Source organism: Chamaea fasciata, unplaced genomic scaffold (assembly GCF_029207755.1).
Source record: "Chamaea fasciata isolate MVZ Bird 193981 ecotype frontalis unplaced genomic scaffold, bChaFas1.0.hap1 SCAF_3, whole genome shotgun sequence".
Taxonomy (NCBI): domain Eukaryota; kingdom Metazoa; phylum Chordata; class Aves; order Passeriformes; family Sylviidae; genus Chamaea; species Chamaea fasciata.
Window position 1 is genome coordinate 41628407 of NW_027094088.1, and position 119125 is coordinate 41747531.

The window sequence follows — 119125 nt, forward strand, 5'->3', positions numbered from 1 at the left end:
TCAATTTATAATGCTGTCTTGCAATTAAAACATAAGACTGCTGTCTGAAGCTAAAGTTTTCTGTGTATTGAAAGATGTGACACTCAAGAAATCTCTGTCCACCACCAGGGCAGCTAATCTCTCCTGCTTCTTCAGTGCTTCTAATTTCTTGACATGTCCTGTCTGTGCCAATAATGCAAATGCCTCTTTGCCACAGGCTGGCAAAGGTGTGGGCTGAGAGGTTCCCTCTCTGGCCACCCTGTCCAGAGCTGGCCCCAAACAAGGAGGCCAAGTCCTCCCTGGCTGCTGCAGGATTGACAGAAGGAGATGTTGCAGGTTGAGGTATGCACATGAATTAACAGTGCCACAGTGACAGTCTGAGGAGCGACCCCAGGCCCCCAAAATCCTGGCTGTGGGGGATAAGTGCCCAGGGCACAGACCTGGCTAGGCCAGCCACAGGGGTTCATATCCATCACCCGGAGGGCCACGCGCTGCATCAGTGCGGGCAGCTTCCCTGGGGAGAGACAGAGATGTGCTGTGTCAGGAGGGGCACGGTGCCATGTGTCCCTGCAGTTTGCTGGAACCTTTCCATTAATTTAATGGGCTTTGGATTGGGCCCTGAATTCTCAGCTGTCCCAGCTAAATAGACTCCCCAGGCAGGATCTCCTCTCATTTTAGAATGAGGAGGCCTTTCAGAGACCCTGCTGACTGGGAGGTTCCTGCCGTTCTTTGGCAGCAGAGCTTCCATCCTGGAGTGAGCACAGTCCTGTCACTGCCCCTTGGCCACAGTGTGCACCAACTGCACACATGGCTCCACACCTGCATCTGTCATCCTCTGTCTCAAACAAGACTTGTTCCACTTTCATCCCATACCCAGATCATCCTTTTTTTTTTTTTTTATCCCAGTAAGGCCCAGGTACTACGGATGAGGAGAACGGAACCAGTGCCCCACACTGCATACCTCAGCCTGCTCTGGTCACTGAGAGCCACTGTATACACACATACTCAGGACTGGGGGAATTGGTAATCCTGTAGAAGAAATAAATCCTGTGTGTGACTGTAGCCCTAACTCTGCTCAAGACAGAAATAGAAGAAGCCATTGGGCTGATTTGTGTAGCCATCATTTCAGGAGGTGTTTCAGAAGGACAGGACCATGCCCTACCCTTTGCCTATAGTTTTCTGTCACCCACCAAACTCAGCACTGCTGATAATTAGAACACTTGGACAAACTTATCTTTCCAAAGCAGTTCTATTTATTTATTTAAGCAAAGATAGGTAGATGCCAATGCTGTGCATTTTCACAAGAGCAAGGAGCTGTGTGCTTTTCCAGACCTTTACCTGACAGTAAACTAAAGTAGATCATGCTGTTGCACCAAAGACCTGATGTTACAGAGGTACTCAACCACTGATAGCCTTCCTTTTGTTACTGCTATTTCTACAGAAGGGGCATTAAGAAGGCCTAGCCAAGACCATGGCACTGACTGCAAAGTGCAGTACGTCATAAGAGATGAGCCTGCTCCATAAAGCTTGGGAAGAAGAGGAAATACAGAGAAATAAAGTGCTTTGGCCAAGGCTGAAAAACAAATGAGCAACAAAGATAGCAATAACGCCTTCCAAGACTCGTTTTTCTGTCCAATCTGTGAGATTATGTTGCACTGAGCACCTGCTGCCATACACACCATCATGCCTCATTTAATATATGATGCATTGACTGATTATTGGCAGGTTGTTATGTCACTGCTCAAATTGAAACTGCTGTTCAGACCGTCACTGGCAAGCTGGTTTTCAATACCTCTCATCACTCTCCTTACAAAAACTTTCCTTAAAAGGACACTTTGGGATAGACGAGGACGAAAACCATGTCAGGACACTTTGTGAGAAGTGAGCCTGTATGCCTGGTCTAAGGTTTCACTTAGCAAAAAGCTAAGTTTATAAACAGACAAGCCTCTGCAGTCAGTGTGAGTTTTACACGGACCTCACACGAGAGTGGAGTTCCAGTGGTTCACGTACTTACACACACTAAAATAAGAGGAATACATAAAAATCACTGGCTGCAATAATTGCTTGATCTGCTATCTCACTCTTTGTGTTTAGGATATCATCCCCCTCCCCTGAAGTGAATGGGGACAGAGGATTTTCCCCACCTTTGCAAAGCTGCAGAAGGTGGCCCACAATGATTGAGGTTCGATTTTAATGGAGTGAAAATGAGATTATTCCCTAGATTTTCCTTATTTTCCTGCAGTGGAAGAACCCTTTGCCTGTTTCGGAAGGGTCTCTGCTGATTAGCATGCAAGCACAATGTGAAGACAAGCTCGTTAGAGCAAACTAAATTGGGGAAATTGCCTGAGCATTTAGAGGCAAGCCAGAGGCCTGGAATCACACTCTGTCCCACTATGAAGGCAGCAGGAGCAAGGGGCAGAGCAGAAACCAAAGACGCAACGGGTACTTCAGAGGTGCTGTAGCCAGGGGAGTTGTGGGCAGCAGTCCACACTGTTCACTCTTACCATTTCCTGGAGGGGGAAATCTGGGGGAGCTCACGGCCCATGGGAGCGCACCAAGGACCTGAGCTAGGGGCCCTCCCTCACTGGTGTGTCCCAAACTCTGGACTCCAGGCAAGTGTTTGAGCTTGCAAAAAATGAGGAGTTGAGTCATGACAAGCCCCATGTCTGGATTGCAATGGAGTGCACTCAACTCTTGCTCTTCTCAGGAAGTGACTCCATATGTGTTTATATAAACACACAGCCCAACATGACTGGGCAAAATATTACTCAAGGTTTTGCTGTTTGCCTTTGGGGTAAGACTGAGCGCAACAATGGGGTCAACAGGTCAGAAGGTTAGGAGGGGAAAGATGTTATGTTGTGTATTCCAGTTGTTCCCCTGTCTTGTAGTAAGTCTCAGTCCTACTCAATGCCCCCATGAATCCATAGAGGGCTGTCAGATGCCTGGTTGCAAAGTTGAGTTGGCTCATCATCACATATGGAATAAGCATAGCACTCTGGTTATCATTAATAATATTTATTTTGGAAAAATATTTTAAAAATGAATTTCTTCATTAACAAAACGGTAAAAAAAATCAAATAACATTTGCACAATATTCCATAAATACATTTATATACAAAAAAATATAGTCACATAGACCCGAAGTGCCTTTGTACATATTTACCAAAAAATTTAAATTATAAAAAAATGAACATCACAAAATACTCAAGCTTTACAATTATCATGAAAATATTTTTACAGATTCAAAAAAATAACACACTTTTTCTCACCTAGTAAAAACACATTTTAGTATCAAAAAAGACAATAAAGGCAGTGTTTGTGTCTCTAATTCAAGAAAAGACTGGCTCATAATAATCCAAAATATACACTTCAGGCAGTGCATGCTTCTTATGTAGTAATTAAGTCCATTCATTTAAATATATATAGAAAAGCAACTGACCATAGTGCAATGATAAAATTCATAAAAGGCAGTGCAACAGTAATCCTTGAACACAGACCCTTGCCTGGTGTCCATCTTGTTTCTTTATTTTGCAGTCACTTTGCTAACTTCAGTAGAGAACCAGCTCAAGCCTGAATTTAGTTTCTCAGCAGCAGTCAGTGAAGGAATCTATCTCCCATTCCTCTTTCAGCAGCATTCATCGGGGCACGTCTCCTCTGAAATTGTTCTTGACAACCACCTTGTCATATCACCTCTGGTTTACACCTGGACAGAGAAAACACAAGGAGAGATCAGGAGATGTTGATGAAACATATGAAGAGGGCTGCTAGGCTGCAGAGGGTGAGGGTTCTGCATGACGCACACCAAGGGGTGGGTCAGCACACCTCAACCACACTACCATTGTACCCTAGTCTACAAAACTTATCAAACCCACGACATCCACAGCAGCAAGTCACTGAGCTTGTCTTTACAACATCCACAGCATCACAAACTCCATCTGGCTGGATTTCAACAGGTACAAACCATTGTGGCATTATGGAAAGGAGTTTACCTGCCCTGGCACGTACTGAATGGGAGCTGTGGACCAAGACTTTTCTCTGTTGTTCCAACCCTACTAACCTCAGTTGCTATGATGCACTCGTCTTTCTCTTCTGATATGACATACACCGACTGGTACTTTGTGTCCTTTGAAGTGGAATATACTGAATCTGGTCGCTTTCTTTCAGAAGTATCACTATTGAAGGCAGAAAGAGAAAGAACAAGTCAGATGGCTGTTGCTTAATGCTACCTATGAGATATACACTCCCCCTTCAAAGCCAAGCTGCCCCCTGCCCTCAGGTGTGAGATACCTCTTTAGTTGTACTGCACTTTTCTCCTCTGCCTCTGAATCATATGTTTCACACTTGGCTTCACATTTGCTGTGCTCCTCCTTAACAGAGTCCTCATTCTTGAGTTCATGCACCAAATTGTAATCCACTGATGGGTATCTGACTTTGTAGCCATTTTTATCAGAGTTATCGCTGTGAAAGTCTACTTTCTTATTTGTGTTTTTAATCTGAGTGGCACCAATGACACTTATGGAAATGTCCTTCTCGCGCTGGCAGTTTGCCAGATTATTCATCGTCTCAGTCTCACTCCTGCAGGCATCAGGCTGGTGGTGCCTCTTCTGCACTCTGAGCCTGACGCAGACGACCACAGCCGCACACCCCAGCAGCAGCATGAGGACCAGAATAATCCCAGCGCAGACAGCGATCCAGGGGAACTGGGAGTTCTGGCCTTCTGTGTACTTTTCAGTGAAGTCAACGATGACGGGTCCCTGAGGCGGCTCAGGGAGCAGGAACTGGCAGTTGAGGCCGCCGTAGCCACGGGCACACTCGCAGACATAGCGGTTGTTTCTTTCGTGGCAGGTGGCCCCATTGTGGCAAGGGTTGTGTTCGCATCTGCTCACCGGGGTACTGCAATTCTTCCCGTTGTATCCTGGCGGGCAGGTGCAGGAATAGTCATTGATGCCATCCTGGCAGGTCCCTCCATTGACACAGGGGAAGGAGGCGCAGTCGTCCACGTTGTCATCACAGTGTCTCCCAGTGAAGCCAGCCTGGCACTGGCAGATATAGGAGTTCCCCAAATCCACACACTGGGCTCCTGCAGGACAGGAAGGGAGATGAGCTGAGTGGTGGGAAGCCAGACACAACAGCCCCCCACTTACTGCGCTTGGAGCAAAAGGCACAATCAGCAGCAGAGGAATGCTTTCTTTTTGAGAGGTTAGCTCAACCTTTGACAAGTCTAATCCAACATAAAAAGATCATCTTTTTAAGAAAGATTTTTGTTAAGCAGATTTATTTTTAATTCTCAATCCTTTTTCTTTTTTAACATTTCACTCAGTTAGAACCAGAACACTAGTCCAGGTCAGGTTAACACCACATCTCATGTAACAGAGTTTGAGTGGCAATGAATAAGGAGGACTACAGCACAGAAAGTCTTCACTGGTTTAATCAAAACAGGAAAATTACTGTTACCAGATTACAAGTAATAGTGTTTAGCACTCATGAAGTATTTGCATCCACAAACCCCTAAGACTCTTTGTAAAGGATCTGAAAGTATAATCTTCCATATTTTCATGCATGAAGCTTCAGACCAAGTTTCTTGGCCACAGCTGACCCATCAGAAAAGGCAATCTGCAGCAGTGGCCCAAGCCACGCCATTGCTTTCTTAGTACAGATCCTCCTCCACCAAGTCAACTATTGACATGACAAGGACTTTTTTACAAGAGGATGTAATGATAGGACAAGGCAGAATGGCTTTAAACTGAAAGAGAGCAGGTTTAGATAAGATACTATGAAAAAATTCTTTACTGTGAGGGAACAAGTTGCCTAGAGAAGTGGTGGATGTTCCATCCCTGGCAGTGTTCAAGGCCAGGCTGGATAGGGCTTTGAACAGCCTGGTCTAGTGAAAGGTGTCCTTGTCCATGGCAGGGGCTTGGAACTAGGTGACTTTTAAGGTCCCTTCCAACTCAGACCATTCTATGATTCCATGATTGATCAGTGTGTCTTGATCAGTGTGCCTTATTCTGAGCTCCAGACCAGATGCCAAAGTAAGTCTGTGGTCTCCTTCCAGAAGACCACTGTATCATCTTTGGCCTTACCATTAGCACAAGGGCTGGAACTGCAGTAATCGATTTTCTTTTCACAGTTGAACCCAGAGTAACCCAGTGGGCAGCGGCAGCTGTAGCCCCCATCAGGGTTGTCGGTGCAGCGCCCACCATTGAAGCATGGTCCGTCAGCACAAGTCATGGCGCTCAGCTCGCAGTTTTTCCCATAGAACCCTGGGGGGCAGGTACAGGAATAGCTGTTCTCGAGATCCTGGGGGGAAGAAATGAGAAACGATCAAAACATTTGTCTGAACTTGCTTAGAAATAAAAAAAAAAAGATTTTGAAAATTAGTAAAAATGACATTAATTCCTCCCTTGGAGTTTCAGATGGCGCAAACAATTTGAACTTACAGTGCAGCTTCCACCATTCTTGCAAGGGTTGGCGTCACATTCGTTGATTTCAATCTCACAGTTGGAGCCTGTATACCCAGGTCGGCACGAACAAGTGTAGCTCCCCTGACCAGTATTGGTGCATGTGGCACCATTCTTGCAGGGCTTGTGGTGGGTGCAGTAGTTCAGGTCTGTAAAAGATATATTTTCTTTTTTTGAAGAGAGCAGCCAAGATGTTTGCTACTTTGCAAGGCTAGCAGAGGGTGGGTGAGCTGAAAATAGTTGCCTACTTTCTACTTTTTAAAACAGATGCTCAGGCAAGGACTAAGAACTCACCCTGGTTGCAGAAAAGGCCACCCCAGCCTTCCTGGCAGTTGCACTGCCACGGCTGCTGACAGGTACCATGGAGGCAGCCTGGGTATCGGATGCACTCATCACAATATCGCCCCTGCCAGCCCACCCTGCATCTGAAAAAAAAGACAACGAAGTCTCATCAGATCTAGGCTGCTCACAGTTGAAAACCCTATCACAAACGCTGCAAGCACACTGATGCCAGGGATCAAGTTTCATAAAAGCCCTTGGTGATCCTTCATGTGAGAAAGTCACCAAGTCCAACCGTAGCATCAGCTTTCATCGGTCCTAGCTATTTCTTCCACTTCCTTAGATAGACTCATGGTTCCAGATAGTTAATTTGTTTACTCTAATAACAAAGGGCAAAACCTTACACACAGCACCATAAACCCATTAGGATAATATTAATGGCACTGATGCTTGCCTTATGAAATAATACTGTGATCTGGCATCAACTAGATATCTCAACTTTCCATCTAATATGGAAAGTCCTTTAAACCAACCCTGCAAATGTCCAATGGCTTATTTAACACCGGAGCATCAACGCTGAAAGACAAAGAAGGAAGCAGGAAGGGAGTGGAAAACTTACTTGCATTCCCCAGGCTTGTCACAAAAGCCATGTTGCTCGTCACATCCAGGCAAACAAATTGCTGTAAACAAACCAAGCAGGGAAAGACATCAGCACTGGTGCCAAAACAACTCTCTTTTACAACTCTGAGAGCACTTTGTGGGTGGGGAGTGAGTCCCTTTTACTAGGCTGGGGCAGTTAAGCACAGCTGAATTAATCTCTGGAGTCTGCAGGAGTATTGATCTTGCCCCATAACTGGGCACTTTACTTATCACCAGGGATGAGCATTCTTCTTAATACAGTTGCACACAAACAAAAGAGGGCTCACAATTGCTCCCTTCCCCACAGCCCCTCACCCCCCCTTTCCCTTCCCAGTGAGGGTCAGAAGTCCTTTTTTCCAATTCTATGCACACAGCTCCACCTCTTAATATCCCCCGAAAGTGTGTGTGCAGATAAGAGTGGACAGCTGGTGTGCAGGGTGCCAGTGCAAGACAGCTGCTCTATTGTCTATTCTCTCCCAGCAGCTGCCCCACTGCAACAATACCCCGGCCCCGGAGCCAATGGGGCCGGCGGCCGGCGACCGGGCAGCCTATCCCTGCCCACAGCTAATCTATGGCACGCGCGTGATTTCGCTGAAAAAAAAAAAAAAAAAAACCAAAACTTTTTTTTTTTCTTCTTATTCAAATAAATAAGTCTAAAGTTCTTCCTCCGTCCTTCCCCCCTCCGCCCTGCTCCGAAAAGGGGCGGGCGGGTGAGTGCAGCCCTGGTAAAAGAGGTAAGCGGGCCAGCGGGAGGGAGGATGAGAGAAGGGAAAAAAGGGACTTCTGCTCATTACTTCGCCTGGTTATGGAACTCATTAAGCAGGCACTGCAAAGTTTTAATTCAACAAAGCCGGCCGGAGACAATGGCATGAGAGGGGAAGGAGGGGGGAAGAAAAAGAAAGAAAGAATCAGTGCTGATAATCAGATCGCCTCCAAGTTTGAAAGAATGGAGCTGGGGGCAAGGCAACGGGAAGCAATCTGCAACTGGCAGCTCCACTCACTAACGGCAAAACATTCTTTTTGCATGCACACATAAACACATCTCCCCTGCCTAGTAGGTTTATGTCAGTGTTATAAGCTGTTTTTTTCTGAGAGGGAAAACACAGCAAAGAACGTACGTAATGAGTCAAGAAAGATGGACAGCCTTCTGCTTCGCTGTGGGAATAGCAGAGATGTGCAGGCATTCAGAAGTGCTGACAGCCCCAGAAGAGCTCATTATCAAAATGCTTCCTTTTCCCCACCCCTTGACACAACTGGGCTAGGCACTTTTGATCATAGGAAAGGTTGTAGCTCTTGTTTAAAACATTATCAAAGAAAAGGCGAGCCCCTTTGCCTGCTGTTTATTGTGCAACGTCCTACCATGAGCTGCTAAAAGCATCCTAGCAGTCACTAACAGTGGTGAATAAGCAATCAGGAATGGTTTGATAGTAGCTCAGCTGAGACCACAGTATAGGTGGGTTTAAGGAGAAACAAAAACACAACAAGAAGAAAGCTGAGAGGCTGCTTTACAGCCTGGAACTGTTTTCTTCCTGCCTGCCTGGCCCTTTGATGACTGCAGAGGAGCACTGGCCCAGTACGTCATGTGCCAGCATATTTCAAATCCGTGTATACACACAAACAGAGAATGCCATCACACGCTGCAGCAGGGGCTGTGTGTGCACGTTTGGGTGTACACCACTATGGATCTACAAAGGGCGGAATCTCTTACAACCGGAAAGTATCTGACATCCTGGACTATCCTGTCTGTGATCTGCTCACTGTCCCAGCTTTTCCTGCTGTATCAACACACCACATTCCTCAAAAACTTCAAGCTCTGGGGTATGTTTCAGGTCCCTCACTACTTTTTTAGTATCAATTATCATAGCAATGGCACAGATGAGAGCTGAGGAAGATGTTGAATGTTCTTGTGGCCCCATGTGCAGCAATTTCTGTTAGTGGCAGCATATGAGTGTCCCAAATGAGAAATGTACAGTCTAGGAGCCATAGAGAATGTCTTGGACTTCCTGATGTTTTTATTAATACAAGGTTGCAGAAGATCAGACCATAGCAAGCCTATTCATAAGCCACATGGATGTTGCCAAAGCCTAGCTCCCTCCCCTGAAGCTATGTACCTTGTAGGTGATGATATCAAAGTTGTGTGGTTGGAGGGTGGATAGGTGTAAATGTCCTGATATATTTTAATAAATCCTCAAGCAACTGCTGAAGATTTTGCTGCCAGATTAAATGGTCTACAGCAAATGAGGAAGAGTGTAGTGTTGGCATTGACGTTTTGTTGGCTTGGGAGGGGGCTGTCTGCATTAACTTTCTGTGGCAATGCTGAGGATCTCCCATCCCTCACTCTGGTCAGGCTTGGGCACAGAACCAGACCCACCACTGCTTGATTCTCCCTCCCCATGGGGTCTGATGTCAGAGAAACACCCCTTCGCCAACCCCAAGAGCTCAGGAGACACTGCTGCAAGGGGCACCCGAGAAGACAAGGAGATGGATACTCACGCTCCGTGCAGTACTGGCCTTTCCAGCCCGGGTTGCAGACTTTCTCGCCACGCTCTCCACAGGTGAAGTGACCAAAGGCATCGTCCCGGGGGCGGCAGAAGACAGAGCAGCCCTCTCCGTAGTAGTGCTCATCGCACACAAAGCGATAGGAGTACTTGAGGTCAGTGCGGCCGCTGCTGTGCAGGTCCTGGGACCACTCCTCACCCACTGCCAAGTGTCTCTGGGTGGCCAGGCGGCTGATGAGGCGCTCAGGGTTTTCTGTGGGAAAGGGGAGAGGAGAGGAGAGTGGGTAGAGAGCCCAAAGCAGGCAGGGAATAGGGGGATCTCTGGTGGGAAGGGAACTGCAGAGGCAGGATGACATGGCTGCACACCAACAGGTTGGCCTCTCTTGCCACAGGTCTACTGCAGAGGAGAGCGTGCTACACAGCGCAGAGAAAGGGGCCAAGTAGGGCTGCAGGGCTGGTATTATTACGGGGAAAAGTGTGTTTCAGGACACTTACCAGTGGTGAGGTCATCAGGTGAGTCCGTATGCAGAGCTTCAATGATGAGCGAGAAGGTGCCCTGTGGAAAGAAGAAGCAGAGACAACCCACCAGGAGAGCATGAGAGCAGGTAGGCCCAAGGGGCAGTGCCACCAGTCCCCAGGAATTATCAGTCGTTGTCCCCCTCCCATCTTGACACTTCAAGGGGATTGGTGGCCTCTTGGAATGGCACGGGGTGGGTCGCGATGGGTATGTGCCGCCCCTTCCAGCATCGCCCCCCACTTACGGGCCAGGTGAAGCCGAAGGGGAAGCGGATGGGATTGCTGAAGGCGGGGTCGGCGCCGCCCGCGCCGTCGGGGACGCTGAAGGAGTTGGCGCCGAGGACGGGGGTGATGGCGCTGCCGTAGGTGCAGGGCGGCTCGGGGGACACGCTGGCCTGGTAGTGCTTGAGGCAGACGCGGAAGAAGGTCTTGCAGTCGCACTGCTGGAGCCCGCCGGCGCCGGGGCCGCCCCCGCGGCAGCAGTTGCGGTTGCTGAGCAGCCCCTTCTTATTGACAAACTCCTGCAGCTTCAGCTCGAAGACCCCGGAGGAGCCGACCTGCGGGGCGGGGACAGCGGCCGTCAGCCACCGAGCAGCTCGCTCCCCAGCCCGGCCCCGGCAGCACTGGCACCCCCTCCCCGCTCCTCACGGCTGCAACAGGCAGCGACAGTCCCCGGCATCACCCGCGGGACTCCTCGGTGCAGGGATCCCCCCGGTGCAGGCATTCCTGTCCCCCACCCCGCGGGCACTTACCTGGCAGCGGCTCAGCAGCACCGAGAGGACGGCGAGCGTCAGCAGGAACCGACCTCCCATTTTGGAGGTGCAGCTCTGGTGCCCTCGCTTTCCTCCCCCTTATCTTCTCGTCAGAGGGAAAAGGGGAAAGTGTCTCTCGAGGTAAAGGGAAAAAACACAGCGGCCAAAGCCGCTCGTCCCAGCAGAGCTGGAAGAGTTAGTGTCACGGTCTCCTTCTTTCAGGAGTGTCTCTGACTTTTTTTTCCCTTATGTCGATACCTCTAGATGTAGCCTGTCGGCAAGTGACAGCTCTTTCGGATGGCAAAAGAAAAAGAGAGGAAAAAAGGACGGGGGGGAAAAAAAAGTTAAGATTTATCTGTTAAACTCTTTTTCTTTCGCAATCCACGATGCTCCCCCTTTTCTCCAGGAAGAAAAAATAAAAATAAAAAAAATAAAAAGCAACTTAATTCCCAACAGAGGCAGAGAAAAGGCTTCCCAAGGAAGATTAAAAATTGGCGATCTGGAAATCCCTGCAGAGGCAGCGGCGGAGGCAGCGGCAATAATTCCCGGGGCGGTGCGATTCGGGAGCGGCTCTGCGCGGCTGCGCTCGCCCTGCGCACGTCGGGGCTGGTGGGTGTCAAACAGCAGCGGTGGCGGGCAGGTCACGTCGGAGCCTTGATCCCCTTTTTTCTTTTTTTTTTTCTCTTTTCCTTTTTTTTTTTTTTTTTTTTTTTTTTTTTTTTTTTTTTTTTTTTTTTTTTGTCAGAGGAAGCGAAGCTCTCTTTCCTTGTTGTGGGTTTACTTTTGTTTTTAGAGGAATCCCAGCCAACAAAAATAAGGTCGTGTCTCAACAGCAGCGAACAGAGCGTGTCCGGGTGTGCTCCTACGGGGGAGGGGGTGCCTGCTCCGCTCCGTGCCGCGGCTCGGCTCGGCTCGGCGGCTCTCTCCGAGGGTGAAGCGCTAAGGATCTGCCTCTCCTTGGGCGCCTGCCGCCCTTATATCCCGCCGGCCGACTGCATGCCTAATGAGATGCAAATGAGCAGCCCCCCAATCTGGCTAGAGCTGTCACAAAGGAGCCACTTTTCCAAACCCTCCTCTCAATGGATCGCCAAATGGTCAGTGAGCTGTAAAATGTGCAACCCTCCTCCCCCTCCCCTTCGCGCTCACAAAACGTGTTCATTTACATTCCTGCAAATTTGGTAACCGCAAGAATCCCCCTTCTGCTCCCGGGAGAGGGTAACACCCCCTCTGCACCGGGGAGAGGCAGTGCAACACGCTCCGGCCAGAGAGCAGCCCCGGGGACGGCGGGCTGTAATTGCTTCTTGGAACGTGCAGAGCAGCCGCCGTGACCCCAAAAAGTGACTCGGTGATCGTGACTACTCCAAGGGGCATCTCCGGCGTTAAAGGGACGAGGGAGGTGGGAGCCAGCGACTCACAACGAGGGGAGTCCCATCCCACGAAATTCGCACTGCATTTACCCTGGCATAACCGGGGTAACTGGGGAGGGGGACAACGAAGGTGGACGAAGTGACCCGGAGCTCGTTCTTCCCTTGGCTCCGCTCACGGCGCGCATCCCGCCGGCGGAGGCATGAGGGATCCCCGGGGGTCCGGCGGCGAGGGAGGACGCGGGCAGGTTCGCGTCGGGGACTCGTGGAGGGGACCCGTTTGCGGGGCTCCGCGGGTCCCGTCCCCGCCACTACCGCTGCCGGAGGGAGGCACTCGCTGCGCCCGGGTCCCGCACCCCTCTATGATTATTATCATCATCACCAGCAACCTCTCCCTCTCTCTCCGTCTCTCTCTCTCTCTCTCTCCCTCTCTCTTTTTTCGTCCTTCAGCTTAGTAAAAAGTGAGTTTGGTGTGTGTCGTTCGCGTGGCTGTCATTAAGGCCGTTTGTTATTGTGTGAGGGCTGAATCAGTTAGCTCTTTGTGCTCTCAGCTGTATGGTAATGTAGACAGCACCTGCTCCCTGCACAATGCGAGGGAGAGAAAGAGCTCCCCTCGGCGCACGCTACTGCCTCTACAACAATGTCCGCACATTTTTTAAAGAAATCCCTTCCAGCACTTCCCCCCTCCGCAACACACACACACACACACACTCACATACACACACACGAGCACAAAATAAACTAGCCCAAATTTATACCAGTCGTCACCTTTATTTTTTTTTTTTTTTGACGTATCCATCAGGCAGTAGAACTTTTGTTTTGACCTTTAAAACATGGAAAGCAGTTTACTGGTGCGGTGAAAAAGGGATAGAGACTATTACCATTTGAGCAGGCTCTTAATGATGGATGGAAGCAGGGGATAAAAGTTGGAGGGCGACTCTGGCATGTCACTCGAAGCAGGGTTTTCCACTTTGTTTAGGCCCTCTGTTTAAACACCTTTGGTAGGCGCAGGCGGATTCATTAGGATGCAAGGTGTAACTGTCTCTGTAAATGTCATTTTAATTGTAACAGATCATTTCAGCACAGATTAAGCTTGTGTGCGAGAGGAGAGGATTTGGCTACAATAACCTCACTGTAGGTATGCCGTGCTAAAAGCCTTATTATGGCGACTTTATTGGGTTGAAACGTGCATTTGCATGGCAAAATGTGACTTCCATTGAAGCAGATGTCTTGATCACAAATTATCTTACAATGCACTAGGAAAAAAAAAATCTTAAAGACTTCTTAAAGTAAAAGCATTGAGTAATACCAATTAAAAGAAAATCACTAATGAGTTCATTCAGCCCAGCTCTTCTTGACTGTTCCAGGACTGTAGCTGCCCACATTCATTTACCAGGGGTTTGTGGCACCTACCCCAAACCCAGGGCACCTACCCCAACCCTTGGTACAAGCATCCAGATCTTTGCAACGTTTTGCCACTCAGCGTGTGTCCTTTACATCTAATTGTAGTCGAACGAGCCATCTACATCCAGGTGCTCTTCCTCTCCCCGCCCCTCGACGCATAAGCAAAAGTTTAAAATGTACAGGAATGTTTGATTTTTTTTTTAATTTTTTTTTTTTTTTTTTTTACCCCGGAGTTGTTTCTGGTCAGAGAGGGGACCAGCGATCCCGCAAGAGTCGTGCGAGGACGTAGAGAAGGCGGCCCAGGAGGGAACGGAGCGAAGCGGTCGGCGGATCCCCGGAGGCCCGGCCGCCCGCCCCCGCCGTGGCCAGCCTCAGCAGCGGGGAGCGGGGGGACGCATCCCGCAGCACCGCCGGTTTTCACTGCACGTTACTTTTGCCACCTAGCGTCAACATCCTTTCAAGTGGTTTGTCGCTGCTTCGCAAACTTTGCTGCGGCGTTATCGCCGGGAAAAAAAAGAGAGCGGGGGGGAAACATCACTTCGTATGAGGTTTACTAAGCGAGTGGGGGGAGCGGGGGGCGGCGGCGGTGAGCGGCAATATCTGTCTTGAAATTTGGGTGGTGGCCCGTCGGTGGAGGCGAGAAGTGATATATCAACGCGGATCTTTTAATCTACGAGAGATAGAAAGTTGGTCCATTAGCATCCCCTTGCTTAAAAAACTGGAAATAAAAAGTTACACGCGCGAGGGCTTTAACCTAGCGATCAAAAAAAAAAAAAAAAAAAAAAAAAAAAAAAAAAAAAAAACGAAAAACTTGCCCCCAAATCCTTAACAACCCCCCTTCGGTACTGGGTATTTGTTAAATTGACGTGGCACAGATTTCTCGATTACCGCTGCTGAGCGTGACTGAAAGGCGCCGTGAGAGCCGGCAGGATCCTGCCCACGGCGCTCATTCTTCTCTGGCTTAATTTATGCCACGCGATTCTGTATTGGGGAAATCAAGCAGAAAGCTCCTTTTTCTGCTTTTTTCCCCCCTCTCCCTCTCTCTTTCAGATGCTGGACTAACGGGGAGACTGTTTAACTTAAGTGTTTCTATAGGAGGCTGTTGTAGTTTAACTCCTGCCCACCAGTAGCTGAGGCAAACAAAGGAGGGACTCGAGGTCTAACTATTCATCCATTCTCTGCACTTTAATTTTCATTGATTTCGAAGACAAGGGGAGCCCTTAGGGATTCTCGCTGAAGGGGGATGACACGCCTTTAGACGCGATCAGCCCCCCAGCCAGCCATCTGCTCCCAACCAAATGGCGCTTTTTCGCTCCCAACTGCGTGTCTCCGCACCGCGCTCGCCCGCCGCCCCCCGCCGGCCCCCGCCGCCCCCGCGCTGTTCGCCGTGCCCGCGCACCGCCACCAGCCCCCGCTGCCGGGCACGGCCGGCCGGTCGGTCCCGTCCCGTCCCATCCCGCCCGACTCCCTGCGCGGCCGCACCCGCCCCGCCGGGGTGAGCCGGCGGCGGGACCCCCGGGGGCGGGCGCGGAGCCCGGAGGCCCGCCAGGGCACGGTGACCCCGCACGGCCGGGACGCGGCGGGCCCGGCCCCGCCTGCCAGCGGCTCGCTGGGGCTGGTGGGGTATTGTGCTCTCCCTCCCTGCCCCTAATTGATACCCTTCCCGCAACGCCGGCCCCCCTCTCCTGCTCCGGCGAGTATTTACGGTCGCGCCGCGCACCAGCGCGGCCGAGAGCTCCCCATCAGCCGCAGCTTTTATTTCTAAGCGAGCCAGATTATGGGAAAAGTCACTTACAAAGGGGGGTGGGTGGGATATGTGCGTGTGTTAATTAGGGCGACGCGCTGCCATCGCTGGCGTGCAACCCTGATTTTTCCCGGGACGGAGGGCTCCGGGCATATGGCGAACGGTGCGTCGGCGGAGAGACGTGTAGGTGTGGAGCTATGTGTAGCCGAGTGTGCATAATATTTTAATTAGGTCTATAGTCCCTACGGAGGTATGTGTGCTTGGCTGCCCCTCTGCCGCACGCCCCCTTCACCTGTTCCTCCGGGCCGGGCCGGGCCGGGCGGGAGGGGACGAGAAGCGGGGAGAGGGCAGGCAGGGTGCCGCCGGGCCGGGGCTCTGGCTCCCCCGCTGGCCCCAGGCACGGAGGCGTGACCGGGGTGCAGGCGCTGCCCCGGGCCCCGCCGCCGGGCGCCCCGATCCGAGGCGGGTGCATGACGGGCGCGGAGGGGCCGCGGTGCCGGAGGGGCGCTCCGCCGCCCTTGCCGTGTGCGGAGAGGAGGATTAAGAAGTTTAGCGTGTAGGTTAGCCCAAAGTTGCAAAGGCATGTGCTGATTAGAATAAGAAAGGGCAGTCGCGTGGCTCAGCTGGCACACAGCGAGGCCAGATGATAGATAAGCAGCTCTGGGTCTTCCCTTCCCCCCAGCCCCCTTTTTGAAATCGCAAATCATCTGCTCCGGCCCTATCCTAGCCCCTCATTTTCATTACAATAGTTGTGTGTTTACCTGTGATCCTGGGACGGGGCATTCCTTTGTCTCCCGAGGAGATTACCGCAGCCAGCTGCTCTCCAACCCTTCCCTGGGCAAATCCCGAAGTGGCCCCTATATATGTTTTACTGATTGCACACGAGGAGAAAACCAGATACCCCCTCCCCCCGCCCCGGCCCCGTTTCCCTGCGCTACTTGTTTGTTTGGGTTTGCTCCCTGGCTCGCTTCCGACGGGATTTTGCTTGTGGGAAACTAAGAGGGATAAAATTGGTCACTCGTGTGCATGAGCTGTCATTGCTCCCGAAGTCGGAAGGGTGAAGGACTGCTGGCCTCCCTCCGGGGGGCAGAACCACGGGACCCCCCCAGGCAACAACGAGACAAATGGGGTTCGGGGAAAGAAGGTTTCCCCCCGCCTTGCCCTCCCTCAGCCCTCGGGTTACCTCCGGTCTGCGACATAACTTTTCCCAAAACTGCCCGTGGGTGCCCTGGGCTGGGCAGGTCCCATTCCTTCTCCTGGCCCCGGCTCTGGGACACGCAGGTTCAAATACTCTTCCTGCCCGTGCCCCTCTTGGGAGCACCTCGACCCTGCATCTTTGCCCACCTTTAAGTATAAGGATACTCAAGATCTTCATTACACCAGAAGCCACAGACCACATTTGAACTATAAAACCTTCTGAAATGCCTTACCACACGAAATATCCCTTGATCCTGATATTTGTCCTGCGCCCCAGCACCGCACCCCATTTGCCCTGTCAAACAAGCCCAGTGTAAGCCCATGCAGCACTGAGGCCCGGCTTGTCTTGGCAGAGAGGGAGGGTAGGCGACAGGACTCAGGTCATGTACATGTGATAAAAAATGTGATGGCACGCCTCAAAAAAATGTTCTGCATTGCAGCTATGAGATTTTGCTGGATGGCTGGAAATATCCCCTTCCGCTACCAATTTCAGTAGCAATATTCGCTGCCTCTGCCTGTTCTTGTAGGAAAACTCCCTTTTGCCCAGCATTATTAATTGTCATCTTAAGCCAGCACTCTAAATACTAGCTGCAAACTACCACTCCAGCACAGGTCACTCTCTAGAGCCCTGTGACAGCACAGAGTGCTGCTGTACTGCCCTGCATTTCATGCATGAAGGGTTTTCGTGTTCTCCCACTTTGCAGAGTGTGTGCATCTTGTGCATTGTATGTTGCCTGTAGCGCAAAACTTCCTGCTAATAAACTTTGGGGGAGGAGAGGGGGCAGCAGTTTGCTTCCAGAGCTTTCCAAGCCAATTCCAATTTGTGCAGTTTTTATTTCTTTCTGCACCTCTCCACGTTCAGGGTAGGCAGGGGGTGGGAGAAGGTGGGGGCAAAAACTCCTCTGCAGAAGGTGATTATGAGAAAGAGGATGGGTATGGATGGGGCGGGCCTGAGCTTTTGGAAATGCTCTCCCCTTTTCTGAGAGCATCTGCCCGGAGACGAACAGATGTGGGCACCTGCGGTGACAGGCCACATATGCTCCATCCTATTCACAGGCATTCAGACACCGCTACAATGGCGAGGCTTTGTGTACTCGGAGTCACCAAATATATTAATCTGCACTCCCCAGAGCACCGCTCTCTTTTTCACCGGCAATAACATCTGATCTAATCTTCCCATGGGCTCCCCCGTGTCCCTCTTCCCCCTCCCGAGAAGATGTGAAGTTATTCACGTCCCCACCTGTTGCCGGCGAGCTGCGAGCGGGTCTCGCTCCCGGCCCGCACCCAGGGCGTTATCCCGGGATGTGCGACCCGGGGGAAAACGGGGGCTCCCCTTCAGCAATCGCCGGGCCCGACAAAGCGAACCCACCACCGCCACCCTCCCCCCCGTGCCCAAGGTCGCACTGCCGGGGGGGAACATAAATCTCCCAAGCGCGACTCGGGGGGGGAAGGGGGGGGAGGGGGGGTTGAACCGATTTCAGTGCGCGACGCTTTCATGTACTCCGTCCCCCCGTGCCGGCCGGGTTCGTTCGGGGGCACAAAGGCCGCTCCGGCCCCATTGTGGCCGTACAAAACCGAGGGACCGCAGCCCGCGGGCGGGGCAGCCGCGGCTCCACGGGCCCGGCCCCGCCGCCGGGCGCAGGCGCGGCCCCGCCCCATGGGAAGCGGAAGCGGTGCTCGGGTCAGTGCCGGGCAGTGGGGCCGGGCGGTGGGGCTGGGGCCCACTGGGGCCGGGCCGGGGTGAGGTGGTCCGAGCCGGGCCGGGCCGAGCCGGGCCGGGGCGGGCCGAGCCCCGGTGTGCGCGGGCGGCGCGGCCCGGCCCGGCCCGGCCCGGCCCGGCCCGGGAGCCGCACGGACCCCGGAGCGGGGGGCTCGGCCCTGCCGGGACTGCACGCAGCGACCCCCGCACACTGCGAGGTCCTGAAAGGCCCCTTTCAAACCAAACTGATTAAAGAGGGTGGTATTCAGAACTCTGGGTTTAACTGCTAAGTTTCACGAATGCTTTTAAAATGCTGTTCACAATACTTTGTAAACTCGCTTTCCTTTCTTTCCCTTTTGAATAGCGTATGCATGTATATTTCTTAATTAAAAAAAAAAAACTACCCGTGTTTTTCTAGTATTGTGTATTTTCTTATACGCTATTAACCTGAAATTTCCCTCACTGGAGGTATTCAAGAACTGTCCAAACAGTCGTGTACCATGTGCTCTAGGATGACCCTGCTGGAGCAGTGAGGGTGGACCTTGTGGTTCCTTCCAGCCTTGCTCATTCAATGATTCTGTGAACTTTGTTTGGCCGTATTTGTGAGAATCTTTTGATATTTATATTTTTCACTGATATAAAAAACAGGTGTGGAAGGGAAAACTAATGAATACTTATGTTCAGTTTGCTGAGGGTAAATAAACTCTTTCAAGTTGTTAAAAGCCAGTATACGGCAATGACCTCTCAGCAAAAGCAGAAAAATAACAGTTCAGTTTCCAAGCAGCTTTTTTTATTATTGTAGAATTTCATTGTTTCTCAGCGTTGCATCTTAGAATGTTGTTTTTATTTTTCTTCTTTCAGACTGCTGTGAGTTTCGGAGATCAGCCATGGGTGTTAGAGGCTTGCAGGGATTTGTGGCAAGAGTTTGCCCTGATGCATGCCAAACGGTAGATCTGAGAGAAATGGCAGAAAAGCATCGCATTGAGCATCCTGATTCCCCGCCTGTTATCGTCGTAGATGCCATGAGCTGCGTTAGACGCTGGTACACACCAGAATCCTGGGTGTGCGGTGGCCAGTGGCGGGAGTACCTTGCCATTTTAGAGGGTTTTATCAATGCTTTTATGGCAGCTGGTATCAAGTTGGTGTTTTACTTCGATGGGGTGGTAGAAGAGAAAAAGAGAGATGAGTGGATCAAACGGAGGATGAAGAATACTGAGGAAATAACCAGGTTGTTTCAGTTTATCAAGACTCACAGGAAACAGCCAGGGAGGGAAATGTTTGTTCTTCCTTCAGCTCTGCCTACTTTTACACGTTATGCCCTGAAATCACTTGGTCAAACAACGGTCTGCACATTGCAAGAGGCAGACTTTGAGGTGGCTGCATATGGTTTGCAGCACAACTGTATAGGAATTCTGGGGCAAGATAGTGACTACCTCATCTATAATACGTGTCCCTACTTTTCCATTGAGAACCTCCATTTGGACAGACTGGTCACTGTTATGTACTCTCGAGAAGTTCTTTGCCACATGCTGGGTATTAGTTTGACACACCTTCCTCTCTTTGCATGCTTGCTTGGCAATGATGTTGTTCCAGAAAGCATGTTGGAAGGCTTTTGGCACAAATGTTTAACCACCAGTCCCCACAGGAATAGCAGCTACAACAGGAGAACAAACATACTGCTATCTGTAGCATATTACATCTCAAAAATTCCATGCTCGTACAGCAGCCTGAAACGCTTGGAAGAGATTCTACCTCTGGGATCAGACAAGACACTGCTTTGCAGAGGAGTGAACTCCTATCTTTTGCCTGGGCAGCAGTCTCCATGGATTCCTCCCAATGTAACAAATTGTCAAATGTTATCCCTTCAACAACAATCAGCTCTCTGTCAAGATAAAGAAATCTTTCAGGTAACTTTTTTTAAAGCTTAGTTATCTTTTTATTGCCATGACTGGTTAATGGAAGTTAGTAATGAGTTCATCAATTTTATTGATTTAAATTTGCTTGTGCAAAAATCTTTTGTCTGTTAAGCAGAGCCCCAGTTAGGACTATTGTGTGCATTAATATGAGCACAGATGTAGCACATTTAATAAAAAGAAGTTTTTCTCTTTTTGAAGTGTCAAGTAGGTCAAATAATGGGGAGCAGCCCTTGTATAGGCCAGCAGTTGGGCACAGAAATGTACTTCCCATGTGTTACATGATTTTCCATGTTTATAGGATTTGCATATCAACTTGGTTTTTACTTTGAGAACCCACAGGTCAGCCATAAGCTGGTCAGTGATCTGCTTGGCTGCACCTCACAGTGGAGGTACCAAAAGTAGCTGTGCCAAGAATGCAGAAGTTGAAATTGCTCGTGGTGGAGACGTGGAAACTCCTGCAGAATCATGTAGTGAAGTCACAGAATGGTTGGGGTTGGGAGCTTAAAGATCACCTAATTCCAAACCCGTGCCCTGAGCAGGGAGACTTCCACTAGACCAGGTTACTCAGAGCCCCATCCAAGCTGGTGTTGAATCCTTCCCGGGATGATCCAACTTCTGTCTTGTCAACCTGGGCCAGTGCCTCACTACCTTCACAGCAAAGAGCTTCTTCCTAATATCTCATCTAAACCTACTTTCTGTCAGTTTAAATCCATTTCCCCTCATCCTGTCACTACACACCCTTGTGAAAAGTCCCTCTCCAGCTTTTTTGTAGCCCCCTTTAGGTATTTGAAGGCTGCTCTAAGGTGTCTCAAGGGCCTTCTCAGTTGTACAACCCCAGCTCTCTCAGCCTCATAGCAGAGGTGCTCCAGCCCTCTGTTCCTCTTGGCAGCCCTCTGGACTGACTCCAACAGGTCAAAGTCCTTCCGTGCTGGGGACGTCAGAGCTGGACACAGCACTCCAGTTAGGGTCTCACCAGAGCGGAGTAGACAGGGAGAATCCCCTCCCTTGCCCTGCTGGTCACGCTGCTTTGGGTGCAGTCCAGGGTTCAACTGGCTATGAGCGCACATTGGTGGTCCAGCTGCTTATTCAGCAACACCCTAAAGCCCTCCTTAGTGCTGCTCTCAATCCATTCTCCATCCAGCCTGTCTTTGTGGTCAGGGTTGCTCCGGCCCAAGTGCAGGATCTTGTTGACATTGATGAGGTTTGCACAGGCCCACCTCTCAAACCTGTCCAGATTCCTCTGGATGGATCCTTTCCCTCCTGCGTGTCAATGGCACCGCACAGCCTGGTGTCACCAGCAGACTTGCTGAGGGAGCACTCCGTCCCACTATCCGTGTTCCTGGCAAAGATGTTACACAGGGCTGCTCCCAGTACCGAGCCCTGACACCAATTCTCACTGGCCTCCCCTTGCACCTCGAGCCATTGATCACAACTCTTTTGGTGCAACCATCCAACCAGTTCCTCATCCACTAAGAGGCCTATCTGTGAAATCCATGCCTCTCCAGGGATAAGGATGTTGTGCAGGTCAGTGTCAAATGCAATAAGTCTGTATTTTGTTATTTTTGGTTCAGGTTAAATTGCCCTTGTTTTCATTGTCTCTGAATGACCCAAAAGCACTTCAATGGGTTTATTAATTCCCAAAGGGCAGGAGTGTAGTAGCAAGTTTTAGTTATGGCATCCCACATGGACAGGGACGCGCAGGTGTTGGGGTGAGGTATGGTATGTCAGATTGATATATTGATATATAATCTGGGAAATTTGATATATTAGCTTAGGGTGCCGTGCCTGGCTAAGAGAAAATGTGCTACTTTGCATCAGAGTTTATGGAACAGTAGTAAGTCTGGAGTACAATTCTGTAAATTCGTGGCAATTAAGATAACATTGAGATTTTTTAAAAAATCTATACAAGGAAGTGTATTTTAGACCCTATATTAGCCATCTGTTACTCCCTATTTTATTAGGTTCTTATAGACTTCAAACACAAAACTTTTTTTTTCTTTCTCTTTCTTATCTTGAGCATTTTCTTGAAAACTATTTATTTCCTCAAATTACTCTAAAGTAGTAATATAATTCACATTTTCCTTTCTAAAAAGAGTATAAAACATTTTATAACTACATTGTAACTTATGCAATGCTCATTTCAGATAAACTGTAGATGTATTTGGGTTTTTATATTAATCACACATAGATACAATACATATCACTTTTGACTGTTGTGGTTAAATAGAATATAATTTTAAAAAACCAGCAGCCATACATCATAATAAGGTGTTGGTGGTGACTCTTTCTGCTTGAAGTGCAAGGAAAAAAAAGCCAGAATGCAATTATCTAGGTTGGAATATAGCCAAGACAATAGTGACAATATCTTCATTCCTTAAGAGAATATACCATGTGGTCTTTATGACAAGTGGTCATTATTTCTTGGCTTGGTCTTTAATTTGAAGGGCTGAAGTTCTGAAGCACCATGCTGAGCTACTGCTCTAATAAAATAATAATGTTTAGAAATTCCATTGAAGAATGCCTCACTGTTGCTGCATGAATCCTACATGAAGCTAGTCCCTGGGCCAAGGAAATTACAGCCAAAATGTTCGACATGTTAACTTCTCTTTTGTTTTTGTTACAAGTGTTCAAGTATTTGTATGTGTAATGTGTGTGCTTTGCTTCATATTTTGAAACCCATATGTAGTTCTGCTTACCTTGCACCTTGTCTGGACTGCACATAAATGGCACACAAAGCTCAATTCCAACCACGAGGGCATAGCCTCATGTTGCTGTTTCTCTCAGAAGAGCATAACTTTCTAGCTGATTGTAGGTATGAATCAGAAATATTTTTCAAGATACAGATATTGAATACAGCAATACTTTTGAAATCAGTGTGTAGTTTTGTCAGTACATAAGGATGAGTAGATTACTGGCAAATTGTAGTAAACTAGAGTTACTGATGATCTCATATCTGTGGCTGGTTTCTGTGAAATAGTTCAGTGCTTCATTAAAATCCTGCTTAGAAGTACTTGATGCTCTGTTTTTATTTTATACAAAACTACACTTGGGGGATTACATTGTTTACACATATTAGGAGTACTGAAGCATTTCTTGCAGGGAAACGTTTAATTTATTGAATAAGTGCTCTGTTGATTGGCACTGTACACGGAAAGTATGACATATCAGTAGGATTAGTTTTGATCAGTGACCTAGTGAATGACTGCAGCTTTGACCTGCTGAGTTGCCAGGTTTGCAGATTCTGACATTCTGCAGAAATGGTGAATTTGTTTCTGGCCAGTGGTCCAGTAACTCCCAGTGGAAGCATCTGTGGTAGCTGCGGTGGGATGGCACAACCCGAACAGTACAGATAGCATGACACATGCAGGGAATGCAGAGCAGGGAAACAACAGTGCCTGCTCACCATATGGCATGGGTCCTGGAGAACTTATTAGTAGCACCCCATGAAAGTATTCACTCCTCTCAGCTGTTTGAACACCCCCAGAGTTTTGGTCTGGGGGTGTGAAGTAGAAAGTCTGTCTGGCTGTGCACTTGGCCAATCCAGATTGCCAGTGTTACTGGTTGGAATTCTGTGCTGCCTGAGAGCATCTTTGTTGCTTTCTCACCTAGGCCTTTCCAGACCAGCAGACCAGCTGCTTGTAGCCAGCTGCTGTAGCCAGATGTATCTGCATCCAGTGCGTGATTAATGTGCAGGCTGGGTGATGCTGTTAATTCTGCTTTTCAGCAGCATGCCTGCAGACCTGGTTTTCCTCACTAGAGTAAATGGCATTTCTTTTCACGGTGGAGAGCTATTGCAAAGTGTGATGAAGTTAAGTATTCTAATTTTACTGGAATGTAAACTACACCAAGTCGGGTTGGGAAAGAAATACAGCTGTCCTATACAGTTCATCTTGCAATAAAATTAAAAGTTTTCATTTTTTCATGCCTTCACTTACTGTTTAAAGAAAGGAGTTAAATTTTCAGGTGACTGAAGGAGGGCAGCTATGCTGGAATTCAGAATTAATTTTAAGAATTATTACTTTCTAGAAAATTGTTATTCAAGCTCCCAAGTTTTAAGAATTAAAGGAGGGGCTAAGAAAGGCAATGATGGTTTTCCTGGGAATTCCTGTCCAAAAAAAGTTGGATGTCTGAAAATATACTATACTGGTGTTATTTGGAAAAGCAGTTGTTCCCTCCCTGGCTATTCCCTCCATTTTTACTGATAGAGAAATATCTATTTCCTCAAACAGTGAATACATTTTGTTACTTTTTGATTCTTAATTATCTTAATTTTGGAAATAATGCCTTCTTCCCTCTTTGAACAGTTAGCTAAAGAACAGCATATCCAATCTGAAAATTATTGTATCTTCAATATCCTGAGTCATGGAGAGATAGAGTGCAGCAACTCCTTGGAAGATGACTATGATACAGAGATTCCTGGGCAGGCACTTATCTACCGCCCTGCTCGTCAGCATATTTATTCTATCTTGTTGGAATCTGGAAAAGGTAAGGATTAAACTACTTACACCATTATTCAAGTATGCTTTCAGTTTTGAAATATGAAATCTTGAATTCATTGCTTCAGACTCTATTAGCATTTAGGATAGAAAATGCATTTTGTTTCGAGTAAAAACTCTGAGCAGCTGAAATGTAATTATTATGGAGTAGGAGAAAATGTGAGTGAAATTGTAGGGCTTTTTCTATATGCTGTTCCATTTCAGTGCTTTTAAAATGACTTTTAAAAATTGGAGCTTTTTTCCTTGCTAAATGGGAAGTTGTGAAAGTTGTTAATGATCAAAAGACTGAGCAAAACAATGATCTTTAGGAAATTTTTGAAAGTCGGAGAGTATATAAAACCTAATGTTGCTTCGATAAGTGTGGCTCTGGATGAATTAGTGAGTTGTAATACGCTTTTACAGAACACTAATGCACTGTTAAAGTTTTACCTTCTGTTGATTTTAAGTCTGCAGTTTTCAGAACAGTCAAATACAGTTACTGTAATAACACAAATGCAAGTAGCCATGCCAGCTATTATTAGTTCTTTCATCCAAGTGCTAGAAAATAAGATTTCCTTATCCAGGGGTATAAACAGATTTGGTAGCAGGTACTTGTATCTGTGCTTGCATTCATCTCCTTGAAGACAGAGAATTCTTTATCCACATCCTTGGACCAATTTCATGTTCTTAAGACTTCCGTTAGTTAAGTGTTATCTTTACAGTGTCTTTCAGCCAGTGAGTTGAAAATTAAAAGTGTACTGTACTTTTATTCTTTTGAATGTGTTGATTTCTCTGTGGTAATTGCTTTACATTTTATTGATGAAAGTGCACCGCCATCAAACCTAATATCCAAACTATTTGCTTAGAAAGGCACAAAAAGGTAATTAAGTACATGACTTCCCTCAGCAACCAGATGTTGAAGCTGTGCCATAATAGGAAAAACTGAATCAGAGTTTACATAGCAATTTGGAGAGAATAACAAAAATCTCAGCAGTAATCATGCACATCTGTCATTTTTCATTTTTTGGTGTACTGCCTCCAAATTTTGTAGATAATTATAACTTGGTTGGGTTTTACTTATTCATCTAAACAGCAGGATATTCATTGATGTTTTCAGAAACATGCAGACCAAAATTCCTAATTAACAATTGTTGCTGCAAGATGGCAGGGTAGTAGGCAGGTTAGCATTTGTGTTACAGTGGTTTCAGCACTCAAAGAAGATTAGAATTGAAATACAGAAACATTTATTTAGAGCCATAATGAAAATGAAATTTTAATATGAAAGTTGTCTTCTTTTAAGGAAGTGATTTTAGAATAAAACCACAGATGGCATGTGTTATTTATTCTCAGTTCAGGCTTCCAATTCCAGAGAAAATTTTCTAAAGTAAATCGTAATACACCCTCAATTCTTAACCGTTCCAGAAAGGTAGGTAGATTCTGTCTGCATGGGTGCCTCTATTAAATCTGCATTTTCAGTGCATGTATCTACCTCTAACTGTTTTAACCATATCACTTGCTAGTAGTTCATGGGTTGTTTTTTTATTCCAGTGTATAGTTGCTTCTTAGACAAGAATGTAGATCATTAGTCACAGTCTGTATTGGAATGCATGGGTATGTGTAAGCATTATCTTTTTATGGATTCACTGATAGACCTACAAAGAAGTTTTGTTCTTTACAAAGTAGAATCCTGTGCCAGTTTCTCTCAGATGAGGTCAGGTTGACTGGTTTTTGTAATTTGATAAGGGATAGGATGGGAAGAAGTAATCTACAATGTCTGTAGGTTGTAGTATAAAAGAGAATCACAGTGGATTAACATTGAAAAAGAGCTTACTGGAACAAGACAACAAATTAAATTAGTCCATGTGGAGTCTGCCACCATTGTACAGCTGCTGATGTAGCACATTTGAAGCTAACTCAAGTAAATCTACACAGTGTTTCAGTTTGCAGTGGTGATGGATGTGTTAGTGATCTTCTTTTTTACTCCTTAATATTGTCAATTAAAATATGGTGGAAACTGACCTCTTTGCAGTTTGCAGATCTGCTTACTTACTGTTAATTGGCAAAGCAGCCAAAATTTGGTAAAAGCAATGTTACAGTTTTAGTAAGAACAGGTTAAAACTAATGTAAACTGTTTGCCCTACTCTGAAGCAAGAGGCTGTTAGTTCTGAATGTCTAGGTTGTGATTTCCAAGGGTGCCTAAGACACCCACAAATCCATAGGAGCAGGATGTCATATCCTTTGAAACCATTGGCCCATACCATGCCACTTTGCCTGAAGCCATAGTGGGATAACTGTTGCTTTTACTATCAGTGCCACTTTAAATAATTCTCTTGCACAGCCATTCGTTTCAGTCCCCATGCATCGTCTCAGTTGTACTGTGCAGCTGTTTGTGCAGCTGTGTGGTGCCCTAGTTTGAGAAACTGGAAATAGCCTCTGTCTCTCTTCCCTGCCTTTCTTGTAGTCAGGTAACTAACCTGGTCTGTTTCCCTATCTGGCTCTGTGTAGCCACAAACAGCTGTGGTGAAACACCCTGAGGGAATAATAGGGAATGGGAATGAGCAAATCAGTGCCTGCCTGCAAAAGGTAGCAGTGCTGCTTAAAGAATTGCTTACATAACATTGCCTTTGGTATAGTTTGGTGTATGGTAAGCATGCGTGTACCTTTACTCATGGAAATGTTGGAGAATCACAGCCTTATTTTCGACCCTACAGGGATAAACGGGGGACTGATGGTGATTCTGACAACATGGCATTTGTTGTGTATTTCAAAAGTACATTTATAATTAATTGAGCCATTTCTGATCAATATGTGAAATATTGCATACAGTGATAGAAATTGTCAAGGCTTTAGCATCTTTCCGAGAAAAAGTACTTTCAGAAAAGTTCAAGTAGGAGGGGGAAGTAACAGTAAATAATACACCCTGATAGGCCAGCCAAGCTTTCTTATGTGGGCAAAGGGTTTCAGAACAAAGCCAGCAGGTTTTGGCACTAGTGCCGTCCATGGAAATACCTGCACCTGCATGTCCATTGCCAATTAGGAGGTTATGTAATGTAGCCTGTGCCCGTGGCCAGCTCCTCGAAGTCCTGGCATCACTCCCAGTTCTAACATTAGCAGGCCAGACTGATCCTTGCTTTGACGCTGTCAAAAACAGTCCATTAGCAGAATTTTTGCCAGTTATCACCAGTGACTGCTCAGGAGAATTGGCATTGTTGCAGGGGCAGAGGAGCACACAAAACAACATTTTCCAGCTGTCCCATGTTTTGCACATAGCTGAAGCTTTCCTTAGGCTGCCTAAGCAGTGCTTTCACAGGTTATTCAGAATCTATTTAAACAAGGGAACTTCATTTTGTTGGTGATATTCTTTATATCCATTGTGGAGAAAAAAAAGCTTGAAAAATTAGTGGGTTCTTTCTTTTCCCCAAGACATTTCCATGCAGGGAGGGTTGTCATTTAGTAATCATATCTCCATTTTGTTCTTGGTATGTTAATGTGCTGTCAGTTTGCAGAATCTTGCTTTCAACTGTATTTATTTGGCTGTTTATGTGGACAGTAATACACTTTTGTTACTAATGGAGTATAGTAACCTAGCACTTAGCTGATGTGGTGCTATGTCCTGTACCTACATTCACAAACATTAAAAGGATGAAACTGTAGACTTCCTACCGACTTTTTACTGTACATGAGTTCAATGGTTGATGTCAAAAATAATCTCTCACTGATATTTAGAATCAAGACACATTTTGGTAAGTTTTACTGTGAGTTGTGGAACTCATAAAAAGCACTGTTCCCCACCAGCAAAGTTTTTCTATTTCCATGCTTCTTTTTACCATCTTAACTTCTCCTCATGTCCTTGACAATTCTCTCCTGCAGTATATGGTGTTCCCAAGCATGTTTTCTGTTGCCTCCTGCCCTTCCCAAATCCCATCTACCTTTTTGCTCAGCTTTCGCTCTTCTATAGCTATTTGTGTATTGATTTGCCATTCAGTCTGTTTGGATACAACAAGTAAGTTGACTTTCCTGCCTTTCTTTCAGTTGGTGCCCTAATAGGATCCCTCTTTCAGCTGAATTTCCAGTTTCACAAAATGTTTAGGACTTTAATCCATTTGAAATCACTTTTCCTTTGTCAGACTTCATTGAAACAGAGCAGTGCATCCAGAAGTTAATTATAAGACAGATGTCCTAATTGTATTAGGTTTGCCTCCTTAAGAAACCAGGCGAAAATTTAGGAGTCTGAGTGAACTGAATAAATTGAATAAAGCAGAGTAATCTACACACTAAATCTTAAAACCAAATGCTAAAACATCAGAATGTTTCTGAAACTGACTTTGGGTTGTTTAATTGGAGGATTTTGTTCATGAAATAGCATTATAATAGACAATGATTTATAATCAAGATGTGAGACTATTCAGCTACTGCAATGTACAGTTTAAGGCTTTTTTCTCCCCCTAGTGCAGACATTTTTAATTTTATTTTTAGTGTCATCAGTTTTTGAACAGATAAGCATGACAAGCCAGGTGTAATACTGTCCCTCATAGTCCATGTGTTTGTTTTTCAGTTCCTCACCTTTATTGGGAGTTTGTGGTGCAGGTCCCTGGAGGGAGGGAGGGAGGGAGGGAGGGAGGGAGGGAAGGAAGGAAGGAAGGAAGGAAGGAAGGAAGGAAGGAAGGAAGGAAGGAAGGAAGGAAGGAAGGAAGGAAGGAAGGAAGGAAGGAAGGAAGGAAGGAAGGAAGGAAGGAAGGAAGGAAGGAAGGAAGGAAGGAAGGAAGGAAGGAAGGAAGGAAGGAAGGAAGGAAAGAAGGAAGGGGAAGGAAGGAAGGAAGGAAGGAAGGAAGGAAGGAAGGAAGGAAGGAAGGAAGGAAGGAAGGAAGGAAGGAAGGAAGGAAGGAAGGAAGGAAGGAAGGAAGGAAGGAAGGAAGGAAGGAAGGAAGGAAGGAGCAGGGTTGTAAAACAGATTTGTTGTTTTCTTTTTCCCTTCTCTTACCTCTGTCACTAGAAATACATCTGAGGAATTTTTGCCCTTGCGCCATAGTATACTAGTTGTTTGTTCATACCAAGAGTTATCTCCAGCTATTGAGCTACAAATGAGATCAGGAAATTAATGTGACAAAACCTTTTTGGGTGGACAAGGAAAGGACAGTGTTGGAAAGATTTGTTTGAAAAGGTTTGTTGTAATCTAGTGGAAGTTTTTGATTAAGGTTTACAACGTGGCCTCAGAAATACTTGTGCAGTAAATTTCAGGGAGTTTGGAATTGGTGACAGAAGGCAGGAATTTTTAAGAGTAGTGGCTTCAGTACTGGTTGAGAGCTTGAAGAAATTAGAGATACAATTCTATGAATCTGGAAAGGGACAAGAGAAGGCAAAAAAGAAAATATTTGAAAGCACTACTCCAAGGGCTCAGGACTAGCTAAACCTCTTTAACTCATTCTGTTTATCAGACTACAGAGAATGGAAATTTAGGGCACTATGACATGGGTACCATAAGCAAAAATCTGGACAGAATGCAAAACGCCATTGGTAGTAACACTGTTTCTCTGTTTGTTTGGGTTTTGGGGTTTTTTTGGTTTTGTTTTTTTTTTTTGTTTGTTTGTTTTTTGTTGTTGTTGTTGTTGTTGTTGGGGTTTTTTGGGGGGGGTTGGGGGTTTTTTTGGTTTTTTTGGGGTTTTTTTTATGAAGACTTGCATTGGAATGATTTTGAGCTGACTGTTGTAGATTGGATAGCCTGCATTTCAAAAACTCTTAAATGTGTGTGTTTTTTTTTTTTTCCTGAGGGTTCGTTTGTTTGGGTTTTTTAAAGAATCAAGTAGTTAGATGTAAAATTCCTGTAGTGAATTTTTTAATTTAGGGGCATCTTTAGGGGGGCTGAGCAGGGTTGAGATTAGAGACTAGGAAAGCCACTTGAAGTATTATGTATAAACAATTCCTTTATGCTCAATAAACTGTAAAAGCTGTGCATCTGATGGTGGGATGACTCCATTGCTGTCAGCTTTCAAATAGCCATCAAGGCCTCCCTATGAGGATTTTGGCTCTAACTCTGATACGGGAAATGTCAGGGCAAGCTGGGAGGTGAATCATATTAAGCACTGCCTGGATATGTGGCAGTGTGACAGTGCTGAGGTACTGAGGTAGCTCATGCAGGTCCCTGAGCTATGCCACGTGCCTCCAGAGCTTCCTGAGCTGCCTTGGAGTGGGAAGGCCTAAGCCTGTTTGAGAATGTTTTCCACAGACTCTTGTACTTACATTTTTGGTTGCAGTTCCCCAGTCCATGTTTATAGTACATAATTGAAACTCTCTTTATTTGTTCTGATGATTAGTCATAAAGACACTAAAACTATTTTTTCTTGGTTTGTTTCTAAAGCTGAGCAAACAAGTCATCAAGAAGTGCCTTCTATTACTTTAGAATCCTGATCACAGCTGATCCCAGCTGTTACACTAGTGTCAATACTTGCATTTGACTTACTGATCCAGTTCTGTCTTTTTTAGGTGGAACCTATCCCTTGGTAAAAGAGTGGTTTGTCTATTTTGGAAATCCTCTCAAGCAGCCGGACCTGATCCAACCTGTAAAACCTTCTGTTACAGGTAGAATAAAAACCTGTATAAATCTAAACTGAAAGAATCACTTCACTAAAATGAGGTTAGACAATCCATCATATGTTTGGTATAGAATCCAGGATGACTGTGGCAACAAGGAGCTAAAGAGCTGCATACTTGTAGTTGCTTTTAATTACGCTTTGTAGTTATGATAGCACTGAGCTTTGAGATCCATGTTATTGCTGGGTCTTGTTGAACCCAGTGCTAATTCAAAACTCAGTTCTAAAATGCAGACAATTTCTTAGGAGTTCTAAATACTGTTCTGAGGACGGGATAAGTGGTGTGTAGGGCCAGATTAAAACTTATCCATTAAGCTGTTTGACAGATTGTGTTAATGAGAATAGTGGAGAATGTAAAAAAAAACTGTCATTTTTAGATCATCTCTGGCAACCCAGAGAGAAATTCCAGCTTTTAATTAAAAAAAAAAAAAAATAAAAATTGGGCTATCTCTTTCTCTAAAGCTGTTTCTACTCTCTTAAGCCTTATGCATTTTGTGTGTTTTGTCTTCTTCCCTTTGGTAAAAAACACATTAATGAACACTCTTAATGAAATTAGATTTTAGAGAAATGTGTTACATTTATGAGGAAATATCATACATTTCAGTGATAAGATTGAGCACTGTACATATACGTTTGTGTGTGTGTATATATATATAAATATATATTGTTGGGGAATATTGTTCTAAGTGTTCATTTGTCCATGCAGTTGTAGTCATCCTTGTTCTTACAGCTCTCTTTCTTTGTCATCTGTAATCAAAAGGATCAGAAGCTCAGAGGTTTTTCTAGTCTTTCACATGAAATGTATTTGTGATTTGATATACAATACCATTGGTATCTTGTTAAGAAAAGTTACTATCTACTCAACTTTTGGAGAGTAATTACCAGTGCATCTTCCCTCAGCATCCAGAGCCTTCTGTAGTAGTCCTTGTGCTGATCTGGTCTAAATCCAAATTCAGATGTGCAGGCACTTCTTTGTAAAATTATAGTAAATTTTCTTTTAAGATGTCCAAAGATTACACGTTTATCTTCATATCTGAAACTCATTTATTTAATGAGAGTCTTTGAATTCAAAGATGAAGGAAAACCGGTTGCTTTTTAGATATCAGCCTTTTCAAAGTCCTTTACAGGACTGTTTGGAAAGAAATAGGTTATATAGACAAAGTACAAATTAGTTTTTATTTGAAATACCGTACTTTCACTGTCCGGTACCCCTTACACAATATTATGAGAGTGATTATCCAATTTGTTTTAGGATAGCATGAAATTGCTGTGAAATTTTCCAAATGGAATATGAATATGCAGAGTAAAAATTGATCAGTTCCTGTGCAACTGTTTTGTTTCAGCACACAGTGGTCTGGGAACATGCTGCAATACAAGGAAACAACACTCAACAAAGTATAAACTGTACCTATGTAGTTACATTTTAAATTGTCTGGCAAATGTTCTGTATTTATTGTTGTGAAATTTTCCATCCCAGATAGTATACTTCCTTCGTCCCTTTCTGTAGAGGAATCCACTTAATCTCTTGTACTCTGGATCGATAGCTCTGCAAACATACAACACACAGAACCCACCTTCATGTTGACAATAAACAGGATTTTAAGTGTGTTTGTTTATAGCAACCACATAAGTGGAGTTTATAAAAAACAGAGTCTTCTCAGATACAATCTTTACTAACTCAGTAATGAAAGGCTGTTCAAGCAGACTATTAAAAAATGGGAGGAGGACTTTTAGTGTTTATTTTTAGTGCTCTGTTGTCATTCCTTCAGCAGACAAATATTTTTTTTAAATTTTTGCAGTCCATATTTGTATGCCTTAATTTGCTCATGCATCTTTGATTTTCCACAGCATGACTTTCTAATTCACCAAATAAGGTTCTCAACAGCACATCACATTTTTCAGACAGGGATCATATTTAGAGCTAAATTTAAAGTTGTTTTAGGAAGCTAGAGTTCAAGGCTGTCAATCAAGATCAGGTTACTCAAAAAAAACCCCAAAAAAGTTACCAAAAACCTATCTGAAACATCAAAACTGCCATTAATTTGGGAATGCTCTTTATCTTTTTTGAAAAAACTGATAACCTAATCATTAAAGCTACTTTAGAGCTGTACTGAGAATATATGGAAAATCCTAACTCTTCCAGTTAGATTTAGATTAAAAAGTCTAAAAAAACTGTGAACTTTAAACTTTAGTGTACGTAATACATACTTTAAATTTTGCATTGATCTTTAAAAAAATGTAGAATTCCTACTAACTTTTTTTGTGTGTATAAAACAGCAGAAGTGCCTTGCATCTGTAAAGATTGCTGGTAACAGATTGAATGTTAGTTTTTTTAATAAACGAAATAATGAATCCTAAAGGCAGGATGGTAAGTAAGATGATAACTTAAAATATATTTAAAATATAGCATATAATATTTATATTTTTTTATTGACAGTCTTCTGAATAAGCATCTGTGGTTGCTTGCATTGTCTGTGTCTCTTCCTTCCTTCTAGAATAATTCTTTTCAATTGTATGAAAATGATCGTGATTTACACACATTGACAAAGCAGGACTTATATTGATAAAGAGTGTCACGAGCAAATCAATTTTTGTGGAAGATCCATGATCTAGGAAAATACTGTTTCACATGCATATCTTGTGAATAGAGCAGGTATATTTGATATGTGTGCAGTTTATGTGTAACAGAAAAAGTTCTAAAGTCTTTGCTGGGAATGTATAGATTCTGCTGTTCATTTTATTTCTGAAAATGTGTAGGATATTGTAGCTTCATATCACAGAGTTTGGATGTACTTTCAGTATTCTAATCATTGCATCCTTCATGAATGTTTCATGAATATGTTTAAGTTCAAAATGCTCTGTCTTTAATGGTCAGATTTAATTGGCATTTGAGTTTTTGGCCACAGTTGTTGAGAAGTTACTGTTGACTGTTCCTAGCAAGTACATTTTTATAAATTTATTTTTATTGCTCAGTATTTACATGAGCATGTAAAAATGAAGAAGTAATAAAGTTCTATTACTGGTGTTATAAAAGTTCAATAATCATTACTTCAAATGTACATGGCCATTTACTATTATACATTTACATCTGTGTACACAGTAATGATGTGTTTAAAGTTGATACAAACGTGAGGATCACCTTTGTTTAAGTGTTGAGTTAAATGATATCATAGAATTAATACATTGCACAACTTTTGCATGTATTGCATATCCATAAAACAGTTATTGAAATCCAAACAGATGAAATAAATGTTTATGTAATCCCTTGAAATGCTGTTGTTTATCATGCTGCTTTCGATATGATAATGGTATTAAATGTGTGAGTATAAGGGGAAAAGGTAAAAAGTGATTTGTCCATGCTTTTTTTTTTTTTTTTTTTTTTTTTTTTTTTCCAAAACTTGTGGGTTGTCTGTTTTTGTGTTTATGCAAGTCATATCTCACCTCCATGGAGGTCTTTTTAAACCTCTGCTTCTTGGGGTTCCTGAGGGCTGCAGTTCACATAGTGCTGAATATGGTTTTCACACATTTTTGTGAATGTTGAGAGTAATTATGTTTGCATATATTTCTGTAATTCGTGGGAAATTGTGGTTCCTACAACCCCAACAGATAATTTTGTCATTGCTAGTCTTTATAGTAAAGGTGTTTCAGTCAGGTACATATAATTACGTTTTGGTGTGTTTTCCTTTTGTTACTCAGTTTTGGTTGTTTTTTAGGTTAATTTAGTAAATATATAGACTTGTTCAGAAAATAAAATATTTCTCTTGCCTATTCAAGTAGATTTCTATTTCAGAAATGTTTTCTAATTACTGTAAAAATGTAGTGAGGATGTACCTAAAGCACAGAACATTTTGAGGGTCTACTGTAGATGAATCTTAGATCTGCTGTGAACTGCAGGTATGGTAGAACTGTATGGTATCCTAAAGTCATTAAACTTTAGGATATTTGTTTCTTTATTTTTACTTATCTTTCATTTGATATAATAGATTAGTCTCGGGTATTACATGGAATTTTGTTACTTGAGGAAAAGAACCCTTCAGAAAAACAGTGCCTTTTGTTGGTGTGCTCCAAAAGGAGACCACATCAAGTTTTCTTCCCCAGAGTAAATAATTCATCAGTACCATTTTTTCCCAGGCACAAGCAGATGTTTCTGAAAGTGTAAGAAACTGTTTATGGAAGAGATCTCTTGAATTTTTTGTTGAGCTCTCTCAATATAGATCTATAATCTTGAATATTGACATAGTTAATGGTTTTACTCTGAAGAAAGAAGGATTTCTGCTTTTAGGTATGCCTCGGAATGCAAAAGAGAACTTTCCTTTTAACTGCTTCTTTGTATGCAGAAACCATCAAAACTATTTGAGTTTACCCATTTACAGATAATTGTCACACATAAGGGTTGCTTAGGCTTGGTAGGAAGAGTTGGCTTTGTTTTGGTTTTGTACATGTTATATTTGATTTTCTTCCTTGAAGTCGCTCTCTGCTGTTCTTTTTTTCCTTACAGCAGCAATTACCAAAATCAAAACCAGTAATGTGAGTCTTACTGTGCTGTCTGTACTACCCCACTCACTGCCACTATTTGTGTTATCTCTTACCTGCATTTCTACCTCCAATCAAGCAACTGGGTTTTTTTCTTAATACATTTCCCATAGAAATAAGGTTAGAAACGTACGATTTGTATGATAGTAATTCTTTTTATGGCTAAAATTTTGACAGGAGAGTTAGCCTTGAAAATAGTAAAGGAAACATCCATCAGAGAGATAAAGAAAGAAAATACTAACTTTTCTTCTAGTTTCCCCCTCTCCAAAGAATTAGGACCATTTGGTTAATGGGCTTTCCTGGCTAAATAAACATCATCTATGTAGATTTCAGCACCTTGTCACTTTAACCATTTATTATCACCAAGTGTTCCTAACTGGTCTGCAGCTGCTGCATGCCACATAAAAAAGGAAGAGGTGTTACCAAATGTAGCTTAATTAGTCCACATTTAAAATTCACACTTCGTTTTATTTAACTACAGAAGCAGCCGTACTTTATGGTACGGTTCTGTCTTTTATTGAGATTCTCAGGCATAACCAGTTAGCTGTTCTGTTATTTCACGTGCGTTTCTGTTTATTTTGATAACAGATTAAATGTAATTTAAATGAGGAGCAAATTTTGCATTAGCCCACACATGTCACAAGCTGGAAGATGGCAGCATGGGGTAAATATTAAGGATTTAGAGGCAAGCATGAATGATACTAGAGAAAGTCTGGAAAGATCCATTATTCATAACTGATGACAGTTCTTTTGTGTGTGTTTGCAACAGTGATCCATACAGTAGCCTAGGAAGTGAAAATTACCAGATCGCCTTGGTTTTTGTTCCCAAATTGGAACGTGCTGCAGGAGAGTCAAACCCACACAGTGCCTAGTGGAGAATGCCTGCTCAGCACCGAGTGGCATAGGTGTTCATTAAAACAGGTGGTCATGAGGGAGACAATGTGAGCATCCTGCAGGGCCCCCTGATATGTTAACTATAGCAGAGAGAGAGAGAAAAACAGATCTGGTTGTTCACTGCTGAATCATTGTTTTATGAAGTTAGCCTCATTTAATGCTGTGCATCCCCAGGGGAAAGAACACGCTTCCAGGCAAACTTTGCCCTTGCATAGGTTAAATGCTTGCTGTCTCAAGGTTGTCTATGTTATTGTAAGGGTTGAATTCAGTCCACTCTGCTTAAACATGCCTGTATTCAATAAATTTTGTTTAAATTACAGGCCAGTTTTTTTGTTAATTTTTTTTCAAATGCAAGTTTTGTCAAATACATTTTATTTTTGACTCTGTGGTCCTGGCAAGTGCCAAGAGCATTTCATTTCCTTTCCTGCCAGAGCAGTCATTTCCTTTCAGATTGTAATGAGGTAGACATGTTTTATCTTGTTACTGCCAAAATAAAGTAATGGATTTCTTTTGTAGGTGGAACACCTAATTTGAAAACACTGTGGCTTGCCAAAGGGCCTGATGTGGAGAAGCAACGGTATAGTGCATTTCTGGCATGCTTTCACCTTCAAGATGAGGTGGAAGAACTCCAGGCTCTGGAAGCACCTGTTGCAGGATTCTGCTGCTTGCTGGCCTATCTTATGATGCAGGTAAGAGGGACAGTTGCTTTTTCCTCAGCTGTCAGCCTGATAAGTGCAAAGGACAAATAAACTGGTTTTTGCTAGTCTGTGCTGGGCATTTCTCTTAATCCTTAGTGTAGGCATAGTGTACTACATGACTGTTTTTAATTACTCCACTTAACATGCACCATCCTGTTCAAGAAATCCTTGGGGTTTTTAAGTAGCTAATCATAACTCTCACATGCCCATGACAATACCCCTCGAGCAGTCTAGCAGAGAGAGTATAAACTCAGGGGTTTCCCCTGCACTTTGGGTCCTCTTAGCAAATTAAAGTTACTCCTTTTGTGTTTCCTTTGTGTCATCAAAAGGAGACATTCCCTCAGGTGACTATACAGACTGTGCAAACGGACAATATAAATATTTAGTCAGCTCTCACTACTTTTTCATGCCTTCTTGTCAGTCTACTAATCCTCAAGCCGGAACTGAGGATATGGCTCTTCTCGTTAAATACCGAGTATAGGGGATCATTAGGTAGCACTTCTGTTATAATTCCAAATAGTTGGCAGCCTGCAGACTACCTTATTTGTAATAAAAAGGGACACAAGATTTAATACAATATTACTTCATTATTTACTTTTCTCTTTGGTATTTAAAATATTGTCTGTACTTGCCACATTTCAAATCGTGATCTTGCAAGCAGGTTTTCCTCTCTGAGGAGGAGCAAATTTATCTAATCTGATAAACTCAGCTTCACTTGTACTTAAACTGGACTGCATTTCTTATTTTTTTTTGCTTTTTTAGACTTCAATTTCCTGAATAACAGATTTGTACTGGTGCGTGATACATGAAAACAAATACTCCCTGACTTTTCCTTTCATTTCCCTTCATGTGTTTACTCAGTGAGATGACATATTGAGGAAGTACATATGGGAATTACACAAATGATCCATATAGGTCTCTTTTTTTTCTTTAATTTTTATGTTATATAATACAAATTGAATTTTTTTTTGACGATAATACTTATTAAACATCAATTCATGCCTTGCAGTTTCAAGTCAGCAAGATATATATCATGTACCTACTTTTTAACACATTTGAAGTGTTTTTCCTATTAGAATATGAAAATGCAGTTTCATTTATCACTATTTCACTTATTTATCAAGTTATCTGTGCACCCTTTCAAAGCATGATAACTAAATTAATTGAGAAGAGTTTCTTTAGTGGGGTTGAGAAGAGGAGTGACAAGGATGGAACACCTACAGAAATGTGGATTTACTGAACCTTGATCACAGGATATTAATAAAATAAAAAAAAAATGCTTGCCAGGAAAATGGCTTTCAGAACTTATTATCCAATGGCCACTGTTATAAACAGAGACGAAATCAGATTTACAGCTCTTGCTTTCAACAGGAGTAACAGCAGAGTGATCATGCAAAGGGCTCAGTCTGATGAAAAGTTTTTCTTGGCAGTGCCAGTTTCTCAAGAACTGCCCCATTTTCCTGATCCTCTTCTGCCCTCAGAGTTGCACTGATACCATCTACTCTGGGAACCAGACTGGGGAATCAATTTGGAGTAAAATGTTTTTCATTGCTGAATTATTTTAAACTTTTATCATTTCTCTGATATTGTCTGTTTGTTCTTTTGGGATGTTTGAGAGGAAAACATGAGGGCAGGAGTGTCAGTAGCCATGCTTTGAGCTGGCCATATTGCTTCCATTTGTTTTATAGCTGAGAAAACAAGGCTTGTCTGGCTGTGTTCTGACTCTTGTCTTTACACTTTAGTCATACATTTTTATTAGAGAAGGAAGGTGAATTGTTTCCTCAGAAATTATTTAAGTTGAGAAGATGATAGGTTGACCTAAAGCAGGCCTGAAGTCTTCTTTCAGCTCATATAAGGGAAAATAAACTTTTTAAAAATTTCATTACTTTTAATTTAATCTAAGACAAAAATGAGGGGTTTGCAAGAACCAGCATACTCACCAACCCATCTGGCTTCCTCGGAATGTATGTGCAAGTATTTAATGAAAACTTCAGGTGAATGTTTTTTAAAGAAAAGAAATTCCAGTGAATAAACGTTAACTATGTAAAAAAAGTGTTGATATGAAAAATGTTTTATTCAAGGGTACCTTTCAAATATTCTCTAAATTAAGAGAAAAATTCTCAAAATGAAGAGAAAAAATAGTGAAAAATTACAAAATATTAGGTCTGTCTTTAAAGTTGGCAAAGCAGTGAATGAGTTCAAATCAAACAGTGAAACCTCCAGACAAAGGAGAATTTTCTCTTCAATCTCTAACAGTTTTGGATTAAATCTGACAGTGGAATTGTGATAACTCACCAAGTTTGATTACTGAATAAAATGTTTTTCTATAGAAGTGGTTTTGCATTCATAAATATTTTTGGCTGATCTGCTCTGTTAGGGGCATTTTCTTGTCTGTTGTACTTGCAAGCAATCTTCGATTTCCTTTTCTTATGACAAAATTGTGCAAGTATTAAGAATTGTTTTGTAGACAAAAGTCACTATTTCTGTTACTTAATTGTAAAAAATGTGCAGGTTTAGTAAACCTCTCTTGTTGCCATCTACACAAAGGTGACACTTGAATTACAGGGTAAAGTAAGGCCATTATCAGATCTTAGCAGACAGGTGGAGTTAATGAATACCAAGGAGCATTTTGAAAGCTTAAAATGTTTCTGATATCCCTCACATTCTTGTGCTTTATGCAAGATTTAACAGCATCATAGAGGGGAAAGTGTTTTATAGTGGGACAAGCAGTGGGGCCTGTTTTAAAAAAAGAAAAAAATCCTGAATAGTGGTTGAATGATTTTTATCCTGTTAAAAGAAAGGCAATGCAGAGTTTTAGGCAGCCTCTTAAATGTTCTGTACACCCACAATACACATTTCCACATTTTGCAAGAGAAACCTTTCCTCAAGTTCCAGTTGATAAGGAAGTGTAATGCTTTATGGATCTCACTTTGGAGCTCTCAGTATATCCTCAGCTGCTCTAACAGATATGTGGTCTTGGTGCACTTGTGTAATACACAGTATTTTATAAGAGAAAAGGAAGAATTAGAACTCAGCTGGTACTGTCATGGGATCATGCCAGCTGCTCTCAAGGTGCTGTCTTTCTTCTGAGCTGATCATGTGCCTCTGCAAAATCTGAAAACACTTTTTCCCAGCAGAAAGAGTGCCCATCCCCCTTTACTGATATAAGTGAACTGTTACATCAGTTTAGAATTGTCATTTCCATTTCCCCACTTGGACATTTTAGGTTTTGATTTTTAGTTTTGCCAGCTTCCATACGTAGCCTCAAAATCTGAAAGAAATCAAAAATGTTTTGATAAATCCTGAAACTTAGGTTAAAATAGGTAATTGAAATATTTTAGAAGATTTTTGAAATTTCTTACAGATAAATGTGTAAGTATTTTTAAAAATTCCTAATGGTCCTCATATTTCAATGGTTCGTTGAGGTGGTTTTTATCCTATGTCTTGATTATAAAGGAAATTTTTTTTAAATCTCCTCTTTTTTTTTTTTTTTTGCTATGCTTGATGTTACAGAGAGGGAGGAATTTCCTGTTATTAAGGAACTCTAAGGGAAGTGGAGAAACGGAATAAATGAAGGGTGGGCATTTTGTTTGGTGTGTGGAAATCCATGTGTATACACTATAGAGAAATGTTGGGGTATGCACTTCATTCAAGCTGTGAAAGAAAGTATTTTGTTCCCTCTGTGTTTTCCTAGATGATGCATTCATGGTGGTCATCATGACATGCAGTCAATATTCCAAGTTTGGTGTGCTTGAGCAAGAGGATTCAATCTTCAGAAAGGTTCTCTTCAGAGCCTTCATATGACGTGTCATTTTTTCATCTGTTTTAGGTCAGTAGCCTCTCTCTGGAGGACTTAAATGCATTTCTGGCACTCATTCTCTGCCTCAAAGGAAAGTCAGCAGCTCAACTGACGGGCCTGCAGGTATGGACTGGAATAATTTTGTAGCATGAAATACTGATAGTAACATTGTGATAAATGTTTGGGGTGTAAATCATTCTACATTCGGGTTTTTTTACAGATATAGGAGCTAAGGGTCAAGGTAAATATATAGGCTTTTCATGTGCTATATTTTGTATGGATGCTTGTATTTGCTAATCACACAAAAAATTAAAATTAAAGGGACATTTCGTAGTGGTTGCAGTCCTAGAGTGAGCAAAATATTCTCAGATTTCTTCCTTTCCTAGCTTCCAAACTTCCTTCTGATGAAAAATTGGTAACGGTGAATCCTGTCTTGCAACATTGCTGCTTTTTTTTTTTTTTTTTTTTTTTTTTTTTTTTTTTTTTTTTTTTTTTTTCTGAGGAGGATTTTGGTTTTGGACATGGGTTGTATGAAAATCTCTAGATTAAATTAAATTTTGGTATTACTACTTGAGGGAGAAATTAAACAGTGTAAATGTAACCAGAAAAAAGTAATCTAATGTGACTCACTGCAGTGAAAACCATTTGGATACACTGTTCTGTAACTATTTGGAAGTTCTTTTAAATATTTTATATATACTCCATCCAAATCTGTTCTTTCCTTTCTTATCTTCTGCCTTTCCACATGTGGATTGAAGGTTCCTAGATGGTTATTGCAGAAGAACCATTTAAACAGTTCTTCTTGCATATGAAGTTATGCAAGAGTATTTTCAATTTCATAGTCTGAAATTGTTATCAAAGTATTAGCAGTGTATAGCACAGACTCCACATGTGAATTGCTGTTTGAGTTGTGGGTTTACATAAAAGTGGGAAAGGGTTAGAAATGAGTAGAACCTTAACCTTTACATTCAGTCAATCTTGCTTGTATTTCTGAGAAGTTCCCTGTTTCTTTGAACAGTCCACGAGAGAATTTTGAAAGTACTTTTTGTTGTTCTCAAGGTATCACTCCTGTTACTATCCATTTATTTCCAGTGCACAAGTACCAAAATAACAAAACCAGTATGATTCCAGTTCCATTATTTTGATTCCTTATAACAGATGAAGTCCAGGCTCCTATAAGTTTCTTCATACTCAGCACAAATTTGATTTGTAGCTGACTGTGTAACAAAAGGGAGCAATGAAATGAAGACAATATGGAATACAGGAGAAATGTAGGATTTATTTCGGTCAGGTACCTTACTGCACATAGTGTTGCACTCAACATTGGAGGAGGATCAGAACTTCATCAAGTCTGCATGGCAGTCATTCAGCAACAGCATAAAGGAGATCAAGCCCAAGCAGGAAGTGTTGAAACAACTTGTTTATAGGTGCACTTACAGGGATTGTTACATAAGTTTCTAAAGTGTTTCAAAGTTTATTCTGCCTGAATTAGAGGTCTGTTTTGTGATTCATTTGTGTTATGGCTCTTTGAACATATAAATCTGCATTCCAAACACGTAACATTAATCAATGTATGCTACTTACCAGCATTGTGCTGACTGAAAGTTGTTCACAAAATTTTGTTGTTTACCCACAAATGTTATGGCAGATCAGCTGTGCACACTGAAGTGCATGAAGTGTGAAGCTGGTCTTACACTGCGTCATGTATCACTTTATGAAGTGGACAGAATGTTGTTGGAATTGACTTCTGCGTGCCATTGTCAAGTCCTTTCCAAAGTTATGTCACTCTGCTGCTTATATCAGCACTTCATGCACAGTCCCACAATGCCTTCTGTCTGCTGTGCTAGAAACCAACACAAGATTCATGTAACGTAGCTGAAACTTTTTGTACCAGGCCACTTTATAGATCTGCTCCTTGTCTTATTCTATCAAAATTCAAGGTAGTGCCTTTGGTAATAGTTTGAGCCAGAATAAATCCTTCTGAAGGGAATAGTGAGGAAAGATCTTGGTCTCTTTCTCTTCTGAGGTTGTGAATACATAAATAAAAGTTTCAAAACTTTCCCTCATTGCCTTCAAATTAACCTCTTTTCCTGTGTTTTGATGACCTGAATTTCCCTGTGGAAAAATGTTGCTGTTTCTCAGTTGCATGTGTATCTGTGTCCTGTCAAGCTGTATCAAGAGTAGAGAATTTAATAATGTCCTGGGAATTCTCTCTTGAAAGGGCAGGAGAATAAATAAACAGACTATCTTATACAAATATTCTAAGAATAATGATCAATAAAGTAAGCTTTCTGTGAATTACCATTCAAGCATTTAATTTTCAAAATCCCATCTCAGAATAGCTTAAACTGTTTTTACTCATTACTGTGCTTATTTAGTCATTTTACAAAACTGAGTTATGTTCAGTAGACTTATTGATTTATTTTAATAGTTAGTAAATAAAGTATCAATAGGTATTTAACAGCTTAATTTTCTAGATATTTGTGTTTAAAATCAAGGGATCCAAATGCAATGAATTACACTACCATGTAGTTTATTAATAAATGGAGTGTATAGTAAGAAATCAGGAATAGAGTTTAATCTGTTTACCATACTTTTTATTTTCCATTGAAAAGTTAAAACTGATCCCGAGAAACAGCTTAATCACAGAACTTCCAAGGACGTTATGGTAAAATTAGTCAGCATTTGCAAACTTTTATGAAGATATTTTCTCATTTGCCATTTTGGACTTGACTTTATAGTATTATTTAAATGTAGAAAAAATGCTTATTTCTTGTAAACAGTTCTGTGAAGAACACTAATTTGATTTAAAAAAAATTCTCCCTTTCTGTAAAGATGTCCATTAGCAAATATGTTTTAGCACAATACTTAACTTCCGCTATGAAATATGAGGGAAAATATAAATAGAGCCCATTCTGATGGAATGAAGACAGAGTTTCAGCCTTCACTTTCAAATCTGCTTTCTAATATGCTGTCCATATTTCATAGTTAATGAGATCCATAAACCCACAAGTCTATGGAACAGAAAAGTCTATGGTTTGAATAAAGTGGGTTAAAGCCATAAAAAATATAGTTTATCTCATGCTGAAAGAAAGTGGGCTGTGAACATGTAACTACATTGTACATTAAATAGTACTTTCTGAGAATAACATAATGTTTATACATGAAGATTTGATTATTTTTCAAGATCGATGGTTTCAAAATACCAAAATGTGCACACGATAGAAAAGACATTTTTCTGGTTAGATTTTTTCTAGTTTTCTTGTGCTGCCCCCCTTTTATGGTAGATTAGCATTCTACTTTGCCCAAGCCTCCCATAGAGCTTATACATAAGGTCAAAATTAAATTTTGGACCCCAGGTTGTCAATTTCCCTTCTTTCTATTTTAATCTGGTGTGTGGTGTTGGCAAAAAGCCCAGAGAGCCATCAGTCTAACTTTGGGGCCACTGCAGAGAAAGAGAGGCACCAGCAGTTGTGCTTCCAGACTTCCTTCTTATATTGTGCTAGCCCTGGTTGTTTACAAGTGCAATTATAGGTCAGTTTTCACCAGTAATTCATGTAAAATACTGCCCAAACAGGAAAAACCATAATGACTTACAAACACAATTACATTTTTTCTAAGATTTCTCTAAATATGTGACTATATGAAAAATTAGTATTGGAGGTATAAAGCTGTGAATCACATCTTTCCTGAAATTTGTGACCAAAGATGAGATGGAAAAATTTGGTTAAAAAGGAAATAAAAATTAGAAATTGGTAGATGAATGTTGGGTCCTGATAAATGATTTTAAAAGTGAAATAAATGTCAGAAAATAGGAAATCAAAGTTAATAGCAGGTGCATGGGTGCGCATACATATAACTGCTGGAATTTAGGCCATTTGCAAACCCTTTATATCTTTGCTTTAAAATGTCCCATTATGCCAGAATATCTGCTTAAGAGTAATAACATCTTTTGTACCACCTGTAAAAGGAGCAGTTTGGCTGCATATGAGGTATAAGACAGTGAAGAGCTGAAATATACTCCTTCAGTTTTTTAAGAGCTTTTTGTTATTTAAAATTGTTACTGATGTGAAATGAGCACAGTCATTCTAGATGAAATTAAAAGATTCAGAGAGTCTTTGCAACTTGTTTGCAAACAAACTTTCACACAATATGTATTAGGTATTTTTTAATTTGCTTTTGGAATAGTAATAACAATAATAAATACTCAGAAAACTAGTTAACTAGCTTAAAAGCTGGAAATTTCTGTAGCAAGAATTTTAGTTGCATAGAACTTTTGAGTATTTTTCGTTGTACAGTCTCATGGAAGCAAAATCACCTTGGTTTTATACCTTGGTTTACCTTGATATTATACCAATATTACACAAGGTATTTTTCTCTGAATATTTTCCTGAGAGATACTTGGCCACATCCATTTAAAATAGCAATATGCTTTAGAGTCGTAAGTAATAGTGTAGGTGTCTTGTTTGGGATTCCTCAGATTTAAAGAAGGATGTTGTTACATCTATTCTGTGTTTGTTCTTCTGTGCCGTGCAGACAGAAAACATAAGTAATACCCAGATTCTGAGCACTCAGTAATTTCAATCTGATGTGTTGGCAAGCCAGGCTATGTTTGTCAGCACCATTATGTGTGATATTTTTCAAACAGACACCAAACAGCCTTTGTGAGCTATCTGTATTTTTCAAAATATGACCGTTGAAAAAAATCCTTTTTTCCCCCAGGGAGTGTATGTTTATTGTGTCTGTGTGACTGTTTCCTAATTAATATTTGCTTGAAGTCTCATTGGATTGAGTAAAAGAGAAAATGCAAGTAAGAATATTGTAAAGATCTTAGGGATAAACCCTTCTTTTATACAAAGGACCTGTTTCTGTGATGTACATTAATATTAACTAAAATGGAATTTGAGTGCATTCCCAGATGCTTTACTGAATCAGGGTTTCTATTCCCTCAAAATTTGCATCTGTCAAAAGTGTTTTAAAAATTATAGGCAAGATTGTAACTGGCAGGTGGTGGATAACAGGAGGGATTGAGGTGATTTGCTGATCTTGGCGTTGCTTCCCAGCCCATTTTCTCATCTGTGGTCTTTAGGTTTCCTCAGTGTTCTGGGCTAATCTGGAACTAAAATGCAGCAGTATGGGATGTGATTTCAAGTTGGGATTGGTTCAGTCCCTGTTCAAAATTAGAAATATTCTTCTCATACTCAAGATAGTCTTAAATGATGAACCAGTCCAAATAGAACAGTTCCACTGCACTTACATGGGTCAAGCATTAGTGCAAATACAATTACATTTCAGGAGCTGTAGTTACTCACTGCTTACAGCACTTTTCATAGACCCATCTCTAAATTTGTGGCTATTTTCATAAGCATCTTTTGAAGTTCTGAAGGAAGTTTCTTAGTCCACTGACAATTAGCTCTACCTTTTTTTGCTGCTGTTGGTTTATAAGCATAGTAAAAAGAAATCTTAGGCTTAACTAACCTATTCAACTTTCAGACAAGGTTGGTGTTCTGCCCCAATCTCCCCATTTTCTTCTTGGCAAAATTTGGTATATTTATTAGTATTACCAGGGTCTATTTCCCTGAACATTTTTTGCAGTTGATGTGAGCCCCAGTGCCAGAATTCACATAGCTGTGTAAAATTCTATTATATAAAATTGGCACAAATACAAACCACAGCATAACTAGATCACAGAATTGTCATGGTTGGAAGAGACCTCCAAGATCACCTAGTCCAACCATCAGCCCAGGCCCGCCATATTCACCCCTAAACAACATCCCTAAGTGCCACCTTCAGGTGCTTCTTGAATACTTGCAGACATGGTGACATCACCGCCTCCCTGGGCAACTTACTCCAATGCCTCTTTTAACTCTTGCAGTTAAAAAAAAAATTCTGTTATCTGATCTTTGTCTCTCCAGGTGCAGCTTAAGGCCATTTTTCTCTTGTCCCTTCACTTGAAGCGTGGCAGAAGAGACCAACCCCCACATCACTGCAGCCTCCTTTCAGGTAGCTGTAGAGAGCTGCATTGTAGGTCATCTCTTCTACTTCGTGTAAAATATTCATTTGTTTAGATGGATTCTGTTTGCCCAGGCAGAAAATCTTGCACTAGGTTTTGAGCAAGGATCTTAAAAAGAGGATTTTTATTCCTTTGGGGAAGATGGTCTTGCATTTTTCTGCATAACTGTGCAAGTTTGCTGTGTGTTTCTGTGAGTTTTCCCCTTTACTGTCCTGTAGCTCATAATTAGCAAGGTTTCAACAACATGGAAATAGCAGCAATATTTCAGTTATAAATTGCTTTTCGACTGCATATGGCTTAAAAAATATTTCAGGATGCTTAAAGTAAAAGACACTCTGGAATTTCAGATAACAAAATTGCTGTTAATTTTTAATCCATGCCAAATAATATTGCAGGAAGTGAAACATGGTTATTAGTAGTGAGGGTAATAAAGCTCTCCCAAAATATCAAGCAAACTGACAGCTTTGAAAAAGCCAGAGATAACTTATTATAGAGACGGGAAAATAAATATTTCTGGTATCAACTGACATTTTCCTGCCAAGTTTGTGCTGGTCAAAGTGTACGTTTACCTGTGAGTTCAATAGAAGCGAGCAGCCCACGAGGCTTGGAGGTGGTGTTTGCATGGCGTAGGTGGGGTTTCTCCCCTGTGCCTTTGAGGGCTGACCTGTGTCCCCCAGGGCAGGTGACATCCAGGGGCTGGAGCCGGGAGGGAGCGGGGCTGTCGGGAAGCAGTGGCACACGCGCACCTGCCCGTCATCTGCTCGGGGCCGCCTGCACCTGCCCGCGCGCCTCTGTCACGCCTGAGCAGGAATGCGAGCTGCACATCTGTCCAGGCTCTCCCTGCAGAGCAGATGGCTGTGTGCAGCTTCGGGGAAGCCCAGTGTTTTCTGAAATGAGCCACTTAGATAGAGGTGGATGCATTTTTAGGCGTATGGTTACAGTGCTTTGGTGGACGTACTGGTGGTTTTCAAATCGCCGTAGTAGGAATGTTCATCTGGAAGGAATCAGAAACAGCAAGGCCAACCAAGAACTGATTTGTTCCCTTTCTTTTCAAGTGTATTCTTGATTGACATGGCCATTGTCCAGGGGTTAAAAGTCAAGACTGTGTCCAGTTCCTATCTGTTGCTTCTCCTATGAGTTTGGTCAAATTGTTCAGTTTTTTCTTGTATTTTAGTTGTTGCTTGTAACAGTCGTGCAGCAGTAGTCTCACTAATATAAGGTTTTTAGCCAAAAGTGCTGGGTAAATGTGAACTTTTATTATGTTAACATTAATACTGATGTCATACATATATTCTCCTCCCCTTTGTATTTGTTTTGGGGTTATTTCATTTGATGGTCACTGAGAAACAGCTGAGATGTGGTTGAAGGAACTTTTTATAAAGAAATGGAGGTGTGTTAAGAGAAAAGTGATAAAAGTACCTTGTAATATCCCTTACCAGCTTTGTTTTTTAGCATCTCAAGACATCATCACTTGTTAAGACATTCTAATCCCAGTGTTACACATGAGGAAAGAACATACAGGGACAAGAAACACCAATTCTGTAAAGGTAGTTTTGTATTACCTCCAAAGAAAATTAGTGATTTATAGAGAAATTTAGTTAGTTGTTTAGTAGTCTCATCAGTGTGTCTAGAGTCACACCAGCACCATGCACATTACCTGAAAAGGTGTATTACATTCATCTAGGCTGCTATATATTATCCTGATAGATTTAAAAAAGAGTCATTCAGTTCCTTGCCAAGTACAAAGCTGTATTGGTTTTAGCAAGGACAGATAATGCATACTTAAGTATCTTTTCCTATTTAGCAGTAGTTTTCTATATACTCTCTTTGTATAGAATACACAAACATGTCTTGGCAAAAAATGTTACTATGCTAGGACTTAAGTTCTGTAAGTTCCTCAATGAGTGCTTTACTTTTGAATGTAATAAAAGCAGAGATCTGCAAATACACTTTTAAAAATCCATCCCTCAACCTGCTCAGTGCTTTTAACTTTCTAGCAAAATCATACAATTGTATGTTGTATTAGTACCCTGAGGCTTCAGTACATTAGAGGAATAGTTCAGGCTAGGAGCAATGGTAAGTAGTATTTTTCAATTACAGGAGGCTGAAAGCATAGTGGTGTTCTGCAGGAAGTTTATTTTGGCACAGCACCTTCTGCATTAAAAAAAAAATTAAAAAAAAGGTGTCTTTTGTTTTAAAATGGCTGCAGATCAGTTCCTGAGGCTGAAATGTTATCAGCAAAGTGCCTGCAGAGTCCTGAAGGGCTGCGATGGGCTGAAGGGCTGCAATGCCAAAGTTTGGCTTATTACAGAGCATGCATTTTCTTTAAAACATCATTCTTCTCTGTATTCAGTAAGTCTTTAAAAATGGCCAAGTTACTCTCACATAAAGTCTTTCCCCGTTTATTTTTAATTTGCCCCAACACAGTGCTAATACTAGAAAATGTAGAATACTACCTGTAAATAATTTTATTTTCTTTAAAACCTAAAGTTGTAGTCAGTTCTTGAATAGCTCAGAAATCTTTATTGGTGCAACAGCTGTATGCACCAAACGAGGATTCTCTAATTTCTCTGTATGTATTCAACTAAACCATAGCACAGGGTTGGCATTCTTGTGCCAAAAGGCAGCAGCTTTCAAGCTGTATATGGCAATTTTCCATTTCAAAAGGAATAGGTGTTCTGGAAGTGGATACTCTATTGTAGCTTAGTTACAAATGAAATCCTGATACATTGAACATACCTGATCACAGGTTACAGTTTGTCAGTTCCCTTCACAGGTCAGCTGAAATGGTGCTGCGTGACTCATTAGATTTGTCTTGGAGCTTGGGATTGTCATGAAATAAAAGCAGACAAGTTCTTATTTTCCTCCTCAACCTGTGGACTTAACACCTAGAAAATTACTTAGCCAGAATTGTTTACTGTGGACCAGATCACTTCAAAGGGTGAACCGCAGTATCAACAATCTTATTGTGCAGCTGCTTTGCAATACAAAGAAAGCCAAGGAGGAAAAAAAAAAAGAAAAAAAAACCTATATTGCACTGGCAAACAATATTTGGTCTACTGGAATTCTCTACAAAAGGTATCTTAGTTAATGACAATTTTATTTGAAGAGCTTATGACATGAATAACAGTTGTGATAATGTTTCTGAAAGCTGCAGTGCTTCAGATGTGCTAAATTTTGCCTGATGTAATTCTGCTGAAATTCACTGATCTTTCTGTTGGTTTCAGTGGGAAATAAATCAAACTCTTAAGGAATATAAACTCAAACAGCTTAAGAGAGGGGGTGGTCCTACATTAGGACGATTGAATAAATCTTGAACTTCCACTCTGAATCTAGGGAGGAAAATCAAGAATACTAATTTTTAAGCTTGGCTAATTAAGCCTGGGACAATTGTAGCAGTGAACTGAGCAGTTGCAGGCCTAACCAGCTGTCATTTGCCAGTAGAGTCTGAGACTGTGGAAGGACAGACTGCTGCTTTAGCAAAGGCAGCCAAGCACACTCTGCAGAGTAGTTCTGTTGGTGGCAGAATTTTTACATCTAAAACTGTTCCATGGAGCAGTCCTGTGATTAAACAAAGGAATAGCAGTGGATTAAGGTGTGGATAAGGACTTTAGGTCAGGAGTAGGTCAGGATGAGGCAGCAGCAAATGAAGACCCTCATTTTGAAGATGTTGATAATGGAGCTAGACGCTGTAGAGTAGAATGCGGAAATCTATGGTGAGTGTCAGAAAGTAAGAGTGGAAAATGTTTGGTATTTGAAGGAAAGTTACTGGGAGAGAAATGACCTTTTGCATGCTGTTTAAATTTTTTCTCTCTGTCCCCTAATAATGTTTGAATGTGTTGGCAAATTTCAGCTGCATTTGACATAAATGTAGGAGTCTGGGAGAGCAATACTTACTGCTGGTTCTTTTAAATAGATAGGAGGGAAGATGGAGAAGGCACTCAAAGTTGCCCAAGAGGATGAAACTTTATTGTGGCATCAATTTTATTAGAGTATCCAGGTGAAAGGGAGACATCGCTACAGGCTACAGGAATTTTCAGAGTCCCAAAAAAGTAAAATGTATTTTCCTACCAAGTAAATTCAATATTATCTATGTGATGGAAAGGTGAGGAGGTTTAAGGATAAGTATATCACCAAAAACATGAGCAAGCATTTAAGACAGTAAAAATTAAAATCCACATGAATCCATTCACTTTTGTAGAAGGGACATGGCTGCTGGCTGGGCTACAGTCAGATGGTTAGCCTGATGTCTATAATCCAAAATTGATGTCAGCATTCTGTAGATGTCAGAGGTATTGTGGACTGTCACTAGCGCTTTAGATCACAGTTGAGCAGTTGTGGCTAAAATAAGAGAAGTAATGTTATTTCACTCTTTCTGCAGGTGTTAAAGTGCTGTCCATTGCAGGACTGAATAAATAAGCTGAGAGGACTAAACTTTTTAACTGCAAAATTCATTATCACAGAAGTGTCACTTATGCTGGGGCTTTTTGTGGATATGATTAACAGCTCTGATAAAGGCAACTGTTTCTGAAAATTAAACAAGAAATGAGATATAATCTTTTTGGAACTGAAGGGAATTTTTTTCTAGTTGCAAATTGGTTAGCAGTAGTACTTTTGTGTTAATATTTGTAGAGTACTTAATGGTAAAAGCAATTCTTAATTTTTTTTTAAGTTTACTTCAGTAGTGGTTTTGGCTTAATGTAAATATGAGTGTTGTTCCACAGAGAGGTATCATTTTACAACAAAGTCCTGATAAAACCCAGTAAATAAACTTTCCTGAACATATAAATACTAAACAATTGGGTTGTTTACTGCTAAATATTTACTTCAAAGTCTTAGAAGTGTTTAAAAACTGGTTTTTCTAGTTTCTGTTGCAGCCGATGCCCTCATAGGATCCCTTTTCAATCCCCGTTTTCCTTTGCACACACCTTGTTTAAGCAGGAAGAACTTAATTTAAGCCGTAATCTTTTATCAGAATAAACCTTAGTCTGTTTTCAAAATACTGGTGCTCTTCTCCCCCCTCAATCTGGCAGGGCCCAGCAGCTTATTGCTTAAAGCTGACTGATGCCTAGTAAATGCACTATTTCACCAGCCCACCTCTGCAGGGTGACATTCCTGTAATTTACCAACATTACACCTGTTTAGGTTATCTTTTTCTCAAGAACAGAGAATAGAGCTCCTGTGTGCAGGGGCTTTAGCATCCTGTCCGACTCCCACTGGGAATTTATACTAATGGCTGAAGGCTGGACAGTCTGGTCTCTGTCTCTGGGTTGAGGTTGTTTAGTGATGCTTTCCATTGCTAAGACTTATCGTCAGCTGAGCTTTCATCTCCCTATATGTAGCACACACTGTGCCTTAGTGCTCTCAGGCAAAGCTAAGCCTTACTGTTTTAATGACAAGTTCCTGAGATAGGATCTACCTGCTGCCTTTATTGCACAAGCACAAATTGCCTATGGTTAAATATTTGATCATTTAAGATACAGGTGGCTTCTGGGGTAGTTAATATAAGAAGCAGTAATACTGATAATATACCGACTGAGTTCAAATGGATCTAAAAGGAACTGGTTAAACTAGACAAGTACACAGATTTTGATCACTACCACTTGAATTCCGGCAGTTTATTGCATGGGACAAATTACATTGATTTGTAACTATTCTTATTGAATTGATACATTTTTAACCAGGAGTCTTCAAATACTAACCTGTCCTTGAGTGTTGTGTTTTCCCTTTTATCACAAAACCAGGTATGTTCTTTTGGAGGTGGGTAGGGAAGGGAGGAGTGGGAGAAATGCCTTATGTAATTTTAAAGCTTTTCTTTTTAAATTTCTATATCAAAATGCTGGCCATAGTCATGTCTTCTGTATTTGACTTCATCATAGGAAGAAGGCAACAGAACAGGAGAAAACCAAACTCTAACCTAAGTAACAATTATTAATACAGACTTTTTACATTGAAAAAGAGCATGCCCAGAATGTTGTTGAAAATCCTACTAAAGGAGCCAGGTTTTAAATGAAATCCTGTATTTAGTACATTGAGATACAGAGGACATGTAAAGTAGCACAAATAAAGAACTGTGAAATTGTTGTCATACCTTTTCTCCTTGGTTTCAAGAAATTCACATGGTGAGATGGCTTTGCTGTGTCTGCTAGCAGACATCTGTCCTGTTCAGATAGTTACCCTCACATTTCAATTGTCATAGAACCTAATTATCATTTTGACAGAATTTGAAGCTTTTAAGCTCCAATCAGTTGAGGGGCAAGCAGGTTTTTTAGTATGTTCCTGGAAATAGTTTGTGCAGCTTTCAAAATGCACAGTATAAGGTTTATACCTCTATCAAAAAATCCCTTGTGAATATACAAAGAATGAGAGGACTAAAAGTATTTCCTTAAAACATAAAGGTATTTTTCCATCCTGATTATTTTTTAAATTATTATTTCATTAGATGAAATTTGAACTGGAAATTTGCATTCCATATACAAGATCCGTGTATTTTCTCTTCTTGTAAGTTAAAACTATTCAGCAGGATGTGCAGTCTCTCAGTCTAGACTTGCAAAGTGCTGCTGTGAGCAAACACCTTCCACCTTGCCAAGCCTCTTTCTGTCGCCAATGCACATGCACACAGCCACAGAGATTGGCCTGAACTCGATGATATGAGAGAAATTTGTAAGTCTTCTAGCAAAGAGATTTCTGAAATTGTTAGAAAAAAACTTTATACATAGTGTTGTGGATGCTGTAACACTTCTCTTGCTCTTTTCAAGTAGCTTACCCAGTTCAGATCAAGCCTCTGATATCAGTAACCTGTGCTGCCTGCAATGATGTTAGAGGACTGTGAACTTTTGAGTTCTCAGTCTTCAGTTAATACTGCCAAATAGGAAAAAGTTATCTTTTCCTTCAAGTGCTGGGAGGGTGAGGAGCTGCCATTGGTAGGCTCAGCAGCAGGAGCACAGCACAGGCAGCTGGTGTAGGAGGAGCAGTTCTCACACATTCCCTGTGTCTCTCTCACAAATGTCATCAGCTGGTGGTAGGAGTAGCAGCAGTGAGATCACAGAGCTGTGTCTCACGTGATTCACTGGGGTCCTGAGTTTATAGAAATGGTAAAAAGAACAGACACAATTTCCGAAAGGAAGTAATCTCTAGGGTGTAATGCCCTGCAAGGCAAGACTTCTTTTCTTCTGGAATTTTCCACTTCTCACCATGATGTCTTAACATTGCAGACACCAAGCAGTTGTGAGCATTCCCATGGCAAGGCAACTGTGTGGTTTGCCATGTGCACAGCCTCATTGTTACAGACTCACTGTGCTTTCCTTTTCTTTGGTTTTCATTGCCAGACATGGAAAACAGAAACTACCCTTTAGTGAATGTATTTCCTGTCCTATTAAAATAAAGAAATCACTGTTGATAGCTCTTGCATTGGTCTTGCTCATACTAATTTCCATTAAAACACCAACCCTTACCTGGTACCTTCACACACAAACACACACACAAATCCTCCACCCCCCAATACTACAGTGCTTTAAGAAAATTCTGGACTGATATCCCTAGACAATGAAGTCTTCTAATTGTACACCCTGTCACCATCGACATTATTTTATCTTGTTGGTCAATATGTCTTAAGTTTAACTGAAAAGAACACAGCTATGGTTGTAAATGATGTGGACACACTTCCTTAGCAGGTATTAAGATTTGATCTGATGATCAGAAACAATCTAGTAAATGCAATGGAAGAATCTCAGCTACAACATGGTAAGTGACTGTGTGCATTCTAGCAGTTTACTTTACTACAAATACTGGTTCACTTAAACAACATTCCTCTTTCAAGTACCCTTCAGCATTGTTAAACAGTTTGCAAACCCCTGCTTTACTTGCCAGAGCAAGAGAGTTGCAAGTGTGTGTGTAGTTACTAGTCTCAGCTGGCAAAATGGTAGCTGACATCTGGAGGCAGTAACTTCCTGAAGCTCAATGGCCTGATCCCCTACTGAAAATACATTTCTTTTAAAGGGAGGGCACAGGAGAGTCTCCTTACTCAAATATGAAATGTCACAATGTGAAAGATAAGAACCTTTCATTTTCTAAATGACTGCTCAAATTCTAGTGGAAAGTGTCCCTGCCCATGGCAGGAGGCTTGAAACTAGATGAACTTTAAGGTCCCTTTCAACCCAAACCATGGTACAAATTCTGTGAAATTAGCTTGCGTTTTCTGCATTTGTCTGGATGTCAGTGGTTGTCTCCAGTTGTCTGCACTGGATGAATTTCAGCTACTGACTGTCCTGTTGGGTCAGTGCCCTGGTGGCCAGCCTGATGCCTTTCCAGGAATCGCTAGCGACAGAAGTTGTTCTTCCCAGAGGGCTCTGAACCTCCCTGCCTGGCATCTCCCTGCCTGCATCTTTGTATCTGAGTCCTCTTTTGCTTTTGCATTTTACCGAGCAGCCTGTGGAGATGCACCTCATATCTTCAAGGCAGCTTTACAGAACCCTACTGCCCCTTGTCTGTGGTTAGAGAGAGCACCATCACAGAAGTCAGCTTCACCTAGGCAAATTATGCAACAGAATTTAGGTCATTGCATAATAGTGCACAAAACCTAGCTCCTTCACCAGGGTCTGGCTCTATTTTCCAAATGATTTGTGATTTTCATTTTTGGAAGAAGCTTTGTAGCTCTTTATTGCTATCAAAGGTTTCCTGATTTTGTTATGTGGACCTTAGGAAGGAAAAATTCTGATTCATTGCTACTACGTTTCACAGATTTTGCTACTACTTGTCATTTTTTAAAGCATGTGGCACTGATGGCGTATGTTTATACCTTTAAGTCTTTTGGAGATCTTTTGAGGTGTAAGATGTAGTAATAATGGTCAACCCTTTTCATTTCATTTCAGTTCATTTCATTTCATTTCATTTCATTTCATTTCAAACAGTTCACAGCCCTCCAGAAGCTGGGGCTAAGACAATTTGCCCTTTCTGTTCTGCAGTGTTTTGGATACTATTCTATTTCTGGAATAATTTATACTGTAAGGGTACAACAGCTACCACGGATTACAGTACTGATGACCACACTGTTATAAATCTCTCCTGATCCTAACAGACAGCTTTGGTACAGACTGGAAAAGGCATTTCCCACTGACAAGCTTTGTGCTGTTTAAACAGTACTTAAAATCAGAGTTTTCCCCATACCGGATTCAAGGTTTTTATATTTTGCTCTCCTCTGCCACGACAGGATGTTAAATTCACCCATGGAGTTTATTTTGGCTGTGAGTTTTAATTGTCTTGTTGAGTTTCTCATTTTGTATTTTCTAAATGTTGTCACACGATTCCAGTATTTCTTCTGGAGACGTCCAGGTTGAAGTGAAATAATTTGACTTTCAGATTACAGTCAAAGGAAATTCTAGAGTGTTTAAAATAAAAGCTTGGATACAATGAACTTTGTTCTGTCAGATCCTGCAGTTTAAATGATCTCTAAACGCTGTAACATTTCCGGGGTAAGCAAACTCTGGAAGGTCAGTGGATCACTGTACACATCAATTTGTACTCCCAGTTCATGTTTTGCATTCCACTAACAGAACTTTTTTTTCTGCAGAACTGCTAATGCTTGGAAAGTACTATGGAGCCATTTATTTTTTCTTTCCATTTACATTTTGAATGTGTTTGTCTTAAAATTTTGAATGAGATGCTGTATTTATTAAAATTCACTTCTTTCACTTGATTGAATAAAACTAGATATAGAACCCTCAGACAAATTCTGCTTTGGAGTAGAGTGCCATCATTGTCACAACATCAGCACAGTTGATTATTTTCTCTGCTGTTTGCATGTTTATATGGTAAGGTGATGGTAAGATGGCTCATATTTCCTGATTTGTGAGACCTGCCTTTGTGTGTGTGTGTGTTCACAGCTTGCCCAAGTAGACTCCAGGGCTGTGCATCTGGGTGCTGTCCTTATCCGTGGTCTTACGACTTTGCTCATGGCCAACAGTGCCTGTGGCTTTCCGTTTAGGATGGATGATCTGATGCCTTGGGCAGTGTTTGATGGAAAACTTTTTCAAGAAAAATACCAGCAGTCGCACCGACGTTGCTCCGTGGAAGAACTTTTGGAAGGCAATGTAAGTAATCGCTTCCTTTTAGTTCTGCAGTCTTTGTAAAAATATACATGTCCATTTTGTTTGTTGTTTTAATATTCATGTTTACACGGTTCTCCTTGCTTTGTATTTTTCTTCTCTTTCTTATTCTTTTTTGGTTCTCTCCACAAAAAACATTTTTAAAAAAAAGCAGAAATACCGAGCTTATGAAGGAAGCTGTAATTTTACCTTTACTTTTGTTCCCACTACTCAGAAAGTGATAGAAGGAATATAGTTGTCAATTTCAAAAATGAAAATGCCCACAATAGTTTTCTAGTACTGAGGTACTGAGGTGTTGGTGAAATCTTTCCCCCATAAGATTTTAAGCAACTTGTTAAGAACACCTTTTAAAAAACAAGTGTGTAAGAGTGATACGTTTAAAGGCATTAAGGAACCTAAATTTTGAGATGAAGGTTTGACAAATTCAAAGAGGAACTGGAAATCAGAAGAAGGTACATTCTTTTAGAAGAGGTAAATATGGGTATTTCTTTTAGAATTCTACCAAGTACCTCTAAGTACTTATTTAGTTCTCAGTCCCACTTTATCTTGCAAATCTGAGGATTTATAAGATTTGCATGCTGTGTTACCAAAAGACCGGTATGATTTCAGTCATGTCTGGGCAGGGAGGTACCGGGGGCCAGCTGAGCACCGTGCATTGCACTGTGGCATCATGTCCAGGCTCAGAGGTCAGCTAGACTTGGTGCAAGATTTTACTGATGCACTGGTGAAGCCTCAAACCAGACCTGCCTCATGCCCCACCAGCACAGAATATGTGGAGAGATGCTTGGGTAGATCTGTACCCATCTGGAAAGGTAGCTCTAAAGACCTTCAATTAACGTGTCTTTTTTAATTAATGTGTCTGAAAAGCCTGTATCATTTAATTACTTTTGAAAATCTTACCTTTGAAATGCTTCTACCTGCTACTGAATGTATCACTTGAGGTCAAAGTAAAGTAATTACAGAGAAAAAAGGTTTCAGTTTTGATTTATTTTAATCTCATGCATCCAATGCCAGTTGTTTTTGTATAACTTTTGTGATTTTTGTGTCCAGCATACCATGCTGATCTGGAATGAGGAGTGCAGCTCTTGTGGGTGGGTGGAATGAACATGTTCTTAGCATGAAGGGGGAGAATAATCCTTTCCATATGTGTTCAATCATATGATTAGGACCATAACCTCTATCCAAATCCTGTGGTTCCTATTAATTGGTCTGTTGATTTCAGTAGATATTGGATTGGGCTAATGGTTCATCCGGGAATTTCATGCAGGACTTCTGCAAAACAATAGAGGGTTTAAAGAATAAATGGGAAAATGTAAAAGTATCCAGATCTTTGGGAAATTGATACTTGTTTTCCATTTGGGTAGAATTCAGGTTAGTGGGTAACTTTGACAATACATATTTAAATCTGTACAACTTTTGTATTAATTGATACAGATATTTTTAAATGTGTTACATAGTATGTTTTAGCTAACATTTTAAAATCTTGTGTTAGTGTGAGAGTTCTATTTTATTCTGTTTTATAATGAAGATGAAGAAAGACCTTACTTTCCTAGAACAGAGTTAGAAATCTGCTTGGTCAACTGAAATATCTACGTTAGGGTTTTTAAAAGCCTGATGCTCTGTTTTAAACAAACCCCAGATAAACAGTTCTGTTGTGAGAAAAAATACTTTAGCTATGTGTACTTTTAGAGTTGTTTAAATACCTTTTTCTTTTTTAGGTACAATTTTATGGTACATATATGGCAGAGATATGTACCCAGACTAATAAAATAGCTTTCCAGCTTATCAGTTTGAGGCAAGAATCTGTTTGGGGAAAATTGCCAAGAGATGCCAGTTTAGCTGGGAACTCTGGCAAGGCAGCAAGTATATGTGATTGGTTTTTTCTATTATTATAAGTTCAACTTTAATAAATAAAAATGGCATTTAGTTCCTGGCAGAGCTTAATGTACTGCTGGAAGCCAAGATCTTTCAGCACTTGTTTGTTAACAATCTAACCTTGAGCACCATAAATCTAACCTGGTGATAGTGACAGTATTATATTCAGAAAAAAGAAGTTATTCTACATGGGATGTTTTGTTATGGAAAAGAAAAATAATAGGGAAAAATTAGTCCTTTGGTTGTTCAGTGCTTGTCTCCTAACTCTTAGGGTCCATTCTCTATTATCTGGACAGTTACATTGCTTCAGGAACTTGAGGCAATCTCAGAATCAGTGGGGGTTTTCTTTGAATACAGTTAATAGGTTTCTGACAATTACAATGGAAATACAAACCTGGTTAAATATTTACATGTATGTCAAAAATTTTGAACATTTTAGGGGTTGCTTCCTACAAGTTCTTATACCAAAATAAGAAAATGTATACATTAAATACAGTTGATATTTTTGCAAGTTTTTGTGTAGCTCAGCTCTTTGTAGCCTAACAGCTGTTAAAGATTAAAAAATGGGCAGGTCTGATAAGAATAAAATTAGAGCCATCTTGTTTTTTAAAAAAATTATGCTAAGCTCATATTATGCTAGTTCTGTTTTTCAAAACTGTAATCTTATTAGTTTGTTTATCCACATAGAAAATTGCCTATAATAGTCTCATAAAGAAGTGAGGCAATGATATTATCATTTTATTAGCCTTTTTATTGTGCTTCTTACTAATGAGTATGCTCGTGATCGATTTTTTAAAATTAAAACCAAATTACATCATGGGGTTGGCATAAATGATATGTTTTGTTCTTTTCTGATCTTACTTTTCATCCAACCTCCATACATTCTGAATTTATTCTCCCAAGAATAAAATTAAAGGTTTTTCTCATTAGAGGGTGTTCTTCACAGGCTGGACCCAGTTTTTGTGGTAAAACGAAATTTTTAAAAAATCTGTGGGTTTTGGTTAAGTCTCTTTGAAGAGGTTTGTTAACTCAAAAATGTATCAGGGAATTTCTCAGCAGGGCTCAGGGAGTCAGACTCTACCTCTAATTTAAGAAACCTCTCTAGTTACTGCAGTCTTGCTACCTATTAGATTTTTTAGCTTATCCTGTCATCATCTTCTCTCCTTCCTGCTCCTAAAAAAGGAATTGCCATCCTGTAAAAATCAGTGCAATTTTATGAAAATCACAAATTATTCTATGATTCTAAAATCTCTCTTTTCCTCATTCTCTTCATTGTATAGTAAATCCGACTTGCCTGGTACCAGTCAGGAAATAAGAAATACATTCTAAGACTGTCACTTTTTCAGATCTCACAGGAATCAGAGAAAGTTAAGGATTTATCACATCTCTCAGTATTGCATCCTTAAATAGCTTCAGCTTGTCCTTTTGACAGTAGAATTTTTCATCACACCACAAGGTAAACACTTGAATTTAAGTCCCCCGTTTCTTTTTAGACTTAGTTGTGTTTTATCAGTCAGGAGTTGGGGCAGATGTATTACTGTTGGGTTAAGTTTTGTTTCTAATGTATGAGATGAATAGACTGATTTTAACTGGTGTATTTTCCATGAGTTCATCAGTCTTATCTGGAGGCTTTAACCATCTCTGCCTGTGGTATTGCTGATGGAAGGCTAGTTAAGTGTATCCACAGGTGCAAGGTCGTAGAATAGGACAGCAAGGGATTTACAGATGTGAGCAGAGAAGGAAAAAATACTTCACTGAGAAAGGGGGAAGCATTTCTTCTGCACCCGTACTCATCCCTCCAAGTATCCACATTTAATATTAAATGTTCAAACTTTATTTCCTGTGAAAGTGTGAACCAGATCTACCACCTTCATGCATGCACAAATGTGGCTAAGACAAGTCTTATGGTTGTTTTGTATGTGTTAAATTTATGCTACAGCTGAAGAAAGAAGAGCAGAAGAGTAATTGATTTTTAACTGTGTTTTCTGCAGGAGTCTTTGTACACACCCTTCCAGAATCTGAAGTCTTTCATTTGCAAGGTTTGCATGGCAAAGAACAGAACAATACAGAGCAGACCAAGAGGGAATGGATTTAACACAGGTTGGCAATTTTCTCAATAAAGTTAATATATAGATGAGCTAAATTATCCTTCAACAGCAGCAGCAATTACATAGGCAGCCCATCATGACAAGTAAATCTTAAGTTCTTTCTCCAAGAAGCAATGAATAGATCTAAGAAAATATTTCCCTTTTTAGTAATTTGTGTGAATTTCATTACCCAGGTTTACATAGAATAATATTTCCATCAAGGTACATAGTTAGTGAGATATATGAAATAAGTATCATTCTTTGACAGAAACATCACTATTTATTCAGTGACTAAAGATATTTTTATAGGAGAAATTATATGACTCAGCTTTTTCTTTCATTCCCTCAGGGGAGTTATTTAACATTGATAGTTGAAGGTCTGAGTGAGGCATTGAAGATGAAATACTTCTTATTGGACTTGCTGACATATTTCAAAATAGGAGAGAGCTTTTGGGCAATTTGAAGAACTGTGCTTTTTTGTTTAAAATCTTGCTCTTTTTCCCCCAGCTTTATGGCTCAGTTTGCTAGAGAACTCAGTTTGCAAATTTTTGTTTTCCCTACCTGATCTGCCTGACTTTCAGGGAAAAAAACATCTAAAAGATTTTTAACCTCAATCACAGGTCAGCCTGAATGTTGAGGCTTTGAAACTTTGAAATAATTTACACTGAATCTCAGTGTTTATGCTCATATTATATTTATTAGTTGCTTAATACCTGATTATCAGTTATAATGTCTGTGAGGATAAAATTACCCTTCACAATTCCTTGAGCAAATTACAACAGACAGAATGATTTTCTCCTAGTTCTGAACTTTGCGTTATGTGGCAGCAGCACTTCTGATGTGGCTCTACAACAAGCTCATGCTGGACACTCAAAATTGAGGAGATCTGTTGGTGATTTGTAGTACCAGACCTTGGTAGCATCTGCTTTTCCTTGAGAGCTATATTTAACCATTTTAATTATGATTTGTGATTCCAATTTGAAGAGAGATTTCTGTTTGTTTTAATGACTGCAGTCTCCAAATCTGTGTCATAAAATTTTAATCTGGTTTCTAAATACACTTGTTAACAGCTTGTAATCATGATGTGCATAGATAGAAATGAGGACAAGAACCATGCTTGTTAGGCTGACTTTAGTTTGGAAAAATCATAATTGTGAGTGAGTATTTTGGCACAAAACTAAGAAATACTGTTTCCTGAAAAAGAATATGCTGTCTCTCTTTTCCTTCATTTAATCTCACATACTGTCAGAGTTGCTTAGTGAACACTATTTTTCAGGAAGAGAACAAAGAGATTTTAATCCCAGGTTCCAACAGCCACACAGAAGTCATTATGTTTCTCCATATCAGAACCAGATGAGGGGGTTCGCACAAAGACATCTGCAGTCCCAAGGTAAAAAAATGAATACATGTTTGTGGATTTGGAATTGTTCTTATCACCAGTATAACAGCTCTGTGTCTACCTGCAGTTCATGTTTATGTTTGCAGTTACCCTACAGCAGTCAGTGACAAAACTTGCACCAGTTACACAGTTGTGTATTGCCACTTGCAAAAACTAACTCTGCAGGGTGAGGTGGCGTGTAGCATTGTAATCTGCAGTCATCTTCTACTCACAGTGTTCTGGGAAATAAGCCTTCATGTGGTATTTGTAATTTTCATGCTTGGTCTCAGATGAACTGTGTTTAAAATTGTAATAGTTCTTAAAACAAATTGGCACAGCTGCACAGAAATGTGTCTGAAGTCTTTAGCTGCAGATCTCGTTCCTACTTCAACAAAAAGCTCAAGCATATGAATAAAGTTAAGCACATTCTTAAGTGGTTTTCTAGATCAGGGTCTCTGCTTCCAGGTCACTGCCTAAGTGATACAAATGCAAGTTCTGTCTTGCCTTGGCATTAATCCTAAGTCATTCACCAGTCTCACTTCTTGAAAAGAACAGACATTTCAGTGAAACACCACTGTGGATAGCACTGTTCAGTTGACTTAGTTCAATTTTACTTCCTCGTTACTGTGAGTTAAAGCACATACACGTAGATTAAAGAAACTAAGCAAAAGGCAGAGAGGTGTCTAAGAAACATCAGTTATTTTATTACATCTGCAGAGCCTGAATTTCTTTTATGTTTCCAGGTGAGGTTTTCAAATACGATCAGTGGTGTGATTAGGAAATATAAATAATAAGTAGACACAGTGAAGTCTTTAATGTGTCAGCTGCCACTGTTGAATGCTTCAGAGTAAGATAATACCATTTGATTCACAAATAATACTCTTTGATCTTCTTTGTAAAATATAAAGCTAAAATATAGAGTATGTTTGCTGATCATAAACAAAACTCAAACTGGTCATTGTTCTTGATCATCTGAAGAAACCTGATGTTCAGGGGTCAGATAATCTCTGACCAGCTCCAGAGATCTTACGGCTAGAGTCTGTTCTACAGTAACTGTGCTGCTGTGTTATCACTGTTTTTCAGTAGCATTATTTAAACACCTTGGCTTCTTCTACACTAGCCATATTTCTTACCCGCAGGACACTCTTAAAACATGACCCCATAACTGCAGTTAAATTGCCTGGTTTTTAAGTTAAACAGGTTTATTGGGAAAATGTCCTTATAAAAGAGCCCTGCAATGTTTTAGAGCTCCTTTTAAAGTGATCTACCAACATGACTCATTTTGACAAAATTCTTTTCCTAAGTTTGCTAATATTAGCAGGGGTATTTGGGTTACTTCTCTATATAGCTGTTGTATCTGCTATATGTGTTTCTCACCAAAGAGAGAGGAAAAATAACAAAAAAAGTAGCCATTTTCTGTTCATGGTAGCTTATGTGATAAAACTCCCTAGTAATATTGCTGATATCTGTCTGTCCCATCCTCTGTGTACCTTTCCATGTACACTGTTATGGCTCCTGTTGTTATATGATGTATATAAATATATATATAAATATATATATATATATATATCATTGGATTAAATGCAGTAAAAAGAAATGCAACAGTAACCATGGGACCCATATCTTCTGTGTCACGAGTGTACGTAATGATTAGGCAGCCTTTGCTCTCTCTTATCAGTTAATGTTTAAGAATTCTGTGACAATGTCTCAGCTTCACCTGTGGAGGAAAGAGTGCCTCCCCCAAGAAAGCATCAACCCAAGAAGCAGTGGTATTTCTCTGGGAAGATGGCTTGAATCCTCTCAGTCAGAACAAGAACTGGACTCAGGCATCCTTCATTTTATGGTCAATTGTAACCACCCAGCTGCTGTAATGAGTAGCTCATCCTCTAGCTGTATTTTGAGTGGGGGGAATTCAGCTGTGGCTCCTTTTTTGCGTTTTGGGAGGATTGGGGTTTTTTTTTTGTTTGATTTTATTCATTTAACTTCTCTCCATAAATTTCTTGGCTGTGTGTTACAAATGGATAAAAGCACATCCATGTTACTGAGAGCAGGACATCTAAGCCTCAGGGAGGTAGATTTTCCCTTAGTATTTCTTGTTTGATTATTTATGAATTTTAGGTTTGTGGCTGTAGCACCACACCACAGCCCATATACCCTATCGGTAGACAAATTTCATTAATTAGAAGTTAAGACCACTAATACATTGTTTTACATCACAATGTTAACTCATTCTATAAGAACCTAAAAATAAACTGAGCATTAAGAACTATGGAAATCAGTGTTAATTATCTGTTTATTCACAGAATGTAATTGCATCAAAAGGGTACATTCACTTCAGTCTTAGCACGCTGTAAAACACATAACTGCTGATAATACTTAGTTAAGTCTTTCACACTGGTGTCACTTTCAAGCATGTTTCTAATTAATAGGATTTTGGTAAAACTGTAATGCAGATGGGACCTGGTAGAACTTCAGTGCTGAGAAAAGGCTTAATTTACATTGTGAGTACTGCTTTGCTAGTAGGACTCTTAACTAAAGCAGTATTGTGCACAGACACACTTAAGCCACTATGAAAATATTTGTAAATATAGCTTATGTCTGGTTCTAAACAGTGTATTATCCTTACCTAAATTCATACAATCAAATCTACCAGCCACAGATGAGATTCACTATCCCAACCTGTTAATTGGACTAGGTTTAAAAGTTACGATCACCCAAGAGTTTTAAGAAGAGCCACCATGCACTTTGTCCAAGATCTCAGAATACTAGCCATAATTACACACCAACTGGAAAGGGACATGTACTTTTTAAGATATCTGTAAATGTGACTTTTCTTGCAGGCTGTATCTTACTAAGCCCTTGTTTTCCGGCTTTAATGTTCATTCAATGTATTTAATTCCTCTCTTACTCTCTCCAGGTAGAGGATCAGGACATCCACACTGTAGGAGATATCACCTTCCTCCACGGTAAAGAATTCTTGTCTACAAGTGGCAAACTGGGATGGTGGAATAGTTGCCACTGGGATAATTTTTGTTTATTGAAGACTGTTTCTATGAACTTTGCAGAGTAACTGAATGGTGTGGCTGTGGAGGAAATCACACAAAGCTGAGGCTGTTCAGCTTGTTAATCACTTACCATGTTAGGTCTAAGGTTGTTACGACACCAGAATCACTAAAACTTAAGTTACAGGTACCTGAGGCACAGTGGCATCCCAGTATAGCTACATTGTTTTGTCCATTGACAAAGGAAAGTCTGAACTGGTTTTTATAACATTGTGAGGTATTCCTTAGTGTAAATTTAAGGCTTAAACTATAATTTTTGCATATTTTTGTAATGGTTGTTTATATTACAATACTTTCCTCACCATGAGTAATGTGCCATGTCTATGCTGTATTGTGGTTTATGTCTTGATTGTGGATTATATCTCTTAAGGATTATCCCATTGTTACTGAAACCCTTAAAAGTTTGAAACATGGCATTACTGATGTAAGTGTCATCTGCCAGTGAAACAATGTGACCTTCTTGTAACACATAACACTTTTTTACAAAGGAAAAAAATGCTTTTACATTTGCTATAGTCAAGCAAATTTATACTTTTACTTAAGCAACTTTTTATAATTTTTTCAAGTGAAGAAAGAATCTATCATGTTCTATTTCTATAATGAATAGATCTATAAGAACTCAATATTTCTTTTCTGTCCAGAAGTCTAATTTAAACACCTTCAAAATTATTTCTTAAAAATTTTTCAGTTAATGTCGTTTCTTAGGCCTTGTGTGGCTAGCTCCTTTAGTCAACTGTCCGCGGAACTTCATTCCTGTTTAGTATCCATGTTATGTCAAAGTGAATAACATTGTCAGAAATCCAAAACTCCGTATTCAACTTCCTCCCATGTATTTTTCTGTTTGTAACCCAATAAATACATTTTTCATACTCTGTATATAGCAACAATCCAACTAAATAAATAAGCAATATGTATTCCTATTTTAATTAAAAGCTTGAGCAGACACCATTTCATACAACATAGTGTCTTGATTTGCATTTCAGGAAATGCACTCTCATCATAGGGGTATTCCTGCTTCCTTTTTCAATCAATTTGCAACTGACTGTAATTGTACTATCATTTTTTATATTATCGTTTTTATCCTTCCCCTCTAAACCTTTTGAAATCATGTGGTCTGAATTTTATGGAAACTTCTCTGGTTTCAGGGATCTCATGATGTATAATAGTGTATTTTAAAAGAATGTGATTATGTGCCAGAATTTGTTGGTAATTCCCTCTTCAGGCTTTGATATGAGAAAAGATGTCTGTTCTCCTCAATAAAAAAAGTTAAATACAGTTAGAGTGGGAGTTTTGCTGTGCTAGCTGTGGTATGAATTGTTGGTAATAATTACCCTGACTACTGAAGAATTGTTAGCGTCTCTGTGAGGTTGTTTTTCTTCCTAATGTTCGACCATAAGCAGAAGCTGGTTATTATTACTATTTCCAAGCCAAAAGATTTTTTTCCCACCAGGAATAGCAGAGGGAAAGCAGAAGCATGAAGTTGAAACATAGAGGTGCTACTTTCCTGTCTCATTGAACTTTGAATTGTTCACAATAACCCAAAGCTTATGGACTCTAGAAAGAAATCATATTGGAGAACGTGGCCATAAAGGTTTCGGTTGAACAGGGTTTCCTTAATATGTGGACTACGGGGCTGTTTTGAATGGTTACAGAGCAGAGGAAAAACAGACAAGCAGATTTGAAGTGAAGGAACATATGTTTGTGAAGAAAAGCATTCTTGTTCAGCTGTACTTCCTAGTCTTCTCTAGCCTGTGCACTGGGTAGCTGCCCTTCATCAAATACTCACTGAAGTCGGGGATTGATTTATTAGCTTTATGTGGTCACCTTCTGGAAGGGGATCCAGAGAACATTCTATAGCATCAAAAACTTAGTCAACAGTGACTCAGCAGAAATTGTGACATGGTCATTGTGAGAGAGTGACTGACAGGAACACATCTATCAACTTTCCTCTTTATGTATCCTTCCTCTCAAATTACTTTGCTCATTTGTGACACCGTCACACTGGGAATCTGAATCTGGACTGAAGAAAACCCTGAAACAAGTTAATCTTATGATGCTGTAGCACTGAAAGTATCAAAACATGTAGTTTACACCTCTTTTATGGAACAGGAGACTACATGTTTAATTGCTCTGCTGTCTTAGCAAGTGCTGTGCTGAGATGGAGGGGAACAGTAATGCTAGAGCTCTACAGATCTTTTTATGCCATGCTGTCTGAGCAAAATTATAAGGATATTCCAACATAACAGTATTATTTTGCAAAGGTGGTCTTTATTTAAATGTTGGAGAGGAAGATGAGAAGTTTGCAAATTCACTGACTCCCTTCACATTGGCAGCTAAACTGGGAGACAGACTGGGAGACAAACAGTATATGCTCCTTCCCTTGGAAGTTTGGTGGGATATTCCTCTGTGGTGCAGAGCCTCTTCCTTAGAGTATCTTTTGGTTCTGTGGAAGCATGGTCAGCCCAGTAAATATGCAGAAACCTTGGTATGTTTCTGCCATAGAGGCATATGATGCTTCTGAGCACAGGAATGCCATGAGGTTTTGTGAGTGTGCTGAGGCTGGGTACCTGCTGATGGCCTGGGAAACTCCTCAGTGTAGGTCATTCAGGATGGCTGAGGCTGCTCAGGATAGGGCTTGGTGATGGTGACTATTACAAGTGCCAGTGTTTCCTGGTGTCCCTGGTACAGAGGTGACTGACAGCTCCATGCCTGCATCCTGAAGGCACTGCCAGGCTCCTGGTCCTCAAAGGGGTTTGACTGCCTACAGCTGGGTGACCTTGAATCCAGCTGGTCAGTGAGGAAGACCTGTGTGAGAGAAATGTGGGAAGTCTCCTGGGAGTCTTATGAGACCCTCAACTCAAGAGCAGTGTTTAGGGCCAGGTCCTTGCCCTTGGGTGCTTGTCTAATCTACTTTGCAAGAATTCAGTCCTGTGCCTGTCTGATTCTGCCTTTGCCTTGATGATTTGACTTCCTTGTGTGACATGGACATCCCTCATCCCCATGGACTTGTTCAGTGATCATAGAACTGTTGTGTGAAACTGGTTACCACCATCAGCCCCGCTCTACTGTTCTTCAGGTACTGTGGGACTGCACCCTCAGCAGTGAGGTCACTGCCCTACATTGCCCCTCCACTGCTGGCTTGCCTTACCTTGTGGAGCAGGCCCCCCTTGCTGCTCCATGACAGCTTTAAGACCCTGACAGCACAGGGGGTCAGGAAGTTTGGCTGAAATTACCATAGTACTTGCATAGTGTCAAAACAATAGATATGGCCTGTGGGCTGAAAACAGCTGGAAAAGCTGAAAATGGCTACAAACCAGCCAAGTGTCTTTGCGTAGCCCTTTAGAATTAAAACCTTGCATTCATTGCTTTCCTAGACCTTGCAGCTGACACCCACACCTTTCTCACCCATAGCCAGGCTGATGGGTACACTGTGTTTCAACTGTGCCCACCACAAATGTGAAGCTCATTTGTTAAAGAGTGGGTTCTTGAAACTGATACTTGTAGAGCTTTCTGGCTTGTACTGCTTTTGGAGCCCTAGGTTAGTGATCAGGCATTAAGTTTAGCCTACAGTTTTTACCTAGAAGTATGGCATTGAGATAATACATGATGAGTTGAAGAGTTGTCTGTAAAAGACAGGACAGCTGGCAAGGTATTCTGTCTGAGTGCTTGCCAGCCTACATTTATTTAATCTTACTATAAAGTTAAGGTCTAATGTTTGGGTTTGCTTGTGCCAACTGGAAAAATACATCTTTATTGTATTAAAACCCCTCGACCTTGCAGTCTGGAATATTTTTTCAGGTAAGGAATCCAAACCAGTTACTGTCCCTGATGCTGTATTGGGTGCTGCTTTTTGCCTGGGTAGCAGCTATGGTGGTGCACAGCTTAAAAACTCACTAACATGCCTGAAATCAGAGTGCAGGCAGGACATCAGCTGTAGCAATTGCAACTGCTGTCTCCCATACCTCTAAAAAATACAAATACAAATATATAGCACCAAGCCTTACAGAGTTCAAGAAGGGTTTGGGCAATACTCTCAGGCATGTGGTGTAACTCTTGGGGATGATGCTGGGCAGGGCCAGGAGTTGGACTTGATGATCCAACTGGGCATATTCTGTGATTCTCTGTGATTCTATGAATAGTGAGACAGGCATTTCTTCAGGGCAAAGAACTGTTCTGAGTGCAGAATTTCAGTCACATAGTGTTTTCTGCACTGGGTGTTGATATTTGGTATCAAAATTGCATCTTGCCAATAAGCATCACCGAAAGACTCTGCTCAGTGATGATATTTGTGACTACTGTTTACCATTCCTTTGGAGATGGAGGGCTTGATTTGGTGATCAGATACAAGCACAAGCCTGAAAGTTACACAGGCTAGGGAAGCAGGGACAAGACTGAATGCAAGGGATGGGTGCACACTACCCATCAATTTATCATTTTGAGGCTTTTTTCTTTGCATTGGTTCTTATTTTCCCAGTTACACATTAGATCACTTATCAAATGACCTTTTATTACTAGTGGTCACTAGATAAACAGGGGTATATTAGTTGTTAATATGTTTACTCTAGGCATATTTTTTTTATATTAATATATTGATATTTCAAAAGTATTAAGCTTCTCTTCTTCATCCCAAAAGACACAAGAACTACTAGGCACAGAAACCAATCCTGAATCCTGAACATAAGCTCTCTGAAAATACTTGATAAGTGCAGACTTTTTAATAGAAAATTGTGCCTCCATCTCAAAAATTGGGTAGCCAAGTCTGCAGCTGGCTTTTGGACTCATATTAAAGAGCAAAACTGTACGGTAAGAGCTGTACTGATATCAGATGTGTTTCCTAAATATCCTTTAGGTGGGTTAAGAATTCATTATTCAGTGAAAGTAATCATAGTTTTTAGAAATGTGATGAGAGACTTGAATGGTATTTATGACATTTGGAAAATTTAGGCTCTGTATTTACTGCCTGATAATACTTTAATATTCACTTGTGATGATGATGCAGCTCATCTAAAAGAGATGTAAGTGTATAATGTGCTGCCTTTTGATAATCATCTTTGTCCCCTAGTTTAATTACCCATCAGGTCCTTCCAGTCCTTCTGATCTACATTCTGCTGGAGGGTTTTCAATTCCAGTCAAGTTTATGGAGTTCTGAGGTAGGGTGCTGGTGACAAAGCTGTACTTCTTTTTACATAATACACAAATGAAAGATCACCACATTTAAATAGGGTGACAAGGCTGCCCCCAAATCTCCACCTTCAAGCAACTCGCAATACTCCTCTCTTTAACAAAGTCTTCATTTTGTAGGTGTGATTTAATTTCTGCTCCACCTTCCCAATGCAGAGGAGGAATTTCACAAAGGAACAAATAGGAGAGTTTCAAACAAATCCACTACAAAATTGCATTTCCAAACAAAAGAGGGAGAGCAGCTATACAGTTGAGTTAGAGTAGCCCAGAGCATTTAGAAGCTGACCAGTGCATGTAGACCAAAACTTCTAGATTTTAAAAACAAATCTTGAGCATATAATGGTTTGGAACACAATGCAGATTTGTTTGTGGTTTTTAATTGAGTACCTGCATATCTAGGCTCATATTGTAACTGTGTGACACCACTGCAAGTCTAGGCATTGATTGTGGTTTATGCTTTAAATAAAGATCAGATTTTAATGATTTCCTGAAGTTTTTGAACAAAAGAAATACTAACCTGCAAATCCAGCCTTCTTTTATTTAGAGGAGGGAATTCTTTTACTTCTTTGCATTGCTGGTTACTATATTAATTCTTGGCAACAAACAGTGCTGTAAGAAACTTTTGCTCCCAGCAAGATAAAATATAGCATCAAAGAAAAAATATTAAGTGCTAACAAGAGCCAGTTTGCATGTCTTAATGCTTCCATGTTGGGAGCAGGAAAGAAATCCCAAATTTGTCACTGTGCATTTGTTTACACTGACGTGTTACTGCTTAATCACTCCACCATCCCTCTCCCTCATAAACACCTCCATCTGCCTGTAGAAAGAATCCACCTTGGCAAGGCTGATCGTTTATGATGTTAGAAATTAGGAAGGGAGAGGGGAGAGGAGAGGGCAAAAAGAAAAAAGAGAAATAAAGCTTTTCTTCTGTCCTTATGATCCAGAGTGCAGTGTTTCAGGGGGCTGTTAACTGCTCTGTGTTATGCTCGCTAGGGGCTACAGCTGGTGTCAACTCGAGCATTTAGATTTTGGGAGGATGAGTGTCCAGCCTGCTGGAGGATGAGATGCCTCTCTGTGTGCTGGATATGACCTACCCTTCCAGGGGAAATAGTTTCAGTCACAAAACTGTTGTGCCTTTAGGTATGTGAGGGTAGCCTGTGTGAAGTTTCTCTAAGAGACTCTGTAGCAGTTTTCTCCCATACAGAAAGTTGCTTTTTATATGACTTCAGTAAAATCCCTGAAAGGCAAGAGGGAGGGTCCTTTTTTTTCCTGAATTCTGTTGGTTTTAAGTTAGGACTGCCATAACAGAAGTTTAAAAGTCATTTGACAGAAGAGAATTAAGCATATATGAGGCCAGGGTTGCTTGAAAAACTAAAAATTAAAGGCTATGCTTTGTCTTAGACAGCTTGTGCAACTTACTTCATATGAACTGTGTCCTTTTAGATGTGTTAGGCTGACAGTGCTGGGAAATTAGCCCAGGCCTTCTGACTTCTGGTAGTTTCCCTGACTGCTGGACTACAAACTGGCATGACAGATTGCATCCAGCACAGTAGGCTGCAGAAAGTAGTTAATGGAAAATAGACTGCTTTGATGTTCACTTCTGGTGGGCTGATCCTCTGGTTTAAAGGCTAAACATCTATTGTCCCCAGTAGGAGTTTTCTTTATGAAAAAACTTTCACAAAATCTGTAATTTCCATTTTGTTTTCTGAGACTGTGGTTTGCTCTATTTCTGCATTCAGTAGCCAGCAAATATTTTCAAGAGTGATTTGTAATTTTTGGGTCTCTAACTTCAGAGGCCACAGACATGACCTTATTTCTCAGAAATAAGCTAAGCATCTGTCCTCTTCTACAAAAGCAGATGTCTCTAAAGTATTTCCATCAGAGCAGCAGAAATGAAGGCACCTAAACACACTGCCTACTTTGCTGGAAAATGGGGCTAAGCACTGCAGAGATGCACCTCAGAAAACAGGCTCGGCTAGAATTAAAATGGGGGGGAGGGTGAGGAGAGTGAGAGCAAATACAGTCACAGCCTATGATTAGAAATCTTAACAATGACAGTGAGTTCTGTTTAATTCCTAACTGCTTAAAAGCAGGCCTGTGGAAATGCTCTGCTTAGAAATGTCATGGAAAGTGCAGCTGGTCCATAGGCTTTATCTTGAAAAGCAAAGGATCTTTCCCATTTTGCAGTAACACTGCCATTTACTGGGCCATACCACTAGCAATTTGCAACAATGGGAGGGAAAAAAAGGTGCCATTTGACCTAGAATGCAATTTTCAACTAATTAATAAAGTGACCATTAGTGCCCGAGGGGATAATAACAGGAATAAGAACAAATTACTGTGGGGTGCAAAGGAGGCTTGGGCATTGTATTGCAAATTTCTTATGGCACTATTCTTCCCCCCGCCCCCCCCAAACTAATACTTTTAAAGTGCCCCCACTCAACACTTGCTCCTCGTAGGACCCTCGCAAACCACATAAGAATTAGCCCTTCAAAGATGAATCAGGATCTAATTGTTGTTAACAAAGTGCCACCTGGAGAGAAATGTTACAATATACCTTCATTACAAAGCATTCAATCTCTCTCACGCTCACAAGTCCTGGCTACAGTACAGACAAAAAGAAGCAGTTGCTAGCATTAAGATCAGGCACCTGCAATTGCTTCTAAGACACTGCCAGGCCCTGCACAAATATGCTCCTACCACTGCATGAGCCTTGCTAGAGCTGCTCTGTTTATGCTGCTTCAGAGCAAGTTTTGCTGGGTTCTCTCTATTTGCAGCTCTCTAGCCTGTCACTGGAGCCCTCATATTGGTGGGGACAATCGGGAGATGAAGCTGCACCACTCGCCCTGCTTTTTCAGGATATGCTCTAGGATATGCTCTCAGTAAAGACTCTTCTGTATTTTATGGACCCTGCTCTCAGTGCTGCCAAGGCAAAGGTTCAGAAAGCCTCCAGAGAACTGACAATGCCCTGGTTTCATTTCTCTGCCTGGATGAGATTTTACTTGTGAGTGTAGCACATCCACTACAGGTTCTGCCTGTGGTCACACCTTGCCGCTTCAGTGGTTAGAACAGAAGACAGGACCCACCAGTGTCTGTCACTTAATGCTTGGACACGTTTGTGGCTGTGTGTCCACAGAAGTTGAAGTCAAACAATACTACTCTTTTCTGTCCTGAAAATTTCCAGTGGACTGTTTTATAGCAAATTGAAACCTACTGTCCACAGGCTTGCTTTGCTTATGCCTTGTTTACAAAGTCAGGGAGTCGGCTTGACTGAGAGCTAACCTCCCCAGGAAACTAACAACAAACTCTAGTTTTTGATCAGTTAATCTGTCTGTTGTGGCCAGCACAAAGAAGGGACAGACACTGGTAGCTGGAAGCAGGTGAGGGAACACCTTCCCTTCCCTTCAGGAGAAGGACTTGCTCCACATTAAGGTGAAACCAGTTTGAAGGTGAAGCATTTTGTAAAACTTGTTTGGTTTTTCTTTTCAGCAGTGGGAGATATAGAATCATAGAACAGCCCAGGTTTGAAGGGGCCTTATAAAAGCAGCTGGCCTGACTTTCCATGGGCAAAGGAGCCCAGATGAGATTATTTAGCACCCTGTCTGATCACATCTTGAAAACCTCCAGTGATGAGACCCTACCAAATCCCTGCAGAGGTTGTTCCAGTGAATGATTGTTCTCATTGTAAAAAATGCATTTACTGTATTGAAATGAAACCTTTCCTGATGCAACCTGTACCCCTTGCCCTTGTCTTCTTATTTCAGTAAACATGAATATCCTGCTCATTCTGAGGATCGGGAAGCTGGAGAGTGAAGGAGAAGTGGAAGTTATCTCCCCTCTTTCTGTTCCTTCCTCAGATTACCCATCTGCTTACCCATCAGATTATCCATGCTGCTTTGGAGAAGTGAGGGACTCGCTAGAAGGGAATGCTCAGGTACCTTGGCCAGGTCGGTTCCTTAAGTGATGGATGTGGAGGCAGGAACTTCTGGAAATCTAAGCAACGTTAACATCCTTTGGCTGCTGCTTTTTGCTAGAAAAACTACCTCTGTCCAGAAATAGCACACTCAGGGCCTGTTTTGTTGAAAAAATAATCCCAATGCCCCACTTGCCTCATATTTTGGAACATATGTAGTGCAAATAGAGATACAAAAAAAGTTTTTACTCATAAAAAACACATTATATAAAAGCAAACCAATCCTTCTGGATCCTGAAAGACTTCATTTGTCAAATGTCACTCCAAATGCTCTTAACTGGCAGTTACTGGCTGTATGTGCTCACCCTGCAGCTGTTTTGTAAACAGTCAGCATTATTGTTGCAATTAAAAAATGATTTTTCATTTTGACTTTGGCTATCACTGACCATCTCCAGCTTCCACTTAAGAAGAATATTCACCGTGAAGGATCTGCACTGCTTTAACATTGGTGAAGGTTTGCCAGAGGACTAAATGGTGATGACTGAAATACAGCCTTTGGTGTAACTGGGACAGTGAGGCTGCACCAAACTAGTAAGCATGTACCAGGTTTGGTTGTACATGAGGTGGAGGAAAGGAAGAAAGCATCCCCTATGACTGGAACATCATTCCTCAAACAGCACTAAAAGAGGTGGGTTTCCAAGAGCACAGTCCCAGACTTGAAGATTGCCTTTTTCATACTGAAAGTCATTGGTGGCATGAATCATAACACAGCCCAGAGCATAAAATGAGCATCTCCCAGCGGTTTGGCATCCTTGTACTTGAAATTTATCAGAAAGGGCTCAGCTACTCAGTCTTCTCAAGTTAAAAGTGTTCTTAAGCAGCTTAGCTAGAGTTACAGTGCTTGCCTCTGGCAGTTAGCAACAAGAGCACAGCCTTGGGACGCCGTGCTCCCTATGCAGCAATCTGCAACCTGTGTGTGTCTGTCCGCACGTTGACACACATGGTTCATTGGGGAGTTCTCACTGAACACGTGTTCAGAGTTGATGAGTATCTCATTTGTTCTGCTCTAAGAGAATTCTGTCTAATCATTAGGATGGAGGTCGGAGTTAGGAAACCTGATTGATTCCCCTGCACCTTCCTAGATCTGTCACTTACAAACTCTGTGACCTTGCTCAAGATATATCAGAATCTTGTGACACTCATTGTCATCAGCTGGAGCACAGATCCATTTTTAGAAGTTTCTAGGAAGCTGAGAGACATGGGAAGGGATTGCTGCAGTGTGTGGCCATTAAACATGTGGAATATAGGGAAATATAGGTTGGATATTAGGAAGAAGTTTTTCACGGAAAGAGTGATAAAGTATAAAGATAAAGAATAATCTGCCCGGGGAGGTGGTGGAATCACCAGCCCTGGATGTGTTTAAAAAAAGACTGGATGTGGCACTCAATGCCGTTTGAGGTGTTAGGGCTGGGTTGGACTCGATGATCTTGAAGGTCTCTTCCAACCTACACATTCTGTGATTCTGATTCTGTGATTCTGTGAATATTACCCCAATAACTCTGTAATGCTGAGGCCAGATATTGAGCTGTGCAAAACTATGAGCCGCTTGAAAATACCAGCAAATGACACCCCGTGCAGCTCTTTGCTAAGGCGCTGTATTCACCTTTCAGAGATATTGCAGTTTGAAAAAGGGCAGGAGATCCTTGTGTGAATTGGGCTGTACAACTGCCGAGCATCTGGGTAAAACTCCAGAGAAGAAACTGTGAATAAACAGGAGGATGTACAGGGGGTTATCCAGGCTGCAAATCTCTGACCAAATTCATGCTCTCCAAAGAAAGGCGCAAGGAACAGAGATGGAAGCATTTGCCATTTCCAAAACAGCTTGGCAGTCCCCCAGGACTGCAGACAGGCTTCACTGGAGGGTCTGTTCTTCTGCTGACACAAGAGATGGATGTACATACAAGTCCCATTAGCATTGAACGGAGGTGCCTGGTAAACTTTCCCACGCGCTAGCAGAGGCAAAGGCTTCTAAAGGTATCTCACGAGGTAACAGACGGCTGTGGCTGCACATGCTGCCTCCCTTTAATATCTGCCTGTGACACAGCTGTACACTCACATCATTTGGCTGTATCTACTTGATATCTTGCTGTCTGTCACAAAGAGGCACTTTGGAGCCATGCAGCATGCTTGCCCATTATCCTCAGTGCAAGTAACCTGTTTGTATACTGATCCTCTGGGTCCCAGATCGATCTGTTGTTGATTCCAAGTCTCCTTTGAATCCTATTTTTTATTGAATGTTCGTCAGCAGAAATAGATGTTTTATTTACATTTTTTTCCTTTTGTTTTTCTGGTTTTTCTGTCTTTTGTAGCAAGTATTAAAGTTTATTTTGGGCTGAGGAAAGTTATGCCTTTTGTGGCAATGTGTTGTAGAGCTTTATTTAATCCTGTGGGGTATTTGGGTGCATTTTGTTGGGGAAGGGATGGAAAGAGTAAAAGAAAAAGCTGTAGAAATAGTGGAACTGGAGATCTAGACTCCTAGAAGGTGGCAATCTGTTAATTAGTGTTCTTGGGAAAACCTGTCTGTGATGAAAATAAAGCCCCATCGTTAAAACCCAGTGCATTTTCCTTTTCTGCCCCTGAATGTTGTTAACAATGTTGCACTCTGGTTAACTAAAAATCTAAAACTGCAGTGAAGTGTTAGTAATCGGTTCCTGAGCAGATTCCCTAATGCTATTCACTTTTCCCTGCTAATCTTCCTGTGTGAGTTATAACAATGCAGCACCAAATGAGAAGGAAATGTCAGGTTATGTTTCAGGGCCAGCCTCCTGCCCACCCTCCATCTGTGCTGATGTCAGTGCTTATTGGAACATATGCTGCCTGTTGCTCACTGACCATCTGTTAGCTGAGCTGATGAAGTGTTCCCGTTGCTGGGACAACCCGGCCCTTGATTGCCAGTGACACCGCAAACATTTTCTGCTCGGGTTTCACTTTTATCTGTGCTCTGGAATGGCAGCTCCGCCGTGGCAGGGGATACCCCATCCCTGCTTTTTCCTTGGGCCTGGGCGGGGAGTGCAGTCAGAATTCAAGGTGCGGGTTTTTGGGCGAACTACTAAAAGGCTGCAGCAGAGCTAATGTGCCTGTGAATTAACTGCTGGCATTACAGCTAGGACACGGGGCCAGGCATGCTTTCCAGTGGGAGCCCAGGGTTGAGGGAGAATGTCTGGTAGTGGTTAGAAAGTTTTTGTGATCAGACTGTGACTGGCATCATGCAGAAACACCCATAGCCCTGAAGACATGCAAGGCTACAGAGAGATTTTTGGAGGAAAGCAAAAGCCAAGGGATGGGCTATTTTTCCCTTAGTTAAAGGTCGCTTGTTCTGAGACTTCTGCATGTTGTAGTTGTGCCTGGCAGCCGCAGATCTTTTGGATGCAAATGAATCCAAACGTAACCATTTTTTAATGGTGTGGGCCTCCGTTTAAGCCATAGCAGGGATGAAACCATTTGCCTGCACACAGCCTTTTAGCAGCTCTGTCTGGTGAGCTTTGCCCCTCTCTTAAAAATGTCTACAAACATTAATCAATCCCCATGACAAGCCTGTGGGGCTGGCAGGTGGTGTTCCCACTTTACAGAGGGAGAAGCAAGTGTGGGAGCTGGCACGAGAGGCACGGCGTGCCCACCTCCCTGCCTCGCCTGCTGAGATCACTCGACCAGATTGCCCTTCATTACACACCGAGAGCCCCAGCTCTGCCACGGTGCCAAGAGGAGCTGCATTCCAGACACCACGGCTGAGAAGGCTCTGTCCTGTAGTTCTTTCCATGTTATATGTGAAGGGGATAGAGCAGCATCTGATAAATGTATGTTGTTGGTGAAGCTGACCACGATAGATAGGGTGAAATGTGACAGCTGTTAGGATCCAGAAAGTCTGGATGCTTGGGAATGTTAAACACTCTGAAGTTGTGCAAGGTCTTGGTCTTTCACTTTCTCTGTTGGTATTCCTCAGTGTTTTCCTCACTGACCCTGGGGTTTTAGTTCCTGGATGACCTGATCTCTCAGCCCCAATTCTGAACCGAAGACTATCCCATCATCCTTCCATTTCTCTCAATTTCCTTCACCCCAGCCTTGCCTCTTTCATGTTTTCTGAAAATCTTTTCTCAGATATATTGTCCCTTTGCAGTCCCTAGCTTGCAAAAGCAAACTTTTTTGTTTTTCATCCAGCCTATCCTTTTTGTTTCCTACCTCAATCCAGTCGCTCCTGTAGTCTGGCCAGTCAGCTGCACTCTGGCTGGCCTTTCTACCAGCTCCCCTTACTTCTCACGCTTCTAAAATCCCCTTTTCTTCTGTTCCTAGCACAAAAATCCTCTTCTCGTTTTTGTCAGGTATCTATACCATCTTTTCATAAGGCTAAGTTGTAAATTTTTCAGAAAAAAGGCTCTTTATTTTTCATCCTGTGCACCAATTTTTGTTTTAATTAAATTACTGAATAGTACAATAATGTTGTATGCTCAGAGTCTAGATGACGTGTGGTAGAGCTGGATAAGATATGATCCATTCTGATGTAATACTAGGTGTTAATAATAATGTACAATTTCAGCAGATGTTGCTTTTTCAGGGCATTCTGGCAGAACAGGCTGGTTTTACTCACCCCTGGGACAAGTGCATGAACAAATTACCACAAAGCCAGCAAGGGTGAGGATTCACATTGCCTCATCTGCTTTGTGGTGAGTGCCTGAGTGTTGGGTCTTATTCTGTGGCACGTGTGGGGTAGTACCCTGTGCTTCTGTCAAGCTGCATGCCAGGTCTCTTACCTTGCCTTTATTGTGGTTATGATAAAACCATTTATCTGCAGCTTATCACAATTATCACAACAGAGCCTGAGCACACTAAATTCCAACCCTCTCTTGTGGCAACTTGTTTCATGGCAGTCTGCTTTTAAATCCACTTTGGTGTCCTTGTTTGTTGCCAGGATGGTGCAAATGTGCCAGCACATAGATGAAAATTTGGCCCATCTTTTTTCCTCTCCAAGAATATCATAGAGCTTGGGAGATTTGGTACCTTTACAGACCTAGACAACTCTGCCTTTTGAACCAAAACAGAACAGAATTTAACACTTTGCTTCAAGATTTGACAGTTTGATTTTGCCTCAGCCCAAAAATGTGAAGGAATACTAATATCATAAGCCATTATATATATCCCCCCAGCAGGATTTGTAGTTCCCAGCTGAAAGTGCTGTTTTTACCCAGGGTAGGACTGCACATTTTGTGCAGTTTTCAGGCCTAGATTAAACAGTGGCCCTGCTTTCTACACGTGCTGAGAAGATGGATTACACTGTGCCTGAACTGAGCACTATTTTGAACAGTGAGAGGGGCCATTTAATGAGCCTTGAAGCCTTGAGATGCTACTAACAAGGTGAGATGAGGCCCATATGTGTACTTTACCAGAAATGTGTAAAGTTTGTGTGTTTCTAGGGAAGTGTAGGGGCCAAGGGTCATGTTGAAACTCCTCATAGTCATTCCCTTGCTGCCATCATGGGCACCTATGGAATGATTACTGTCCTCCCCATGAGCAATGCCAGAGGTCCCTGCTGCTGTGCCTGTTTACAGTTTGGAAGGCAAATTGTAGATGTCTTATTGGAAGTACAGGTACAGGGGTCTGAGGTGCACATACAGCCTCAGCCTGCAGAAAGCAGGGTGGGGGTTACACATTGCCTGTCTGGTGTTGCTTAGGCAGGTGTACCAGAGCCAGTTACAGAAGCTGCTAGGGAAGTTCATCAGCTGGGCAATGTTTATTGACCCCATTAGAGAAATACTGATTTTTGCTAGCCAAGAACCTGATCTCTGCTGTGACTGGAGTGTCAGGCATTCACAGCTCTGCTTAATCACAGCTTTAACACATTTCCTGAATCTGGATGTCTGGATCCTGTAAGAACAATAAATGCCTGCACTTCTGTGCTCTAAGGTTGGCAGTGAGGAGCTGTTGTGTGTGTGCTTTTGTGAAAAAATCCCGTCCTGAGCCCGGTGCTGGGGGCGGGCTGCCACCTTTACCAGTCGCGCGAGGATTTGCCCTGTGCTGCCTGGGCTCTGGAGATCACCCTCTGCACAAATTAATTAAAAGATGCCTTAGGTAGGTGTCCAGCCGGCACAGAAGGAACCCAGCTCCGTTACTAGCCTGCAATCCCCAGTTTTCCAGCTGTCACTATGTAATACGGTCTCCCCCTCACGTAATTCCTTCCTGTAGTCCAATAGAAGTCCTTTAAAGGAGGGGAAAAAAAAAAAAGAAAGAGGAACAACAAGCAAGTAATCCTGTCATACGATCTGCCCCAGTAGTTTGGGGCCTGTTTCTCTTTCAGGGGCTGTGAGCATGCTTTGAGGTGCACAATAGAGATGCCTTCTCCATTGACTGGGGAGCTCAATGAGCCAAACTGGGCAGCGGCCCCGGGAGCAGCAGCAGCAGCAGCAGTGGTGCAGCGCAGCAAAGGGCCCAACTGTTAACTGATTTAACACTCTGCCAGCTGCAGTCCCTGAGCTCTGAGAGGAGCGGCGGGCCTTTGAATATTACCTTTCAGCCAATTAGACATATGTCACTTCATAAACCTCTCGTGTGCGCTCCCGTCCGGGAGAGGACCTGCTGGGGACAAGGAGGGAGCTGCGTTACCTGCCGCCCTCCCGGCTGCGCCTTCCTTCCTCCCTCGAGGAGGAATTCCTGGTTGTTTCTGGCGTCGTTTTCAGCAGTGAGGCAAATGGGTATGCAGATATCAAGAGGACTGACTGCAGGTGCTGAATGCAGAAGCTCGGCCCAGCAATCAGTTTCACCAAAAAACAATGCCCATGAAGTTGTTAGCAGTGAGCTGCCTCTCAGGGAGAGCGCTGGGAGCTTTATCCAAAGGAGGTGCAGCCAGCACAGCCAGGGTCTGCAGGGGTGGGGAGTGCAGGGAGCCTGAACGTCATGGATGCTTTTGTTCAGAAGCTGTGTGGAAGGAAAAAGTGTTTATCTAGGTCAAAGAAAAGACTTTTTACTCTTTCAGATTGATTATTTTTATTACAGTTAGGCTGAAATTCATATTTCAGTCATGTCAGTTTCTTTATGCTCGTATTAATGCACTCAAAAATGCAATATTAAAAGGCATATTAATTCATGACAAAATATGGCAGATCATAGTAAGTTTTTAAAACAAAATATTTATTGAAATGTGTTTAAAATAATTTTATTACAAAAGCTAATTTACCTTAATAACAAGTGAATTGAAGCTAAGAAGTTGTGACAAAATTAATAGAATTCAAAGTATAAGGGTTTTCTTTTCACAGCAATGTAAAAATGAAAGCATCTGGAGTGGAGGCTCTAATGGACAGAAAGACATTTACTTTAAAATCCTGACTTGAAGCTTTCAAGCTGGCACTTGTTGCTGGCACTGTTGGTGAATAGAAATAAGTGAGCCAGAGCTGTGTCAATATTGCTTGGTTTTGCCCCTGAAGATGAGAGACCTTCATGAGGTTTGCACACTGTCAGAGTTCAACAAAAAACTGTGTGTGCCATGCAAGAAAAGAGGGAAATAGGAAGATGGTTTTGCTCCCGTAACTTGGGAGAGAAGTGCTCAAGCTAAATTAGGCTGGTCTCTAAATAAGTGTGAGCAATTCATTCAGCTTTGGCTTTTGGTTTTTGGTTTTCTTCCTCAGTCTCTTCAATCATCTTCACAGCAGGATGTTCTCTGCTTTGAACTGTCAGTGTCCAGTTATCAGGCAGTAGTGATTGTCGAGGGCAATGAGACAAAGTGGGTTTGGGGGGGATCCAAATGTGCAGGAGTAGTCTTCAGGTATTCAGTCTTCTTCACACATGAAGAAAGCCTTGAGCTTAGTTTTTGAAAAAGAAACTCTCTTTTCCAAAATCTCTCTCCTTGCAGTGTTTTGACCAGCTTCAGACGGTGATGACAGGATTATGGAGTGGTAATATATAAGCTGGAATGAGAAGCTATTTGGAAGATCTCAGGATTGTAGTCAGATAAATAATTTAAGCTGGCATAAGTTGTCAGTATTGATAAAAGCAGTAGATCCACACTTCCTCTGCTTCTGATTGCTTGTTCTCACCCTGTGCTATTCTTTCACAGTACTTTTACTAGCTTCATGGTGAGCTGGAGCAGATTCAGCTGGAGCTGGGAGAGGACAAGGGTGTACCTGAATCTACTTTCCTCAGTCTAATTCATTGCTTGAACAGAAGCCCATGTTTCAGCAGGCAGGACAAGCTACCACCAGGATGGACAGTGATAGCCAGGACATGGAGAGAGCAGGGCCATTTTTTCCCTTACTGTCTCCGCTGAAGTTTATTTAATTTCCATTTGACAAGGAAAGTTTCCCATTCATAGAAGCTTTGAAAGGATCACCTTTCAAAAGAAGAGAGTTAAGGAGATCTTACAAAGCACAAGTGTCTTGTCCAGCCAACATCTGGTGAGCTAAGGTCAGACATTCCTCATGCTCGTGGTTCCTGTGGTCAAAATTCTTCTGAAGCTCTTTGCAGGTGTTGCTACCTCTAGACTTTGTTTAGATGTGCAAGCTTCCTCAGTGGGTTAGTTCAGAACTGCTAAGCATGTTTTTTGTTGACAACCTTCACTTTATCAAAGTACATACTTCTTGGGTAAAAAAGAGACTCTGAACACAAGTAGGAAACTGATATTTTTAAATATACCACAATAAACAATATTATATTTTCCCCCTGTGGAATCATGTCAGATGTTTGCTTCACAGGTCTTAGATAACATGATCATTCTCTTTTTAATCTTTCTCTGCCAAATTTTCACTGGAATGATCTTGCAAACTGTTCCTTTCAGTTTGTTACTTGGTACAGCTTGGAACTTGCATATCTCTGTGCATTTGCATCCATTACTAATGCATAAGCATTCATCAATTTGGCAGGAATGGACACTACACATCTGTAATTCATAAGCTTCAAGACAATTTTTGGTGATGATGATTCAGGCATCCACTGAATGTCCAAATTCCCTTTGGCATCAGTTGTCCAGCCATAACTTGCTGGATCCAGCAGAGCGGGTTCACATTGCAGGAATCATCTCCAAATGCCTGCTTAATGGTTTGCATGCAGTTCATGCTGGAATAAGCAATCTTTGCATGGGGGAAGCTGGCTGGAGTCGATTTCATCCCTTTTGGCAGGGAAGGATTGATAATGGCATCGGTTGTTGCACTTTTAGGGACAAACAGATGGCATGTGAATTCTTGTAATTTCTGAAAGAAGCCTGATGAAAGCTCCCAGGGTTGTCCAAACACCGAGAAGTTATATTGATAATGACATTTTCTTTGCATGAGTTCTAGGGCTCCCAGTTTTCCTTTGTCTGAAAAAAACACCAACAGCACTGCATCCCCAGAAGACAGGCAGGCCAATCGGTGCCCTGCATGCTTCAGTCCCGGGGGAGCACACTATTATATTTCTGTCAGTGAGTGATGCTTTGTGGCTGTTTTCTGATGTTCTCATGCATTAGCCAAGATCTATAATTCTGCTGGGTCGTGCCCATTGTTTGAGTGTTCAGTATGACACACATCTTCCTTCTCTGAGAAGTGAGATGTGTTCTTGTGGTGGCCTCTGACTAGGAAGAAAGAGAGGATCACAGTGAAATTGAGATGTACTTTACTGTTGTGATTTGCACACACACATACCCACCCCATCTTTAAAGAAAGAATTTCACGAGGTTTGACTTGCTGATGGGACAAGAGAAAAACTTGTCTCTAATTTGGATTTCATGTCCTGCAGTTGTGTCCTTGAAATATTTGCTGGTAGTGGATCCTCTTGGATTTCTCAGTACCTTTTGTTGTTATTGTCTGGTAAATGCTTAACAATGTTTTAACTTTATGACTTTCTGCACCTTCGTATAGTTCAAATGAGCAGAGATGCCTTGTTAACACCACTCAGCCTTTGGACAAGTCTTTGTTAATAACACAGACAGATGGGATAGCGATGGTTTCAGGGGGGCTTTGGTGGATTGCTTTTTTTTTTCCCCCATCTGACTAAATAAACTAAGTCTTAGTCAAAGAGGTTTATCTGTTGCTCTGTTCTTGCTGATGGGCTTAAGTCTTCCTTCTATCCTGTTAGCATTGTATGAAAAAGCCATGTGCGTTCAACTTAATTCAGTCCTGAGGACTGAAAAGGCCACAGCTCACTCTCACTGCCTACTTTGATGTCTGCTGTCCTCTGCAAAACTTCTCTACACAGCACCACTTGGATGCCTATTGATTTTTACTTGGTTGCTTTCAGCTCTGTGTTCAGCACTAAATTATCTTTGGCAAGCATATCCATCAACAAGTTGTCTGGATACGTGGTTTGTTTTCTCTTTGTCACCCTGGCTGATACATACCTAGTGTCTCCTTCAAAACTGGTCCTTTGGGCTCCAAAGGGGTTTTTTTTTCAGCTGAACTATTATTTATTGGTTTCTATTTTTTCTCTTTCAGTAGAATCACTCTTGCTTTGAGATAAAAGTTGCTATCATATCTGGATTGACAATGACACTTTGTGAAAAATGCAAAGATAGCTTGGTATGCAAAAGGGTTTTTCTCTGTGAAATAGCCAAAATTTGGGTTATCTCTTTGGTATTTTTCAGTGCTGTTTTTTTGATTGCCTTTGCTTGAAAGTAAAATAGCAACACCACCAGAAATTAGTGAACTCTTGCAGTCACAGTTTCTCTAATGAAAATGGCAAGGACCCTGGTTCTTTGCAATGTTCTTTGTACATCACTGGATGGTGTATTACCTCTTACAGGCAATTGCTACTCCTCTATCTTCTCAAGTGTTTCAGGTAGGGGGAATGTTTTGGAGGGCTGTGGGTTTTAAGTTTTGTGCTTCTTTTCTTTTGAAGACAAATTCATACCACTTGGATCCTGGTTTGTTGTTTTTCTAGAAGTGTCTCCCTCTGCAGCCATTGCTGCTTTGACCCAATGACACCCCAAAAGATCTATTTTTGGCCATGGTTATTCATACTTTGCATAATCTTGAATATGTGATGCTTCACTTTTGTTCAAGTCTCAGGCAGCATCCTGAAACAGAATCCAGTTGCGGATTTAGGCAGCTTTCAGAATGTGACTTTAGCTTAGAGCTTGGCATTCCAAAATTCTGTGAAATGTTTGGACCCTCACACACTTTCTCTCTTGTTTCAGAAACGTTGTCTCCTCTTCTCTCCACTTCTTACTTTCAGTGATGTAACAAATTTGCAATAAAAGATGTATACAGGAGGCAGCAGCAAAGTTCATCATCAAACATAAACAGAATGAGCACATGTAAAATGAAAAACTGATACTGTGGCATTAATTTTTCATTTAATGGGTTACAATCTTGGAAAAGCTAACCAGATTGACAAGAGTAATTTGTCATCAAACTGCTAAAACACATAGAGAAGCCCTGTAACAACAGCGAGACCAAAAAGATAATGAAAAGTCTGATGATTCATATAAAAATAAAATATAACAAATCCGTCCTAACTCAAAATTTGGCCCTTTGAATTATACCACTTAATTCCCAGAGTCATTGATTAAGAAGAAAAGTGCTCTATTTCCACCTCAGAGAACATTCAAACAGAAATAGGAGGAGGAATACAGATATTTTCTACACTATCCCTGACTTCCCTTAATCACACAGAGTGTGTGAAATTTTAGCAAAAAGGCAGAATTTGTCAACTTCACTAAGATACAACAGCAAAATAATGCAAAGATGGATTTCCATCAGAACAAATGGCTTTCATTCAAATCTTTGCTTTATTCAGCTCACATACAGTTCTGATTATGTTCTATTATTTTTCTGTCTCCCTTTTACAACCAGATAGAGAACTCCCCTGCTACTGGATTTTCATGTACTTAGTCTTGAAAACTGAAACCTTTCCATTCATTCTTTACTGTCCCTGTAATAAGAAGTAACTAGAGGGATCTGGACCAGAAAATTGTTGAAATGGTTATGTTCCTGGGAAGAATTTCGTCTCTAATTAAACAACATATTTAGCAACAATTTATGTGGTTGCAAATGCCTCCATTAGGCCCAGAGAGCAGTATTTGGTAGTGCTGTAAGTGAAATAAATATTGCCCTCAGAAAGCAACATCCTGTGCAGAACTCTGTTAGTACAGTTCTCCCACTCACCTTTCTTTGATCACCTGCATTTCGATGGCAGGTTTAATGGGTGGACAAACATGCAAGACTAAATAATCTGATTAATAAAGTGTATTGACAGCCTGTATAATGCTTTGTGGTTTTGCTTAGATTTAGGTGTTTCAAAAGGCCCTTAATGTGCAAGGTGGGGAAACTTGAGAATCATCCACCTAAGCAAATTAGTTAAAAATATAAGGCAAGAAATTCATGGCAAGAGTAGAGGAACTGGTGGAGGATGATGTCTGCAGGATTTCTCCTTTGTGTTTCTATACTCTGATGTTTAATAAAATGTTGGCTCTAGGCAAGGTTTTTCCCCATGTCCAAGAAATTTGTAATGTCTCCCATACAGATTGCCTGCACCTAGTAAGCTTTAGCTTTTGATAGGGACTTGCCTTCAATGAAGCCACAAACAGAACCACCTTCCTCAACCCAAGAGTCTATTTACATGAGACTTGTAGGAATTTAATAACTTGTAGTGTAATTTCAACTTCCATCAAACCTAGTGGAGAGTCGCCAGTCAACTTGAAGGCCATTAAGAGAGCTGAGTGTACCTGAGTGTACTTGACTCTGGGCAAATGTGCAGAAAAACTATTGAACAAACCTCTTTTTCAGTAAACTTGGTTTTAAAAGGTTGTTAAACATCAGGCTCTTGTCTCTGTGCAATAATATTCCATCCTCCTGGTGCGTTTGTTGCGACTGTGAATCCTTGATGCTGTGGGCACTTTCATATCCCCTGATGTGTCCATTTAGGACTCTGATGTGAAAGTGACTTTTTCTAACAGCTTATCTCCTTTGAAAATTTAGGTAGGTACAATGAACATAGACGTAGGTCTCCAAATGTGAGGTTTTGTCCTATTTCAAATATACTCTGCATGCTTGAAACCACTGGTCATTCTTGCCTATTTTTTTTTTTTAATATGCCTTGGAAAACTTGAGAGTCAAAATCAGGTAGTATATCTGTCTCAGAGCAGGATAATTAGGGTAATTAGCCAAAGCAACCACCCAGTCTATGTAAAGCAGAGCTGAGGAAAATAGGAGGGGTTTCTCACCATGGAAGAAGTAATTGAAGTTACCTCCATACTCTCAGTAACTGCTGTCAACTTGAGAATTTAGCCACATGCAAACCTAAAAGAACAATGCCCAAGCAAAAGGAAAAGGAAAACAAGGCATTTAAGACTATCCCAGAGGAGATTAGATGAAGATCCCACTACAGGAACTCTTGACACTCCAGCCCAAAGCTTAAAAGACTGCCCTGAATTAAACTTGTCAGAAAGCAGAGCAAACAAAAGCCACTGTGCCCCGCAGGCTGAGCCCTGCTCCCCAGAGGCCTCACTGCCCATCAGAAATTAGTCACTGGGCAGAGTAGGTAAAAGAAAGGGAGCCCTGCAAGTCGAGTGAGCAACTCGGGAAGCATCCCTTGGGATTGCTGCACTAGCCCCCATTCAGAGCAGGGCTATCGGTAACTGCTGGCAATAGAGATTGGCAACAACATTTGAGATCTGATATACCACAAAAAAAAAAAAAAGCCAGATGTTACAGAAATAAATCATCTGAAGTGCTTAGAGATGATGGAGTAAATGTCAAAATTGTTTGGCTGTAGAGGAGCACTGTGGCAGGAGTGAAGAGTAACATTTTGCACTTGTCTTTTTTCAGTCCTTTGTTCCCCCAATATTTCCATTGTGCTGCCATTTGGACCATAGCGGGACATGTTAGTGCCACTCACAGTCATCCCTTTCATGGCAACCAGTGGCTGGTGAGACATGGAAGTGATGGCTCTCTTGCCACACAGCTGCTGAAGCTCAGGAAACACTTGAAGCATGGTGTGCTGCAAGTCATTGCAAGAGTTGAGGGATGGTGGAGACATTGCTTTACATTTAGAGTTCAAGCTCAGGCCATTCCTGGAGAATTCCTTGCAGCCAGTGTGCCATAATACTACTTGTAGACAACACTTTCACCTGAGCTCATCAGAAGAAATGAGGAAGGGGTTTAGAGATGTATCTTTTCTAAAAGCTCCAAGTCTTGGGTGCTGAGGCTGTGTATTGGTAGTACTACGTGTTGCTGATTGATCAGGGTGTTCAGCTAGGAGATCTGTACAGGGAGGCTGGGGCAGGGCTCTTGATAACAGGGCTTGGTGAAATGTGTAACTTGGCAGGTGAATGTCCCTCTGTTCAACGGGATCTATCCTGCAGAGTGCTTTGTGTCACTCCCCTCAAACACACCACGATGCAACACTCAGGAGCAGCTACCTCTTGTCATTAACTTCACCAGCTACTGGTTTTCTAACCCTTCCCTTCATGTGAGTGACAGATTTTTCACTTGCAAATATCTCCAGAGCAAGCCTTCTCATCCAGAGGAAGCAGAAGGAAATTGCCCTCCTTAATGAGCCTGGGCTAAAAGAGGAGGAATGCTTCCTGTCTTCTATGAACGCAGTTGGTCCATCCTAGATACTGTTTGATGTGCCTGAACTTCTCCTTCAAACAGACTGTAAAGGCAGGGTCCTGACTCGTTCTGCTGTTACTTTTCACAGCTGGCAAGTGCCAACTTGCGCATTGCAGCTAAATTCCAACTAAATTTGGAGTAACTGAACTTCTCCATCTTATCCACATAAGGTTTCAGTTCTCTCTTGCAGGTGTTTCCCTGAACTGTTGGGTAGCACTTCATAGGCTAAACTGCTTCCTTGTGCCACACTTGTCAAGAGCAATCTCATTTCAGCAAAAAGTTTGTTTTGCACAGCATTACCTACAGGCTGAATCCAATGGTGTTCTTATTCCAGCTGGTGCTTTCTTTGCTTCCCATAGAAATGTGAGGAGAAGGTTAAGGTAAGGACTGCAGAATTCCTCCAGCCATAGTTCTAAAGTCAAGCAAACTCTAGTGCCAGTGTTGAACTTAATTCCTTCCCTTCAGCTCTGAGAGACTTCTCTGTCACCAGCCAAGTGCAGCCATGGGATCTGAATCTGTATGTTCCTCACATATAACAGCACTGTGGAATTCAGAGTTAAAATAGCCTGTGCATTGATGTTGTCATCATTGTATGATATCTTTAACAGGCTAATAGAAGAGCTGATGGGAAAAATCCTGGTGTTTACTTTTTTACTGTGTTTTTTTTTTTTTGGTTTGGTTTTTTGGGGTTTTTTTGGTGGGATTTTTTTCGTTTTTTTGGTTTTTTTGTTTTTTTTTTGTGTTTTTTTTTGGTTTTTTTTTTTTAAATGACCAATAGGTCAGCTTAAAAAAAAAAAAAAAAAAGGTTTGACAGGTTTAAGTTAGAGCTCAAAAAGATCCTGGAAACAGAGGCACTTCTGAGAACTCCAAGTGTGAAGCTGTAAAGTCTTCATATGCTAAAAAAAAAAAAAAAAGAAAGGATCTTTAACACTTCAGCATTTGTCCTTTACTCAGCTATCTTGTGTTGTTGCAAATCCAGTGAGAGCTGAAAACAGGCAGCCTCTTCACAGTGCCTTTTTTTTTGGCTGTTTAATAAACATACACTAGATACAAATTTAGCCAATAAAAGGTTCATGTAGTATGTATGTATGTATAATACATGCACAAAAGGGCTATTCAAAATGCATAGCAACCACTCGGCAGGGTTTAATTTTCCTTAACAGTTTTCCATTTTCCTTTAAATTTGAGATGGGAGTGGGGGGTAGCAATCAGAATCCTTGGCATAAATAGGATAATAATAAGGAAGTTCCTGGTATTGTTAAGTAACAGTTCTTAGCAAAAGCATACAACTGAATGCAGATAAAAGAAAGTTTCTGATTAAAAGGGACTGCATGAATGAAAAATGTGAAAAGTTATTGGAAATTCCTCATAGCTGTAAAGCACTGCTGTGTTAATCATATGAGAAATGAAAAACTAGCTGGTATTTTTGTAACACATTTCTTCGTTTGGTTGACACTTTAAAAATATATTTTAAACACGATTAGGATTCTGTATGATGGCACACATAAATTATGTCCGCCAAACAGTACAGCAGGTTACATCATTGCCTTCTGTGACATTTATGAAGCCAGCATCTGCTGTGCACGATGGGTTGGCTTTTTCCAGAGCCTGTCTAAGGGGTTTACAGCTGGCTTTCCAAATATATGCCCTGCCATGTTCTTAAAGTGACACACACCAAAACACACACAAACCCCGCATCATTGGCAGGTTTAGATTTTCATCCACTTCTCTCAGTGGAACCTGTTGTAATCTCAGGTCTTGTGTGTCCTGGCAGGGAAGACCCAAGTGTTAAACAGATGTATCTGTCAAAAAACCGCCTGGTGGCCCAGATTGAGGCTGTAATTCCATTTTATCACAAGTGATTAAGTAGAAATTTGTAGTAGTTGTTTGTAGCTGAGTGCAAAGGTTGAGGCTGCTGAGAGCTATAAAATCTGAACAAGGGCAGGGGTTATTTTTAAGTTTTTGATGCTTAAGACAACATTTTTTTTATTTATTTTTTTTTTTTTTTCAGCAGAATCTAACCTTCTAACTGTCGCTATAACCTGGTAGCTAGCTGCCTTCAGACACTGAATGGCCCGGGGGCTGGGCTCTTCCTAGGCGGCTAAACAATCTAGCTTTTGCGTTGTGCTGTGGGAAAGGCTGGGAATGTGCCTGCAGGGTTTTGTGAATGCCAGGAAGATGGGGTTTTAAGGAACCTGGGATCTAGAAAGATGCAGAATCTGAAGTGGTGATAAAATAGAATCAGTTCTGACAGCCTCAACAGGACACTGTGCAAGTCAGAGTGCCTGGTTTATTTGGACCTGTCGGGTTGTTTTGTTTGTTTTGCTTTCTGTATTGAACAGCACAAATCCCCCGTGATGTATTAGTGAAATAAGTGGACAAACATCATCTTCTGTTTGCTTCTTTGTCTTCCTCTGCTGCAAAAATAACTTCTTCCTGTCTAGACTGACGGAACAGTCTTGTGATACATGTGTGCAGGTACATGCATGCATGCATATGTTCATGCTGCCTGTGTGTGTGTGTGTCTGCATCCGTGTATATGAAGCACTCCACCCCTAAGTCCTGAAGTCAAACAAAGCCCTGAGACCCCTGCTGTGCACCAAATCCTCCTGCAGTTCTGTTACGTGCACAATGCGGGCAGTACTTTTTTCCTCAACAAGATTTTCTGTTCCTCTCTGATTACCTGGTTTTCTGAGAAGCAAGCAGAGGTGAAAATCATGTTACCGAGAGGCATCCCAGGTCTCTCATCTGACTGAAGGAATCAGCTTCAGATGCCACTGCAAAACCCACGTGCGAAAGGCAAAGCTGCTACTTTGTCTTTTTTTTTTTTCTTTTTTTTTTTTCTTTTTTTATTTTCCCCTTAAGGTCTTCAGTGGGTTGAGATACCTTTCTTTGGGGCAGCAGTTCTTCCAAAAACCCAGTCATTTCATCAAAGCCCCAGACTCTGGAGAACATGGGCTGTGCCATCACAGGGCTGCTTTTCAAGGAGGCATCTGTGCTTAGCATATGGCAACTATTTATTATAGCTGTTGCATTGAGAAACAACAATTCCCATGATAATTGTTTCTCGTATATCAAGATGCTTCAATCTCTGTTTCCCACAACATTCTGCTTGTCTGGTATGTGTGTGCCAATGTCACCACAGTCCTAGCAGACAGTTGTCTACGTTTTGTCATTACTGAGGGTAAACAGACATGACTTGAGTGGGAAGGAGAGCGGGGGAAGTGGACTGCTAATTTAGTCTGTCTTTAGTACTGCACTGTGAAAGCATCGCTGAATGATTTGCAGGCAATATTTACAAATCTCCCCTCCCTCAATACCTCCACCCTTTTCTTCAAGCACACATTGTTTCGGGGCATTAATGCTTATTATTTGGCAGCCTGCAGTACAGATGATGCTTGGTTTTGCAAGGGGATGGGGTGACTTTTCCACACCCCCCCCCAATCATCTACTGCTCTCTTCATTATTCCAGGAGAAGCAGTCCTGTGTTCCCTTGAAAATACATAGCATATATGGACATTTACACATGTATGAGTACACTTCCAGCATTATATACAATATACACCTTTTCTCCTTTTACATACAGCGATTACATACATACCTTTCATATGCTAGATGTCAAAATCACTAAACATATACATTAATTATTTTAAAAAAAGAAGAGGAAAGGAAAGAAAGAGAGAAAGTGAGAGAAAGAGAGAAAGAAAAGGAAAGAAAAGAGAAAAAAGAGAAAAGAGAAAAGAGAAAAAAGAGAAAAGAGGAGAAAAGAGAAAAGAGAAAAGAGAAAAAAGAGAAAAGAGGAGAAAAGAGAAAAGAGAGAAAAAAAAGAAAAAAGAGAAAAGAGAGAGAAAAAAGAGAAAAAAGAGAAAAGAGAAAAGAGAAAAAAAAAATGAGAAAAAAGAGAAAAGAGAGAAAAGAGAAAAGAGAAAAAAGAGAAAAACAACGCCCCAAAGTCTTGTCACCATCAAGACCTCAACTTTTGCTGCCTGATCTGGCTGTGGTACTCACTAATGGGCTTTGAGTCTTGGAGAACATTACAGGGATGTATTTTGACACTGCAGCAGTTCAGCACCTAATGTGTTTGTTTGCATAAATCAGTGTAACTCCGTAGACCCTCGGCATTACTGTCTTGGCCCATGCCAGGTGTGATTTAGGTCCATGATATATGATAATGCTTGCTTTTTTTGGTGTAGTTGTTTGGGGAAGACAAGGGATAGGATGCACCTTTTATGAGTTAATGAAAGTGTATTATAATGAGATGGGTGAGAAAAATCAGCATCTGAGAGTTCTGTGCAACAGGTAAACATTGTACTCATTTCCTCAGACATCCAGAGACACTCCTGAGAAGCTATAAGCACTGAAAATCTCAATTTAATTTATATAAATGAAATTCGATATTTCAATTATACATAAAAATGTAAGTTTGATGCAGCAACCCAGACTTAGATAAGAAGGGTGTTGACTCTTATCATGTTTGAACATAGGTCAAGCATAACCAAGATTTCATTTCAGATCATTCTGTGAGTACTTAAGCAAAAAGAAGAGTTAATTAATAAAAATTAATAAATTTTTGAGATATTAGGGTCTGTTCAAAACACAACATTGCTCCCTTTTGAAGGTCCTACGCTCCTCATATCACGTTGAGCAATACTCAGCATTTATGAGTCTGATTGTTGTTCTTTTGTGTAGCACTGATGTGTTTACATTGACCACAGGACATTCACATATACTGTGTCATTCATAAGTTCCTGCAACTGTAACCAACTTCTGGGCTTTTACGTGAAAACCTGAGATGAAACAATTTTAGTTGTCACATGAGGTGGTGCAGCTCTTCCTGAAGTTACATGACTGCTGCGTTATACCCTGATAACTGGGTCCTGTATTTGCATGTAAAAGTCTGACTTCATAATGCTGCTTTATTTTTGGCTTTGTGCAAGCTGTTTCTAGTTGAATCTTTAGTTAAAACTGCTCCTTAAGGCAGATAAATATGTAATTAGTAGAAATAATGGAGCAGTAGCTAGTCAGCTGCAAAACTGATGCTTCAACTAAATGTGTGTATGGCACTTTATTTAGTTGGCATGTTGCTAACATCTATTAAGTTAAATTATGAGAAGTGTTTTGAGGCCTTTCACACAGAACGTGAAGCCTTTCATTCCTTATTTACATGTGTGAATATATATGCATGGAGATTTCAACCCATGAATTAACTCCAGAGGAAAACAAACCACCAGATAAACACAAAGCCTGGGGTTGTGTTTGGGTTTAGTATTTTTTCCCTTTAGAAAGCAAAGAAGCATCCTTACAGAATTTCCTGATTAATTTATTCAAAGAACTTAATTGATGTATCACAACACAGTGCTATCATTTACATGGCATTAAAAAATGGAATTGTTTAGTTCATCACTCTGGCAGCAGCCAGCTGAGAGAGTAGCATGAAGTCAACCTTTGGTGGCCATTTTTATGAATTTGAAATGTGTGTTTCCATTTAAGTCGTGCTGCTGAGTGTTCTAAATACTGAAATACTGTGCAATGGCTTATTAACACCAGTTAACGCTGGTAGGGATGGATGAATGGATGGATGGGTGGATGGATGGATGGATGGATGATAGATAGATAGATACATAGATACATAGATACATAGATACATAGATACATAGTTCCAGATCCTGTTGGAAGTCACCACACATCTAAGAGTTTTAATGCAGACACAAAACTCATGCAAAGCAACTTGTGATCTTCCCTACTGGAAGAAATGTTTTTGATTTATCCCACCTGGTCCTTCACTGTTTGGGTCTGGGACAGCTCTACAGGGCACTAAGTGGTGTAGAATGGGGCACAGCTGAGGCACGACTGAGACGTGGGAAGTGTCAACTCTCAAACACTGGATGTCTCTGCTCTGCAGCCCAAGGTTCTCTACCAGCATCTCTGCCAGGACCTGCAGGGGAGATGAGGGGTGAGAGGAGGAGCAAACTAGATGGGTGAGAAGAGACTATCTCCCTGTACCAGGGTGTTTTTCCAGTAGCATAAGAAGAACTGGGGAAAAAATTACAGATCTTTCGTTTTTCATCTCCCTGCAAGCACCAAGTGCCTTGTCACACTGCCTCATAAAGATCTTAAAGATGATTTTAATACTTGAAACTTCCTCTGCCTTCAAAGAACAACAAAACTTTGAGACAAATATGTGGGAATTCACTTAGCCAAGCACTGCAATTTCAGTTTGTCCGCAATGATCTGCAAACCACAGACTCTGAAATGAGCAAGGGGTTATGTGAATGTTCCTTGTAAGTATTTATTTTTATTTTCTCCAGCAGAACCTGTCAAATAAAGCATCTCCTGCCCTTCAGAGCTTTTGCGGTCTGTGCAGAGCTTCTGCAAGCCAGGCCTTTGCTTAGTACACTTAATTAGAGTTTGCTTATTATAACAGTGGAAAATACAAGCTGGTTTGACTCTGGGAATTTAATTTTGCTGTGTTCTATTCTTGGTTACCATCAGTTGCTTCCTAGTATTGGCAAAGATGGTCATGAAATCTGGGCATGTCTGGAGCAGGAAAGGTTAGCAGATTTAACAAGGAGGCATTAAAAGTTGATTTAATAGAGCAGTAGCTTGGACTTTAGTGTGTAGCATAATTTCAGCATTGCTCCAGGGTAAGTATTCAATTTTGACTTTTTAATTTTTTTTTTCCAGACTAAATTAAACAGATGCCTCTCAATATTCGTCTTTGATAAACATATTCTGAGAATCTTCCATCCAATTGTAAGTGATTACATGGCTAAAAATGCAGTCTGTAACAGAGAAAACAGATGTGGTGATAATTATCCCTGTGCCCTGCATATCAAACATTAACTATTGCTGTTGGAAAAAAAGGGGCTGAAATCAAAACAAAGTGGGATTTGCTACACCAGATCAGACCACCAATTCACTTTGCCTGACTCAGCCTGATAATTTATAAGGAAATCAGGAATGCTTCTTTATAACATTGTAAAGAATGCATAATGCTCCTTTGGTTCACTATCAGTTATTTGCATGATTCTTCCATGTCAAGCACGAAACTCAGAGTGTCCTGAGTCTAAGTACAATTATTTGTGTGCTTTAAATCTACAACCTCAATTTTCCATACTGTTTTACTACCCCCAAAAGCAGTAGCCAGCTACGCTCTGTCTTCAGTTAAATGGGAATTGAAATGCCTTGATAGGAAGTTTGAGGTTGGATCACTGAAAATAACTTATGCCTGTGGCTGTTGCGGAAAATTCCATGTGGATGTGCAAGCTTATCATCTGACCTTCCAAGATGCTGGTGAGATTAGCACTAGCCAGAGTGACCAGGCTGTGTGCAAGATCTCAGCCCGGGCTGGAAGGCTTCTTCCTTCAGCAAAAATCACTGCAGCTGTTTCTGGTTGCTCTTGTTTTGCTGTCACATAGCTGAAGATGATTCAATTTGAAGACGTAAGTGTCCAATAAGTAGTCTGCAACATGAATTTATCTCTTCTGCTATTTTTTTTCTGATTCTTTTTAAAGGAGTTTCAGTTCTGGAAATGTGAAGCTCCTCTCTGAGGCTGACCAAGGTATTTTGCCCAGATTCCCATCAACCAACTGGAGGCATCTAACCTATGATACCTAAGGGCACTCAATCCATCACTGGCTGTCTGAAAGCTGCAGATCCAAACTGGCAGTCTGTCTTTAACTTGCCAGTCCAGGACACAGCAAGTATTTTCAGAGGGCAGTTGAGTCCCTCCTAAAATAGGTGGGAAAATATTCTCCTACAGGCACCTGGCTGTGCCTGTTTTGTCTCTGTAAAGGGAGCCTGCAGTGCTGACACAAACTGGAAGCCTGGTGGCTTGGTGCTGGTGGCTTGGTTCCCTGAGGTATGTTATTCCAGTCAGCCTCATGGTTCCTTTGCTTCTGCTCAAGGTAGGGGAAAGCCAGACTCTTGCAGAGATTACTCAGTTCACTTCAGATCTGAATCTGTTCTTGGGAAGTGCTGCTTTTCTTTTGACTATTAGAAATGGGCAGCTCAGATAGCATTGGGATGAAACCAGATTGTTTTCTTAAAGTCTTATACCAGAGTAGAGGGAGAGAGGACTTTTTGCAGAAGTTGGGTTCTCTAGAAATCTCTGGGACCTGTTTCTCTCCTAAATAAAGAAGACTAAGTGTTACCATCTATGGGACAAAAATGCTGTACCAAAAGTTTTGGACTTCATTAAATGAAACTATATGCTATATTGATTAGAAAATAGTCTGCTGTGACATTTGAGCACAACACATTCATGCCTGTACATTTAATTAAATGGTCTGCTTTTATTTTAAAAGCTAAATATAATGAAAAAAATGTAACTTGTCAACACATTGCTCCATAGAAGTGGCCTTGCTTATGTTAGTCCTGGTCACATTAACACAAGTTAGAAGTGTTCTGATGTACAGATCAATGTCTTCTGATATACAGATAAATGTGGTAATCTCTTTCAGTTGTCTCGAGAGGCTGGTCAGTAAGATCAAGCTACACTGCCAGGCTTATCACTTCAGTTCCTCCTCAGCTGTCAGGCTTTGGACATGGGATGGACCCGCTGCTCGGAAGTAGAGGCATGACCCTATAACACAAGGTAGCCAGAGGCTGGCGGTTAAAACAGGAAACTGATGCAGACTGCTTATCATTGACAGACAGGTAAACCTTAGAAACTGGGAGAATTCACCTGTGTGAACTGTGTGAGAAATGAGGCCATGGTCTCTGATAAACTGCTTTAATCTCCTGCAGGGCACCACAATTTATCATCCTCCCAAGGTCAGAGCCTTTCTCATTACAGAAGAATGGGCTGAAGTTCCATGGCCCAGGATCCTTGGGACACAAGTGTTCAGGTCAGAAAAATCTCATGGACTTTCTGGGTTTGAAATACACCTGTCTCCAGTATGTCCTGATTATATTTTGCTGTAGCTCCATGCCTGTCAAATATACTTACAGGTCGGTCTCCCAAGGGATGTTGTGGGGGCAGACAAGGCTTGGTTTTTTTGCAAAATTCTCCCTAAGATGGGCAAAATGTTTAGAAATACTGCATATGTGCACTCATCTAGGAGAAAGGTGTGATATGTTAATGTGGAAAGCCATATATCCTGCTCTTGCTATAGATGGAAGATGTGAGAGAGAACTATTGGAAGCTGAAGGCAGCTCCCAGGACACAGCTGAGAGCAGATTGAGCTGGTTGAGAACACAAGACCTTTTCTCTGCATTCTCCTGCACCTTACTCTGAGCAGCAGCAGGAGCAGCCACTGCTTTGGTTCAGCAGCAATCACCATGCTAACCTTTCATTAGTGCCTGACACTAATTAACATGCCTTGTGCTCTTTTAGGAGCACCAGATAAATCTTCACAGCTTTTGCAGGCAGGGGATAACTTTCATTACCTGACCAGATTTGCTGATCTCCTGGTAGGTACCTCACTCCTTGCACACCTCTGTGGCCAGATTGTATCAGGCTGCTGAGCATTTCCAGCCACAAACAAGAATGATCTTGTTTGATTTGGAAAGCCATGACTTGGGCAAAATCCCATTGCTCTTTTCTGATCCATCTTCTGCTGACATCAACTTTATGTTGGAATTCTTTCCAAGCACAGTCAGAAAAACAAGCTGCAGGTTTAAGCTCACTGTGGGCAGTGAATTCCCTCTTGCATCTTAAAAGCCTTTTGCTTTTCCACAACTGTAGCATCTTGTAGGTCCTAGAGGGGGAATTACAAGTTGTAAATTTCTTTACCCGTCCCCCTTTCACACTTCTAAGAGTGAAAAATAAAATGCTGCCAGCATTTTATTTTTGCAGCAGGGCCATCCCTCTGCCTCTGAATAAACATTTGTGTGAGGGCTCTCATTCTTGCCAAGGTGTTAGGATAACATTCTCATGCTGATTCCCCTGTCCTCCTTCAGCACCCCAGTGCTGGAGGTCCATTTCCGAGGCTTTGAAATGGCCATGCTCTCACCTAATCCCATACACATGGAAATGAGATCACCAGAAGGAGAGAGCTAGTAAATCCCACGGGGAAGCCAACAGGGCAGGTTAGGAAATTATGACCTTCGTTGTATTGATGGTTGGGTGAAGAACTCCACATGGACAAAGAGGCTGCAATGAAAACAGAGGAGGCCAGGTTGCCCAGGGCACAGCGGCACTGCTGAAGGGCTTGGGCCTCTTCAAACTCCACTGCCCATTTCACCACTGTTTCAGCAAAGGCCAAAGCTTTTCACTGTTGGCTTATTGTTATAAGCAAAGGACAGAGGATTTCTTATCATTAGCATCAATTATCATTGTCATTGTCTGTGTAAGGGTTTGGATGTAACATGACCAAAACTGTGCTAAGAATCATGCCCATCTCAACACATGCACACTCTGTGTTCCCTGTAGAGGACACCAGCTTCTCAGGCTGCTTTTCATTTGGCTTAAACATCAGGTGTTAATACTTTTGTGTACCTTATAAATCCTGGTGAAGATCGGCACTTCTCTCTTTAGTGCAACAGAGGTGTGTTAAAACCCACCAGGATTTACACACATGTGGGCCTGTCTTAAGAAGCTCAGCTGTAAAAATAATTCTCATCACACATTACAAAGCTGACTGTGGTGTTAAACACAGCAGACATTTGGTGAAGTATACTCCTGGACAGGACCGAAGAGTTGTTAAGCATGCTAAGAAACAGTTCTCTCATTCAAACAGAGGCCACCAAAATGGTTTTTGAATAAGATCTCACTGAGTTTTCTTTCCCCTTTCATCTTGTCAGGGAATCCCTGTGAACTTCCCTCCTCTCCATTTGCTTCCCTTCCCGTTTCTCTGCTGTCCTTTACCAGCCGGGCTATTTTCTTCAAAGTACCCTCTAAATGTCACAACCACTGAACAACCACAGCAAATAATGGAAATGCCCTGGTAACCCTTCCCAGAGCATTTATATACCAACACTGCATAATTTGACCTGCTCTCATTCTTGTTCCCATTCTTGGGAACATATTTCAGAGTAGTGGCAGAGGAAAGAGAGTGGGTTCAAGATTTTTTTCCCCTCTTCTCTTGGTTCTCTTTTGATGTAAGGCAAACTCTACAAACACGAAGTAGGAAAACCCTACAGCCCAAACCAGACTACCTTCAGAAAGAGTGTGCCAGATAATACAATGTGAGGAATATTTCCATTTTGAGTGCTGTTGTGCATGCTTCACCATGTACCCCTAATTATAAGAAAATTACTTAAAAGTCCTCAGGGACCTCTAAAAAGAATAATCCATAACAATAAAGGGTTTGAATGTAGCAAAGATGTGCACATGTTTGAACACAGGGTTTCACCCTGGAGAGACAATCTGTGATACAGGATTTCAGGCAGAAATCCAACTCTTACTTAAGTTTTTGAAAATCAAGAGGTTTTCAGAGAGTCATGAGAACTGCTTGTTTGCCGATTCTTTCTAACGCATCAAAAGACGCTTCCTGGAAAGGTCCATGCTGATAGGCATTTAACCATGATAAAATATGTTAAGATACCCTACTTGACTGATCTTGGAGTTTCTGTATAATTTCATTCAGTCTTGGTTAAAGTTCTCATCTCCCAAATGACTTACTTCTATCTGTTTATCACTTTGAATTTCACACTATTTTGTAATAAAGGTGTGCCTGAAGCAGTGTCCTTAAACCAGCTCTTACCCAAGATGAGAAAACAAATATTGAAGTCAAGACTTAAGCTTTTAAGATGATCTTATTGCAGCTTCAACCAGATCTCTGGATCTAATCTAGATCAGGGCTTTGGTCACTGCCCCCTTTTCTTTTACAGGGTCAGGGCAATGGTGAATGTATTCTCTTTCTCATTGTTGTTTCCCCTCCTTCCCTCCAGGCCTTTCACTGTACATCATTTGTCTTCCCCTAAACAAGCCACAGGGACCTTATCTCCTGTCACCAGAGAGACACTTCAAACCTAATCTGAGTTACTCACTCTGTTTTACAGTCAGGAGTGAGCAGAGGTGTCCCCTTCAGCTCCCAGAGGTGATGGTTTAGCCACACACTTACCTGTTCACACGTAAGTTCCACCTGAGCTGCTTCTCATCTGCATCAAATAAAACAGTAGCACTGAGTGCAACCAAGCCAAAGTCCAGGTTCCGAAGCCCTTCACCTCTCACCTCTCAGGTTTGTGGTGAGGATGATCAGGTCATATGTGGTGCCTGGTATGACATGTTCCCAATCAGTCTTGTGGCAGAGCACATTCCTGTTTGGAGCGTGACCTTGGGAATATTGCTTAACCTGTCCTGTGTGTCATTATTTTCCAAATTCAAACTCAAGTTTCTGCCTTTTTTGCTGAATTGCATGAGCAAATTAATCAACCTCTCAGAGAAACTCAGAGACTACAGTGACATAAATAGAGCTGGCCAGGAAACTCTTCTCAAACTCTTCAACTTTATTGCACATCAAGATAAAACAATCTTTCAAAGGTTATTCGGTGGATTAGTAATTGAAACAAATACTGACATAGAACAAACATAATTTTGACAGTAAGTGTCTTCCTATGGGATGTGGATTCACATTCAAATTGCCATTGACTCCAGAGAGCGTCTTGAACCCAGGACTTCATTTTCCTGGAAAACTTCTGAATTATGGTACATAATAAAAGCTGGTTGTGTTAAGAAAAAAAAAATCTGGCTGGATCTGAACATAGTAAGAATAGGAGGAATGTGATTCATACGTGCAGATTTTAAATATGGACCAACACTTAGAGAGAAGGCAAAGCACAAGGGGGAAGAAAAAGAAAAAGCGAACACAAAAAGGCCTGCATATCTATCGCCAAATGTGTCTTTTCCAAAGCATGTAGGAAAAAAGCATCATGGAGAGTACAACACAGCAGGCTAGGTGTAGACTGAATGCATAAACCTGTCCTCAAAGCACTGAGGAGTGAGGTGTGAAACAGACAAATTTAAAGAAAGAAGAGCTATGTCAGCAGCAGCATCAAAACGTAGAGACTAACACAGCCTTGTTTAAGAGAAATTAGAGGCAGGGAGAGAGGGAGGGAGAAAGTGTTGATACACTATAAGATTATCACACATTTCTAAAGAGGTCTGAAAGAACCGACTTCCTGCTGGGAGGTTCCTCTCATATTGGTGTGAACAAGCATCACACTATCACCTGCAAAGGCTTTAAGTGCAAGTGGTGACACTTCAGTATTCACAGCCTGCCTTAGAAAATCCAGGGGAAGCAAAAGAAAGATGAAAACCATGCAAGTCAAAAGGGTGTTGCTCCCATTGTTCTCCTTGCTGCTTGGTTAACTGGAATCCCTTTGTGCAACAGAGGGGTCACATCTGTCCAGATGTGCTGTGCCTGCTTCAGAGGGCAGGGCACTGTGGAAGCAGCTGCACACAAACACCTTTCATGGTAGCAGTACAATGAAATCACCCTTCTTGGCAGGACCAAGCTCTCACAAAAGCATGTTTTCAGCAGAATATATACCTGCAAGAACACCACCAGGGGAGGATGACTATATGGCAGCAGGGCGCCTGTAACAGAAAAGGCAGGACTGAAGCCACTCAGAACTGCCATGAACTTTATGGACTGCTGAGATTGAGCTGCCAAAGATAAGAATGAGTGCATCTATCTCCAGTTAGGGCCTTGGCCGTGAGCTCCTGCTGGTCCCAGCCCGCTGGCTTGAGGACTGAATGTGCTGCTAAGTACGTGAAAACCTGAAGGTGGAGGAAGCCACTTGTGGCTGTGACGGAAGGGACCGTGAGCTTCACAGTATAATAGTGGTGAAAGGTCGGGCACCAAAAACAGAGGAGAAAGGAAAATTAGCCTGAGTTCTTGACACCAGGTAAAGTAGTTGGTCGATGGGGTCACTGGAGGACTGTACTGAACTCGGGGAAGATGTTAAGCATGTCCCTGTGTTTTGCTGCGGATGTTTAACACCTTGTAGACACTGCAACACCACGGAGCTCTCCCAAAGAGGGCCTTGCCTTCCAAGGGGCACTCTGCTATCTCCAGGAGGAAACAATGAGCCACCAGTCTGGCCCTGCTATTGTACAGTGTAACAAGAATCTGGAACAAGCAAGGCTGATCAAAATCCTTAATTTAGGTGATACAATACAAGTAACAAAGCCTGGCTTATTTTCCAGGAAGGGATGTGTGAGAGGGATTCTTTTGGGGGTATGGGGAGCATGCTCTCAGTGTAGGCTTGCCTAGTTTTAATACTTGTTTCTGGTTTGGATAACCTCATTCATTTGATGTCCAATCCTATAAAAAAGACACAAGTAAGGATGAGAACTAACTTTGTGATCCACAGCCCTACAATATCCCACAGCCATTTTCTGAAACAAAAAAGCAGTTCATGTTCTTGATTCTTCTTGGGACACAAGATATTGTCTATAACCACCCCAGAAAAACTATCAAGCAAACTTTAAATGTTTTATTTTTCACTCTTATTAACCCCTCTCCAGCAGTCCCTTTCTCTTTTGAAACAGTGATAAAATGTGTCTGGCAGACACTCACTAAAAAGCTGTTTGAGCTTGCCTCCCCTGCATTTCAAGAAAAAGTTATTTTCCCCCTTTTAATGAAAATTCACTCTTTTTGGTCCTCCCTTATTCATTTATTTTTGAGGCCTTCCACCTCTGTTAACTGTGGGAAAGGCTTCACTTTGCCAGGGTACAGCACGCATTGTAAAAGTAATTCAATTTTACACCATAGCAATGACATGATCAAGGGAACTTTGAGCAGGCTTTGTGACCAAGAGCATTTAACAAGTATGTGAAAAGCTTCCAAAGAGCCCTCGTGAAAGAAAGAAAGGTTATAACAATAGGAGAGGTAGTTTGATAGCGGTAAATTAAGAGTCATAGGAGTGACTCTAATCAGGTTAAGCTTTAAAGAAAGAGAAGCACCTTTATATCTCTTGGGTACAGGCCTGAGTGCATTAAGAGCTGTTGAATTTGTATTGGGAAGTACACAAATCCCTGTGGCACTCAGCACTTGCTCCTCCTAGAGCTGAAGAATTCGACTCTGCAAGGAGAAAGATTTTCAAGGCAAAATTAAGTAAAACTGCAGAATTGGACTGAGCACCTTGGAAAAAGAATATTGAGGTTTTGGGGCTTTTTTTAGTCAATATCTAGACCTCTTTAGGAGTTCTTATCTTCCATTTTGTTCCCTGTGGAAACCTTCTGGCAGTTCCAGTGCAAGCAAGGGGACAGTCTGTGCATAAAAAGTAATGATGAACAATTCACCTGTTACTAGTTTTTAGGATCTGTGGAGCCTGAGCCAGAAGCTGCTCTGAGCTATACCCCAGTGAAGTGCATCATGCAAGTGACAAATATTTATATATACTGTGTGTATTCATATGTACATTGGGTACAGTGGTTCTGGGCATATCATCAAAACTTTAGGTTGGTAAAGAATGTGTATGGAGATGTACACTTTAATGGAGAGTCCAGTTATCTAAATAAATAACACAGCTAAAGACAGACCATCAAGCTGTGAGAGTTAGTTTTCTTGTTTCTCACATATGGCTTATTCAACAACTTTTATATATCTGTTACTGTGAAAAATGCACAGAATTTATTTTGCCCAGGAAAAAGGTTATAACTTACCTTTGTGTGTATATTAAGTTGGGGCTGCCTCAATTTTGCAATCGACAGGGACACCTACAGGAAGACAAAATTAACACATTGGCATATTGGGTGTTTTCGGCTTTATTTGTTCACAGCTTGAGCCTATTACCTAATAGAGACACAAGAAAATGGCCCATCTGTTTGCAGTGGGCAAATGTGTGAGTAGTACTCTCTGGGGCTGCGTGGGAGAAGGGCTGCTTTTCAAGGACGTATTTACTTTACTCTCTGTTTTCTCAACGGTGTATATAACTCAATACTAAAAGGCTAATTTGTTTAAGGAAACCAAACCTGACTTCTTCAGTTAATTGCTTACAGAAAAGCCGTAGGTATTGCTTGGATTCTGTGTGCTTTGCTGAGTGCACTGGAGTGGCCTCTGCGATGCGGCCAGCGAGGATGCCTAAAAGGCAGCTCGATGGCAGCAAAGCACTCATTGTTCCTGTCCTGTCTGCTCTGCTGGGGCTGCAGCTCTTGGAAAAGATCGGGGATGTGTGAGGAGTGGGAGAGAGGTGAAAGTCTGTCTATCAAGGAATGGGGATGAGGCAGCTGGGAGGGAGAGTCTGCTCAAGGGCACGTGGGATCTGGGATATGATTAATGCTTTGGAGAAATGCTAAGGAGAACAGGATCTGGCAACTGAGAGGAAATGCCTATGTGTTCTCTTGCAACCAGCCTCGAGCCAGAATAGGAGCCTATGCTCGTGCCAAAGTGAATCCAAGCATTTGCATGTACATGAGTGGAAACAGGCTGTAATAGAAAACATGGAATCTGGAGAACCACATCCTGCTGGGCCCATTCCTCCAGTGGGAGCTGGGTCTGCTTTGTAGCTCCTTTTATCAAAGAGAGACAGAAGAGAGTTTTGGTAAACAGCAACACTCTCTCCAAACAATGTCAGCAGTCGCTGCATCTTCCCCCCAGCATCTTCACCACTCAAGCTTTTAAAACAATTTTTAAAACTCCTCCAGTCAAAACCATCGATGCCAGAGGTAGCCTTTACTTTTCTCCAGCCTGCAGGGGCAGAACTGCTTGAAGGTATTAGCTATGCTAAGCCTCTTAAATAACTATTAAACACATAAAACTCTTAAATGCACGCAAATCCTGTGTAGCAAATGGCAAACAAAAAGGAAAAGCTGATCAACCATTATACAGCAATTTAATCTATGCAATTTGCATAATTTTGCCCAACAGAAGGAGGCTATGGCAGAATTGCTTTCTGAAGAAAGGCAGAAATGCTGTGCCAGCCAGGTAAACAATCAGGAATGAGGATTTTGCAAGTCCTTGGCAAATTCTTGGCATATGGACAAAGGGAGTGTGATATAATTGCAAGGGATGTGATGCGGATGAACTGGAGGAGACAAAAGACAAGTTGAGGGCATGAAAATAAGTCAAATTTTGCAATCAAATTAGGGAATTTAGAACAAAGGTTGAATATGTACCTTTAGCTCAGTCCCTCTCTATCATTGCTGTAGACTTAGGTGTTGGCATCCTGTACCTGAGCTATAGAACTCATAACTCCCACAAACTGCAGCTACCTGCAACACTTGTGCGTGTGCAGCACATTCATGTTTGGAGATATCAAAGACTGGTGACTTCCAAACATTCTGCTTTACTGATGGCCACAAGGCAAAGGAGCCACCAGTACCAGGGCTCGGGTCCACCTCACAGTATAGACCATTGCCTCCTCTGGGGCTCCTACAGAAACTGTTTTCTCTGGTTTACAGTCTGCAAGGTGGGTTTATATTTCTGGTAATATGCCTAGCACTTTGTGGACTCCATAACACTAATCTAAGCTCACGTGTTTAGCATGTGGATATTGCAGTGACAGGAGCTGTGGAACTCACTTGTAAATAAATAACTGGAAGCTGCATGCCACTGCAGAGCCACCTGCTTAGGGTCAGTCCCTGCACCCCATGAATTTACACCATGAGCTCATTAACAACTTAGCGTTGGACTGCAAAGCAACCCTTTTTTTTTTTTTTTTTTTTTTTCAGGAATATCCACTATTATATTCCCAGCAATCTGGTGGCCATCAATGCCTTGCTGATAAACTGGAAATCTTCACCTTCTTCTATCCTCACCTCTCAAATGACCCATGAAAGAGTCTTGGAGATCAAAGAAATCCTCTTCCATCCTTATCCTTCTGACAGAAAAACTGATGGGATTTAGCACCCATGTGGGAATATGAGCATTGGTAACTGGGGAGTGGTAGGGGTGGAAAATGATTGGGGGAGGTGGTGATGGAAGAGCCCAGAAGATGAATTACCTGGGGAGGAGGTGCATACTGAATTGTGGTCTCCATAGCAAGTGTGAGAGGACGGGAGAGAAATGACTTCCTCTGCCCCAAATAAAGATCAAGGAGTATTTGCATTCCAAGGGGTTGGGTTGTGCACATACCTCTTTGTCCCCCTTCTTTTAACTGGAAATCCCCACTAATTAATCGCTCTGCAAATTCTGCTTCTGCACATCATATAACTGAAGGGCTTGCTTGTTTCTCCAGTACTGACTGCATGTGTTCCTTCCGCTTGCATTCTGCTCTCCAAAGCCAAATGAAAAGTATAAAGGAATTAGGTGAGAAAATTGGGGGATTCTATGAGATTTTTAAAAGATCCTTCAATTCCAATATGTTAAAGTTTACGCCCATGTGCTACCAACAACCAAACAAAATGTCCAGTAAGAGTTTTCCATTGTTATTCCTATTTTTTTTTCCCAGCAATTTTAGGTTTTATCTTGAATTCACTTAGTAAACTCAGCAACTTGTGGTCTTTTCACAGTACCTTGGGCAGACTGAAGTGGAACTGATGAATAATCAGTGATGCAACAGCTGTTATCCAGAGATAACAGAGGACTTCAGGCTGCAGATGTGCATGGGGTCAAGGGAGACAATGTTGTGTATGAAAAAGTCATACAATGGAGTTCTGTGTATTTTCTTCAGATTTCAAGAACAAAGAAGCAACGCCCTTTTGTCTGCTGCTGTCATTCCCTGCTTCACTATTAAGGTAGTTTTCTTTTCTTTTTTTTTTTCCTTAATGGGAGGTATTTTGAAATAGACCCCTGTCAATCATGCCCTGAAAAAGATGAGCCCATCCCTGAGCAGAAGCCTTTTAAAAAGTTTAAAAATACTGAATGTCAAAACAGGTGGCAGTAAGGTTAACACAGGACTTTGGATACATGTGATTTGAATATATTTATTTCAAAGACAGGTTCTTTTTTTAATCAGTAAGCATGACAAGTTTTAAAGGAGAAATGAAAAATCAAAGAAAACAAGACTTGTGTTCAGTGAAGATCTTTCCAGCCTCCAACAGTGGTCAAGAGAACTGTGTAAGAACAGGGCTAGCAAAGGGAGACAATTCTTCCTTTGTATGCTCCTGGTACCTGGCATTCTTGATTTAAGAATTTCTGAGTTCATGTTGTATCCATATCTTCTTGTCGAATTGCACTTATAGACCATTCTTATCTAGCTTTGTTTCTTTGTATTTATAATTGATACTCTACAGGAAGAGATAACATTCTCTGTTTGTTTTGACCTTGCTGTCTCATTGTTTCAGGCGAAGTCCGTTAATATTTTTACTGTGAGAAGTGGTGAAAAACTTTTCCCTTGTCGCCTATGTCTGTCGCAGTGTTACATGCCACTGCTGTTGCTCAGTTAGAGTCCGTGTGCTTTCTCAAAAATCACCTCTTCTTTTAAGCATTTTTGTGCAATATTTCACCCGGCTTCCAGCGCGGCTGTGCTGGGAAGCCCGGGGCGAGCGCTGGGCTGTGCCCTCGTCCTGCGGAACGTGCCGGGCTCGCCTGAGCCACGAGCAGTCCCCGGCGATGCGGGGGGAGCAGGCGGCTCCTCCCGGCCTCTCCTGCAGAAGTCAGTGCCAAAGCCCTGAAACTCCACCGTGCCAGGTGGAAGCACGCGAGGGCAAATTCGTGCAATGCTGCGCCACGGGGACAGCTTGTCAGGAAAGCCAGCGCACGTCGCCCGAGGCTGGGCATAAACCTCTGCCTTCCTCTTGTCGGCGAGGAGTGCAGCTGCGAGTTCAGGAGTCCCGGAGCAGAGCCGTGTGCCAGCTGCGAGGGCAGGAGCCCCGGAGCAGAGCCGTGTGCCAGCTGCGTGCCCGGAGCCGGGCGTGCTGCCGCCTGCTAGCACCGCAACCCAAACCTCTCCCTGGAGCTGGCCGCGGGCTGCGCCACGCGTTAAACTACCAGCCCCTACCCACACCCCCACCGCCCTGCCGTGGAGCAATTATTTATTTCTCACCTGAGAGCCTTAATGAAGTAATTACGTTCTAACGGATGGGATTTTTTTTTTTTTTTTTTTAAGGAAGGTGAGTGCGCATGGATCATCTCCCCAGCTAGTCAGGGTGCGCTCATCCTCTGTGGAGTATCTAGCATATTGGAGAGTCAGAGCTGTGCTGGGCTTAGTTGAGAAATGCGATTGAGAGCACACAGCAGCTATGTTCCCAGCCCAGTTTATTTTTTATGGTTTCCCTCCCCAACAGAGGACAATGGCTTCTGTTGCTCTTACAATCCATGGGAAGCCGGTGTTTGACAGTACACTCCCCACACTTCCGTTTTGTTTTTCTGTTTGGCTTTTATTTTACTGTCCTTAGGATTTTAGCTCTTTTTTGGTGTTGTTGTTGTTGTTGTTTTGGTCTTTTAAATTGCTTTCTCCCCTCCTCCACTCTTCATTCTTTTGGTATAGGACTGCCACTCACCAGCTGTTCACAATTCCTTCACCCCTTCTGTTTTTCAGTACCACACTACCACGACAGACTCAAAGGACGTTTTATTCCTTGCAGGAGGCTTCCCACGCCCACTGGATACATTTAATAAAATTACTTTTCTCTCTTTCCTACCTTGGAGAAAAGTTAAAATGTCCGTACTTCTCACAAAATTCAGGTTGACCAATCTATCATCCTCAAACTGCCCAAGTTGGATTTCTCAAATGGTTTTAGATCCTAGAATGACTTATTTTCCTCTCTTCTTGATAGAACAAGCTTATCCACAGAGTACTCAGTAGGTACTTTTCAACAAAATTTTGCTCATCGCCTCATAAATCTGATATCTAATTCCCTGCTCTTTCCATTTTGCCTTGTGTAATAGGATTTTTTTTTTCTAGGCTGAAACTTGCCCCAAAATCAGCACATTCACACATATCAGCAACTGGTACCAAAAGAGGAAAACTGGGATGACATCGTGAAGCAATCAGTTACAGCCGAGTTATCAGCTGAAGGAAGGAGAAGAGTTATCACTGGGCAATGTGCAGAGCATGGCAACTCCCACTGTTGCTAATGGGAGAAGAGGCTGCTGAACTCCTCTCAGGAATGTAGTTTCAATTTCTAATTGAGTTACTTGTTCACTTGTTAAAGAACTCATCTCTCAGGGCGGTGACTCTCAAAGACAAAAACAGTGGCTGCGTGCGGCCACCAGGGAAGTCATTGCAGCCACAAGACAAGAACTTGCACTGATTGTTCAGTTGTTTTGATTTTAGCCATCAAAACTGTGGCCGCCATCAATTTATTATGATCACATATCACAGCTGCTTGTCTGGGAGTTGCTGGTTAGTCCTCTCTCCCTTTTAGGCTCTTGGAGCAGGAGTGCCCAAGGTGCAGTTTAATGGACGGCACCAACCCCTCTGCAAAGCCATTCTAACACACTTCATGTATGTTCTCTCCCACACTGGCATCCATGTGTCTCTCCTGCTTTGAGAAGGAGCATGGATGGAGTTTTGAGGAGGATGCAAGGTGCTCTGTGGCTCCAGAGGAAACAGGGACCCATCACACTGACAGATCATGTTTGCTCTCAGAGCAGGTGTCTGTCAGTCTCTACTCACAAGTGACCAGTGCCTTCTTCTGTCTAGGTTCCCTGTCTCTAGTTTGCATGTTCCATGTGCATCCTTTGCCTGTGAAGCAAGTTCACAGTCATCAAAACACCCCCAAAGCCTGGTTTTCTAAGGAAACAGCCATGGCAGACTCTGTGCAAAAAAGACCCTAATCCAAGGTCTCTCACAGCCAGATTGATTCAGGCCTAATCCTCTGCAAAAGAAGATCCTGCTGATGAGATGGCTTCTCTTTCATTACTGATGGACAGCAACAAAATTAAACACTTCAAACAAACTTATTTTCCAAAGGCAAATTTGCGAAATTTCACAAAAAAATGCATATTATTTTTTATTCATTTTACTACTTTCTTGTTTTTCCGTTGGTCCTTATCCAGCCTCTGGACGAGCCAGCACACAAGGAGAATCGGGAGCATGCTTCTGTGAAGCTGAAGGGCAACATCTTCCCTGTTTTATTGTATAATGTACTATACTGTTCCCTTACCATAACTGTTCCTAACATTAAACAGTTTTCTCTCCTGTAAATGTTCAGCTTTGTATTATTTTTTTTATTATTTACCAGCATAACGTCAAATCCTCGGTTTTAACAGCTTCTACCTAAAGCATTATATGCTTCCTCTATAGAAGCGTTTGCTTATATGGCTTAACAAAGGATTTGCATGTAGTTCAAGACCTGCACAAAATAACCCCAAAGAGCAAAAGAAACTCAAGAACTTTGTCTTTAAGGAAAAACATTGACTATGGACAAATATTAGTACTATCCTAACAGTGAGATAAGAAGGTATTGATTTGCTACTGTATGAGAACTGCTTGCAAAAGGAAAGTAGGGGACCCCTGAAATTCCTGAGACATAACCAAACAGTCTTCTTACAAAAACTGCAGCCCAGGTGAAGTGAAGCATCCAGGAAAGGCTGCAGCTGAAGTGAGTAAATGCTGATGAAAAAAGTCAACAACAACCTGGGTAAGCTAGAAATAGCAATAGGAAATAGACTCTGCTTCTGGGTTTGGGGCTCTTCCCAGGGGGAAGATGGATGAGACTCCATGTGAAGAGTTGAAGGCTCAGGACCAGTGAAGCTTGGATAAGGAGATGCCAAAGGCTGGCATCTGAATCACTGTGTTTTAGGAGGGGAGTTTGATCTTTCTGACGTTGTGAGCCTTTTCAGTGTTTGGGCAGATAGCCCAGGTGCATGTGCATGACCTGTACAGGACATGTGCAGGGGGCTGGGATGTGCTCTCCTTGCGCAAACCTGTGGTGCAGCATGCAGGGTGTTGTCTGTTTCTGCTTGAACCTCACTTTGTCCTCTCCATGAATGTTGGGGAGTCTCCAGGGTGGATGGGGGGAAGGTACCCAGATCTGCAGCATCTGCAGTGGCCAATAGAGGTTACTGTCCTGAATGTGGGTTATGAAATGCTCACATTTCATACCTGAAATGTATTCACATGTACACCTGAGCAAGGCTTCCGAGAAAGAGAGGTGCTGCATTTGTGACAGGTGCCCTTGTTTGCTGGTGATGAAGGAGCATGCTGCCAGCACCAGGCTGCTGTGCCTGTCTCCAGCTGCTGACAGAGCCCCTATTCTGCTGCCTCTGGTTCCTCTCAGGTAGGTGGTACATGACTGCAAAATACACAAGTGGCTTAAGTCCCTCAAAGTCTCACTTACTCCTCCTTGATGTGTAGAGGCTGAGCTAAAGAGATCTAGGAAGTTACCTGTGGCCAGATGGGACTTTGTGCCCAGACCCTCCCCAGGGATAAAGAAGGCAGCCCTTTCTTCTCCTTTACTCTCTCAAGCAAAACAAAAAGCAGGGATTAGTCTTTTTTTAAGGGTCATGTCTGTTAAGACAGCCAGTCCAGTTGTGTCTGGCATGGTAAATAAGGCTAAGGAAATTTAGAACCTTCTAAGATGAGGCAGTAGCTAAGCATATGTTTTGTTTTGTTTTGGGGTTTTTTTTTTCAAATCATTACTCTGTTTTTCATTTTTTGATAAAGGGGCCAGTTTTCTCTAAGTCAAAATCTCTTTCAGTTCACATCCCTCTCCCACCCCAAACAGAATGTGATAAAATGAAACTGGGTCAAAATACCTTTGTGATGCTTTCTAAAATGCCATTAAGAACCCATGCCTTCTATGGCAGGTCACTTTTAAGGCTGAAATGTATATCTCTTTAGTGGGATGCTGTGGGCTAGCATTTGGTGGTGGGTGCATCTCAGACCACAGAACTGCAGCTTCAGAATCTTCAGCTAAGCAAGTCCACCTTTATACAGAGCAGCTTCTGCTTTCAGCAGGGAAGGGCGTTTACATACTGTGAAACTGCTGAATGAAACTCAAAACCTAGAAGGTTTTTTCCCTAATAATACTTCAGTTCAAAAATGCGCCAAGCCAACAGCAGCATAAGGGCACAGAGGAGTACCATGTGAATGCAATACAGGGCATTCTCAGCTATGACATGATCTCCTCTCTTTCAAAAAGGATAAAGGTTTGTGGCATTTTAAGCCCAAATCTGATTTTACTTGATCTGTTTTATCTTGAATTCACTGTTTTACACCTATTTCTAGCACGTCTATGACATGCTGATTAGAATAGACAGCTGTGCTGGAAAAACCAATGTGTAAAGTAACTGAGTGTGCTGGCTAACACCAGGCATAAGGGAGAGGCATGGCAGCTTGTTTCTGAGCTTATCCTAAATACTTTGCTACCCTAGAAGTGCCAAGGGCTTGTGGTCAAAGCTGGACTTCTTCCAGGTGAGGAGGGCACTGGGGCGTGGGGCCAGCTCTGCCAATTCCCCAGGGTTCATCTGCACAAGCAGAAGGGCTGCAGCAAGGCTGCCCTTTCACACGGGGGAGGGAGCTGGGGGGTGCAGCCTCAGTGCTTGTCCATCCATAGCTGAGCGACAATATTTTATGCTTCTCTGGCAGATTTGATATGAACAGCTTTGTTTTCAAGTTCTGCTGTGGAGATTTGTCATCAACTTCTTCATTGCATCGTCACTCTGTCCTCCTCCCCTCCCTGCCCTCTGCCCCCTTATTGGTGCCCCTCCACCTTCCTCCTGCTCAATCGTACTCAACAAGACATTCTGAATTTTCCATATCTTCTTTTTTTTTTTTTTCTTTTCCCCCTCCTTTGTCTTCTGGTAACAGCGTTTGGCATTTCCCGGACAGCCCGTACTCCATAAGGCCTCAGTGTCTGAATACGAGGACGGCTTGAACGTTGCCTGCTGAGACTGAAGAAGAACTTGAGTTAAAATAATCCTCTCTTTTGTTCCGCTTGGGTTGCTTTTTGTTTGCCTGACAGATGTTCGGCCCCTGTGCGTGTGCAAGGAGCGGCTCCTCCACCGGGCCCTCTGATCCGCCAGCTTATTGATTTCTGCCTATCTGTGCGGCTTGTCTCCAGCCCTTACAGATGCGAGGGCTGGGGCGGCAGCCCCTCTCCTTCCCACACAAATAGGGCAATCCTCTATTGTCAGGGGGCCAGCAGAGGAGAGCGAGCCTCACTCCCTCTTGAGCCATTGTGACAAATTCGGGCGGGTTTTGGGGGGCAGAGGGGAGCTAGGCGTGAAGCAGCGATGCTGCGTTCTGCCAGCTTGTGACGCTACTGCACAGGTGCCTGAGTGAACAGGAAGGAAGCAGCTGCAGGCACGAAGGCCTCAGAGCTTTGCACTGTGCCTGTGTGTTATCTCAAGTTCACATTTCACTCATTTTACTGGGGAACGTAAGGATCAAAGTTGTGGCCGGGGAGAATCTTGAAAACGGCGGTTTTGCTCTGCTCCTCCTAAATAGCATTGCTGTCCACTGCTCTGAGTTTCATTGACTAGACTAACCATGAAATCACTGCATGCAAGACTTCCATCTTGCAGTAAACCACACGTAATACTTTCCTTCTATCTTGCTTTTTCTCGTTTGCGTTGTTTTGGCTTGATTTTCTGCCTCCTGAGAAGTGTGTCAGGGTGCTCTGCAAGATGAGCACCCTGCAGACCTGCATCCATGTTTTGGCATACAGTTGCAGGCTCACTTTGCTGCTGACAGCAGCTTGGCTTTTGTTTAACCCTTGACATAAGTCTGCAGAGGTCTGACCTGTCGCTGGCTCTAGTGCTCTGGAGGGAGTGTGGTAAAGGAGGCAGTTGTTGTGCAGCACTCAGCTGTCTCCCCTCATTAAGCCCGTGTCCCTGGAAAGCAGTCCTTGTGCATGCTACCCACCACATCCCTGCAACAGCAGCCCTTCACTGATGTCTGTGATGCACAAGGCTGCGGGAGGTACTCCCAAGGGACACCCCTTTCTCTGGGTTGGGACAAAGGCCATAAGAGTGGCTCCAGGGTGTGTATCTCCCACCCTGCCAACCTTTTGCACCTACAGTGAGTTTGCTGTCTGCAAAGCAGCTTTTCTGCTCTGTGCCAAGTTGCTCTGCCTTGTCTTCCCTCTCTCTGAAGCACATAATTTGTTGCTGTGCATATCAGAATCTCCAGAGCTAGGACTGTGGTGGCCAGGAATGGCACATCCTTTGGCTTCACTGATCCCACCAAGCACTAGGTAATCATTTATTGCCACGGTAGCTGGGCACCAGTTTATTGAAAACTACTTAGTTATGTGTTAATGACCTGCTGCTTGACAGAATACTTTACCCCACAGAAACAAATACAGACACATTAATTGTTGCTCTTTGCTCACCAGGGTTGGGGTAGCTCAGTTTGGACTTGTTAAGGCAAAATTCCTACTCTGACATGTTGTGGTCTGTTGGATCTTACTGAGAGGCTGTCAAGAGCTGGCAGAGGTACTTCACATGGTGTCAAGTGATTTATACTAACATGAAAATCAGGCAGAGAATTTTCAGCTTGTGGTGGCCTGCATTGCAGCTCCAGCTATGTTACGGTTACTGGATCTGAGACTGAAACCACAGTATGGAACCTCAGTCCTTGGTGGATTCTTCCCACCAATAGCTTACTGGGACAGGGCTCAATCAGAGCTGATGGCAGAGGAGGTTGCTCTGCGTAATACCTCTTTGAATAATGACAAGCAGTAGGCTGGGAAGAGAGACTTGGACAGCACATATGGGGCAGAACAGATGTTTCACAGTCACATGAGCTCGTGCTACCCACAACCCTCTCAGTGTAGTACAGCATCACAGGGGTCCCCTTCACTCTCATGAGTAACAGGAACAAAGTGTCCTTCTTAGCACCAGCTCAGGTCTTGAGATTTCCTTTTATGATCTGTGTGTCATGCAGTCCAAGAGGGGTGTGTTTATGGGTCTTTAATTTAGGGAAAATAACTTTGACAAGCCACAGTGAATTCTGTAGCTAGCAACTTTCATTACTCTGTTAGTCTCAGATCCTCCTTGACACATATGTAAAAAGTAAGGCAAAGTGGCTCATTTGGAAAGAAGAGCTTTGTAAAATGCTCTCTGGTTTGCCATGCCTGTAGGACCTTCTATTTGTTGTCTCTTTCGGTGTCAGCAGGAGAGGACTGTAACCGCTGAGAACTGCTCAATGCACACTCTGCAAAGGAGATTTTATCTTGGGAGCATCAGCCAAACACTCCACTGATTGGATTGTGTGCTAGTGACATTTAAGGTGTTGGGCTCAACATGCTGAAAACAAGTGAGACCTTGCCTGTAGCAAGCTGTAGGGATGGCCAGACTCCTAGTTCAAACCAGGAGGGACAGCAGGTGTTGTACGAACTGGTACCCAAGGGAGGATGAAGAGACAAAATTCCAAAATCCATATCCCTTGATCCTCTGCAGGGTTGACACCTGCAAGTCAGGATGTGGAGTGATAAAAATTTCCTCTGGTTTTCAGGAAGGAAGTGCCTTGTGGGTGTAGGTGTATCAGTGAATACAGCCCTGTGTATCAGTTGGTATCTGTAGGACAATGTAATGCACTGTCTGGCACAAGTGATTTTATACACATGCATTTTTGCAAAGGCCATGCTGTAACACTCTGTGGGCTCTGTTGGACCAATAGTACAGTGGGAGTTCTGTACAGCAGCTGTATTTCATAGATGGTACCTGAAACCCAAGCTGTGCCCATGCAGAGTGTTGGAAAGGGAAAGATCAGTATTTGGATTAATTCCTTTCACTTGTTTCTGCTTTACTCTCACCGCCCTTCCCCTTGCTCCACAGCCTGTGGGTGATGTTGTTGTTTGCAGGGCTGTTTGTGAGCTATTCTGTGACTTTTCTCTAATAGCAGTTCTTTGAAATTCTGCTGCTCCTGTAATGGGGGTTGAGCGCGGTTGCGTCACTGTTGTGATGGTCTGTCAAGGCATCTAATTGGTTTGTCTCATTAAAACTTACAATTGGCATTTACAAGGCAGCAGTCCTGTAGTCCAACACTGTAGCTGGAGCCACGCTGGCTGACCAAGCACTTGCACATGGGTTTTGGAATGTGGATGGAAAATTGTGTCTCTCGTGAACTCATCCCACAGTTCCTAAGATAAAGCTTGAATGTATCAGACCACCTCTGACTTCCCCTTCTCTGTAGTGAGAGTAACTGGAGGAATTCACTTAAAATCAACAAACAGGTGGCTCTTAATCTCCAGTTCACAGCCAAGACTGCTGGGATCTCAAACGGGACACTCAAGGGCCATCCATTAGCTGCTGTTGGATAGCTTGGCCTGTTGTGAGGAGGAAATGGTGCAAGAAAAGGGCAGACTTGTTTAGCCTCTGATAGAAACTAAATTCTTGGAGTAGTTCCAAAATGCATTTTGTCTTTGAATGGAAACATTTGTGAAAAGAACTCTCTACCTGTGCAGGTCAAAATATTACTTAAAACACTGCAAGTGAATTCTCTTAAGAGAAGTCTATTTTTTATTTTATATTTAATCTGAGCCAGCTAGTCAAAAGGACCTCACTTACTTCAGGAGGCTGATTCATTGACCTTTTTAAATTTAAATTGCAATGATGACTTCTGGAAGCGTAGTTAAATTTATCTGAGAGCACAAATTGGAGTTCAGAGCTCTAGGTTTGTGCAGAGAATAAATATCAGTGTAGCTTTTGTGCTAACACTGGGCCTAAACTAAGCACTGGGCTTAAACTAAACCACCAGAACGTCCTGTTAAATGTTTGTCCAGGAATTTTATGGGTTAAATTAGGCATGTGAATGCCAGCATATAGATACTGCTTTGACCACTGTAACTAACTTCCCAGCTCCTTAGAGAAGAGCATCTTGTCTTTATGGTGCTTCACTGTGTTTGATGGAGAGTGTCCCTTTGACAGAGAAGCATCTTAACAGAGGTGAAGGGCACCACAGCCACTGACTTTAAAGGCTGTAGAGCCAAACAAAATACATTGAGTGGTTTAGATGTAACAGCCTGCACTGAATCAAGAGTCTCTCTATTCAAGGCTGTAAGCTCAACAGTTCTGTACTGAGGGCCCGGAGAAACGAGGGGGGAACAAGGTCCTCTGGTTCCTGTGGAAATGCTTTTCTCTGCAATTAAGCTATGTACCAGCTGAAAACACTTTGCATCGCCCTTTTAAATGTTTTCACTTCAAATTTTGTGGGTTAGCTCAGGGTAAGCACTTCCCTTGGCTTTTGAGAAAAGCCATAAAAACCTAGACTTTGTGACTTATTTTAAATCAGAGAATGAAAACACATTGCATGGCCCTTCCAAAGACAAATTATCTTTAATTTTTAAAAATCCCATCTAATTGTCATTAATCAAGCCATCCCCTGTGCTAATAAGATGGAGGCAGGGAATGGAATGCCATTCCAGCTCAGGCAGCTGTTGTGCATGTCAACCAGTTTCAAAACGCTTGGCAAAAGTTGTAAATGCAGTTCTAATGAGATCGGCTTGTCTGCAACTAGCAAACACATACCAGCCGCACCAAAATGTTTGTTTGCCATGGGACTAAGTGGAGATTGTGTTAACCGTTCTGCATTCAAGGGTACGTGTCAAGAAAAGTTCAAATCAAGCACAAGGCAGTGACACTGGAATGCAGCTTTCTCCAGAATGGTCACTTATATAAACCCTGAAAAACCCTCCACCACAACTCATGGTTTTTGTTGTGTGTGGGGGGCATTTGCCCATCAGGACTCTTGACCTTCTGGTATCTCAGTGCACAAGGTTCTCTGCAAAGGCTGCATAAGCAGGCTACAAACAGAAGTGTGTTTCCTACTGGGATGTTTGAGGATGGGCTTC

The 119125-nt window shown here is 42.0% G+C and overlaps 2 protein-coding genes and 3 long non-coding RNA genes across 6 annotated transcripts; 2 read left to right on the forward strand and 3 right to left on the reverse strand.

Annotated features, from left to right (window-relative positions):
- Positions 1–3006: 3006 nt before the first annotated feature.
- On the reverse strand, positions 3007–12284 carry DLL1 (delta like canonical Notch ligand 1). Its single transcript, XM_066178730.1, has 11 exons — positions 11122–12284; positions 10615–10926; positions 10349–10409; positions 9849–10106; positions 7336–7396; positions 6732–6862; positions 6417–6586; positions 6060–6276; positions 4267–5059; positions 4037–4151; positions 3007–3682 (listed from the first exon to the last, which is right to left on the reverse strand). The coding sequence occupies exons 1-11, from the start codon at positions 11179–11181 to the stop codon at positions 3677–3679; spliced, it is 2184 nt and encodes a 727-aa protein (XP_066034827.1). The 5' UTR covers positions 11182–12284; the 3' UTR covers positions 3007–3676.
- A 970-nt stretch (positions 12285–13254) lies between these two features.
- Positions 13255–16529, reverse strand: LOC136286774 (uncharacterized). Its single transcript, XR_010719992.1, has 2 exons — positions 16395–16529; positions 13255–14559 (listed from the first exon to the last, which is right to left on the reverse strand). It is a non-coding gene; the product is annotated as an uncharacterized lncRNA (long non-coding RNA).
- Positions 16530–18492: 1963 nt separating this feature from the next.
- Positions 18493–66897, forward strand: FAM120B (family with sequence similarity 120 member B). Of its 2 annotated transcripts, none has more exons than XM_066178731.1 (10): positions 18493–18511; positions 19391–20436; positions 24750–24930; positions 31401–31496; positions 37451–37623; positions 41462–41554; positions 57326–57532; positions 61414–61522; positions 62786–62899; positions 65805–66897. In XM_066178731.1, the coding sequence occupies exons 2-10, from the start codon at positions 19417–19419 to the stop codon at positions 65855–65857; spliced, it is 2046 nt and encodes a 681-aa protein (XP_066034828.1). In that variant the 5' UTR covers positions 18493–18511; positions 19391–19416; the 3' UTR covers positions 65858–66897. The 2 variants fall into 2 exon arrangements, with proteins under 2 accessions (XP_066034828.1, XP_066034829.1); XM_066178732.1 differs by lacking the exon at positions 18493–18511 and adding an exon at positions 18660–18747.
- A 31495-nt stretch (positions 66898–98392) lies between these two features.
- On the forward strand, positions 98393–108218 carry LOC136287686 (uncharacterized). The gene is made up of 3 exons (XR_010720259.1): positions 98393–98456; positions 107171–107370; positions 107951–108218. It is a non-coding gene; the product is annotated as an uncharacterized lncRNA (long non-coding RNA).
- LOC136287685 (uncharacterized) lies at positions 103598–105230 on the reverse strand. Its single transcript, XR_010720258.1, has 3 exons — positions 105164–105230; positions 104462–104579; positions 103598–103820 (listed from the first exon to the last, which is right to left on the reverse strand). It is a non-coding gene; the product is annotated as an uncharacterized lncRNA (long non-coding RNA).
- Positions 108219–119125: the final 10907 nt, after the last annotated feature.

Coding starts and splice junctions, on each gene's coding strand:
- DLL1 (XM_066178730.1), bottom strand. CDS start 11,181: ATGGGAGGTCGGTTCCTGCTGACGCTCGCCGTCCTCTCGGTGCTGCTG. Junction 10,927..11,121: donor TGCTGCTGAGCCGCTGCCAG/GTAAGTGCCCGC, acceptor CCCGCCCCGCAG/GTCGGCTCCTCCGGGGTCTT. Junction 4,152..4,266: donor AGTGCAGTACAACTAAAGAG/GTATCTCACACC, acceptor TGCCTTCAATAG/TGATACTTCTGAAAGAAAGC.
- FAM120B (XM_066178731.1), top strand. CDS start 19,417: ATGGGTGTTAGAGGCTTGCAGGGATTTGTGGCAAGAGTTTGCCCTGAT. Junction 61,523..62,785: donor AGGGAATGGATTTAACACAG/GTTGGCAATTTT, acceptor ACTATTTTTCAG/GAAGAGAACAAAGAGATTTT. Junction 62,900..65,804: donor AAGACATCTGCAGTCCCAAG/GTAAAAAAATGA, acceptor TACTCTCTCCAG/GTAGAGGATCAGGACATCCA.